Raw genomic sequence first — 120,440 nt, 5'->3', positions numbered from 1 at the left:
GCTAATTTACAAACGGGGACCCTTCCTCCGAGCTTGAGGTTGGGGATGGCCAATGGCATTTCCCCAGGGTCTTTCGAGCTGGAGAAGATGGCCCCATGATCTCATCCCGGGCCAGGACAGCCTGTTGGGCAGCAGGGGAGAGGAGGAGATTGATTACCCAAAGCTCATAGTGGGGGATACATGACCATGCGGTGAAGAGGGTCATCGACGTAGAAGCTGGGAGAACTCTTAAAGACTGCCGATCCTTCATTCTACAGAGGGGAAACTGAGGCTCAAGATCCCAGAGATAGCAAGTGATTGAGCTAGGATCTGCTCCTTGATTCCCAATACACATCCAATGGTCTTCCCACTGTAGATTCGAGTTGGGGGTTTCTTGATCCAGCCTCAAGCTCTACCCCAAAAAGGGGGTCATGGGGCTGAGTGGGCCCAAGCACAGATCACTGTCCACCAAAGCAATGTTGCTTTTCCTTCTCCTTCTATTCTTTCCTCTCCAAGCTGCACTCCCAACTCTCCCATGCCATCGTGAGCTGGCTCCATCCCTGGGCTTCTCACATAGGGAGGACCCACTGTCTGCCCTGTGACCCATCCCTCTGGCTGGCTGGTTTCCCCCATTTTAGAGAGAATATCCAAGCCAATTGTGCCTTTATACCTCTGCCTGCTGCACTCTTAACCCATTTCTACCTTTTTCTAGAATTCCATCACAGCTAACATGGGAAAAACAGGATTTTCTCTGTCATGCCCCCGGGTCATCCCCATCCCCTTTTCTATTTCTGTTGCCTTCTCCCTCCAGAATGTAAGCTCCATGAGGGCAAGGACAGCCTTTCTTTCTGCTCATATTTCTATTTCCAGAACTTGGCACATGGCAAACCTTTAATAAATGCTTATTGACTTGCCAAAGATCACACAAGATAAGATGGTAAGATTGGTAAGATGGCCAAGTAGCTGTTTACCCCAAACAGCCTTAAAACAAGGAAAAATGGGCCAATTTAGTGAAGTTAAAATTGTATCTATAAAATGGGAAAACATGGGACAGTTAGGTGGTGCAATGGCTAGAGCACTGATCTTGGAGTCAGGAGGATCCAAGTTCAAATTCAGCCTAAAAGACTAAATAGTCACTAGCTGTGTCACTTACCCTCGATTGCCTGCCCTGCTCCCCTCCAAAAAGATGGGAAGGAAGAAAACTGGCAAAAGGTAAAATTCTTCTCAAAATAAGAGACAAAATACCAGATGCTATTACTCATACCCTACCCATGCATCCCCACTCAGAGGTCACATGGGAAGCAGACAGCAGAGCCAGAAGCCAGGCCCAAGATCTGATTCCAAACTCCATCAACCTCTCTTTCACCTCCCTGCCTCTCATCAAGTCACTGAACCTCTCTGGGTCTCAGTTTTCCCATCTGAAAAGTGGGAAAGGAGAGCTCATCAATGCACTTTACAGCCTCTATGACCGCATCTACCTCTAAATCTAGGCTCCCCTCATGGAAGTCAATTTGATGAGCATTTGTTAAGCACCTACTGTTTGCAAGGCCTGAGAAAGCAAAGATGAAAAATGACAGTCTCTGTCTTCCCAGAACATGCAGAATAAGAGAAGGAAAAGGTGTTTAACATCAAAACAAACCCACTTAATACAAGACAGAGGATCAATGGAAAGAAGTAGCTAGAAGCAGCTAAAGGGCCATGAGGTTTTGACAGGTACAAATGGGTTGCGTTAGAGGAAAAGTGATGGTCTTGAAGTTGAGACCTGAGTTCAAATCCTGACTGTTACACAGCAGCAGGTTCAAAGTGCCTGGAGAAGTAGAAGCTGAGGGACCCAGAGTTAGATCTTGGGTTAGACCTTGAAGAATGGGATTGACTTCCCCAACAGGGCCAAGAAAGGGGAGGAAGACAGTGTTTCAAACAAACAGAGCGATCCACAAGACATTGATATAGTGCAAAGAAGGATGGTCTGGGATCAGGAAAGGCCCGAATTCAAATCCTGTCTCCAACACCAGCTTCTGACCATGTCATCCAATACTAAATCTCTCTCACAGGGAGGAAGAATATAATAGGTAAGACATCAAGCTCGGGAGTAAGACCTGTGTTGAAATTCAGCTTCTTACACTTTCTCATTGTTGTTCTTGGGCAAGTAATTTCACTTTTCTGAGACTCAGTTTTCTCATCTGTAAAATGGAGTTAAGGACACCGCCCGGCATCCAGCATTGTTGTGAGTCTCAGATGAGTCCAACAATGGACGTAAAACCCTCTATAGAGCAGTATAGAAAGGTCATCTCTCATTATTACATTCAAAGCTTCCATTTCTGTAATCAGGGTTGCCTGGAATTATGTGCCTGGGAAAGAGAAATCTTGGGTGGCAAAAAAAATTATTATTTCATTTTTAAAAATCTTATTCCCATAATAAAGAGTCTTGCTTTAAGCTGAATTTTCTTATCTCACAGTTAATGTAGGACCTCAGTCTCCAAGAATCTCCCTAATCCCCTAAGCGAATCTTCCCTGTCTTTAAAGGTCCAAGCTAAGAAGTCCCATCTCCTCCATAGGTCTCCCCGAACACTCCAGATCATAGTCAGAATTCCAGAATCCTGGGTTGAAAAAAGACCTGTGATTGAATCCTCTCTCTGACATTCTCAAGAAGTGACTGTCCCAACTCTACTGGAAGGCAAGTCTCGTCACCATCCTGGTTAGTTATCTATGAATGCTTGGGTCCAACTCCTTCTGGTCCTCTGGGACTCCAGTTTCCCCATCTATAGAATGAAGGTGAGGGGCTCTCGGATCTCTAAGGTTCTTTCCAATTCCAACATTCTGTGACTTAATATTTAGCTCTCCAAGGTATCCATGAGGTTAAGAGTGATGAAAAGAGCATTTTTCCCAACAGAAAATAAAACAACCTCCCGGAGCAGAGCAGATCCTCAAGATGGCCAGAACCTATCTCCATTAATCTTCCTTTTCCTGGACTCTGGCCAGACTCCATACTCAGTCCTTCATTCACCTTCAATCACAGTCAAGATGTCTCCTACTAGTAGCAGGAGGAAGAAAATAAATGATCTTGAGATTTGCCTCCATATGATTTCTTGGTCGTGTCTTAATGGAGTTGGCCCAAGCATGCTGCTTAGGTCAAGATTCTTTAGGAAAAAAAGAGAGGAGACTATGAATGTTGGGAGGAAGGGGAATTTATTGGCTCATAGATCTACAATTGATCTCTATAGATCTACAACTCTTCCATTCCCTTTATTTTGCATTTATAGATGGGGAAGTTGAAGCCCAAGGAGGCCTCAGGAAGTGATAGCTCAGGGGAAACAGAACATTGTGGTAAATGGGAAAATTATTGGTCAAACTCAAACAGCAAGCATTTGTTATTATTATTGGTATTTTATATAGCTAATATTTACATAGTACTTTAATGTTTATAAAATATCATATAGATATTCCATTTGATATATATTCCATTTTATCCTCACAATAGCCCTGTCAAATAAATTATAATCCTATCCCATTTTACAGATATTCCATTTTTTCCTCATGACAGCCTGTCAAGTGGATTATAATCCTATCACCATTTTATAGATATTCCATTTGATAGATATTCCATTTTTTCCTCACAACAGCCTGTCAAGTGGATTACAATCCTATCCCCATTTTATAGATATTCCATTTGATAGATATTCAATTTTTTCCTCACAATAGCCCTGTCAAGTGGATTACAATCCTATCCCCATTTTACAGATATTCTATTTGATAGATATTCCATTTTTTCCTCACAATAGCCCTGTCAAGTGAATTACAATTCTGTCCCCATTTTACAGATATTCTATTTGATAGACATTCCATTTTTCCTCACAACAGCCCTGAGAAGTGGATTACAATTCTATCCCCATTTTATAGATATTCCTTTTGATAGATATTCCATTTTTTCCTCACAATAGCCCTGTCAAGTGGATTACAATCCTATCCCCATTTTACAGATATTCTATTTGATAGATATTCCATTTTTTTCCCTCACAACAGCCTGTCAAGTGGATTACAATCCTATCCCCATTTTACAGATATTCTATTTGATAGACATTCCATTTTTCCTCACAACAGCCCTGACAAGTGGATTATAACCCTATCCCCATTTTACAGATATTCCATTTAATAGATATTCTATTTTATTCCCACAACAGCTCTGACAAGTAGATTATAATCCTATCCCCATTTTACTGAGGAGGAAACTGAGGTTTATGAGGCACTTATTCTACGCCGGGAACTGGGAGTTGTGGAAACTGTTCCAAGATTCTCCCTTACCCCACGGATGCTGTGAAGCTCTCTGAACAGATCCACACCAGTGGATGTTCCTGTGAATGAGACAAGATTATGTAGGATCTCTGGATCCCCAGTAAAAGACCGGGCTTGTGAACCTATTATTCCTTCCTTCTGATGGATACCCTTGGTGAAAGCTAAGAGCACAAAATTAGGGAGATGCTGGGTCCTGCCCAGCTAGCTGTAGAGTGCCTGAAAGGAGAAATCTAACAAAACTAATTGAGAATGAGATCGCAGATGGTCTTTAATGCCCGTCTTTTATGGATAACAGGAAACCATTGACTTGTCTCCTGCCCCCTCTTCTCTGGTCCTTCTGGAGCATCCTTCCTAGGCTTTTCCTGAGAGTGGAGAGAAGCCATCCTCCCTTCATTTAAGAGGGTCCTCCTGCCCTGGAGCAGAGCTGAGGACCTGGTGGAGGGGGGCACTTAAAGGGGAGCAGCTCAGAGCAGCCCCCCTGTGTCCTCCTCCCTGCCCAGCCGGGCCTGATTAATTCCCCCAAATCTGCAATGAGAAGATGACTAATCAGACTGGCTCCCGCTAATTGGTGCACGGCAGCCCTCTGACAAATGGGTCTGCCCGTGCAGTTCCGAGGCAGGGCTGTGTTAACATCTCACGCCCTGCTGAACCTGTACATTGGCCATCAGGGGGAATTAAGGGGGTTGAGGAGAAGAACAGAGCTCAGCGAGGGGGGAGGGGAGGAGAGAAGGGTCTCTATGGAACCAGTCTACTCTCCTCCATTGTACCCATGGGATCTGTCCAGCCTTGGCCATTGGGGCTGGGCTGGGCCCAGTCACTGACACTGGCTGGGATGGGAAGAAGGCAGTTCTCATGACTGGGCGCTAACTCCATCATGTGTACTGTATCTAAGGCACCGAGAGAGGAACTGGAGCCCCAAGGAAGTGGGGGGGAACTGCTCTCCTGGTGTTCTTAATGTCATGGAAAGATAGGAAGTGCTCAGAGATATGAACAATAGGATTACATAGCTGAAAAGGAAATGGAATCTAGAACTCAGGTGGTTAGAACTAGAAGGAATCTTAGATCATAGAACATGAAATGTCAGAGCTGGAAGGGAGCTTAGAACAGGGGATGTCAGGGCTGGGAGGGACCTTAGAACAGGGGATGTCAGAGCTGGGAGGGACCTTAGAACAGGGGATGTCAGGGCTGGGAGGGACCTTAGAACAGGGGATGTCAGGGCTGGGAGGGACCTTATAGCATAGGGTGTCAGGGCTGAAAGAAGTCTTAGAACAAAGAATGTAAGAGCTGAAAGGGGGCTTAGAAAATAGAACATTAGATGAAAGTGACTTTATTATTATTGATAATATAATATTATATATATATTATATATATGTATATCATTTTAAAAGTTTGTAAAGCTTTTATATAAACATTATCCTGTGAAGTAGGTGGCATTATTATCCCCATTTTACAGATGAGGAAACTGAGACTGACAGGTTAAATGTCTTGCCCAGAGACACACAATTAGTAAATGTCCGAGAGAGAATTCAAACTCAGGTCCCTGTGATTCTAAGTCCAGTACCCAACTGCACCACCTCGCTTGCCAGAGAAGGGAACCAATATGCCCAAACTCTATGCTGGGTCCTCTTCTCAAAATTCCAAAATCTTTTCTCTCTGAATCCCACCTAGAAGAAGATCCTAAGTTCCAAAACAACCTCAGAAGGAACTCCAAGGTAGCCTGTGGATGAGACATGGAGACTCGGATTTCACTGATTTCAGCCAGAGAAGTCAATAGGATAATTGGCTCCTACTTTCAATAGCTGAGTCAAAAGAGATAAGTGGGATCTGGATCATGCCCAGAATCTTCTCAGAACCACAGACCTTGAGAGGTAGAAGGAATTTCACTGATCCTCTAATGCAGCCCGTACACACAAGCATTTCCACTATAATATGGTCATTCCCCCAGCTCCAGCCACTGAGACGCCTGTGACTCATGAGAATGAACTAGCTCTGACTCCGAGACAGAGAGCCCCCTCTGAGTATCCTTGGGGTAAGACCGGATGAATCTGCACACCAAAGAAATAACCGTCCCAGCTCTGAAGCAAAAATTCTAGCACTGGGAGGCTTCTTGAGGGAAGCACTATCCTTCCTCCTTGGTGACCATACTACCTAGAATGCATGAGCAGTATGGTAGAGAGTGATGTGGGAGCAGAACATAGCAAGGCCAGAGGGGAAAGAGTCAAGATCTGAACCCCAGGTCCTCTGACTACAAATCCAGAATTTTGAGATTTGTAACCCCAAGTGGGGTCATGGAGAGTCAGACTGAAATAACTCAACAATAACAACAAAAACCACTTTTCACTCATCATTTCATTGAATCCTCTTAACCATCCAGAGAAGGGTCATCAGAGATACAGCAATTATTATCATCTTCATGAGGCTCAGAGTGATTGAAATGATTTATTCTGAGCCACATGGCTAAGGAATATCCAAGGCAGGATTTCCACTTCTGTCTTCCAGGTTCCCAAGATTATCCCTCTATTAGATAATGATAGTATACTTACTCATAGGATTGTTGTGAAGATTAAATGAAATAATATCTGAAAATGTTGGCATATAGTAGGTGTTTAATAAATGCACATTTCTTTCCAATAGACCTCCCAAATTGTGTAGGTTGATTCTGATGCCCCATGAGACTGTAAATTCACTGAGGGCCGCTTGGGTCTTATCTAAATTTTTGTTTTCTCTCCCTGATACTGAGCACTGTGCTTCTCACAGTAAGAGTTTATCATAAATAATTGCTTGTTGCACTTTGAAAGACTTAAGAACATAAATGAGCACAATGACCAACTAGAGTGTGTGTCTGTCTGCGTGTGTATAAATACACATTATACATAATATTTGGACTGTGGAAATGTGCGGATTTGTTTTGCTTGACTGCATATTGTTTTGAGAGTTTGTTTTTTTTTTCTTTTCAATGTGGGGGAGGCAATAAAGTCATTGAAAAAATAAATTTTACTTTAAAACTGTATCAAGTCCTTATTGAATGGATGTATGCACGGAGATGGGAAGAGAGGCTGGTCCCAACTACAGGGATTGTCTCAGTCCATCAGGGCTGGTTCTTGCCTCATCCTTTCACCTGGCAGGAAGAGGGGGGGGATGCCCATGGACTTCTCCCTCTCCTCGCTCCCCAGGGACCTGGCTGGGTAATAGCTTCATTGAGCCCATTTCTTGGGCTCCCTGCCGCCACAGCCTGAGTGCTTCCTGATCAACATGGTTCAGAGAATTGCCCACATCCCCATCCCTTTGGCAGCCAGTGCGCCAGCAGTGCCCATAGAAGCAACTGTAATTAATGCACCCTCCTCCTCCCTCCCTCCCTTCTCAAATCCATTTATCCATCCAGGGCTCCCTAGGAGGCAAGCTCTTAGGCTGATTTCCTCCCTACCTCTTCCCACTATTCATTCCCCCCTCCCTTCAGCCATTCAGAGGTGACGGTGCAGTTCTTTTCAATGTAGGAGATGGGGGGTGCTTCAGAGGGATGCCCACTTCTCCCTGCTGGTGATGCTCACTGGAAGAGCTCCCCAGCTCAAACCCAGGCTGTCCCGAGAACCAGTGCCAGAACCCTACACACCCACACAGCCTGCCAAGGGCAACTCGGGGAGACAGGTGCACTCACAAAGCTCTGTCTGTACTGTGCAAAGAGGCAGACCCACACACAGTTCTGCAAGGACAACCCAGAAACACACACACACACACAGCTCCAGAAAAATAGTACAATGGCACAGGTACAATTCTACCGAAATGCCCCACAGAGACAAGGGCATGCACACAGTTCCATAAACACAATGCAAAGACACAATTTTCCAGGTGAGTATATACAATTTTACAGCTACAAGAGAGACCAGGACACTCACACTCACACACACAAACACACACACAACACACACACACACACACACACACAATCACACACACACATATTCACATACACATACACAGCTCCAGAAAAATAGTACAATGACACAGGTACAATTCTACCGAAATGCCCCTCAGAGACAAGGGCATGCACACAGTTCCATAAACACAATGCAAAGACACAATTTTCCAGGTGAGTATATATAATTTTACAGCTACAAGAGAGACCAGGACACTCACACTCACACACACAAACACACACACACAACACACACACAAACACACACACACACATATTCACATACACATACACAGCTCCAGAAAAACAATACAATGACACAGGTACAATTCTACGGAAATGCCCCACAGAGACAAGGGCATACACACAGTTCCATAAACACAATGAAAAGACACAATTTTCCAGGTGAGTATATACAATTTTACAGCTACAAGAGAGACCAGGACACACACACACTCACACACACAAACATACACACACACACAACAAACACACACACACACACACACAAAATCACACACACCTTCCTCTCTAAGGATAAACCACAGCTAGGGAACAGGTATACCTACAGAGCATAGGTTCAGAAGCTCTACAATAATAATACAGAGAGGGACACACACTCACACCTGAAAACTCCCCCTTCGAGCTTTGAAAGGGGCCACAGGGAAAATGAGCCTCCATCTCTAGCTGTTTTTGAGAGGTAAGATAAAAGTGACTGGAAATTAAGGCCAGAGGTAATAGCTGTAATCAGCCACCGCACTGGAGAGGCCCTAGCCCAGGAAGGAAGGGGAAGGGAGGGGGACAAGGAGGAAGAGGGAGGGGGGAAAGAGGGAAGAAGGAGGGAAGGGAATGGAGAGAGGAAGGAGGAGTGGAGAAAGAAAGAGGAAGGGGATGGGAAGGAGGGAAGCCAGGGAAGCCTTTCATCACTGCCCTTTACCCAGGGACACCCTCAGCTTTTTCAGCTGGGAAACTTCTCCCTCTCTGAATTATGCTTTTTCATCTTTCTCCTAAAAAGGTCAAAGAGAATGGACCCCAAAGAGCCCAACAGGGAGGAGGGGGTCAAGGGAAAGGAGAAACTGGGGATGGGAAAGGAAGGGGAGGAAGGACAGAATGCCAAATCCAATGCCCCAGGGTCCCACCTGTTTGGTAAAGAATTCTGGGTCTGGAGTACTGGGGGAAGTGATGGGGGGTTCCTGGTTTTGCAACCTGGAGCCTCAGTTTCCTCACCAATCCAATGACATCTAAGGCTCCTTTCCACTAAATTGGTGGCCCTCTCCCCCCTTCCCTCATGGAGGCCCAACTTAAGGCTCTCTCCCTCTGTGAACCCCTTTCCTTCTCCCCCTCCCCCCAGGTATCCAGCCAAGAACTGTCTCACTTCTGCCAGATACACGGGGGTCTGGCATGTAATCGTTTCACGACCAGCCTGGGGCTCCTCGGTTATAAAATGGGGAGAACAGCCTCGAGTGGTGCGAGGAGCAAATGAGATCGTGTTTGTAAAGTGCTCGGCAGATCTTAAAGCAGAATATAAATGCTCCTGGATACAACTGCTGCTGCTGCTATTCTCTCATTACTACCACCGCTACTACTACTATGTCTACACTACTGCTACTACTACCACCACTATTACCATGTCAACACTACTGCTGCTACTACTACCCCCACTACTACTATCACCAATATTACTACTATGTCTATCTATACTGCTGCTACTACTACCACAACTACCACCACCACTACTACTACCATATTACTACTATTCCTATCTACACTGCTACTACTATCATCAATACTACTACTATGTCTATACTATGGCTTCTACTACCACTATTACTACTATTATACCTATCTACACTACTGCTACTACTACCACCACTATTACCATGTCAACACTACTGCTGCTACTACTATCCCCACTACTACTATCACCAATATTACTACTATGTCTATCTATACTGCTGCTACTACTACCACAATTACCACCACCACTACTACTACCATATTACTACTATTCCTATCTACACTGCTACTACTATCATCAATACTACTACTATGTCTATACTATGGCTTCTACTACCACCATTACTGCTACTATACCTATCTACACTACTGCTAGTACTACCACCACCACCACTACTACTATGCTTACACTACTGCTTCTACTACTACCAATACTACTACTATACATGCCTACACTGCTACTACCACCACCACTACCACTACATCTCCACTACTGCTACTACTACCACAACCACTACTACTACCACTTCTCCTCCTCTTCTCTCTCTTCTTCCTCCTCTTCCTTCTGCCCATTCTCCTCCCACCACTACCACAGAATGTTTAATAAGTAAGTGCTGACTGATTGATGGCCTTCCTTTCTTTTGACATCCCTGCCTTCTTTCCAAACTCAGCCTGGGGGCTGAGCCCCACCAAAAACCCCCTCAGTGCCAGCGTCTCCCTCTCAAGACTCCCGAGAGCTGATGCTGCATCTGCCCGCGTCTACTTGAACGTTGTCTCCCCCGTTAGACTGCATGTTCCTTGAGGGCAGGGACTGGCTTGGGCTTTATTGTATCCCTGGTCCTCAGCACAGAAGCTGCACACTGTAGGTGCTTAATAAGTGATGGCTAACAAGCATTTCCTCCCTTCTCTTCCTCTGATAGATGGGGGTCCTGAAGTGAAGGGAGGGGAGGTTGCGGAGTTGCCAGTGCCAGAATCCAGGTGCCCTTCCTGCCATCTAATGTCATAAGATCACAAAATCTGGAGCCTGAAGGGACCGGGGGGCCTCCTAGTCCAACCTCTTCGTCTTAGAGAAGAGGGGAGTAGCCCAGGAGCCCAAGGAGGAGGATGCTCACTTCTGGGCGCCGCGTTTTAGAAAGGACATTGATTAGTCAATTAAATAATTCACTGGATCAGTTCAAAATCTGCTGGGCGCTGAGCTGGCCCGGGCATGGGAAGAAAGGCAAAAACTTATCCCTGACCCCGAGGAGCAGCCACATGCAAACAGCCACATGTATAAGTGTGTATGCGTGTGTGTTTGCACACGTGTTGTATTTGTGGCATGCAAACGACTATACATGGGTGCTGTGCACACGTGACATGTCTGTTGTTACATACAAACTACATGTGTGTGTTGTGACATGGAAACAACTATTGTGGGCCTTGCAAACAGAGCCATGCAAACAACTATGTATATAAATGTATATATACATGCATGTGCTTTGCAGTGTTTGCATATTGTGCTGAGAGAGACACAGAGACAGAGAGACAGTGACACAGACACAGAGATACAGACAGAGACAGAGACACAGAGACAGAGACACAGAGACAGAGAGAGACACACAGACACTGAGTCACAGACACAGAGACAGAGATAGGGACAGAAACAGAGACAGAGAAAGAGACAGAGAGAGACAGAGATAGGGACAGAGACAGAGACACAGACACAGACACAGACAGAGAGACAGAGACACAGACACAGAGATACAGAGACAGATAGAGACAGAGACAGGGACAGAGACAGAGACACAGAGACAGAGAGACAGTGACACAGACACAGAGATAGGGACAGAAACAGAGACAGAGAAAGAGAGACAGAGACAGAGATAGGGACACAGACACAGAGACACAGACACAGAGACACAGAGACAGAGATAGGGACAGAAACAGAGACAGAGAAAGAGACAGAGAGAGACAGAGATAGGGACAGAGACAGAAACACAGACACAGACACAGATACAGACACAGAGACACAGACAGAGACAGAGATACAGAGATAGGGACAGAAACAGAGACAGAGACAGAAAATGAGGGAATCTCCAAGGGAACATTAATTCCCTAAGCAACTCTAACACAAATACAGTACACTGAGAAATACACACACACACACACACACACACACTCACACTCACACTCACACATGCATGTTCACAAACACTCAGAACTCACAGCATCAAACGCAGACTTGCTCCTGGCCAGGGAGGACAGGGAGCCCCTCCTGGGGAGCGGACCCCGATCTCCCTTCCTGTGGTTGAGCCGCGGAGATTGGGGGACAGCTCCCCAGGCGGAGGAGGGAGCTGGAGGATGCTGGGGTAGCCAGGGGGCCAGCTCAGGGGAAGTGATTCAAGGCCAAACTCTTCCCACCCACAGATGTCTTTTCTGGGGCAATATATATCTGCCCCCTCCTGCCAAAAAAAAAAAGAAAGACTCCCCCCTTCCACCCCAAACAAACTCCCCCTTCCCTTCCCTTCCCTCCCCGGCTGAGGGCGAGGTAGGGAATCACCTCATCCCCCCACGACGCTATATTAACAAAATGAGACAGATGTTCAAAACATCTGGATACCAGGGAGATCACTAGATTAGTACTCTGGAGTAACGGTAACTTAGAAGAGATTTGGGGGGAAGGGAGGACGGGGGGGGCTGAGGGGCTGAATTCCTCCCCCAGGGTAGCCCACAGTCAGATCACCCCCCTTCTCCCCGGATTTCTGCTCCCCCAGAACCCTCAAGTTTGGCCGGGGATTCTCCCTCCCCTCCCCCTTTCCTACCGCCTAATTCCGGACCAGAGCGTCTGGGCCACTTTCCATGAGGCAAACCAGCAGCCCCATCGGCTCTCGGGCCTGGAGGTGACTTCAAAGCTGCCCTAATCCCCGGTGACATTTAAAGACAGACAATGTTTGTTTTTTTATGACCCGGATCAAAGCCGGGAGTTTTATAAATAACCCTCATAAAAGCAGAGGGGCTTGTAAAGTTAAACAATAAGTCACCCGAAGTGTGATGTCTTTAGGGAAGGGAAGGAAGCAGGGGCTCAGCTGGCCCCGGGGGTCTGAGGGAGGGGTGGTCTGGCTCCTCTCAGGCCCCGATGGGAGGAGGGTTAACAGCACTCGCTCTTCCGGTGTCCCAGCTGTGGAGGCCAGAATGGGGCCGGAGGCTCGGCCTGAGACCTGTCCCCAAATGTCCAGTGTCTGAGCTGGGAGGGGCCTTAGAACAGGGGATGTCAGGGCTGGGAAGGGGCTTAGAACAGGGGATGTCAGAGCTGGGAGGAGGCTTAGAACAGGGGATGTCAGAGCTGGGAGGGGGCTTAGAACAGGGGATGTCAGGGCTAGGAGGGGGCTTAGAACAGGGGATGTCAGAGTTAGGATGGGGCCTTAGAACATGGGATGTCAGGGCTGGGAGGGGGCTTAGAACAGGGGATGTCAGGGCTAGGAGGGGGCTTAGAACAGGGGATGTCAGAGTTAGGATGGGGCCTTAGAACAGGGGATGTCAGGGCTGGGAGGGGGCTTAGAACAGGGGATGTCAGAGCTGGGAGGGGGCTTAGAACAGGGGATGTCAGAGCTGGGAGGGGCCTTAGAACAGGGGATGTCAGGGCTGGGAGGGGGCTTAGAACAGGGGATGTCAGAGCTGGGAGGGGGCTTAGAACAGGGGATGTCAGGAGTAGGAGGGGGCTTAGAACAGGGGATGTCAGAGCTGGGAGGGGGCTTAGAACAGGGGATGTCAGGGCTGGGAGGGAGCTTAGAACAGGGAATGTCAGGGCTGGGAGGGGGCTTAGAACAGGGGATGTCAGGGCTGGGAGGGGGCTTAGAACAGGGGATGTCAGGGCTGGGAGGGGGCTTAGAACAGGGGATGTCAGAGTTAGGAAGGGACTTTAGAACAGAGAATGTCAGGGCTGGGGCGGGGGAGGGGGGGCTGCCTCCTGGATCTGACTCTAACTAGCTCATTTTGTGATTTGATAAATGTCGTCCTTCCCTGGAGCCTCAGTCTCCCCAGCTGTGGAACGAGGAGGTCAGACACCCCAGTATCTAAGGTCTCTTGCGGTGCTCACATCGCACATCATAAGGTCCCCTGAGGTCCTGCCTTATGAAATGAAAGAATTCCGTTCAATTGAACAAACGTTTATTGGACCAGATAATCTCCCCCTCCCTTCCAAGTGCGATGTCCCATCATTCCACCCTTCCCCTCCTTTGGGGACAGACCCGATCCTCAGAGATCCTGACAGGTGCCCTGCCCTGAATCTGGTTCTTACCTCGCCCCATCCCCCAGAGCCTCCCTTCCACCCCGACCTCATTAAAGACTGTGACCTGGAAGGAAGGGTCCCCGGGGGCTGATGACTCCATCCCAAAAAAGAAAATGATAATGGGGTTCAGCCGCTTCGTTAAGGCCCAGACCTAATTGGCAGCCGGCCCGGGGGAAGCGTGCTACTTTCTCAGAGACCATCTGACCGTCCTGGAAAGGCACCGAGGGGCCCGGCCGGCCACGTGGGCCCCTAATGCTGCCTCCCTCCTCCTCCCACCCTGCTCTGTCCCAGCTTCTCTTCCCTGACTTCTTGGCTACACCAGCGTAGACAGAAGCCATTTAAAACGTGCTTCTTAAGTAGCCTCTGTGAGGCTGGGACAGGAGAAAGGAAAGGGAAAAACAGCCCCCGTCCTGAAGGAATCCCCAGTCAACTGGGGAAGCAAGATACCCACAATTATGTGCAAACCAGACAGAGAAGGGGGGATAGGGGAGAGGGAAGGCCTAAGGTGAGCCCACAGCAATGGCCATTGGTTAATAGAGAACAGAGGGAAGGAGTTAGAGCATTCCAGACATGGCTGAGGTGGGAGACCCGGTGTCTTATGGGAGGAAAGGGAGACCGATCAAGAGGGAAGCTAGTTGTAGGATGGGTTAAGACCAGACCTATTCACAATAAGTGTGACAGGCGGGAGTAATGTGGCCAGGAAGCCGTCTTGTAGGAGAGCTCCCCTGAGGGCGCTTAGAGGGCAGGCAGGGGTTCCAAGAGGCAAGGATGAGGAAAGAGACCCTTCTTGCCATAAGAAAAAGCCTGTGCAAAGCCCTGAGGTGGGGCTAGGCTGATCAGAGAGATGGGAATCTGGCCTCCTCTCTAAACGATCCCGGATCTTCAGCCTCCTCAGAGAGATGGGGCATCTGGCCTCCTCTCTAAATGATCCCAGATCTTCAGCCTCCTCAGAGAGATGGGAATCTGGCCTCCTCTCTAAACGATCCCAGATCTTTAGCCTCGTCAGAGAGATGGGGAGTCTGGCCTCCTCTCTAAACGATCCCGGATCTTCAGCCTCCTCAGAGAGATGGGAATCTGGCCTCCTCTCTAAACGATCCCGGATCTTCAGCCTCCTCAGAGAGATGGGAATCTGGCCTCCTCTCTAAATGATCCCGGATCTTCAGCCTCCTCAGAGAGATGGGAATCTGGCCTCCTCTCTAAATGATCCCGGATCTTCAGCCTCCTCAGAGAGATGGGAATCTGGCCTCCTCTCTCCAGCCTCCAGCTGATCTGACCCTGGCTTAATAGGAGCCAGAAGGGATAGGTTACCATATAAGGTAAATACAGCAGGAATTATTGCCCCCATTTTTCAGATTGAGAAATTGAGCCACAAAAGGTGAGATGACATACTAGCTGGGTTTGAACATTTCAAGTACAAGATGGGAGTGGGTGGGCAGAGGGCCACCAGGCTACGGGAAATAAAGAACGGCCAGGGAGTAGGACTTTCTAAGAGTCCCAGTGGAAGAAGAGCTCTTGAGGGCTAGGAGATAATAGAGAAAGGAACAGAATCCATTCATTTGAATTTTTTTCATAATTAATCTTTCCATGGATCCATGAAGACAATGTCAATGATGAAAGCTTTAAAGTTTGCAATGGACTTGACATCCTCACAATAATCCTGCAAGTCAGCACTGATATTATCCCCATTCTACAGATGGAACCACAGAGGCTGAGACAACAATAATGACTTTCCAAGGGTCTGAGGTAGTCTTCTTGACTGCAAATCTAACATTCTACTCCACAATCTGTCACCCATCTGCCTCTAACTCTACACAAAAGCAGCTTTCCTCACAACTCCTCTGCAAGATAGAGTGAATGTCCCCATTTTACAGATAAACAAACCAAGGGTCAGAGACATTAAATTACTTGTTTATGGTCACATGTTTGTTTGTTTTTTTTGTTGTTGTTGTTTTTTTTTTTAAGTGTCCTCAGAGTTCCCATCCACCCCAGAGTTCTAGAACAATGCGCCTCACAGAATTCTATAATCCTGGAATTCTGCATTATGGAATTTTAGAATTCTCTCGTCTGAGAATCCTAAGAATGTGGACCCCATCCCCCACAGCTCAGCCTTTATTCTCCTCACCCCCCCACCCCCAAACCCACACTCAATGAGGCTCAGTAAGCTCCAGACACAGCAGCTGGTCAGCACCATTTTGTTTTCTGGGGGGATCATTTATCATACCAAGGGGGTGTCTTTGCCTGGGGGTCCCCAGGGATTGTTCTTCCGTGGACCTAGCTGATTGAAATCCAGGGCGGGCACGGGCTCTGAACAAGGAAGCTGTCCCCCGCTTGCTAAAATAAATAATAAAGAAGGCAGGAGACACAAATCTGCCGCTAATTACTAACTATCTCCTGATTAAATGGGGTGCGTAAATAAATATTTAAACTCGGAAAATAAATCGTACAGAGGTGTGCTGAGGTTAGCTGCTGCTCCTGTCCCAGAAGCCAGTGGCTGGCATTTCTTTTTTTTTCTGGATCCCCAGAATTCTGCTTTTCCTAGAAAGCTGAGAAGAAGAACAAAGAGAGGCGCCCTGAAGCTTCAGGTTCAAGTCCTGGTTCCATCACTAACCCATGACAAATGATAGGAAGATGTCCCAGTTTTCCAAAAAAGAAAGCGAACAGAGCCTGAAAAATATAGTAAATTTGATTTCAATTCTTGGGGGAAAAATATTAAGACAGATCCTTAAAGGGATGGTTGCCAAACACAAGGGAAGCGTTGATCACAGAGAGCCAAGATGTCCTCCTCCAGAACAGGTCGTTTCCTTGTTCAATAGGACTAAGTGATGAAGTGAATGTTGTGTTATCATTTACCTAGATTTTAGCAAAGCTTCTGATTCAGTATCTCGTCCTCTTCTCGGGGAGAAGATGGAGTGATGGAGACAATAATACAACCAGATGAATTCAGAAATGGTGGGAGGACTGGATCAAAGAGGGTCCTAAATAACTCCATGTCAGGATAACAGGAGGTCTCCAACAGCTCTGCCAGAGTTCTCTCCTTGTATAATCTTTTTATTAACTTAAAGGCATAAATTAGCATACTCATAAAATTTGAAGAGCACATAAAACTGAGAGGGATGGCTAAGACAGAGTCAGCATGCAAAAGGACCATGGCAGGCTAGGGCACTGATCAGTCAAGAAACATTGATTGAGCACCTACTATGTGCTAAGCACGGAGTTGAAATAAATAACATTACATTGTTTCATTATATATTATATTATAATAATGTATAAATTGTATTTATTATATATATTTTATTATATTATGTGGAGATAAATGTAAAAACTTTCATTTTGATGCAAAAAGTCAACCTCCTAAATGCAAGTACACTGATTAAATTCAGTGGAAATAGATGTAAAGACTTTCACTTAGGTACAAAAAGTCAACTTCTTAAACACAAGCACATTGATTAAATTCAGTAGAGACAAATGTAAAGGCTTTCATTTAGGTACATAAAGTCAACTTCTTAAACAAGTACACTGATTCAATTCAATAGAGATAAGTGTAAAGATTTGAGTAAAAAAGGTCAACTTCCCAAGAACAGATTTAGGTTCTTGAGTTAAATTTAGTATAGATTAATGTAAAGACTTGTATCCGAAAAAACCAGCTTCCCAAGTACAAGATGAAGGCAGCATAATCAGACATCAGTTCTGAAAATGATCTGGGGGTCTTAATCATTCCAAGCTTCAACATGAGACAGTGTTTTGAGGCAACCAAAAAAATATCAAGTGACCTTGGCTTGTTAAGAGAGATGTAGCTTCCAAGAAGAGGGAATTTGGCGTAACCAAGGCACACTGTACCTTTCTCTATATTTCATTCAGAGTATTATCCTTAGCTCTCAACAGCATAATTCAGGGAGGACATTAATAAGCTCAAGTGTTTCCAAGAAGGTGAAGAAGGAACTTAATATCACCTTTTACAAAGATTAGTTGAAAGAACTGAGAATGTGTAGTCTGAGAAAGGGAAAACTTAGGGCATGAAAGCTGAACCCATCCATCCCAACTTGGCAATCCCAACTCTACCAGGTACCACCCATCTCGTGCCTACCAACCGAGACTATCTCACTTGTGCTTGGGGAGATGGCACTCCTGGGGCAGAGGGAAAGTCCTGGGGAAACAGCTCTCTTCTCCAGGACCTATCCTCCACGATAGGTGTTCCACTGCAAAGACATGTAGATAAGTGTTCAAATCCAAGGATTTGAGACCATGCTGGTGAGGAAGGAGAGGGCAAGCTGGTGAGGGAAGGGTGTAGGGTAGAAGTATGTGGTAATTAGGGAGGGAAACCCAACCTGGATTTAGTTTTTTAAAACTGGGGTGGGAGAGGGTAAATCACAGTCCTGCTGCTTCCTTTTTGACCTTGAGCAAGCCAGATTTCCCTTTTTCCAGTTTCTTCATCTGTAAAAAGATGCCCATGATCCTTTGAGTCTATTCTAGAGAAGGTCCTGGGCAGGGCTCAGAGACCTCAAAAGTCCAGTATGAATGAATGAATTTCATTAATGTATAATAAATGTTCATTCATTTTAGAAGCATTTATAAAGACTAAAGATTGGGCATCCAGATGGCAAAGGTGGGCAGTCCCTAGTCTCATGAAGCCCATATTCTAATGGGGGCAGAGGGACCCCACCCGTAGGAGATACACATCAGATAGAAAGGCATCCTGTGGCGGGGAGGGCGCAGCTCCAGAGCAGATGGCAATGCATCTTCTTAAGTATCATTTTCACTGATAGAACCCTATCTGTTTCTGATATGGAACCATTGAAGTGTCAAGAACTTTAGTGGTGATGAGAATGCTCTTTTCCAATCTGCTGAAATACTTGCAGAAAAAACCATAAAGAGCGCTCTGTGGGATGGGGCTGGTGACTTGGGTAATCACTTCCGCTCCCTGGGTCTCAGTTTCCCCAACTGTAAAATGAGATAACATCGAAGATCCCTTCTAACTGGAGGTTTCTGCTACTTCAATCCTTTTAACTACAAATCTGTGGTTCCGGGCTGTCTAGAAATCTCCTTTTAGCTCGGCCTGCAGGCAGGGGAATGTCTCCTATGACCCCTGGCTGCTTTCTTCCCTGAGATTCTCTCTGTGCTTATTTTGCCAGCAGGGCCGAGCCTGCCGGGGCTCCCAAGAGGAGTGGGCTGGAGAAAGGGAAGGGCTCTGCTGTTCTCCAGACCCTGGCTTCTGAGCTCAGCTGAGTGGGGGCCATGATGGAGGTGCTGTGCCTGGCTCGCCTAGCTTGTCACATGCTGCTTCCTATCTCTCCCTCGGGGTGCCTTGCTGATTCAGCTGGGCTGGCTTGCCCTCCCTGTAGTCATCTCATTTGTATGTTCCTTTGTCACCAATCCATTTCATCCATCCCCCTGCTTCCAATCCATCTCAGCCATCCCCCTGGCTCCAGTCCACCTCATTCATTCTGCATAAGAGTTCTGTCTAACCCTTTTAGAAAGTAATCTTGACTTATTAGCTCACCCCTTCCCTAAGGACAAACCTTCTAGGCCTCTGTGTATTTGTAAAAAGGACCCCTACCTAAGCGGCTCTGTCTGTTGTGACAATTTCTACGGTCCCTGTTGGAATTTATAGGACTGGGTGTCCCTGCCCAATATACTCAGAGGGGAGGTGTGTTCTGGGCCCAGTGCACTTAAAAAAGGTGTTTTCTGGGGCGGTGGCCAGGCCTGGCGGACGGCCCCATCCTTCCGGTAGACATTCTCCTTGGAAGGGCTGGGGTCTGAGTGGCAGCTGGGCTTGGGGCAGGATGGGAAGGGAGCAGGAAGCTGTGATCCAGCCTATCGATAGCAGGGGCCAATCAATGCTATCTCTCTGGGCCACGCTTGGGCAGCCATTGATTTCTTCTGTTGTTTGTTAACTCTGTTTATGTAATGCCTGAACTTTGCACAACTGAACCATTTAATGTGCAGGAGGGGGCCCTGTTGCCATGAAAACAACCCTACAAATGACAAGCTCTAGTGTGGCTCTATCCCTGGCTGAATATATTCTAACCTTGATAAGTCAATAACTTTTCCTATAAAGGGAGACCTGGGGCGGCCGGTCCAAGGAAGGGGGGAATAAGGGAGGTGTTCTCTGTCTTTCCAAGCACCTGAATCCTTGCAAAGCTTATTCCTCCCCATTGCAGCAGGCTGGGCCCCCTATCAAAATAACCCCAAAGAGACTCTCAGGAAAGAAACCAGCCAGAGGTCATGAGAGCTATCCCCCTGCCTTCAGGCAGGGCTATAAATGAGGGGTCTAGAAACAGCCTAGACTCAGAGCTCCTGGGCTGGAAAGACTGAAGTAGTGTCAGACCCAAAGTTAGAACATCTTAGAGATCTCACTTGCTAGCTGAGGAAACTGAGGAAAGCAAAGTTAAGGGAACTGCCCAGTGCAAGTATTAGAAATAGATCTGGTCCTGGGTTTGTAAATCCCAGAGGAAAAGTGACTTGTTCCTTCTGTCTGACCAGGGGCAGAATTCAAATCCAGATCCTGAGCTCCTTCGTGGGCGCTTATTTCACTGTAATGCACACAACCATGGCGCTGAGCTTGGGCAATGGGTAGAGGAATAGGGAGATCTTCCATATTGTCCAAAACCATTCTTTCTCTTTAGAGGCCTGAGTTTTCCCTACAGAAAAATTGAAGATGTTGATCTCTAGGATCTCTTCTGTCCTAGAGGATCTGTGATTCTAGCACGTCTCTCTCTCTGTCTCTGTCTCTGTCTGTCTCTCTCTCTGTCTCTGTCTCTCTATCTTGTCTCTGTCTCTATCTCTGTTTGTCTCTGTCTCTCTGCCTCTCTATCTCGTCTCTGTCTCTATCTCTTTCTATCTCTCTGTTTCTGTCTGTCTCTGTCTCTCTCTATTTCTCTCTGTCTTTGTCTCTCTGTCTCTCTGTCTCCCTGTCTCTATCTCTGTCTCTCTCTCTCTCTCTGTCTGTCTGTCTCTCTCTCTCTCTCTCATTCTCTCTCTCTCTCTCTCTCTCTCTCTCTCTCTCTCTCTCTCTCTCTCTCTCTCTCTCTCTCTCTCTCTCTCATTTGTTTCTGTGTGGTGAGGTTGGATCAATTTTCCTTTCTGAGTCCTTCCCATTTCCCTTAATGCCATCCCTCTACCCACAGCTCACCAGCTGCACTTCGGTCGCCCCCTTCCCCCACTCAGAACTCCTCCTTCTCCTCCTCAGCTCTTTTCCTTCCCCCATCAAAGGCCCCAGGAGCATTTCAAGGTAGCACAGGTGGGGGCTTCCCTTGGTGAATAACGATGTTATAGGGGGTGGGTGTGTGTGTGTGTGTGTGTGTGTGTGTGTGTGTGTGTGTGTATGTTTCCCGAGGAATATAAAGAGCTCTTTCTTTCCTGCTTATTAATAGCCCTGATTAAATTATCTCTGAAAAATCTAAGTGCTGCTCACCAATGGGAAATGTCTTCTCATCTCTGGCCTAGATTGTGGCAAGGAGGGCAGGGGAAAATAGTGTCTCGGCCTCCAAACGTGGGGAAGGAGATGAGGAAGAGGACATGGGACTGAATGGCCCAGAACTTGCTGAAGCTCTCCTGGGAGACTGGGGGAAGGACCCCGAGAGCGCCTGACCTCACAATTCCTAATGAAGTGGGCAGCGGGAAAAGGGCAGATCCTAGTTCTCGTCCCACCTACCCTTGGGCCCCCTGCCAGATGCCCCATTGCTCTGTGGACTCTAGAAGGCACATCACCCAAGAAGAGAGACAATGTCCCCATCTCCCTCCCAACCCTCAGCTTTCCAGGAAATGGTCTCTCTCCTCTCACTCCATCAGGGATATTAAAATCATAAATCTAGGACTGCAGGGGCCCAGGAGCCAGTCAGTCTATCTAACCCCTTCATTTTTGCAGATGGAGAAACTGAGGTCCAAGATAGTGCAATGACCATCAAGGACATCCAAGGCTTCCGGATCACACAGTGCTGCAACCTTTTATCAGGGGTCTTTGGCTCCTAATCTTTAATGATTCTCAAAATGGCTTTCAAGATGGAAGGACTCAAGGGTCATTGGGTCCCGTTCTCATTTTATACAGCGCTGGAACCTCTTATTGGGGGTCTTTGGGTCCTGATCTTTAATGATTCTCAGGGAGAGGCTTTAAAGCTGGAAGTGTCTCAGGGCTGTTGAGTCCAATGATCGTTTTATAGAAGAGGTCCTCTGCCCTCCGCTCTGTCTCCAGAGCTCCTCTCGGGGACCACTCCACCCCCAGCTCCCCTTGGATCCCCTGGCCTCCATCCCCAGCACACAGGACAGCTCCTTCCCTCCCAGGCTGGAAGTTCCCCCCGATCAACCGTGGCAAATCCATCTTGACACGTCTCCCTCCTAATGCTGAGTTATAGGCTGGGGAGATGGAGCAGCCGGCTAGCTTAGAGCCTGGGGCAGGCACAGGAGTGAGGGGGAGGAAGGGGGGGACTGGGGAGAGAGAGGGAGGAAGACATTGGCAGGAAACCAGAGGAGCCTTCGGCCTCGGGATCCGCCAGTGACCTGCTTCCTGTCTCTAGCAGTGACCTCAAGGATCTGTTCTGAGTGTGTGTAGGAGTGAGTGTGAGAGTGTGTATGTCTGTCTATGTGTGACCTGTGTGTCTGTCTGTGTGACTGTATGTGTGTGTGACTGTGTATGTGTGTGTTTGTGTGTGTGTGTGATTGTGTGTGTGAGTGTGAGTGAGTGTGTGTGTGAGTGTATATGTGTGATTGTGGATGAGTGTGAGTGTGACTGTGTGTGTGACTGTGTATATGTGTGTGTTTGTATGTAAGTGTGTATGTGTCTGTGTGATTGTATGTGTGACTGTGTCTGACTGTGTGTGTGACTGTGAGTGTGTGTGTGATTGTGTGTATGGGTGTGTGTGAGTGTGTGAGTGTGATTGTGTGTGTATCTGTGTGTGTGAGTGTGTGTGATTTTATGTCTGTGTGTGTGACTGTATGTGTGTGTGACTATGTATGTGTGTGTGACTGTATGTGTGTTTGTGTGTAAGAGTGTGTGTATGACTGCATGTGTGAGTGTGTGTGTGATTGTGTGTGTGAGTGTGTGTGTGTAACTGTGTGAGTGTATATGTGTGATTGTGGGTGAGTGTGAGTGTGACTGTCTGTGTGACTGCATGTGTGTGTGTTTGTGTGTAAGTGTGTGTCTGTCTGTGTGATTGTGTATGTGGCTGTGTCTGACTGTGAGTGTGTGTGTGAGACTATGAGTGTGTGTGATTGCGTGTATGTGACTGTGTCTGACTGTGAGTGTGTGTGTGTGACTGTGAGTGTGTGTGATTGCGTGTATGAGTGTGTGTGTGACTGTGTCTGACTGTGAGTGTGTGTGTGTGACTGTGAGTGTGTGTGATTGCGTGTATGAGTGTGTGTGTGACTGTGTCTGAGTGTGAGTATGTGTGAGTGTGTCTGTGTGTGATTTTATGTCTGTATCTGTGTGTGTGACTATGTGTGTGACTGTGTATGTGTGTGTGAGTGTGTATGTGACTGTGTATGTGCGGGTCTGTGTCTGACTGTGAGTGTGTGTGCGATTGTGTGTATGAGTGTGATTGTGTGTGTATCTGTGTGTGTGATTTTATGTCTGTGTGTGACTGTATGTGTGTCTGTGTGTGTATGACTGTGTGTCTGTGTGTGTGATTGTGTGACTGGGTGTGATTGTGAGTGACTGTGTTTGTGTGTGACTGTGTGCAGTGTGTGTGTGTGACTGTGTGCAGTGTGTGTGTGTGACTGTGTATGTGTGTGTGTCTGTGTGACTGTGTGCAGTGTGTGAGTGTGTGCCTGTGTCTGTGTGTGTCTGTGTGTGATTGTGTGAGTGTGTATGACTGTGTGTCTGTGTATGACTGTGTGTGTGATTGTGTGTGTATCTGTGTGTTGAGTGTGTGTGATTTTATATCTGTGTGTCTGTGTGTGTGGCTGTATGTGTGTGTCTGTATGTGTCTGACTGTGAGTGTATGTGTGATTGTGTGTGTATCTGTGTGTGTGTGATTTTATGTCTGTGTGTCTGTGTGTGACTGTATGTGTGTCTGTGTGAGTGTGTATGACTGTGTCTATGTGTGTGATTGTGTGACTGTGTGTGATTGTGAGTGACTGTGTCTGTGTGTGACTGTGTGCAGTGTGTGTGTGTGTGACTGTGTCTGTGTGTGTCTGTGTGTGTGATTGAGTGTGTATGACTGTGTGTCTGTGTGTGATTGTGTGTGTGTATCTGTGTGTGTGAATGTGTGTGATTTTATGTCTGTGTGTCTGTGTGTGACTATGTGTGTATGTGTATGAGTGTGTATGTGACTGTGTGTGTCTGTGTGTGTGGCTGTCTGTGAGTGTGTGAGTGTGTGTGTGATTGTGTGTATGAGTGTGATTGTGTGTGTATCTGTGTGTGAGTTTGTGTGTGATTTTATGTCTGTGTGTCTGTGTGTGTGAGTGTGTATGTGTGTGTCTGTGTGAGTGTGTATGACTGTGTGTCTGTGTGTGACTGTGTGTCTGTGTGTGTGATTGTGAGTGACTGTGTGTGTGTGTGACTGTGTGTGTGTGTGTGAGTGAGTGCATCTCTCTGGGCAGACTTGTATGTGGGTGTGTCTCTGGATGGATTTAACCTAGTTCCACACAGGTCTGCTCTCCTCACCCACCGGGTGCAGATCCCTGTGCTCTGCCATGGAGACTGAGATGAGAAGCGGCCCAGCCCCAGAGGAGCGAAGCCCGAATGCCAGGATGTTGGGTGTCTCCCCTCCCCCGGGGGAAAGCCCCTCTCCGAGCCCCCAGTGTTGTGCGCACTAAAGTCTCCTCTCTCACATCCAGCCCAGGACTTGGTTAAACGGTCCTCAGTCCAGGATTTTTGATATTCAACTTGGGAAGGTTAAAGTAGCGATATAATTGTGATTTTTCCCTCCACATCCATTAGGGTTCCAGAAAGAAGAGTGATTCCTCCTGCAGCTCAGATAAGCTGTCCCTGATGACTGGGAGATTTCTCCGTAGGGGGCTCCTTTCCAGCTCTGACTTTCTTTGCCCAAAGGTCCCTTCTAGCTTTGGTCCCGAGGACCTGTCCAGTTGTGACATCCCCTGTTTGAAGATCCTGCCAGCTCTGACCATTCTCCTATCCGAGGCTCATTCCGGTTCCAAAATCACGCTCTAAGGGGCCTCCTAGTCCTGACATTCTGCGCTCTGTGATCTTCGTTAGCTCTGACATTCTCTGTTCTAAGATTCCCCCCTCCCCCCGCCGGCTGCGACATTCTGTCCTCTAAGGTCCCTTGCAGATCAAACATTCTGTCTTTGCTTTCAGCAGGACCCGAAGCGCTGACCTGCTCAGAAATCCCCAAGCAGCCCAGCTGTAGGTTTCCCAGGTTCCTCTGGGAAAGCTGGCCAGTGACCTCTCTAGACACCATCCCTCTCACTTCCCTTCTGCCAGGGCCATCTGGGTAGCTAGAGTGCCTGCCCTCCCTCCCCGCCCTTGCCTGAGCTCAGGTCACATGCTCACCTGCTGCTGCTTCCTCCCCACCTGTCAGAATCCCCCACGTTCCACATCACACTCATCTCCACAGCAACCACTTGTGATGTCACATGCAGAGGCTGGAGGGGAGGGGGGAGAGGAGGCAGCTGGAGGAGCTGAGCTCCTGAGGCAGAGACAGATCCTGTTTCCAGGTAAATATCCCCCAAGGGGCTGGAGAGGGGGAAATAGAGCAAGGAAAGGAAGGAAGAGAAACTACAAGGTCCCAGGGAATCTCAGCTCAGCACTTTCCCCGGGAGGGAAGGCTCAACCATCTCAGCACTGACCTGAAACAAGGGCAGTTTCTGTCCTAAATAAAGGCAGATGTGTCCTACATGGGAGGCTTAACACCAGGTAGATGGATTTTTCAGCCGCAGGACCCCTCCCCCGCAAGACCATCTCCTAAAGTTACTGGAGGATCATGGGGGAAATAACCCACACCATCTCCAAACAGATCCCCATCCAAACATAGGAGCTGGAAGCAGAGAAGTCTGGGAGTCACTGTTGTGCCATGGGAAGGCTGCTGTCTCTGGGTGATGGAGCAAGGCATTTCATTTCCCTGGGCCTCAGTTTTCCCCTCGGTAAAATAAGGAGAGGGGTTGGACTATACGGCCTATATATTCAAGAAAAGAGACCCCTGTGATCCAGGACCAATGTTCTTTACACGGGATCTCATTTTTAACCATCCCAATCAAATGAGCCCCTTCCTTTAATAGGACAGAGAATGTAAACTCCTGGAGTGAAGAAAGCATCTTCCTCCCCCCCAATAACCAACACAGTGCCTGGTATACGTAGTATACCCTGGTAAAAACAGAGCCAGATTGAGTCACCAAGATCTGAGTTCGAATTCCACTTTTGACCCCTATTGGGGGTAAGATCCACCTTGGGTGGGTTACAACTTCTTAAGGTTCCAGGCTCCTCTCTAAAGCACAGACAGCATTTCTGCCTCTGGTATACCTAGTACATCCTGGTAAAAATAGAGCCAAACTGAGTCACTAAGATCTGAGTTCAAATCCCACTTTTGACCCCTATTGGGGGTTAGATCCACCTTGGGCGGGTCATAATTTCTTAAGGTTCCAGGCTCCTCTCTAAAGCACAGACAGCATTTCTGCCTCTGGTATACCTAGTACATCCTGGTAAAAATAGAGCCAAACTGAGTCACTAAGATCTGAGTTCAAATCCCACTTTTGACCCCTATTGGGGGTTAGATCCACCTTGGGCGGGTCATAATTTCTTAAGGTTCCAGGCTCCTCTCTAAAGCACAGACAGCATTTCTGCCTCTGGTATACACAGTACATCCTGGTAAAAATAGAGCCAGACTGAGTCACCGAGATCTGAGTTCAAATGCTACTTTTGACCCCTCTTGGGGGTATGATCCACCTTGGATGGGTCATAACTTCTTAAGGTTCCAGACTCCTCTTTAAAACACAGTAGTTCTGCCTCAATTGGGAACAGGAAGGGCCTTTCTTAAGAGGAGTTCCTTCCAAGCATGAAAGCCCATGTCTGAAACAAAAAACATTCCAACATGATGGTGTCCAATCTAATGATCTTATCTCAGCTCTTATCCACGAGATCTCTGAAGACTCCAACATTATGGATTTCCTTCTCCTGAATCCTCTCTGCTCTCTCGTCCTCAGTTTCATAAAATGGATCTTTATCCAGATCAAAGTCATTAATTGTACGGTCTTAGGAATGTGCTGTTAAATATTTAAATACCAGTTCTCTAGAAAAAAAAAACAAAAACATAAACATCACACTTTAAAAATGTTTCTCCATCACTTTCTTAAGTCTAGATAAACAACACAACAATAAATCAAGCTCTGATTTATAGAATTTGCTGATTTCCAAGGTACAAGCGCTCACCCTGAAAATGGAACAATCAGCTCTCAGAAGCACTCACTCCAACTCACCCCCGAGGAGCCCCCTCCTTTTCTTTGTTTCCCTCTAAACTTTCTCTGTGGGTGAATTCAAGTCAGCAAGCATTTAGTAATAGTCTACTATTTTTGAGGCACTGTACTAAGTGCTGGAGATGTTTTTTTCAAAGGCAAAAATATGATACCTGCCTTCAAGAAGCTATAATCTAACAAGGCAGACAACATGTACAAGATGTATCCAAAATAAATTAGGGATAGTTAATAGAGGGAAAGCACCAGAGTTAAAGAGAATTGGAAAAGGCTTTTTGTAGAAGGTGGGATTTTCAGAAGAAATCCAGGGAAGCCAGTTCCCATGGGTTTAATTATCTCTATGCTCCTGATTCTTAAATCTAGCTAGCTAGCTCTAACCTCTCTTCTGACCTCCAATCTTGGAGCTTCAACTGCCTATTGAACTAATGATGTCCAATATCTGACTGATGATGTCCCATAGGCATCTCAAGTTTTCAACATATTCAAAACTGAACTTATTTCATCCTTCCTCCTAATCCCCATTTGTTCCAGATTTCCCTATGACTGTTAAGACTACGTTGTAGTCACCCAGAGGCTCACAGTCTCTATGTCATCCTCAATTCATCTCTTGCACCCACCCCATATTTCTAATTTATTGTCAGGTCTTATTTCTTCCTCCTCTTTTACCCCACCCCTTGAATACACCTCTTTCCCCCACTCACAAAGTCATAATCTACTACTTTTCTAATACTTTTCTAATTGTGTCCCATTCTCTTCCCATTCCAATTCATCCTCTATTTATTATCTATTCATCCTCTATCTTCCTAGGTGAGTTCCCTAAAGATCTGACTTTATCATCACCTTACTTTATTAAACTTCAGTGGCTCCCTATTACCTCTAGGATCAAATTAAAGCCCTTCGCAACCTAGCATCTTCCTACCTTTCTAGTTTTCTTACTTAGATTTTACTTCTCTTTATATATTCTACAATCCAGTTATACTAACCCATTTACTGTTCTTTTCATATTTTCACTGGCTGTCCCATAGACCTGGGATGCTCTTCCCTGGTCATTTTGCTTCCCAGCCTTCCTTCAAGACCTAAATCCCTCTTTCTTTTTCAGGACAATCTTTTCCTGATCTTTCCCAGTGCCTTCTCTTTGGTATTACCTAGCACTTACACTGTATACATCCTTGAACATATCTTTTATTTTGCACATAGTCTCTAGTATAATATGAGCTCCTTGAGGGCAGCAATCTTTTTTTGTCTTTGTTTCCCCAGTGCTTAAGCACATAGTTGGTGCCTAATAAATTCTCGGGGAGAAGGTGTAACACAGGAAGGATTCCATGATTTGCTCAAGGCCATCAATTGGTAAACATCGGAACTGGGACACCTCTGGACTCTTGGCTTCAAGGCTCTCTTTATTACTGCACACTAACCCCTGCTCTACTCACCTTGATAGGCCAATTAAATGAAATGATAGACATGCAAACATTCTGAAAGCAGTTCTATAATAAGTAAGTAGCATTATTATTCAGATTTGATGCAAGAGAAAGGGCACTGTCCTGGGATTCTGGAAACCTGGACTCTCAGCTTTATTTTTCAATTGACTGGTTCTGCTTTTCACAGATCTGTTTTCTCCATCTATAAACAAAAGGTTTGGACTAGATGATCTTAAAAGTCCCTTTCAGCTTTAAATCCTCTGATCTGTAAGATCCCTTTCCTTCAATTCTGACATTCTATGATCTATGATCCTGTCAGCTTCAGACCTAAAACCCATCACCCTGCCCAAATCTCAGTTTCAGGGTCAGGAGAAGTCATCTGTGTACCCCCGGGGAGTCAGGATTTGAAATTTCCACTGCACCTTGTATACCATCCATCAAAGACTTTAAGTCTTTAAGTCATATGTAGGTTGACATCCCAAAATAAATACCTTCAGGTCATGGAGAGTAGAATTTTCTGGCACTTAAAATGTGCATTTCTAAGAAGTTGCATTAAACACAAACACTTCAACTGTCTTTAAGTCACTGCTTGCCCTACCTAGCCCAAGTCCCAATTCTGTCCATTTTCTTTCAATCTTTACCACCTCCCTCATCTTGCTACTTTCTTCTTTTGCTTCTCTCAACACACCCACAGTCGGTTCTTTCTTGTTTGTGCTTATATCTCTCCACTACCCAGGGAGGTGCTGGAATCAGCTCCAACAGGAATCAATTAGTAAATTTTTTTGGGGAGAGCATTTAGCCCCTTGAAAATCTGTAATTGTTTTGTTGATTGTCTACTCTTAAGAAAATGGAGAAAATGTGAATGCAGATAAAAACGTGCAGTTCCATATTTTTGATGGCTAATTATTAAACATTTACCATTACATCCCTAGTCCTAGCCCTATTGATAGACAGTGAGTGTAAGTTTCAGCTTTCAATAAATAATAGCTATCATTCAAAAGCACTTTGAAGTTTGCAAAGCACTTTACACATGTCAGCTCATTTGATCTTCATAACAACCCTGTGAGGTAGATATTTCAAGGAAAGACTTGAAAATGAAGATAAAAACCATAGCCTTCAATATCAAAGACTAAGACTTCTACCAGCATTGAGAACCAGCAGCAAGAAATAGTTTTTATCCCAGCTTCACTATTGATTTGCTGGGTGACCCATAGTATCATCTAATTTCTCTGTGTCTCTGTATCCTATCTTTAAAGTGGAAAGAATCATCTTTGCTCCTAATCCACTTCCTGGGCTGGAGTTTATGGACCCCTGAGCCCAGTTACTTAAAGCACAAGAAGTAAAGAGACCAGAGAGACTCTGGTGAAATAGCTTAGCTCGGTTTTAAGACCATGGACAGCACCTGAGCTGTTCACCAATTTCACTGAGGTATGGGGTGAGAATGGGAGGGGAGCCAGGAGAGAAATACAGATAACTACAGGCCAACCAGAGAAGTCAGAAGATTTTAGGCCAGCCATTTGTCTTTTTTAAGCTATTTGCTCATCTCTCATACTAGTTATACTTCCCTTCTTCACTGGGATGTTGCAAGGATAAATTGATGAGATAATGTCTATAAAGTGACCCTAAAACCCTATAGAAACATCATCCATTGTGCAGCTCAGTGGAGTAAGTAATCCCAAGGCACTTGACAATTTGCATATTTTACATACATTAGCTAATTTGAGTTTCAAAACAACCCTGTGAAGTAGTACTGGGATTATTAACCCCATTTTACAGATGAGGAAACTGATAAGCTCTAAGAGTTGATTTTAGGATCAGTGGACAAATATCAGAGTAGGATTTGAAGTATAGAATAGAATTAAGTATCAGAGGCAGGATTTGGACCCTGATCTTCCTGACTTCTTTTTATCCAGTCATAAAGAAACTTACTAGCTGAATGGCCTGACCAAAGAATTTGCTAGTATTTATTTACTACATGTGTGACCTTGGGCAATGCATCGTATGGATCTGGTTCTCAGATGTGTCAAACAAGGGAGCGAATAGGCTAGCTGGGTCCCTTCCACAAATCCTAAGTAGTAGACCAGTTCTTGTGTACTTAGAAGAATTTCCACTTAGAATTCTCCAAGCTTATTATTGTGAAATTATAGTGCCTACTATCATTTTTTTTTATTATATCCATGATTCTAACAAAGCCTAAGGTGCATTGCCTTGGCCTGCGATGCGCATTTGTGACATGACTCCCATTTGGATGAGAGAATGCTGAGCCGCTACATAGCACAAACAGGGAGAAGAACAGTAACTTCACTTCAGTTTGTGAGACAAATACTTTAAGACCTTGAATGAGATAGGTCAAGAGAGAGACAGAGAGACAGGCAGACAGACAGAGAAACAGAGACAGAGATAGAGATAGAAGAGAGAGAGAGAAAAAGAGAGAGACACAGATAGAGAAACAGACAGAAAGAGAAACAGAGACAGAGAGACAGAGGCAGAGAGAGATAGGAGAGAGAGAAAAAAAAGAGAGAGACAGAGAGAGACAGACAGATAGAGAAAGAGAGACAGAGACAGAGAGACAGAGAGACCGAGAGACACACAGAGAGAGAGACACACAGAGAGACAGAGAGAGAGAGAGAGACAGAGAGAGAGAGAGAGAGAGAGAGAGAGAGAGAGAGAGAGAGAGAGAGAGCAGAAACCTTTGAAAAATAGACTAGAGTTGAATATGTTTAGAGGAAAAACAGTCCCCCTTATGAGCCTTTACTTCCAACCCCTGCAATTCTTGAAAATGCTGAGTAGATGGTCCTTTGATGAAATGATTCTCCTGGTTTGAGGTGAGAGCTCCTCTTGCTTCCTTCTGAACTTTTGTTTTGCGTTCTCTAATACATTATAATGGTATAATCTCTGATTTCTCTTGGCTGCTTTCATGGATAAAAGTAATTTACTGGGTATGACTTTTGGGTGACCAGTGCTTGATAAGAATGTGCTAAACTAGCCAAAAAGCTAAGGGTTCCCATCTCCCTTTAGGACAATCAGGGAAGTTTTCTTTCTGAACAAGACTCATTCCTAGAGATTTCTGAAAGGGGTAGAAATCATTCTAGGTCAATACCCTTCTTGGAAATAGGAAAAAAAAAAATGGCCTACTTAAGTCCTGGGTCCTGCCAGCCCATCCTCCAGCCAATCTATCTGCAGTGCTAGCATGGACCACCGCCTGCTATCTATAAAGGGGGTTCAGATGGTAGATCAAATACATGTATATATATACATACAAACATATGTGCACACACACATTTTGTGGATGTCATGAGTATGTAAATATATAAGCACACATATGTGTGTGTGTGTGTGTGTGTGTGTGTGTGTGTGTGTGTGTGTGAATGCTCTTGCCACTTAAGGACTATTTATTAATTAAACACAACCTATTTTATTTATTTTTAATTTTTAAAAACTATGTTGATTTCATATTTATAATTATTATTATTGTTACTACATTGTTTGGGAGGTCCGAGGGGGCGATCCCAGTACAAGTAACTTTAGCCGCTGGGGCCGGGAAGAGGTTCCTCCTTGGATAAGGAGAATAGGACAGGATTACATCAGAGGGGAAAGGAATGAGATCATGCGGAGGAAGAGCTCTCAGCCGCAGAACTCCAAGGTGACATCTGGGCCCGGAAGAGGACCGAGTCAGTTTCCCAGCCGCTCCTCGGCCATCGGAGAGGGAAGTGTCTCTCCAAGCCCCAGGGCCATTACGAGGCCTTTGCGCTCTCGGCCTTTCCTCCAAGCGCCTCCTTTCAGTTAACAGCAGCAAGAGATCTGCTCCCGTTTAGTTATGAGACGCTTTAGGGTTTGCTCGGCCTTGAGATTCACCAGCAATCCCTGTTCAGTCTATTTTACAAATGAAAGACAATTGGCAGCCAGGAAAAACGGAGGCAGGTCATAGGGGCGAGACGAGAAGCCGGGAACCGTGGCAGCCAGGTGGCTGGTCTCGCGGCGGCCGCGGCTGTGGGATCCTGGGCATCCTCTGAGGGTTGGGAAGAATGCCCCAAAGAGAGGGAATACAAGTACCAGGACGCCTCGCTCCGTCGTGCTGGTCATTCTCGACCCGGCGTGGCCGCAGTGCACCTTGGGAGTGGTAGTCCTCGTGGCGTCGGCTTGCTTGAGGTGTGGAGGTCCGAGCTGGAGAGCCGCCCTACTGGTCTTTGAATTTTGCCGCGAAAAGAACGCGTGGCGGCCTCTGGCCCCGCCCCTCCCGGGACGCGGCGGCGCGTCACCCTGGTAACCGCCTCTCGGCCGCAGCCGATTGGCTGTCCCCGAGGAGGAGGGTGGGGGGCGAGCCTCGGCGACCGCGGCTGGGGCTCGCGCTTGTCAGTCGGGCGGGAGCAGAGCTGCGGAGCGGAGGCCGGCCGGCTGCAAGCGCCGCGGCAGCTCGGTCGGAGACTGGGGGAAGGGTGGGCGGGCCGGCCGGCCGGCTGGCTCGCGCTCTCGCAGCTTCTCAGGCGGAGCCGGACCGGTCCGGACCGGGAAGACCTGTTCCTCGACCGCCCGCGAGGGTCGTGGAGCCGGCGGTGCGAGGCTGCGGAGCCCGCCGGGAGCCCCGCGCGCCACCCGGGGCCATGGGCTCGTGAGATCCGGCGCACGCCGCTGCTTCTGCCGCTGCGCGGAGCGAAGAGCCCAGGAGCCGCAGGAGTAGGGGAAGCCGGGGAGCAGCTCGCGGGGACCTTCAGCCCGGAGGCAGCCTCGGAGCCGCCGCTCGCCTGCTCCTCCCTCCGTCCCTCCCCTCCCCCACCCGCATCCTCCGGGGCCCAGAGGGAGAGAGAGAGGAGGGGCGCCGGCCGAACCGGAGCCGCCGCCGCCGCGGCCATCGCCCGCGCGCCCCTCGCGTGCCCGCCGGAGCCGCCTCACACCGGAGCGGGCCCTGCTGCGGCGGCCCCCGCGGGGCCCGGGAGGAAGCAACAAAGAGCCGGGCGCCCGGGCCGCGCCGATGAGCCGGGCCGGCTGCGCCGCTGCGGAGACGGGAGCCCCCGGCGGCCGCCCGGAGGCGCGGAGCTAACTAAGTCCGCCCCGCCGGCTGGACTGGGCCCGGGGCCAGGCAGCGCCCGAGGAAGGAGCGGCCAGAGCGGCGGCCCCTCTGCCGGCCGGCCGGGCCGGGATGCAGCCGGGAGTCCGCGGCCAGCCGGCCCGCAGCAGCAGCAGCAGGAAGGGCTCCCCGGGCCCTCGCACCCCCCGCTAAGCCGGAGCCCCGCGGCCGGCCGGCCCCGGGCGTGCGTGCGCTCCGAGCCCCGCGGCCGGCCGCTTCCGACGTGGCGGCCGCTGCTCCGAAGCCTCCGCCCGGATTGCCTCGTGCGGCCGTTCGCGGCTCATGGCTCAGCCCCGGACAGCAGCCAGTCTCCGCTGAGCCCGGCTCCATCCGGCGACGACGCCTCGGACAGACACGGTAAATCCGGGGAGATGGAGGGAGGGGCCGGGGAGGGGAGCAACAGCCAGGTGGGGCGCCCCCTCTTCTGAGCCCCCTCGAGGGGAGACGGGCAGAGCAAAAGAACGAGCCTCCTCTCGGGGTGCTGACAGCCTTGGGCATGAGCGTTTGGGGGGCACCAGCTCGGGGGTGAGCTCCGGGCGCTGACCCCGCCGGAGGACAGGACGACTCGCCTGCCCTCCTTAAGAGTCCGGGGAACTTGCCGGGACGGGGCAGGCGCCTCTCCCCGAGCCTGCTCTTTCGTGTCCTGGAGGGGGACGTAGCTGCGGCTGAAAGGAACGGGTTGCGTGGTGATCCTGCCGGCCTCCACCGGGGCTGGGCGACCCCTCCATCTCCCTGTTCCGCCCCAGGGAGAGGAGAGCTAGCCCATTCCCCCCCGAATTTGGGGCCCCACGCTCCTTTGGGGGGAATGAATGGCAAGGGGCGTTAAGAGCCTATAGAATTAGGGGATTCTGGAAGCGAGAGAGAGCGAGAGAGCGAGAGAGAGAGAGAGGTGCTGAGGCTGCATTTCTCAGCCACACCGCCCCCCAACCCCAGCCATCAAACAAAGGTCCCCGGGCCGAGGCAATCCTGGAACCCTGAAAGCTAGAACGCCAGCTCCTCCAAAGTCCGTGTGCGGGGTGGAGTGCAAGCCGGGGAGTCGGGGTGATTCTGCCCCCTCCCCCCGCATCCAAGCTGCTGTTAAGCAGGGGCTCCTCCGGCTCCGGTGAAACCAGAATGGGGCGTGGGGACACAGGGAATGCAGGTGGGAGGCAGCACAGGTGCAGCGCTGGGGTAGGTGGTTGACATCTGGTGGGGGAAGAGGGGGGAGGAGCCCCAAGGCGGGGAGGGGGCGAGAGGTGGCTGCGTGCACCACCCCCACCAGCGCTTCTACCATCCCGATTCTACGACAGTCCCCCCCACCCCCAGCCAATTTGGGGGGGGGGTTCTTTTTTCCTTTTTTTTTTTTTTTTTTTTTTTTTCCCTTTAATTAAAGTTCGTCCTCCTGACCCGGCTAGACTTTATCTAATTGTATATCCAGGATCCTGAGGTTTCCGCTGCGGTGTGACGTCACAGGCAGCGGTTGTGACGTCACAGAGTGTTGCCTGGGCGACGCAGCTTGACAGATCCGACCTGGCGGGGGCAGGGAGGCAGGCTTGAAAGCCGGACACCGGGGGTGGGAGAGAAAGACCTTCCGTGCCTGGGAGGAGGAGGAGGAGGAGGAGGAGGACGGCGCAGGGCTCAGGAGGCTGAGCTGACCTAAATCTGCCGAGAGCTTTGGCAGGCAGAGGGGCAGGCGCCCCAGTCTCGGAGCTGATCTCTCAGCCCCCACCTCGGCACGTTAAGCTCAGGGCTTTGCCCGGGGGGCGGGCAGGGGGATCAGCCCGGATTGCCTTCCCGGCGGTGAGTGCTGCGGCCTTCTGCCAGACCGGACTTCGGCCGATATAGAATCTCTAACCAGCGGCGGGCTGAGGGCTCTGCCTTGTTCTGGATCTGTTCTTCGGAGGGTGAGGTGCCGGGCCGGGGAGGCCTTCATCGCAGCATGGTAGATCCGCGAGGGTTCTGGGAGATCATCTGTCAGGAGACTAGACCCTACCCCCCCCAAGTCCAATTCTGGGGAAATGACTTGCCCACTGTCACACCACTAAGACCGAGGCAGAACCAGGAGTAAGCTTTTTCCATCCCCCTCCCCACTCACTTTAGGACCCGAGGCAGCGAAAGGGCTTGGGCCTCTTGCCCAGGTTCCTTGCTGGCATGTGGATTCCCCAGCCGTGGCGGGGGACCTTGGCGGCCATCGGCTCCTACCTGCCCCCTTTCTGATGAGAAGGGATTCTAACCCAAGGTCAAAGGTAGCAAGACTCCCAGGAATCTGAGTAGACCCAGTGGCAGTTAGGATTCTGGAGAGGTCTGAGTTTGAATCCTGCCTCAGAAACTTGTCACTTTTTGGTCTTATTTCGGCTCCAGGAGGCGCGTTAAGGATTCCTGGCGTGGGGTTGGGGTGAGGGTGGGGAACTTCAGAAAGATTTGAAGGGCTCTTTCTGGTTCTGTGATTGAAAATGTTAATGGGGGAAAAATAGGCAGAGAATCCACAGCAAAGTTGGACTGGCCCACCACTTACACTCATGACTTGGTTCTTAGACCAAGATAAACAAGGATCAAATGGGAGAGTGAGCCAAGCTCTTCAACTGTTGTCAACCAACAAGCATTTATTAAGCACTTACTGTGTTCTGGGCCCAGTGCTAAGTGCCGGACTCTATCCAGATGTCATGTTTACATGGAGAAGATGGATTATGTTAAAGTTGGCAGCCATAGAACTTGGGGAACCTCTTTCCTTAGATATTTCTCAAGGCTGGGAAAACTGGGGCTGTTCCTTGGATTTTTAATGGACAGGATCAACCTTCCTTTCTCACCAAGGGACATCTAAGGCAGGGGGTTTTATTATAGAGTTGAGCATGGGGATCTGAAGTTGCCTCTTTGTCAGCCAGTTCCTTCAAGAATCCCAAGGAAATGCTTGTTTCGTGTCCGAAAGCAGTGGCCAGACCCACGTGTCTCCACATTTACTGGTTAAAAAGGGGTTTTCCTGAGAGCACAGTGTAGTGCCCATGAAGGAAGAGCAGCAATAGGTGGGGGCTCCGTGATCTCTTAAGAATTAGGTCTCTATAAAAGTGGGTCTGCTAGAAAGGGGCCGAGATCTTGAAAGGGGACTTTTCCTTTGGAGAGGAGCTTTCCCCCCAGCTCCCCAAGTAGCTTTCAGAGCAGAGAGCCTTGATCTAGCTCCCCTAACCACCTCCAAGCTCCATGAAACTGTAGGTTTCCCATTTCTAGAAAAAGATTAGGGATCCTGTGGAACAGCAACATTAGGGAAAGAGGGAGAGAATCAAGATTAAAAAGAAAATAGCCCCGATCTCGAAGAACTTGCATTTCCCCCCAGAAAATCCTCCTAATTTAAGGAGTCAATACAGTGTGGTTGGGGGCTAGCCATTGCATCTTCCCACGGAAGGTAGCAGGGCCCAGGGGAGCCAGGCTAGCCAGCTCCCTCAGGCCCCACCCAGGCCACTGTTTGGATTCCCCTTCTCGGTGGCAGCTTTGCTGAGTTTTGAAACAAACTTGCCGTCATTCGCCAGGCAGGCAGGCGAGGCAGGCAGGCAGCCCCCAGAGCTGTTCAGAGAAATGTAAAAACAGGAGCAAAGCAGTTGGAGTCTCTCTGTTGCATATTTACATTTTCACCAGCCAAGTCGGAGGGGGGAAAAGCTGGCAGTTTCAGGCATTCCCTTCTGTTTCTGCAGCTCTCTTGTTACTTGGAGAATTGTGCCAGGAAGGGGGGGGGTATGGAAAGAATACCTCTGCCCACTGGCACCCCCAGAGTCCCTAATGTCATCAGAGAGCACATTACATACATTATCCCACTAGATCCTCTCTCCAACCGGGTGTGGTGGGGAGCACAAAGTGTTAGCGCTCCGTACTTTCTGTGTGGAACGCAGGCCCACAAAGATATCCCTGAAGTAATAGAGAAATCACCTCCTTGGGAGTCAGAGGGCCTGGGTTCAAAGTCCTGCCCAGAAACTCAGTAGTGGTGAGCCTCAGTTTCCCGGATGATTCATCAGGATCTAAATTCTGTGTTTCCGTATCATCAGTCTCCCCATCCCGGCCAAGGCCATAGGATCATAGGTTGTGAGTCGAAAAGGATCCCCGAAGCTATTTTGTTAAATGCTCATTTTACAGATAGGGAAACTGAGGTCAGGGAGGTTGTAATAAACCCATGTCACAGGCCCATGAAATGAACAGGCAGGACTAGACCCCTGCTTCCCTGCCTTAGAAACAGTACTTTTCCAGCTGTACAAGGCAATCAGTGACAGGAACCAGAGTTCATAGTTAGGACACTTGTGAAGTCCTTCATGGAGGTTCTCTGTGCAATGAGAGGGGAGGATGGGAGCATCCTGGCTTCTCACCCAGATCCCCAAAGAGATTTCCAGCCTCTTGTATTCTCTGTCTCCCTTTATCTCTGTCCCTGTTTCTCTCCCCCCACATATGTGTGTGTACATATACAACACAGACCCACAGAGCCATTCAGTAGGAGAGTTTCATGACCGACTTTGCCTTTACAAGAGAAGGAGGGGAAGGGCTTTGTCTGTTATTAGTTGGTGTACTGGAAAAATCCATTTGATTGAGACATGGGTTCAAATGTTCCACTTGTACTGCCTTTGTGGCCTTGGGCCTCCTATAAAAGGGAGGGGATTGGTTCCACTGGATCCAGGGTCCATGGCAGCTCTTAACTCTCTTGTTTCCCTTGGGAGAGAACCCGAGATGCTCTTGTTATTTCATTCCTAGAGGTGGTTGTGGATTGGGGGGAGGGCCCTGGGAATTCAGGGAATAAGAGGATAGCCTCCTTCCCCTCTTCCTTTCAACCAGAAAGGGCAGCAGCAAATTGCCTTTTGGCCACTAGCCCCGGGAACTGGCAAAGGACCCTTGTAGGTTCTCGATCCCTGCCTATTGGGGCTTCCCCCAGAGCTACCCTGCTTAGGGGTCACGTCGGAGCGTCTCTCCCAGGAGCCCCTCCTCCTGCCCAAGGTGTGGGTGGCCGGCCCCGAGGCAAGGGTTAGGGAGATCCCGAGAGAGCTGATGTGTGGACTGTTGGCCAGACTTCAGGGCTCCTGGGGACCAGGTGTCTGGCGAGGGCAGAGGGAAGGGTTGGGGGGGAGCTCTCGCAACTTGCCCCGACGGTTCCGGCTTGCTGTTTACTTGTATGTTCCGTGCCAGTTGGGTGCAGTTCTTAGTCCCTTGGGTGACTGGCTCTTCAGGGTATTGTGCTCAGATGCACATCTTAGACACAGGTGCTTAGAACAAAGAATCAATAGACATTAAAATGAAAGTTTAATTGAATGGAATTTAGAGCCCAAAGGGACCTTAGAATGAGAAATATCAGGACCAGGAGGAGCTGAGAACACAAAATGTTCCAGCTGGGAGGGTCCTTGGAAATCAGCTTTTGTTGATCTAACATGTAACAATGTGTACGTTCCCTTTTTACACACACACACACACACACACACACACACACACACACACACCCTTAAGGCAGGAACTGTTTCAACTTTTTGGTCCATGTACCCCCAGGACTTAACACAGTACCTGGCACATAATAGGAGCCTAATAAATGTTTGAGGAACGAATGCCGGACAAATAAATAAAGCCTTTCATTTTCCAGATAAGGAAACTGAAGCCCATTCACAAACCAAAAGAGTAAGGGTCTTCCAAATCCTCTCCCCCCCCCCCCAGCAGTATATTCCCGGCATCCCCCTCGGCCCCCCAAGCCCGTTTTCCCAGCGTGATCGCATGCCTGTGAGCACTCGTCCATTTGCATGCTGCTGCTTGCTGGGCCCTTCTCCTAATCCCCACCGGGCTCCATCTCCCAGAAAGCCCCAGCCCTCCGAGTGCCGGGTTCCTCTGGAGCCCCAGGTGTCGGGAGCTCTGGGAGAAAAGTCGGGATGAAAATGGTAAGCCGCCTTCCTGTTCCCTGTCTTTGCATTCCTCAAAAAAGCTAATATTCATGAAAGGTAATTCAATCAAACTGTGATTCCTATCAGCTAATGCAGCCGAGCTGGCTGGGGCGAGGGAGGGGGGAGGCAGCCACACAAAAGCCCTGTTTTATTACCTCCTGCCTGCCTGAGAATTGCTTTTCTCCCTCGAGTGAGCCGGCTAAAGCTGGCTTTATTATGTTAACCTATTTGCGTGTCAAGAGCTATTGTGTTTCCCTTTATCTGTGTTTGTATTTGGATGCAAGGGAAAAAGGGATGAGGCGAGAATGGATGGCTGGTCACCGCTCTGCTCTCTGGGCCCCTGATTGGTTGCTAAGTGATTTGCTTCCAGGGTAATCACTTTTATCTCAGAAGGATGTCTTGTATAATTATAAGCTACTGACATCTTTTGAAATCTGCCTAATGGCTGTTTTAGTTTGTAGGGGGGAGGGGAGGGGGAGAGAGGGGGCTTTGTGGCGGGGAGGGGGCGCCGATCGGTGAATGGGCGGGCGGCCACCCTCGGCCCAGCTTGGCCACAGACTGCCCCCCTTCTGCCTGGTCTTCCTTCCTCTGGAGGGCCCTGCCATGCTGGGGAGCCATTTAACACTCATCTGTAAACCTAAATCTGGGAAGAACAGCCACTCTCCTACTCAAGAAGAATCCGTGGCTCCCCATTGCTTCTGGGACCAATTCTTAGGCTTACTACCTATGTGACCTCAGGCAGGCCAAGACTCTCCATGCAGTTTAAAGTGAAGGGCCAGTGGATAGAGCACCAGCCCTGAATTCAGGAGGACCCGAGTTCAAATCTGGTCTCAGACACTTAACACTTCCTAGCTGTGTGACCCTGGGCAAGTCACTTAACCCCAGCCTCAGGAAAAAAAAATAGTGAAGGGCTGGAGTACATGGCCTTGGAGGTTCCTTTTTGTTCTAGATCCACAATCCTGTGGCCTCAGTGTTCTCATCTGTAAAGGGGGTGGGGGGTGGTTTGACCCGATGGCGCTCAGAGATATCGGTCTTCCTGTTCTGGATTATTGACCTGACTCTTCATGAGAGGACACAAATATACAAAGGGAAAGAGAGCAGGGGAAGGGCCCGCTACCTGCCGGGAGGAGGCTCGGGAGGCTTGGGCTCTGCGTATTTGGAGAAGCCGTCGTGAAAGGGAGCCGGGAGCAGTGTGGAGGGGGGCCACAAAGGAAGGTGGGAGCCGGGTGAGAAAGGGCTCTGCAGGCCAAATGGCCCGCTCTGCATTTGATCCTGGAGCCGGAGGAAGGAAGCCGGAGCGGTGAGGTGCTCCCCGGGGGCTGATGGTTTGGACAGCTGCGGGGAGGAGGAGCCGCCGGCTGTGGGGAGAAAGTGCAAACTTCTTTGTTTGGCTCCCGGAGCCCCGGGCGACGGGCTGATCCCTCGTCACTGCCCTCCGGCCACACGGTCTGCCCCGCTTGGAGGCGCCCCTCTCCTTCCCTCCCCGGAGCCTTGAGGTTCGTTTTGGTCTAGATCCTGGATACCTGTTGTGTCCCGGCCGGAGAACGAGGCTCTTTGACTTTCTCGGCCTTGTCCCGGGATCCTTATTGCCCGGCGCGGCACCGAGTGGGCGCTGAAAAGCTTAACGACTGAGTGAAGCTAGAACCGAGGCGGGCGGGACCCCCCGGTGCGGGATTCTGGGTTCTGAGTGTTCTGGCTCCGAGGGGGAGACTCCTGTTCTATTCCAGCTGTCACTCACCCGCCGTAGGATCCGGCCCAGTAACCGCTCCTCGGGGACTGTGTCCTCACCTGTGAGAAAGGGACAGCCCACCTGTGGCCCCGGGTGAGCCGGATCACGTGTACGCAAGGCTGCCTCCACAGCTGTTTCATGCGCAGCGCAGCGCCAGGCGGCCAGATCTACCCGTTTGTTATACAAAGTGTGTGTACATGTAACATACAGATATATACCCCAGCGTGTACATGTTTAAGTATTGTGGATATTTTGTATACGGGCATTCATGTTACATATAGTGTCTGTGTATGTGTACTGCACATGGTAGATATCTGTATTTGTTATACAAAGTGTATGTATATATACACACAGTATACATGTATAAGTGCTGTGTATATTTTGTATATATTTATGCTATCTATAGTATATGTGTATGTGTACTGCACATGGTCTATATGTATATTTGTTATACAAAGTGTATGTACATATACACATACACAGATATTCACCCACATGCACAGAGTATACATGTATAAGTGCTGTGTATACTTTGCATACATTTATGCTATCTATAGTATATGTGTATGTGTACTGCACATGGTCTATATGTATATTTGTTATACAAAGTATATGTACATATACACAGATATACACACATGCATACAGAATGTATAAGTGCTGTGTATATTTTGTATACATGCATTTCTGCTATATATAGTGTATGTGTATTGCACATGGTAGATATGCATATTTGTTATACAAGTGTATGTACATATACACATACACAGATAATCACCCACATGCACACAGAGTATAGATGTATAAGTGCTGTGTATATTCTGTATATATGCATTTATGCTACATGTGTAGTGTATGTGTACTGCACGTGGTGTATAGGTATGTTATACAAAGTGTGTGTACATATGCACATACACAGATATACACACAGTTTATATGCATATATATATGTGTGTGTATACACACATATATACTACATATATTGGGAATATATGTGGTATATATATACTATATGTAATACATATGTATTGTATATAGTATATGTGTATATAATCTGTATGTAGCATATGTGTCTATATACAATAAAGTGTACATATACACACATGCCTAGACATACACACATAGCACATGTGTATATGTGCTGCATAATGTGTGACATGTATGTTGTGTATACCATGTGTGTATTGTACTGTGTGTAGTATCTGTGTATATGTACTGTATGTGGTCTGTGTGTCTATATATGTATATATACATACGCAGACACGTGTGCTCGTTGTGTACATGTATGGCACTATGCTGTGTATATTGTATGTAGAGAGAGAGAGAGAGAGAGTATAGTGAGTATGTATATTTGCATATACATACATACCCAGACACACACATTTCTAGGTTCTCACTGCACCGACTTTTCTAACAAAATCCTGTAGAAGAGAGCGTCCCTGTTGTTGGATAGATGACAAGGCTGGGGTTAAGAGAAGGTTAAGTGACTGGCCCCGCAGCCCCCAAGGTGGGCCCTTGGGAAGGGGGGCTGCTTTGGAAGCAGAAGCCCCTGTCCCCTCTGAGCTCTGTCCTGGGGGAGTCTTGCTTTCCTCTGTGAGTGGGATAGATGGGAAGTCTTTCCCAGCATCCCTTCCAGCTCAAATAGTCTCTGCTGATCCCCTCAACCCCAAGATGATCTCCCTGTAGCTGGGCCCTGAGGGACCCAAGGTAGGCCGAGCAGCCAGGGCAGAGAACGGGCACATGCTGCCACTCCATAGACGAGTTACAAGCAACTGTTCCTGTCTTGGCTCCTCCAAAGCTGCCGCCTCCCAACCCCCAACCAGCTCCCTAAGGAGGAACCCCAAATGCTAAGGAGGGTGCTTCTTGACCACCCCTTCTCACTCTCTGCTTTCACCTTGGGCAGGGGAAGGTAGACCCAGCCTTCAGGCCCTGCAAGTGCCTCCTTCCCCTTGCTTCCTCCAAACCTCCTGGTCCTTCTCCCGTTCCTATTTCCGCCCCAGTTCCTCAGGTTCCAGCCTCTGAATCCTCTGAATCATTTCTGTCTCCCTCTCATCCAGCCGGGGAGAATGCAGATTCCACAGACGTGGGAGTCACTCCCCAGCTCCAAGAGCACCAGCGATTCCTTCTAGGACAGAAGGCCCTGCACAGCCTGCTGCAGCCCTCTTGTCCCTTCCTCCTGATTTGGCCCAGCAGCTTTGGGGCTGTTCTTTCCTCCCAGGCTCCCCCACTTACATCATAAATACTTCCCAGCTTCCCACTCGCCCCCAGACCCCCCTCCTCTCCAGGGCCCTTCCTGTTCCTCCCAGGAGAAGCCCCAGCCCCGTGCTGAAAACCCCCAGCCCTTAATCGAGAAATCATTTCCCCTCTCCTGGAGCTGGAAGGGATCCTCTATCTTACTTTACAGCAGAAGAGACAACCTCCTAGTGCTTCCATTAGCCTACAGGCATTTTTAAAGCACTTACCACAGGCCCAGTGAGCTGGACCCTTATCCAAGGCAGCCCTGATGGTAAGTAATGACAGCAGGGATCTGAACCCGGCGGCCCCTTCTCTTGGAGCTCTTGTCGGATGGGTCTCACCATCCCCAAACAACTGCCTGCCTCCCAGTCCTTCTCTGATGCCTCCTCTGAGCCCCTTAGAGCTTAGACATGTCCTGAGCCCAGCCTGGACGAGTACTGAGCCCAGCTTAGACATGTCCTGAGCCCAGCCTGGACGAGTACTGAGCCCAGCTTAGACGTGTCTTGAGCCCAGCTTGGACGAGTACTGAGCCCAGCCTGGACGTGTCCTGAGCCCAGCCTGGACATGTCCCTCACAGAGCCTAGGATGGGGGCCAGAAGTGTACCCATTTACGGCGTAAAGTTCCTCCTTCGTACTTCCCATCCCAGTCTTTAAAGCATCAGCTCCCCCCAGGCCGAGGGACACTACTTCATTTCTGGGTCCCTTGCTGGGCATTCACACATTGTAAATTGGCCATTGGTCCCTTCTGTCAAACCAGGAGGGTCCAGCTCTGATATGAGGCTCTCAAGAACTCAGGAAATAGCTTTGAGTGAGTGAAGGATTTCCGTGGGAATGAAGGATTTCCTTCGGTGGCCACTCGGTGCTCTGCAGGTCTCTGAAATTATTCTAAGGCCTGGTCCCCAGCTGTCAAGCAACTTTCAACCACCAGCCACCCAAGACAGTGTGGAGTGCTTGTTTTAATTGAGATCATTATTCAGACTGGACTTCTTCAGAGAAGGAGGCCGTGAAGGGCCGAGTGAGTCAGGAAGGTTTCTGGGAGGAAAGGGGCTCTTGGTTTTAAGTAAATTAGACCAGCTGGGGCTATTCTGGGAGAAGTGGACTTTGCAAGTGCCTTCTCCCCCATTTGTCAAAGCAGAGGGGGAAGGGCAGAAAGAGAAACAGAACAGAGAGAAGGAAGAAAGGAATCAAAAAGAGACAGAGAGAAATGAGACAGAAGAGGGAGACCGTAATGAAGAGAGCAAAAGAGGAATGAGAGAGTAGGGGGAGAGAGAGAAAAGGGGGAAAAAGAGGGAAAGGGGGAGAGAGAAAGAGAAGGGAAGGGAGAAGAGACATAGAGGAAGGGGGGCTGGGAAGGAAGGGAAGGAGAGAGAGAGAGAATGCCCTTGTCCTGTGTGCGTTTATGATCTCAGAAGGAAATCTGCCTGGGTCAGATTCTGGATCTGTGTGAGATCAATCCAGCACGTCGTGCAGTACTTAAGTGCAGAGCCCCCTGGAGTGTGCCCGGCCCCCTCCCCCAGCTTGATCTCCTGCTGTCACAGCATTTCTGTGAGCCTGGCTGTCCTCCCTTGGCCTGATGAATTCCCATCCACCCCCTAAAGGCCAGCTCAGAATCCCTGGGCGGAAGGCCCTCAAAGGCCAGCTCTTCCAGTTCACACTTGAACAAGAATCCTCTCTGACAGGGTCATCCAGCCTTTGTTGGAAGACTTCGGGCAGGGATCCCACTCTCTGCCTGTGAGGTGGTCTCTCTCCCTTTGGGGGATCTCAGGCTGGTTTTCCTGCCCCCACCCTCAATCTTTGTAAATCCCCCTGACTGCTCTCAGTTCTGGCCCCCGGGGCCAAGCGGCCCAGCTAGTGTCTTCCTCCTTTGCCGTACTGGCCCTCAAACCTGGGGAGGCGGCTGTCCATCCTGTGACCCTCTCAACACTCCCTATTCTGGCTGCCATCTTAGCTCCTCACCTGCTTTTATTTACTCTGTGGGCTGACTGCATCAATAAGCTCCTTGAAGGCAGGAACTGTTTTATTTTTTGTCGGTATTCTTGATCCCTTCCGAATGGGTGGTCCATAGTGGTGCTCAGTAAATGGTGCTTTTTATTACTATGAAGGTCTTCAAGTCAAGAACTGTTCCACATTATGGTGGACCCCAGAACCTTTACATTTTCCCATTCAAATGTTCATTAGAATGGTAGATAGCTTCCCAGGATAGCCCACCAAAACATTGCTGATGCTATGGCTGAAGAGGAATAAAGGGATTTGTCTGTAAGGCTATTTGGCCCATAGTAGGTGCTCAGTAAATGCTGTTTTTTATTACTGTGAGGGTCTTCAAGCCAAGAACTGTTCCACATTATGGTGGACTCCAGAACCTTTGCATTTTCCCATTCAAAAACATTGTTGACAATATGGCTGGTGAGGAATAAGGAGAGCATTATTTGTTCTAACAGCTCCTACTCCCATTATTTGTAAAAGAACAAGGGCAGGGGGTCTCCCTTGCTTCGGTTCTGCCAGCACTAGACTCTTTAGCACCTACTCTGAGCTCCACGACTGGTTCTAGGGAGCAGAGAGGTGACAAAAATTGAGAAATAGAGGCTCAGGCTGAGCAGCATATCCCTGGCCAGTCAGCTGATAAATGGGCACTTATTAATCACTTTCTGTATGCCAGACACTGTGCCAGGCTCTTGGGGTACAAACGAGGCAGTACTTCCTGAAAAGTAAGCAGCTGGAAATTTGAGCTTGTGGCAGGCCGGGGACAAGAACAGTAAGTAGTCTTTCCACTGTGAGAGCCTCTTAAGTGCTCTCGAGAGCCTGTGATGCTGGTTTCAAGAGCGACCTCTGAGCCTGCCTTTACTCAAAGCCTTGTTTTCCCATCTGTAAAATGGGGAAATTGGGAAAATGTCAGCTACTGTTTTCCAATCTGGGCCCCTACTAAAACTTGACTGAGATATTGAAACCCAGAGAATGTCAGAGCCCGGAGTAGAGTTCATTCATGTCTTCAGACTCCTGCCCTTTCCTCCTGCTCTCTAGGCCCTCCTGGCCACTGGAGGGGGGGCAGAAAATCAAGAATAAAGGGACACAGCCTCCATCCTCCTAACAATAACTGGCATATATGAAGAGAGAGTGCTTTAAGCTTTGCAAAGTGTGTTATATAAATTGTGTCACGGGAACCTTCCACAGTCTCGGTGGCCGGGGGCCACGGCTGCTTGCCGGCATCAGAGGTGGGATGTGGAGTCTGGAAGCTTTACCTTCCCTGCAGTATTAAAGTAGGGCTGGCTACAGGAGCACGGCAGCTCCAAAACTTGGAGGGGCTCAGAGGCCGGGCAAGCTAGCCCTTTTAGGGAGGGGAATGGCCAAGGTCACAAGTGTCAGAGGTGCCACCTTTTATTCTAGACTATTATTCTATATATTATTCTAGCCACTGGACTGCCTGGAAAAGTTGGTCAAGTGGGGCAGGTGGGAGAATGGGTCCCAGTTTGGAAAGGGTGAAGGAGAGTGGCGAGTAGACTCATTGGATGGAGCAGTGGAACTCTGAGACAGGCAGGAAGGGAGTTGGGGCCCCCCAGGATCCCCATCTCTGCCCCCTTCATCTCCCCCTTTGGGGCCTGGGAGCTAAGGTGCTTAGCTTGTGCCCCTCCCCCAGCAGGAGTCAGCCCTCCCCTTGCCACCCCGAGCCCGGCCTTCCATTTTCTCCAGCAGAACAGGCTCGCTTGGCTTCCTGCAGCCCTGGTGCTCAGGGATATGAATGATTAAGGTGAGTGACCATTTTTTAACTCAATAAAGGCAAAGACAAGCGGTAGTCTGCAGTCCCGAGATATAATTAGTTCCCAGCAGTGGTACTTTCCCGATTCAGCTTCAGAGAGAACAAGACAAGGATGTTATACCCAATTAGCAGGAACATACAGTCGGAGCCTCAATAGGTGAGATAACAAGCTATTTTTATGACTTTTCTTTACAGACTTAGGGGGAAGGAGCCGGGTATCAGGTCTTTATTTCTTTTCATCGGGGAATAATTATTAGTGATCTAAGAATTTTCTGAAGCCAAATGATACATTTAATAACCCAAACAATGAAGGCTTAAGATGACTTAAGGCTGAGGGCTGCCATCCATGCTCATTCCCTTCGGAGGGGGGGGAGCGTCAGAAGGAGGGAGGGGTGGGACCCTAGGATCTCCCCCTGGGAAAAGCCTAGAGCAAATTCGTGTCCAGGGATTGATAAAGATGAGGGATGTTAAATAAAACAGGACAGTCCCTGACCTCAAGGAGCTCCTGCTTTAATGGAGGAGACCATGGGAAACAGGTACACACAAACAAGCTATAGACTTGGATGATCCTCAGGAAACACGGCATGGAGGCAAAATCAGGGAAGGCTTCCTGGAGAAGGTGAGATATTAGATGACACTTGAAAATCAGGGAAGGCTTCCTGGAGAAGGTGAGATATTAGCTGACACTTGACAATCAGGGAAGGCTTCCTGGAGAAGGTGAGACATTAGGGAGCTCCTGACAATCAGGGAAGGCTTCCTGGAGAAGGCGAGCTGTTAGCTGGCCCCTGACAATCAGGGAAGCCATGAGGCAGAGATGACCAAAGATGGTGCTCCACGCGTGGGATGCAGCCGGTACAAATGCTCCGAGTGGGGAGATTTAAGTGTCTGGTGGGAGGACGGCCCAGTGGGAAGACTGGGAAGGCAGGAAGCGCCCAGAGGCTCTCAGGTCCCTCCCAGCCTAAAATCTGTAATCTTGTTAGGAATTCACAAAGTAATTTTTGTCCCAACTGAGATTATAGGGGCTGGCCTCTGATTTCACCAATGGGAAAAGTAACTTCCAGGTGAGGAAATGAGTTCTGCCAGTGCAATTTGGCACCTTCTTTGTGGCCTGGAAAGATCAGGACCCAGGTTCCGCAGCCGGCCTTTGATTCAGGCCTTGTGGCACCCCATCCCCCACCTCGTGTCTGATGTAGGTGTGATGAACCCATTTTACAGGTGAAGTCCTGAGGTCTTGAGAGGTTAAAACAACATGGTGGTGTGGAAATGTTGCCCCAGAGGGAGGGCAGCACATCAGTGTGCCCTTGCCACTTAAGGCCTCGAGCCTCGGTTTCCAGATGTGTATTTGCAAGGGGGAACCCTTCTGTCGAGAATTCCCTTTGAGAGTTATGTGGCTGCGGAGTATTAGTCAGGGCTTGAAAAAGGCTCCGAATCCAGCCCCTACGTCTTGAGTCCCTCATGCTTTCCTAAACAAGGGATGAGGGCGGTGGAGCATGTGGAAGGAGCCCAAGGGGGACGTCTCTCAGTGTGTGACCCCTCTCAGTGTCTTCACCTGCAGTGGGGAGCCTTCAGGCCTCGATCTGGGAGCATCGGTGCTGGAGCTGGAGTCTTCTCCCGTCCCTTGTATCCGTCCCCCCACACACACGCCCTATGTTGTCTGGTTGGGAAGGCAGTCTTGGCACCCTTGGGGTGAATGTGTTCCTGGCCTTAGTCTCCCCACCTGTAGAATGGAGCCTTAGGCCCCGGTTCCCAGCTGTGTTGGTGGGGAAGGCCTGAAAGTAACACCCAGAGCAGGCCCTGAGCCTCTGCCCGCCCTGCCCCCTCTGGGTGCCCCTCCGGGTCCTCCAGGCCAGCCTGCCGATGCTCCAACTTCCCCTGGCCTCCGTCCCCCTGGCCTTCCACGCCTGCCGCCGCCAGGGAGGTGAGTGATTAGCTCCCCAAGGACTTGCTCATTACTCTGGCAGGGCACCCGCCGGCCAAATCACCCTGAGGGCCGGCAGCCAAGGCCGGCCGGGGATGCCCAGCTCCATCGCCACCCGGTGACTCTTGGCGGAGCGGAGGAGCCCTCTCCACCTCCCATAGGCCCTCTCCTCTGGGGCCCAGAGCTGGCTTCCGGCCCGGGGGGGGGGCCTTTCCCCAGCTGCCCCCAACCCCGTTTTCTATTCGTCTCCTTGTCAGCGCTCGCGTCTACGATCTAATTCCAGATAACTGACAAATCAAGTCATGCAAAGTGGGAATTTAATTGCAAACAGTTTTTATAGATCGCGCCTCCATCTGTGCTACCATATGCAAAAAAAAAAAAAAAAAAAAAAAAAATCCCAATCTCTTCCTTCCTTCCCCCCCCAAGAAAAAACCCAATTCAGCTCTGAAATGAAAAGCCAGCCAAGATCTGCCAGGTCGGAGCCAAGCTCCCAGAGCCAAGGGCCCCAGTGCCCTGGCCCGGGGTGAGCGGCTGATGCCAGGCCCAGCGGGCGAGGCGGGCCCTGCCCTCGGCTTCAGAGCTGGAACATGGAGCTCTTTATTTTTATCCGACCTGGTGGATAAAAAGAACCGCTCTAGAATAAGGTTTGCAGGGCGCCGGACAGAAGGGGACGGCTCCGGGAGGCGGGGGCTCTATTATTCCCATTTCCCAGACCCTTGGAGGAGCCACTTTCTGTCCCAAGTCGCACTGGAACTCAGGTCTTCCTGGTTCCCGATCTGGTGACCCCTCCCCCCCCAGCAGTGGCCTTACAGAGCCCTTCATTTCCTAAAGGAATGGACAGCGACTCATGCAAGAAGGCAGGGCCTCGAACCCAGCTCCTGAGCTCCTTCCCATGTGCTAGAACCCCTTCCCCAACCCCCCAGCACAGTGACCTTACAGATCATCATTTCCTACAGGAATGGACAGCGACTCATCCAAGAGGGCAGGGCCTGGAACCCGGCTCCTGAGCTCCTTCCCAGACACCAGAATCCCTTCCCCGGGTCTGCCCAACAGTGACTTATGGACCCCCTCATTTCCTGAAGGAATGGACACTTATCCAAGAGGGCAGGGCCTCGAACCCGGCTCCTGAGCTCCTTCCCAGACACCAGAATCCCTTCCCCGGCCCCCCCAGCAGTGGCCTTACAGACCCCCTCATTTCCTGAAGGAATGGACAGAGACTTATCCAAGAGGGCAGGGCGCTGAACCCCGGTCCCCAGCTCCTTCCCGGGCGCCAGAACCCTTCCCTGGCCCCCACCCCCGCCCGGCGTGCCGTTCCAGCCCTTCCCCTAACTCTCCGGGCCCCAGGGCTGCTCTCCCTCCTTCTCTGGGTGGTCTTGGGGAATCCTCGGCTCTTCTGTGGAAGAGGAACGGGGCTCCTTGGCCTCTGGAGAGACCGCCGCTCATGCTGCGGGGCGACCTTGGACAAGTCCCTGTCTCCGGGCCTCGGTCTCCCCATTTGTAAGAAGAGAGGTTGGAAGCGATGCCCCGCGAGAGGTCCCTTTGCCTCCCGGAGGCTCCGTTCGGGTCCCTCCCTGGCGGCTCTAGAACCCGGCTCAGAGTTCTGGGAGTGGCTGGGCCGCTTCCTTCGGCCGGGCCGGGCGGGGCCGGGGGCTTCCCGCGCGATCATTAAAGCCCCGGGAAGGGCGCGCGCTCCGAGCGAGTGGCAGCCCGCGCGCTCTGCTTTGCAAACGCTTACAATTAATGCCAATCAGAGCCGGGAAAAAGCCAACTGGAAATCCTGTCTGTTTCATCTCATTTGTCAGCTGCGCTCTCCGTGTTGTACACTTTGGTGCGATTGCTATAAACATAAAGGAAAAACTCCGCGTTCTGCCGGCTCCGCCATTGTTCTGCGCTCGCTTTAATTACTCGGCTTTCAGCTGCTCCTCTGGCCCCCTCCCCCCGCCCGGCAGCTGACGCTGGGCCCCCTGCTCCGGCTGCCGCGGCCCGCCCCTCGCGCGGGTCACCCCGAGGGGAAGAGGGGCCTCGGACGTCGGGACGCCTGGCAGTGGGGGGGCCTTGGGCCTTAAGGCCAGCCCGTCCCTTTCCAGACGGGGAAACCGAGGCACGGATGGGGAAAATACACGAAAGCCAGGGCCGCGCCACGAGCGCCCCAAAGAGTCTGGAGAAGCCGGGCGTTCCCTCTGGGCGCCCAGGACATCCAGGCTGGCATCCACGGCACGCCGGCCCGAGAGGCTCCGGGCACCCCCGGTTCTGAGCTCCGGGCACCCGGGTGGAGGAGAAGGGCCGGGGCGGAGTCGGGCCGGGCTTTTCCTAAGTCCAGTCTGGGGCCTAAAGCCTCGGGACTTCCCGGGGGGGCAATTTTGTAACATTAGGAAGCGGCCCCCCTCAACGTTACAGCGCATCTTCTATATCCCAGAAATCCGTAACTACAGACTGTAACTACCTTTGTTGATCCTCACAATCCTGGAGAGAAATAGAGATTTACAGATGAGGAAACTGAGGTAAAGGGAGAATTAAGTCCAAGGTCAAGCTAGGAAAAATCTGAGGTCTTGTCTGAATTTAGCCATTCCTGACTCCAGGCCCAGAGTTCTATCCACTGAGCCATTTATGATCTCTGAGGCACTTCTGGGCCAACGTTCTCTGCTTTAAGTGACTTCCTGGCTCTGACACCTCCTGTTCTAAGGCCCCTCCCAGCTCTGACATTCCCTGTTCTAAGCCCCCTCCCAGCCCTGACATCCCCTGTTCTAAGCCCCCTCCCAGCCGTGACATCCCCTGTTCTAAGGTCCCTCCCAGCCCGACATAGCCCTGTTCTAAGCTCCCTCCCAGCTCTGACATCCCCTGTTCTAAGCTCCCTCCCAGCTCTGACATCCCCTGTTCTAAGCTCCCTCCCAGCCCTGACATAGCCCTGTTCTAAGCTCCCTCCCAGCCCTGACATAGCCCTGTTCTAAGCTCCCTCCCAGCCCTGACATAGCCCTGTTCTAAGCTCCCTCCCAGCCCTGACATCCCCTGTTCTAAGCTCCCTCCCAGCCCTGACATCCCCTATTCTAAGCTCTCTCCCAGCCCCGATATCCCCTGTTCTAAGCTCCCTCCAGCCCCGATATCCCCTGTTCTAAGCTCCCTCCCAGCTCTGACATCCCCTGTTCTAAGCTCCCTCCCAGCTCTGACATCCCCTGTTCTAAGCTCCCTCCCAGCCCTGACATCCCCTGTTCTAAGCTCCCTCCCAGCCCTGACATCCCCTGTTCTAAGGCCCCTCCCAGCCCTGACATCCCCTGTTCTGAGGGCTCTCCCTACTTTCCCATTCCATATTCTAACACCATCCCGCTCTGACAGTCTCTGTTCTCTTTCAGTTCTTATAAATCTCTGCATAGACCCAAAGTAAGGTTATGAGAAGGCACCTTTTTTCCCTCCATCCCCTTTTCAGAAAAGGGTCACCTCAGGACTGGGAGTGCTGCCTGTAAGGTCAAAACCTTTGAAAATGCATTTCTTGGGTTTGTGTAGCTTTTTGAAACTTTGTTTTTTTTATATTTTGTTATAAGGAATATTTTTTCTGGGAGGGTTTTGGGAGACGAATACAAGAAAAAATTTCAGTAATAAAAGAACAAAGAATAGAAGAATTTATCTTTTTAAACATAATCTGTGCATGTGATTCTTGAGAGTCCCCTAGGAAATCTAAGCCTTGGACATGTCAGCTGTTATCTAGAAGGTCAGCAAGTGACAGATTGGAGGCGGGTGGGGATGGCGGGGAGGAAACTAACCTCAAAGGAGAGCACGTTCTTCACCTGTCCCTTTAAAAGAAATGAGTAACTTTTTTTTTTTTTTTTTTTTTTTTTTTAGTTTTTATTTACAAGAAATGAAAAACTTTTATTTTTTATTTTATTTAGCTTTTTATTTACAAGAAATGAAAAACTTTTTTATTTTTTATTTTATTTAGCTTTTTATTTACAAGAAATGAAAAACTTTTTTTTATTTTTTTATTTACGAGAAATGAAAAACTTTTAAAAACAATCACCTGAATTTCCCAATAAAGTCCTTCCTCCTCCTCCCAGAGAACCAGTCTTTATAACAAAGAATAAAAGAGAAGGGGGGAAAGTTTACCAAGACTAATCCCCAAAGTATTATAGCACCTCACAAAAGTCTGCCCCTGGGCCAATGGCTTCTCCTTCAGCCCTTCAGAGCTGAGTGTGATCCTGGGACATTTTATGCGGTACTTCATACCCATAATCCCCCAGCTCTCCAAAGAAAGGAAGAGTGCCTTCTCTTCTCTCCCTCATTGTAATTAAATTTCTCAGGAAAGCCCCGGAGAGGTACGAATTCTGGGACTAAAAGTGAGAGTGGATTCTACCTTCTTTGGGAGGGGCAGGAAGCCCTTAATGGAAGCTCCCTGAGGGCAGGTTTGCTTAAAGTTTTACTGGTAACTCCGGTTTTTCACTTCCCTTAGCACCTGATTAGCACTTGTCAGATTAGATTGGCAGCCTGGGAAATACGAGCAAAGGAACTTCCAGATAGAAGGCAGAACCAGAGAAGTTCAGGAGTAGGAGGAGTCTGGGGAGGCAGGCTCCTGCCTCCCTTCCGGGGAAGGACTTCAGTCCTGTGCCTCGTCCCAAAGACCTTGGTTCAGGTCCTCACTGACTCCTTCCTATGGAGGACCACTGGCCCTCTTGAAGATTTTTCCTTCCTGTAAATTCCAAGGGCTGAAGTCCCTTTGGTCCTAGAACAGAATCTTCAGTCACTCCATCCCTCTGTGCCTCAGTTTCCTCCCAGTTCTTGACTTGACTTGAATCCAAATTCCTGGTTCAGCAAATTAATTACCAACTAAATGACCCTGGGGATAATGCTTGTCCTCCCTGACTGTTCTTCATCTGTAAAGGAAAGGAAATAAGCATTGATATAGCTCCTGTTGTGTTCTGGGCATCATAAAAATAATTAAATTAATCAAATAAAATAAATCATACAAAATAAAAATAAACTAAGGGCTTTTTAAAAAAATCTCAGTTAACTCTCACAATAACCCTAAGTGCTATTATTTCCATTTAACAGTTGGGAAAACTGAAGTAAGACATGATGTGACCAAAAAAGAAAAAAGACATGTGACCTGCCCAGGGTCACCCAGCTAGGAAGTGTCTGTGTGGCTGGACTTGAATTCAGGACTTCCTGACTCCAGGCCCAGCCGTCTATGGACTTGGCCACCAGCTGTCGGCGGCTGGCCTCTGAGGTTCCTTTTAACTCCAGATTTGTCATTTGACACCTGTTAGACAAGTGACTAATTGCCAGCATCTGCTCCCCAAGGACGCTCCTCCCTGTGTGGAGACCTCCTGCTCCCAGCAGCCTCCCCTCTAGAAACTGCTTTGTCCCCCAGGATCTCAGAGGTTCTACTGGTCGTGATGCCCCGGGCTTCCCTGGTTACCCAGGAATCACTCCAGCTTCTTGGATGCTGTGACTGGAGGTCTTGCCTTCAGAGCCAGGTGACTGGACCAACGGCTTTGGTCCCCAGGACTCAGGGGGCTCATTTGTCAAAGGGGAGACTGATGGTCAGTAGGGATAATCAGACCGGGAGTCACTAAGACCCACGTTCAAATTCCTCCTCACACACTAACACTGGTAACGCTGGGCAAGTCACTTAAAGTCTGCCTCAGTTTCCCCGGCTGTAAATTGGAGGAAATGAAATTTACCCCCCAGGGTGAGCTCATTTGTGTATATAAGTGCTGGCTATTAGGGAGGCATGTGTATGTGCACACTAATTACATATGCATCCATATAAACACACATGTGTGTATACATGCATTGTATGTGCACACATGTCCACAAATGTATACATCTGTGTCTAAAAATAGACATGTGTGCATGTATATGTCTATGTATCTATAGCTAGAGAGATATAAAGAGAGATAAGAGATATAGAAAGATATAGATATATAGTGAGATATAGATAAAGAGATAGATATAGAGAGATATTTGAGATAGGGATAAGAGAGATATAAATAAAGATAAGAGAGATAAATATATAGAGAGATATAAACATAAATTAGAGAGATACTTGAGATAGAGATGAGAGATATACAAATACAGAGATGTAAAGAGAGACACAAAGATGAGAGAAGAAATAGCTATGGAGAGAGGAATGGTGTTCTGAGGATGGTGTCATGGCAGCTGCAAGCCCTGCTTCCCTGCCACCCTGAGCCCCCACCCACAGGGAAGGGGATGGGGGAGAATCTGCGCCTCCCCGTAGGCTGTGCTCCCCGGATCTCCTGGAAGGGAAGGCTGGGCGGTGGGCTGGCAGGTGGGGGTGGGAGCTTCCAAGTGGCAGCCTCAGCAGCTGCCCACGCTCCCCTCCCCCCATTACCCAGCCATCCCCCACCCTGTGAAAAGAACCATCTTCCCCGGAGAACGGGGTCTCCTGAGGCCACCACAACAGGCCAAGTGTGGGGAGGAGGGAGGTCGGGAGACACGGGGGCTTTTGTATTTGCTCATCCCGGGCTGGGCGGAGGGGAGCTGGGGAGCCTGGCTGACCCCGGCAGACCGCATCCCGTCCCAGTGACAAATGGGCCCAGCCTCGGGAGAACAGAGCCTTCCTTTGTCCCGCTGCGGGCGAGGGAGGGTGGGGGGAGACCCTGCCCAGCCAGGCAGGGCTGGCCGGGCCTGCCGCAAAGGTGCCCGGGGAAGGGCGGGGGCTCCTGAGCCTTTCCTCGGGTGGTCCACAGCGGCAGCGGGTTACTGAAGATGAGGCCGGGGCCGGGGCCGGGACTTAGGTTGGCCACCACCCTGGTTTGCCACCAGGAGCCAGATTCATTCATGATAAATGCACGATGGCATGGAGGGAAGGATTCCCCCCCCCGCCAGGGGACCCTTTGGACCCCCAGACTCCGCAGTCACCTCCCCTTCTTTCTTCTTTCCACCTGAAGCCCTGGTAGTGATGGGCAAACATCACGGGGGTTCACCGGCCATCTTCCTCCTCCTTCGGCCTTCTTCTCCTAGTCCTCAGGAGTCTTTCTGGACCTTCCCCATGGAGACATCCCAGGTAGACCCCAGTGTTCTGAGCCCCATCCTTGGCTTCTCCTTTCTCCTCCTGAACTTTCCCTTTTCTCAGCAAGTCCCTGTGAACTTGTCAGAAGCTGGCCTGAAGGACCAAGATGGCCCCTGCCTCAGTGAGGGACACCTGGCCCTCTGCTCTCTGGCAGGAATAATGGGCAGAAATGTCCGGCCTTGGAAGGAGGGAACTGGTGAGAACTGGGATTTGGAAACAGAGACTTGGGGTGTGAATCCTACTTTTTTATTCCCATTAACTGTGTCCTTATCTGCAGCAAATCACTTCTCTTCCTGGCTTTCAGGGAGACACTTTTGCAAAATGCAGGAGGGGGTAGAATGTATGGTTTTTATGGCCCCTCCCAGCCCTGACATCCCCTGTTCTAAGCCCTTTCCCAGCTCTGACATCCCCTGTTCCATGTCCTAGGGACTCTTCCACTTCTGGCATTCTGCATTCTGCTCTCTCCCACTCTGCTTTCCCATGACTGTGAATGTGGGTGGAACAATGAGGGAGCTGAGAAGTCTTCTCCCCCCGAGACTCCCAGGGGAGTCCCTCCCTAGGCCTCCTCCCCCTTCTCCCCAGGGGGCCACAGGCCAGGCTCTTGCAGGGCTGCGGGAGACAGACTGGTGCAGGCCAGGGTGCAGGCAGGATCCAGCTCTGGGCTTTGGCTTTGCTACCAGAGGACTCTGGCCAAGCCCCGGGACCTCCCCAGCCTCGGTTTCCCCTCTGTGGAGGAAGGAGACCACGTAGGCCCTGGGGCCCCTCTGAGGACCTGGCCCCGGAGCAATCCCATGGGTCTGGGCCGAGGCTTTCCTGTGGACCTGAGGCTTGGGGGCTCATGGGGCCCCTGGAAGCTATTCCTGCACTTGTAATTACAGCCCCCAAGCATCTCCAGAGCCGCCAAGGAGGGAGCTCCGCGCGAGCGTGTACCACCCAAATAACTATAATCAGCAGCTTCGCGGAGACTTCAAACTCACCCAATTATCCTGGAAGGGGGAAAAAAATGAAAACAAATTAACATGTTTGCATAGAGCTGCTGTGGTAACACACACACACACATACACACACACATACACGTGCTCCCATACCCTCTCGGGCCTGACTCCACCAGCACTCCACGTGCTGAGCCTGGCCTGGCCGGTGCCCCTCAGCCCGGCCGGTGGAGAACCCATGGCCTCCCCCAGGCCCTCGGGAGCTGGCTGGCCAATAGAGAGAGGGCCCTGCCTTCAAGCAGAGGATTGAGAGGACTGGGAGGGAGCTGAGAACAGGGGATGTCAGAGCCTGGAGGGGCCTTAGAGCAGGGGATGTCAGAGCTGGGAGGGGACTTAGAACAGGGGATGTCAGAGCTCGGAAGGGGGCTGAGAACAGGGGATGAGAGAGCAGAAAATGACTTTGAAATAAAAACCACAAACCGCCATAGTTGAGAAGGACCTTGGAACATCAGAATATATCAATGGCTCGTGTGTATGCTTCTTTTTAAGGTTTCCAAAGTTCTTTACCTGCATAACCTCACTTGACCCTCCCACCAGCCCTGAGGTAGGTTTGACAGGTGAGGAAACAGAGGCACAGCTCAGGGGGCTTGTGGTCCCGCAGCTAAGCAGTGTCTGAGTCCAAATTTGCTCCCAGGTCCTCCTGACTCAGCCCAGAGCTCTGGCCGTGGCTCCTTCTAGGCAAAGTGCTCTGCTTCCAGCTGGGCCCTCGAATGGTCTTTAGGCTGCTTTACAGAGAAGGTACCTGTGGCCGTGAGCAGCCAGGAGCCTTTCCCTCAGTCAGGATCCAAACCCTCCTCCATCAGGGGCCGCAACCTTTTCCCAGGTGTCTATGGGGCTCATGAGGAGAGAGATGCTCCCGAGAGTTACTTCATTCACTCCTGGGCACTTGTGAGCATTCTAGATCTGTGTCCCCAGGATCTTCCTAGAGATAGAAGCCAGGTTCTAAGCCCTCTCCTACCCTGACATCCCCTGTTCTCAGGCCCCTTCTGGCTCTGACATTCTCAGGTAACCAGTGTAAATCAGAGCCCAAATCTTCCTCCTTGTTCTAAAGCTGTCTTGAAGCCACTGACCACCTCTCCCTCCTCCTGGCCGACTACAGCTGGCTCTTCAGAGATGGGGTTTGAGCCATTTTAATTCCATGCCCGTCTCGTACTCTCCCCCTCTGACTGTTCACGTGTGTGTCTCATCTCCTCCGCTCTCCCTGAGGTCATCGATGAACCAAGTCTTCTGTTTCTCTGTGCGGGCGAAGCTCCGTCCGCTGTTAATCCATTCTAATCAAATTCCCCTCGATGTCCCAGAACTGCCATTGGCCCGCGGCCCACTTAGAACGCTGACGACCGGATCATTGCCCTGGAGATGCACCGCTTTCCTCAGAATCTGCTTGTCGGGAACATGCGTGTGCCTTCTACTCCATATTAGGGTTTTTTCATAGTATGTCTTTTTATATATATTCTTTTCAAAAAGATCTGATTTTAAGCAGCGTGGCCTATATTTGGAATAATATCATAATTACACAGCTTCTCCCCTTCCCACACCCCCCATCCTACTCTAAGCCCGGGATTTATCTCACCAATGGCTGTCCAAATTATCTTAAAGGAGCCGTAGTGGAGACCCATTCGTTACCTGGAAACTCCTTTCTGGGAAGGCCGGTCCCCACTGTAACCAAGGTAGGGCCTGAGACGAATGTCTACCTGAAGGCTTCCTTGACCCCGCCAGGCCCCAGGATTTCCAGAGTCTGCCCTCAGACACAGTCACTGAGGGGGAGCCCCTGGCTTGGGGCTTGGGGAGGGGGTGGCAAGCCCATTGTTAGGTACACATCTGATCCCTTGTTTTCCACATCACATCATCAGTAACTGTCACCAGGCAATTTAGACCCATCTCTAATGCCATTTTCTTTGTGCCGCCACTCCCGCTTTTTCTGTTCAGCCCCGATCTTAAAGGTATCCCCTTTTCTGGTCCCCGCTCAGACTACCAGAAGCAAGCTCCGGACCATGTACATATCCGTAGTTTATTTCCCCGCCTGCACGCCCCTCCCTGAGCATTGCCCTGCACCAGAGATGCTCCCTCTTCCCCTGGTAGGGTTGCCATTACCCCTCTGTCCTCCTCCTCCCACCCTGCCGACCACTCCGGCCAGAGCCCCAGCACCCCACAGGGTCAGGAGTTGGTCCCCCCCTTTTAGGAAATCCCTGGGAGTTTGGAGTCAGAAGAGACATCCACTAAAGTCCCCACTCTCAGTTACAATTGGGTACCATCAGCTCCAGGAGACTCAGGCATCTCACCTGTAAAATGGGAACTTAATTGAGTTTGTTCTAATAACTGGAGATAACATCAGTGATCATGAAAGCATCCCAATAAAACAATCTGTAGCTTGGCGGCCTGATGTTGGCCCACAGGAATACTTAACAAATTTATGTTTTGTTGATTTGAATGAAGGTTATCGATTTTTATTTACAGGTGAGGAAACTGAGGCTTTATGAGGGGCAAGCTCTTGCTCAAGGCCACAAAGGAGGGAATCTTCCTTAAATGTGGGGGAGGGGAGAAGGTGGGCTTTGGAGTGATGGGAACTGAGTTAAAATCTCCCTTCTGTCTCTTATTCCGATCTTGAACGGGAACTCCCTAGATGTCTTTCCACAAAATACCTCTGAGGTCAAAGACCTGGGTTCAGATTTTCCCCTCTGCTGTCTGTGACCTTGGGCCACAAACAGAACCCATTCTCTGATCTCTGCTTCCTCATCTGCAGGTATATTTTGTCCTGACTGGATTTGGGGGTCACTGAATCTGGGCCCCCGGGGTCCCAAGGATTGTCTTAGGGGCACAGGGATTGGGTAGGTCCTGCCTGACCTCAAGGGGCAGACCCAGAACTATGGGTCAGAGGTGCTAAATTTGGGCTGGAGGTGAAGAGGAACTTGGCCATGGATACAGCTGCCTGGAGCTCCCCATCCCAGAGGTCTACAAGCCAGCCTGGATGCCCGCTGGTGAGGGAGGTTGTGGAGAGGGAGCTTTCAGGTACAAGTTGGGGGCACACCAGCTGGCCCCGAGGGCGGCCTTTCGGGCCCCCTGGAGCTCTGATTCCAGCCTCCCTTCCTTGGAACAGAATCATCCTCAGGCTCACAGGGCTGCCATCTGTGGGAAAAGGTGACTCTCCCCTGGGTGTGGCCAGGAGCTAGCAGGGAGGCAGGGAGATGGGCTTCTCATCCCCAGACTCCCGAGGAGCCCCTCCGCGGGCCTCCGGAGAGAGCAGGGAATTTAATCCCCATCTGCCCAAACCTTGCCAGCGACCTCCTGGTTCCCGCCTGCAGAGAGGCAGAGAGCTGGCCTGAATGACCTTTGCAGTCAGAAATCTGGGGTTTTCCGCCAGCCTCCCCCAGGTGTGTGTGTGGGGGCAAATTGAAGCAGTTTACCTGCTTCAGACATTAAGTGGAGGATGGAGCTGGATGATCTCCCCGGGAGCTTCTTGGCCCCTCAAGCTCACCCGGGGAGGAACCCCTCCCCCCAGTCCCACCACCCGTCCCCCCAGACCCATCCTATCAGGACCCGCATTCAGGGAAGGAACCATTGCCGGCCTTAACCTTTATGAGTCAGCCCTAGGGGGCTGGGAGAAGGGGAGGAAGGGGGGCTGCCTTAGGGGGCCTCTGGGGAGGAGGCCACGGGGGAGGGGGGAAATCTCCTTCCCCTGCCCCTCCCCAGCAAGACCTCCCCTTTGACTCGGGAAGTCAAGTCGACTTCAAAAGCGTTTTCAAAGTCAGTCCCCTGGGCTTGGGGAGCTTGTTATGGGCTCTGTAATTAAACAGTGGAAGGAGCCAGAAGCCCCAGCCAGCTCCCTGGTTAATTGAGATCTTGGGCTGCCCGGCCTCTCGGAAGGGAGTGGGGAGGGGGTCCGGGAGGGGGATGGAGAGGCCCTGCTGACCTCTCTCTGGGGGCTGGAGGGAGGCTTCTGCAGTGCAAGCTGGGGGAGGAGGGGGTAGAGGAAAGGCAGCTTCTTCTAGAAGGGAAGGGACTTGTTCTTTTCTTCAGCGGGGATGGGACTTCCAGAAGGCCTTCAAGGCCAGCTCTCAGCCTCCGTTTGAGGTCGCAAGGGCCTCCTGGCTCCGGCACTCAATCTGAATCTGTGACCACGCTCTTCAATGTGGAGCCGGCCCAAAGTGGGAGGGGGATGCTGGCTCTGGGGCGCTGTGATTGCGGCCTGGGGCGCTTCTGGAGCTCAGCCAGGGAGGCGCAGAACGGCGATCCAGCCCCCAGCTTCCTAACTCACCTCAGCTTTCCATCCGTAAAATGAGTGGGGGGTCTGGAGTGAGGGAGAGGGGAGCAGGAAGGACTCCCCCTGCCCTGTCCCGGGGCCCCCTCCAGAGTCTGCCACAGGTGGGACTGGGAACCGTCCCCTCCTCCTCTGTCCGGCACTCCCACCTTCCTCAGGCCCAGCAGCAGGGGCACCCGGAGGTGGGTGGACATTAAGGATCGGAGGAGAGGGGCGAAGGGAAATTGCCCCTGCTGCTGCCATGCTAATGCAATCTCTAAGCAGATCTGCGGAGCCCCGCAGCTCAAATTGCTTTTTAGATTAACATTTAATTATTAACAGGGTGCCCTGAAAGGCCTGGGGCTCAGCGTGGGGAGGGGGAGGGAGCGAGGGAGGAGAGGAGGGGGGCGGGGGGAGCAGAAGCCGCTGCCTCCAGCCGGGGAGTGGGGAGGACTGGCTGGCCGGAGCTTTATGGGAGCCTCTCGGCAATGTGGCGGCCCAAGTGGGGCTCCAGGTTGGATTTTATGCTTTCTCATAACTTATGAGGAGTGACCTTTCCTGTTCCGTATTAACTCATTCTGCCACAGGCAGCCGCCTCCACTAATTGATTCACTTGCCCTCTGGATTTGGGGAAGAGGAGGGGAGCTACCAGACAGGGCTGGCCTGTGAGACTCTGCCAAGCACCTCGGGACGTCTGCAGCGTCCTTCCTAGGGGGCTCCGGTCTGAGGTCCGATCCAGCCTTGGGCCCTGGCTAGCTGAATCTCAACTTGTCTGCCTCAGTTTCCTCATCTGTAAAAAGGGCACAATAATTTGGTATATATATATATATATATATTAGTATTTTGTTAATACTAATAATATCTAAATAAATAAATATTAATACTACTACTAATATAGATTAATATATACATATCATAAATGAGTATTTCGGGCTGGGAAGAAGGAACTGGGGCTAAATTGCTGTGAGGAGAAGGGGAGGTTCCATTCTTTCCCATTTCACAAATCTTGGTTGAGAGCTTGATAGGCTAAGAGCTACCGTGTATTCTGCCTCTAATCTGGGCATCCCATCTGCAGCAACTTTGGAGGGAGGAAAGCTGCTATTAATCTCCCCATTTTACAGATGGGGAACCTGAACTTGGGGGAAGTAAAGGGAGCCTCCCTTCTCTGTCTCTGGAGCACAAAACAGCCCCTGATCCCCCGGTCTCCCAGCCCTTCTCCAGAATGATTCTGGGATGAGCATCCTTGAACAATTTTAGGATGAGGTCCCTGAGACCAGAGACTTGGTCATTTTTAAAGCTGTGTCCCCACTGATGCTCATTGGAAGCCTTCTAGACAGGTGTGTTTCCGGAGTGGAAGGAGTCCAGGTCAGGAGAACTGAGTCCAGATCCCAACTCTTGCCACTATTCCACCATCTTCTCCCCGTCAATTATTTCCACTTTACCTTATAGATCTTGTATTTTGTGTTTTCACGGGGTCTTCCCCCTTAGACAACAAGCTCCTTTAGGGCATCCCCAATACTTATCATAGTGCCCAGCACCCAGTAGGCCCGAAATTAATGTTTGTTGACTTGACACCTTACTAGGGCCTCAGTTTCCTCATGTGAAGAAACCAGAGGGTCAGACTTTACTGATCCTCAGGCCAGCTAGCTCTGGGTCTGTAATCCTATGGATGGAATTAGCTGATAATGATCTATTTTTATTTTTCTGGGGCTCATATCATTTAGTTTGTTCTTCTATAAAAATGAGGGGGTTGGAATAGATTACCTCTAAGTTCAGCCTTCTTCCACCTCCAAATCTCTTAACACTCAGCATAAGCCCTACAGCTGCAGAAAGCTTTTCCTGAGTGTTCCAGCTTGCAGGATTCACCAAACTACCTGGGATTCAGTTGGTATATATTTGCTGCATATTTCAGCCAAGTACTTATTAAGCACCTACTGTGTGCTAGATCCTGTGCAGGGCTGTGGGAATATTCTTTCATCTTTTTCCACTCATGACCCCTTTTTGCCTGAGAAATTTTTACTAACCCGGGTATGTAAGTATATAAAATATTTTAATCAAAATTCTGATAAATCATAATTTTGCAAGGGAGGGAAGGAGAAAGGTAGGAAGAGAGAGAAGGAGAGGCTAAGAGAAGGGAGAGAGATAGAAAGACAGAGAGACAGAGTGAGTGAGACGGATAACCCCGTGGCCACCATTTGGGGGAGCCTTGCTTTTAAGGGATTTGCTCAGTGTCTGCTTGACTCTTGATAAGAGGGTCCCTTGTGGACCCATTTTTCATGTGTCTGGAATGACTTGGCTGGGTCTGTTTTGGAATGAGGAGAGAGGGACCCTTTATTTATAGAACCATAGGGCTAGAATTGGGGAGATCTCAAAGGCCTCCCAGCTCCAGGAGATGGGTGTCCAGAAGCATCCAACAGTACCAGCCAGTCCACCCCTTCCTTCTTCATTTTCCTGGGAAGAACTGAGACCCAAAGAGGGCAGTTGCTGGTCCAAGGTCATACAGTCAAGAATCCCTGTTCTCCAGCCATGAACTCTTAGTCTCCTGGAATGGTCTCCCAAGAGAATCCCCCCTCTTGTTTTTTTTCCTTGTTCCCATCTTTCTTCCCATCCCCAAGCCCCTGAATTAGAGACCCCCAGACTTGGCTGGGTCCAGCAGGTGCTAGCAAGAATTGGAATGGGTTTAAGCTTCTGTTTCTTTTCCTGGTTTTTTTTTTTGGCTTGTTCCCCTCCCCAAGGGACCAGATTAACCCCAAACCAGGAAGCTGGTCTCTCGCCAGACCCGTCTTTGATTGGGGGCCCCGTTCTCCAGGAGCCCCCTCCCAGCAGCCTTGGAGCTGACCAGGGGCAGGGGAAGATGACAAATGGAGGCTGGGGCTAACCCACAGATTTCCCCCCAGTCTTTTAATAAAAAATACAGGCTGCAAGCTTCCACCATCCATCTTTTATTCATTGTTCTCTCAAGGCAAGCCGGGTAAACTCAATTCATTCTCAGACTTTGAAAGTTCCTTCTTTTCTCTCTCTCTCTCTTTCTCTCTCTCCTTTCCCCCTCCTGTCACATTTTCCTTTATCTAAATCCCAGGCTCTGAAAGGGTCTATCGACAGCTGCGGAGGAGTTATCTGGCAGAGGAGACCTTCTCGGAGGCGCAGCCCTCAGATAAGGGGCCTTATCGGCCCCGGTGTCAGAGAAGGTGCCAGAGCATTCTATCACCGGGGCTTTCGACAGCCCCCCCTTTTTATTAAAGTCACAAAGACCTTGGGCTTATAAATAGTCCGATTTGGAGATAGGGTTTCAAAATTAGCAGCAGCTTCCCAGGGCAATCCTCTCCCCTGGATTAAGGAGGGGCTTTCCCTGGGCTTGGGGGGAAGATGATCTGAGGGGGGCTGGGTTTCCCAGAGGGTATTGGGGGTGGGCTCGGGGAGGGGCAGTGGCAGCCCGCACCCCTCAGGTCAAGCCCAGGTTCACTGTTGAAATAGTCACATAACCTTGGGCAGGAGAAGCCTCAGAGGATGGGAAAACCTGTTATGTGGGTTCCCGTGCACCCCAGCCTCTTGTGACCTCCATGACCTTGAGCAGTCGTGCCTTCCTCTGAGCCCAGTTTCCTCCCCAGTAAATGGGGAGATATTGAACTAAGTGGATCCTCCCAGCTGTGAGCATCTTAAGTCCTTTCTCCTTACAATGAATGGGGGTACATAAGGTAACCCCCTAGCTGGTCCCTCTCTGTCCTCCCATAATGAGGAGATTAGCTCCTGAGGCCCCTCCAGATCTGGAGGCTGACCCTCCTCGGCAAATCCCTGAATCTTGACCTCTGGGGTCTCAGTCGTCCCTTCTGTCAACCTGTCCACTGCACGATGGGGAGCGAGAACCAGCGCAGACACCCAAGAAAGGTCTGTCCACATATGGATCAGAGCTTGGGAAGGGCCTTTAAGGGGGGGATGCCAGAGGGAATTCCGGAAAACGGCGGCTCCTTCCCCTCCCATGGGTTTCTTCCTGCAAGGGGGTGACCTCCCTGCGCTCTCACAGGCCATGTGGGGAGCGGGCGAGCTCTGGCCAGGAACCCCTGCATCCGATGGCCGGGAGCTGTCCTCCAAGTCAGAGAGAAGCTGCCCTCAGCATCCTGAAGCCCTCGGGGTGCCAGGCCCTGCTGACCACCTTCTGCTCTGGGAAGCTTCAGCCCTGCCGCCCCTCAATCCGATTCACACCCAAGTCAAGAGCCCCCTCTTTGCTCCTGTTCCAGAAGCAAGGACAGACAACAGCTTTCTCCTCTGGCACTTCCAGGCTCTGCTATCTCCTGGGGGGCCCACGGTCTGCTCAGTCCTTTCCATTCTCCTCTGCAGATTCACCGGGGGTGTTATGTCCAGTCCCCCAAGGGGCTGTCTGGTCTGCTGCTCTTTTCTCTCCCTCCCTTTGTCTCTGTCTCTGTCTCTGTCTCTGTCTCTGTCTCTCTCTAATTAAGGTGTATAGGAATCCAAAGGAAACCAATTAATTGGAAATAGAGTTTTCAAATTCCTGGCCTGGAGGATTTCTAAACCCCCCCTCTGACTCCCCCCGTTCCAAGCCCCCTCCAACATTGATAAGACAGTGCTATGTTCTTGTAGAGGGCCGGAAACTCTGGACAAGGATACTTCAACAATGTGGGACTGATGAGATGATGGTTCTCTAGTTCACATAGATACTTAGCCTGGTGATGTAACGGTTTTCTAGTTCACACATGCTCAGTGTGCTGTAGTGATGTAATTGTAAAAGGCTATTTAAGGGCTGAGAGGACTGGAAACGAGTCACTCCATCCTTGACCATCTTCCTGGTAGCTCTCCTGCTTCCTGCACTAAGCTCAAGCCTGGGCCAGAATAAAGACTCTCAACTCTATCCCTGTCCATTCTCGTGGTGTCCATCCTGCTGAGACCAAGGCCCGTCTGGAGGACCTGCAGAAAGCTAGGTTCTAAAGACCCTTTGCAGACCTTCCCCCTCGGCCCATCCCCCTTGGCTGCTGTTGTTGGCCTTCTTAGGGGTAGGGGAGGTGAGGAAGATGAAGAGATACAGGCAACAATAAGAGTCCATTTTTCTACAGTGCGAGATAAAATCGCTTCTTCTACAGTGCCTAGGGCAGTTAATGTGAGGATGTTACTTCTACATTAACAGCCCATGAAGCCTGAGGCTCTGGGGAAAGTGCTGCTGCTGAAGTTCTCAGAGCTGGCCCAGGTTCTAGAGCAGAGTCAGGAGGAGGGTCAGGGGCGTTGGAAAATGGCTGCCATAATGGCAGAGGCAGGGCTGGCCACAGAGAGCATCAGAGCCGGGGATGGCCCAGAGGAGGGCGGGCTCCCAGCTCCCAGGACAGGCCAGAAAACTGCTGAGCATCCTCCCTGCTCAAGGGAAGAACCGGGACAGCTTGAGCTAAATCGGATCCGGCTGATTGGAATTAGTGCCCGTGCAGATGGAGCCGACTAAGCCTGCCAGGGCTGGAGCCATCAGCTGATGGGAAGGGATGGCCTCCCCAAGGCCACGGGGAGGAAGAGCCTGGGTAGACACCCGACCCTGATGGAGAGAGGGCAGGACCGGAGCAAGAGGCGGGGGGAGACCGGGGCACTAAGGCCAGAGGATCTGTTGGCTCTGGGAGGTAGGGCAAGCTTAGGCCCCAGTCTCTTTATCTTGAGCATAAATGGGAGACATGGACTAGGCCATCCCACTGGCATCCCCTGTCCTAAGCTCCCTCCCAGCCCTGACATCCCCTGTTCTAAGTTCCCTCCCAGCCCTGACATCCCCTGTTCTAAAGCCCCTCCCAACCCTGACATCCCCTGTTCTAAGCTCCCTCCCAGCCCTGATATCCCCTGTTCTAAGCTCCCTCCCAGACCTGACATCCCCTGTTCTAAGACCCCTGCCCACTCTGATGTTCCATGGTTCTGGGAATGGCTTGGGGAGGGAAAACACTGATGCTGTTTCTCGATGCAGGCCCTAACCTGCTCTGGATCTTTACAGTAATCCTTAGGTTTTAATGGTACCTGACATTTAGATGGTATTTCAAAAGTGACAAAATGTAGCACAGACACACGCACACGTGGACATCTGTGTGTCTGTTAGGGCTCACATTTGTCTGTGTATAAATATATGAAAATCAAACTCATTTAATCCTCACAGTAACCCTGTGAGAGACAGCGCCCCCATTTTACAGATAAGGAAACTGAGGCTTATCAAGGATGAACAACTTGCCTGCTGTACAGGAAGTGTCTGAGGGGGGCTTAAAGCCAGGTTGTCCCGCCTCCCCATGCTCCGTGGCTGCCATGCTGATCTAGAGGTGGTCAGGTGGGATGGCCTGTAAAGGCAGGTTCTGTCTCTTAAGACTCCAGCTGGGACGCGCGGCTGTTGCCTGGTTCTCCTGAGTCAGAGTTTAGACAGACAGATGGGCAGCCAGGATCCCCGAATCTCAGAACAGAATTCTGGTATAAACGTATGTGGGGGCAGAATAGGGCAGATGAGCGTGGGAAGAGCTAGGGTCAACAGTCATGACAGTCCTAGTTCCTTATTTTTGCAAGCCTTTTAGCCAGCCTCGGCCGGGCATCTCCTCTGTGTCTAGGCCCTGCATCGGGTCCTGGGATTCAAAGGAAAAAAGAAATCACTTTGTGAGCTTCATAATGGTCCGGGGAGGTGAGAACCAAGACCTAAGTCATCCTTGCCATCTCTTTTCATCATTTCTTGTCCTAATAAATGCTTATGGATGGAGTGAGGGATTCCCATTTTATGTATGAGGACACTGAGACCTGTAGAGGTGGTTTCTTGCCTGGGCTTGCTGAACTAGCAAATGTGGGCTCCGAGCCCCCGTTCCTTCCTGTGTCCTAGCAAAATCAGAGGTGGCTCCAAGCCCCCATTCCCTCCCGCCTCCTAACAAATATCAGAGGTAGCTCTGAGCCCCCATTCCCTCCCACTCCTAACAAATATCGAGGTGACTCTGAGCCCCCATTCCCTCCTCCTAACAAATATCAGAAGTAGCTCCGAGCCCCCATTCCCTCCCACTCCTAACAAATATTGCGGTGACTCTGAGCCCCCATTCCCTCCTGTAAGGGCCCTTTAAATGGGTGGACACAGTGCATCGGGAGATTGAGGCCCAGAAGTAATTTCTGTGGATATTAGGACTGCCCTTGGGCGGGATCCTGGCCATATTGAGATAGCTTCGTAATGGGTGACTCTCTCGCTGATTGGCTGTGTGTGTGACCTCACAGGCCCTATGTAAGCCCATTGCAGGCAGCAATCGCTCTCTTTAATCTGGCGCTCTTCACCCTGGCTCCCCAGCCTGGGTGGCCAAGCCAAGATGGATAGCCAAAAGAGGTAAGGGTTTTGGTAGTGAACACATGGGTCTTCTGACCAGGTGTTCACTAGGGAACCAACAAGTCAGGGCATCATTTAGGGCATTATGTGAGTAGGTATAATAAAGGCTTTTAAGATTACATGTGGCTGTTCTTGAGTGCGCTACCGGTTATTAAGCTACAGATTCAAGAGATTGTGGCCAGAGACTTTTGAAGGCCTCAGAGGAGGCGAGCCGGGTAGAGTTCACACTGCAGAGGACAGTGGTCAAAGGTACTCTGGTGGGTCTAGGACAGACTAGTAATTGTAACTGCCAGGAGAGCACGTTACACCCTCCCACTAACAAATATCAGAAGTAGCTCCGAGCCCCCATTCCCTCCTCCTAACAAATATCAGAAGTAGCTCTGAGCCCCCATTCCCTCCCACTAACAAATATCAGAAGTAGCTCTGAGCCCCCATTCCCTCCCACTCCTAACAAATATCGAGGTGACTCTGAGCCCCCATTCCCTCCTCCTAACAAATATCAAGGTGACTCTGAGCCCCCATTCCCTCCTCCTAACAAATATCAAGGTGACTCTGAGCCCCCATTCCCTCCTCCTAACAAATATCGAGGTGACTCTGAGCCCCCATTTCCTCCTCCTAACAAATATCGAGGTGACTCTGAGCCCCCATTCCCTCCTCCTAACAAATATCGAGGTGACTCTGAGCCCCCATTCCCTCCTCCTAACAAATATCGAGGTGACTCTGAGCCCCCATTCCCTCCTCCTAACAAATATCGAGGTGATTCTGAGCCCCCATTCCCTCCTCCTAACAAATATCGAGGTGACTCTGAGCCTCCATTCCCTCCTCCTAACAAATATCGAGGTGACTCTGAGCCCCCATTCCCTCCTCCTAACAAATATCGAGGTGACTCTGAGCCTCCATTCCCTCCTCCTAACAAATATCGAGGTGACTCTGAGCCCCCATTCCCTCCTCCTAACAAATATCAGAAGTAGCTCCGAGCTCCCCATTCCCTCCCACTAACAAATATCAGAAGTAGCTCTGAGCCCCCATTCCCTCCCACTAACAAATATCAGAGGTTATCTCTGAGCCCCCGTTCTCTCCCGCCTCCCATCTGGATGTCTGAATATGTGCAGGTTGGGGGGCTCTCCATAGATGGGGGCCGCCTGGACGCCTGTGTAGGGGACTCTCTCAAACCAAAGCTCCATTACCCTCTTGAGTCCCCCGAGGACAGGCTCCCGGCTCTCAGCAGTCAAGTGCATTCATCCTTTCTCTAAGCAGCGCTTCATTCCTTTTTTAAACTGTATAATTTCTGCCTGATTGTAATGGCATATTTTAAAATTACCAGAAATCAAAGCCGGAAAATGGATACTGTGGCTTTTATTGCCAGCCCGAGCTGCATTAACACAGCCTGTAATGTGGGGAATAAAAACAGCCCCTCCCCTCCCCCTCCCTCCCTTTTTTTTTTTTTTTTTTTGAGACAGTAATAGGAGAAAATTGGTTTTGAAACTGAATAAAAGTCCCTTTCAGAGGAAATCATTTCTTTCACGGCACCTTTGCTGCGAGTAGAATAGGGATAATGAAAGGTAGTTCTGTGATTGTCTTTCACTGCCGGCGAGTGAGTTAGCAGGGCTGGGACAGATGGGAGTCTCAGCCGGTCCATCTCGCTCGGCGGAGGCTCGGGAAATACAAGATTGCAATAATTGCCTCGTAACAAGGAGCTTGTTGTGAAATTAGGATCTTGAGGAAGTCGCGGGGAAAAGGCTTTTCCTCATGAATACTTCATTATTAGCAGAGGCCTTGCAATTTCAGGCTGCAGACACCTGTTTAGTATTAAATAACTTTCCTTTCTTCCCATCCCCCCCATCATCCCCCCCCCCCAGCTCCCACTCCCCATTCTTCTTTTCCCCAAATCTAGGATTATGTTCACGAGCTCCGCTGTTGGGAATACCAAGTTTTCGGTTTCCCTCCCTCACAAGGAAGGGGTTGGGGTTTAGGGTGGAGGAGAGAAGCCAGGCTGAGGCTTGGGGAAGGGGCTTCCAGAACTCAAAACACTGGGAATCCCAGTAGCTAGGACAAATGGAGTTAATTTTCTTTTTAATTTTTTTGCTGAGGCAATTAGGGTTAAGTGACTTGCCCAGGGTCACACAGCCAGGAAGGGTTTAAGTGTCTGAGGCAAGATTTGAACTCAGGTCCTCCTGACTCCAGGGCTGGTGCACCACCTAGCTGCCCCCAAATTAAGTTCATTTTCAAAGGGGCAGGAGGTGGATAATGGCCTACACAGGCAAGCCCTGGGACAGGAAGGCTAAGTGAGGGACTCAGGTCAAGGAAGAGGCCAGGGGAGGGGCACAACATACCAGGAGCGCCATCCCCAGATGTGAAAAGTTACAGTATGGCCACCAGAAATACTTCTAGTGCAAAAGTGGCCAAAAAGGGACCTCAGACATCACTTCGTTCGCTCCCTTGGCTTCTGGATGGGGAAATTAAGTCACAGGGTGGGGAAGAGACTTGCACAAGGGGGAAACCCAGGATTCGAATCCAGGATCTCTGCCTCCCATCCAATTTTCTTTCCCTCAGAGCGGACTCTGCTGATTGACTGTCAGACTTTCTAGGGATCTGGATGATCCTCAGCTCTGCTCTTATTTTACAGATGAGGGAAGTGCCCGAACTTAGGAAGTTCAAACAGGCAGAATCAGCATTCGAACCCTTGTTCTCTTGAGCTTCTCTAAGAGGGGCTCGATGAGAGTGTGAATAAGGGAATGAAGGATGATGCCTTCCCCCGGAAATCTCAGATCCTCAGGACCCTTATTGTTCCCTCTCCCGGTCTGTTAGGTTGGAGAGTAGCTTTGTTCTGGCGCCGACTTTGGATTAAACAAGACTCTTCTTGTGTTTTGTGTCGTTCTTATTAATAACAGTAATCACAGCCTGGGCATGTGGGGGGAGGCTCCATGCTGTGCCCTTATCTGACCCTGGCAAGAAGGTAGCTTAGGGTATTATTAGCCCCACTTTACAGATAAAGCCACTGAGGCCCTGAGAGTTGCAACTTGCCTGCTGTCATACAGGTTTAATTAGAGGCCCAGCCCGAGGGAGACCTCAGATCTCCCAGCCACAAGTGGGTACTTGCCCAGGAGGCTGTCTGGCCTCCCTCAGCTTTCCTTTCAGCCCTGCTGTCTATGAGTCAGGACCCGGGGAAGGGGGAGGAGAGAGAAAGGTTGGGGAGGCTGCTGGCCTCCTTGCCTCCACCGTCAGGATGAAGTGAGCACCTACAGAGTGCTTGTGGATGCTCTCCAGCCTCAGTTTCCTCATCTGCAAAAGTCACTTCCAGATCTTCATCTATGATCTCTCTAGTCCCAGCCCCTTGTTTTAGCTGGCATGGAAACCGAGTCTGGGGAAGAAAGTGGATCTCCCCAAGAACCTTCAGTCTGGAGGGAGATTCAGTCTTCCAGAGCCACGTCGCCTTTCTCTCATACCCACCTCTCCTCTCCCCAGTCACTGGGCCCTTCCCCCCCTGGGCAACAGCTGGCACAGGAGAGAGAGTCCAGGGCCAGATTTTGCTAGCTGGTGACCCTGGGTGAGTCGCTCAGCTCCATCTGCCTCAGTTTCTTCATCTTCAGCTGGAGAAGGAAGTGGCCAAGCCCTGCTATGGAGAGTCAGACAGGAACTCCTTGACCTTGTACAAGGAAGTCAGAGGGGGGCTGGTCCTTTGGAGCCTTGGGTAAGACACTTCCCACCTCCAAGCACAGGCAGAGCCCTCTGAAGACAGAAGATGTGGACTAGGAGACCGCTAAAGTCGGTTCTGACCGGGATTCAGTGTCCGCGTCATCCCCCGGACTCCGGCCTGACCAGGGCCTCCATGGTGGGTGCTCATACGTGGCTTTGCCCAGCGAGTTCTGAGGCGATGACACTGGGCCTCCACTGTCTGGTGCCCAGTGGCCCAGACTGAGGGCCCGGCCTGTGGCTGGGATGAGGGCTTAGTCCCTGACCAGAGCCCATCTGCGGCTGGGACTGGGGTTTGGTCTGTGGCTTGGGTGGAGGCCCATGGGGGCAGGTCCCAATGCTAGGATGGTGATCACTGCAGTTCTCTCAAATGAGATCCCTTGCGTCCGGCACCCCCCAACACCCACGTAGGAGTGGGGCTCAGTCTGGCCGGCAGACGGGGCAGACAATTCCAGGAGACTGGGGGGGTGGAGGGGTACCATCAGAGAGAAGCGTGGAGGGTAACTCTGAGTCACACAGACTCTTCTCACTTTGGGGTTTTTCTGTCTTTCTCTTTTGGTTTGATTTTTCTTGTACAACATGTCCTGTCTAAACATATTTAAGGGGATTGCACATGTTCAATCTGCTATCCTTGGGAGGGGAGAGGGGAGAGAGGGACAGAGAGGTGAGAGAAGGAGGGAGAAAAATTTGGAATACAAAGTCTTACGAAAATGAAGGCTGAACCTTGAATACTATTGAGAAATTCAAAATAAAATCAAAGAGAATCTCAGAAGGAAAAAGCTCCAAGGCCTGAAGTTGCTTCCAGCCTGAGCCCGCAGAGGGGACCAGAGAAAGAGACCCACTCGTTCTCTGTGCTCCTAGGGGAGACAGAAGGAACAGGATGGAAACCAGGGGGAGAGGATGGAGCGGAGGGAACCTCAAGAGCTGGAGGCAACCCGGCATGGCCCCTACTCAGCCATATACAGGATGGGCCCAAATCAGATGAAACTGTTATTGGGAAATACTGCAGAAAATAAAAATACAACAGAACGTGGATTGTGTTCTGTTTGGAAAGGGCATCAGTGTGGTGGAAGCGCCCGTCTTCTGTGGGAGGCTGACCCCCCTGCTCTTAGCTGACCCCTTGTGTATATGGAAGTCCTCAGGGAAAGGGCCTTGCCCAAGGTCATACATGCAATCTATGGCGAAGCTGGGATTTGAACTCAGGGCCTCTGACTCTAGATCTCAGGGTCTTTGTTGGTGGAGGGAGGAGGGAGAGGCAAAAGGAGATAAAGAAGAAAGGGAGAGAAGAGACACTGAAGGAAATGCAGTATAGAGAAAGAAGGAAAGATGGCAGCTGGGGCAAAATCTGCCTCAGTCCTCAGCTTCCATAACTGCGAAATGGGTATGATAATAGTAGTATCTGCCTCTTAGGGTGATTGCTATGAGGATAAATGATAGAGCCTGGCAAGGGCTTGGCCAGCCTTGAAGCACCATATAAACATTGCCTATTACAGTGGGAGGGGGACCTGAGATCGAGTGAAAGTCAAATGTCAGCGTGCCCAGGTGTCAGAGGTGATTCAGGGTGCAGCATGGGGCCCAGTGGCAAGTCCCGGGTCTCTGTCCAGCCCTAACCCTCGCTCAGTCTGTGACTGTACACGTGGCGCAACATTTCTGAGGTTCAGTTTCTTTATCTGAAAAATGAGGGTAACCTCCCACACACCTTGTACTTTGCTCATTAAAAGAGGAATCAGTTATGTAAACTGAAAAGCATTTTTAGAAAAGAAAAAGGGGTTCCCATTTTGGGGAGGTCAGTCCCACATCTTCTTCTGTGACACAGTGAGAGAAAAGGCCTGGGAGTGGGGAGCTCCATTCTATCTAGAATCAAAACATCCTTGAGCCTTAGTTTCCCCATCTGTCAAATATCGGGGAGGGAGAAGTTGGCTCATATTTCAAGAGGACAGTGGTCCTTGAGCATCAACAAACGCCTCCTGGTGTAATCCCCTCCTTTTTTTTAATAGATGAAGGTGAAAGGACTTAGGGTGTGGCCCACAGGAGGGGGAGCATTTGAACCCAGGTCCTCTGGCCTAAAACAAGTCTTCCTCTCATAAGAATCCTGTTGGACTCTGGCTGTAGAATCGGGTGTAGGTCATAATGGGATGCTGTGTTTTATTTAATCACACTTATTTGTTACAAGGGACAGTTCTCTTCTTGGCAGGAGTGAGGAGAGTTCCAACAAGAGCATCAATGAAATAGTTATTTTAAAATACAATAAAAACACTGGATTTGGTGTCAGAAGGTCGTGCCTCAAATGCTAAGCCTACCACTTACTATATCTGTGTGACCCTGGACAAGCTACCTTAGTTTGTGGGCCTCAGTTTTCTCATCTATAAAATGGAGGGTTGGGCTGATGAAATTAAAGATTTCTTAGAGTTGAGTTCTGAGGTCTTCCATTCTTCCCATTTGAGCTAAACTAGAAATGTCTCTCCCCGCTTCCCTGGCCTCTAACTGCAGCCCTCCAGTAATCAGCTCTTCTCTTACCTTGCAGTGTGACAGAGCTCCGTGAGGCCCGGGCCCCAGTTACATCTCCACCATGTTGGCCTGTCTGCAGCGAACTCAGAACCCACCCCCTCAGCATCTCCCCTGCCCCAACAAGACCCTGGAGCTCCGAAAGTGTAAGTGTGGGGATTGGGAAGGGCGGAGGGGAAGCCCCTGGATCTCCGGTCAGATCCACACCTGTCCATGTTTGGTAGAAACAGTATCCCAGCATCCCCAGGGAGCCTCCTCTGGGAGGAGAGCTCAGTCCCATAACTTGGACCCCTGGGGGCCAAACTTCTGTCGTGCCTTCACTTTCATCCGATATGGAGCAAGCCATCTCTGGGTTTAACCTTCACCCTGTGGAAAATGAGATTAGTCTAGATAACTTCTTAGGGAGAGCAGGAGGAGTCTTAAGATGAAGGGGACCTGAATTCAAACTCCAGCTCTGCCTCGTGCTGCTTTCCTGGTCTGGAGAGAGCGACTTAAAAATGACTGTAAAATGGAGGAGGTGGGGGTGGGGAGGAGCTGGTCTCCTTAACTCAAATCCCAGAATTTGCTTCTCTAATATTTGGATAATTTATTTCAACATAGTTGTTTTCTTTTGTAATCTTCTGAATTTCATCTCAGGCATTGGAAAAGATGAGAAGGGGTCTCTAGGCTTTCCATAACTGTGAAAGGGAAACTTAAAGAATCCAGATTAGATAATGTCGAAGGCTGCTTTCAGCCTTCTCTCTCTCAATCTTAGCTTCTTTAACTGTCCCCTGTTTAGTCTGATATAGCCCATTGTTCTGGATCTGGTTCTAGTCCCCCTTTGTTTCATCTGTGCAATGTACAGATATGTGTGAAGTATACAGATAGTATATGTAAACAGATAAGACATAGTAGCACCTCACCTGCCCCAGGCAGGGCCTGAGCCTCATGGTTTTTAGGTCCCTTCTGCCCTAGAATTATCAATTCTATTTGAACTCCATTATGACCTAAGGAAAGAAGGAAGGATGTGTTAACAATTGGAGGTGCCTGGTGTCCCACAGCATGACTAGTTTATTGAGAGCTCTGCCCACAGAAGCTGGATGACCAAGATTGCTGCTTGGAGCAAGAGGCTCTGCTCAGTTTAATTAAATTGTGCTGAAATCTGGGGGAAAGACAGAGCTTAGAATCATAGAAGGAGGAATCTAAGAGGGTCACATGGGGTCATAGAGTCCCAAGTAGCAGAGCTTAGTCAGGCAGCCAGTAAACACTTAACAAGGCCTATTGTATGCCAGGCACTGGGGATACCAAAAGAGGCCTGCCCTGCTCCCTGAGACCTTACAATCTAATGGGGAAGGTAATGAGCAAGGCTAAATGCAGGATAAAGAGGAAATAGAGTGAAGGCAGCGGAATGGAGTTATTTGGGATTTGAAGAAAGTCAGGAAGCAGAGAGGAGGAGAGAGAGCATTCTGGGGAAGGAAGACAGCCAGAGAGAATGCCCGGAGCTGAGAGATAGAGGGTCCTGCCAGGAAGTCAGTGCCACTGAATCAAAAAGACATGTTGAGGAATGAGGTGTGAGAAGACAGAAAAGGTGGAGGGGCCTGGGTGTGAAGCAGAAAACTATGTTTACTCCTGGATATGATAGGGAGCCACTGCAGTTTATTGAGAAGATGAGTAACACTTCAGTCCTTTAATGTTTGGAGGATAGATTAGAGTGAGAAGAGACTGAAGGCAATGGATCCCTCAGAGACCCTCACAGCAGAGTGAAATAATAAAGGTCTGTACCAGAGGGTGGGCAGAGAAGGGGGTCCATTGGAGAGATGCTGCAGAGGTGAAACTGATGAGAGATGCTGCAGAGATAAAATAGATGAGAGATGTTGCAGAGGTGAAACTTGTGAGAGATGCTGCAAGCATGAAACTGATGAGAGATACTGTAGAGGTGAAAGTGATAAGAGATGCTGCAGAGGTGAAACTAATGAGAGATGCTACAGAGGTGAAATAGATGAGAGATGCTGCAGAGATGAAATTGATGAGAGATGCTGCAGAGGTAAAACTGATGAGAGATGCTACAGAGATGAAACTGATGAGAGATGCTGTAGAGGTGAAACTGATGAAAGATGCTACAGAGGTGAAACTGACAGCCTTGGTGCCATATTGAATCTGGGGGGATGAGAGAGTGAAAAGTTCCAGCTTCCTCCTCGTCTGGGAATTGAGGGTACTAGAGATGCTAGTGCCTTCCCTATTAGTACAGGGAAAGTAGGAGGGAAAGAGGGTTTGGGGGGAAAGAGAGTGAGCTCTGTTTTGGACATGAAGCCTTTAAGATGTCTTTTGCATATTAAATTCAAGATGCCTGAAAGGCCACTGGAGATGTAAGATTGGAGGTCAGCAGAGACTGAGGCAATACAAGTAGATTTGAGAATCATCAGATGGTCACTGAATCCATGGGAGCTTCACCAAGTGAAGTAGAATAGTGGGAGAAGAGGTGGGCCCAGGATAAAGCCCTGAGGGAGACTTATGGATAGTCTGACCTGGAGGAGGGTCCAGCTGAGAAGGTCAAGAAGGAAAAAGTAGAGAGGAAGAAAACCAGGAGGCAGGTCCTGAAAACCTAAAGAGAAGAGAATATTGGGGGAGAGTGATCAGCAGTGTCAAAGGTGGGGGCAGAGAGGTCAAGGAAAATGAGTTTTGAGAGAAGGCCACTGGATTTGGCAGCTAATAAGTAACTGTGGAGAAAGCAACTCGGGTGGAATGATGAGGTCAGAAGGCAGATTATAGGGGGTTAAGAAAAGAGTGAGAGGAGGGAAAGGCTATAATAATAGCCTTTGGAAGAGTTTAGCTACAAAGGACGGAAGAATTCCATAAGGTGATAGTTATTGAGGATGGAAGGATCAGTGCAGGGTGTTTCAGGATGGGAGGGACAGGGCATATTTGTAGGCAGAAGGGAATGAGTAGGGAGAGATTGAAATAAGTGAGAGTGGGAGGCCAGGAAGGCAATCTGTTGGAGGAGACAGGATGGGATGGAGTTACTTGATCAGGTAGAAGGCTTAGCTTTCCAAAGGGATATAGTCACTTTTTGTGAGATGGAATAAAAGACAAAGTTAGAGCTGGGAGGGCCATTAGAACAGGGAATATCAGAGGTAGGAGAGGATGTCAGGGCTAGAGGGGCCTAAAAACATTCTCCAGATCTGAAGTTCTTAATTAGAGTCCACAGGGCTCTATGAATTTGCTAGTGAAAATCATGTCTTTATGCCTTTTGGTTTCCTACATACTGAGTTTTATTTGATATATTTAATTTTGTCCTTCTGACTTCCCATGAGGGTCCCCAGACTTCACCATGATGGTTACAGGAGTCCATGATGATAACAAGCCCTATACCCCTCATTTTGCAGAAATTCTGGAAGCTAGCCCAAGGTGCTTCTGGGGATGAGCTCCCTAAAGTACCTGAGATAGGGGAAGGAGGGGGAAGAAAGGAGGGAAGGGGGGGGTGGAGACACGGACAGGAAGGGGAAGAAGGGCAAAGAGGCCCTGAGATGGGAGGGGCTGGGGCAGCTGGTCCTAGAACTGCTTCCTTTGCCTGCAGAGGAGAATCAGCTGGTGGCCCACCCTGGCCCTCCCTCCCCCCCAGACTGGACCCAGAGCTCTGGGCAACTTGGATTCTTCTAGACTTATTGAAAGTGACATTGACTTACCAGGTAATTAAAGAGACCAGGAATAGAGAGGAGGGAGGAAGGGATGGAGAGATAAGCAAATTAAATAGGCGGCCTCGGGCCTTCCCACAAGTGCCCCAGCTCAGCTGGTGACCAAAACAAGCAGGCCTGGTCGGGCCTAATGAGTGAGAAAGGTCTGTTCCCCTTCAAGCAGGGGCAGCATCCGCTTGACTCCTCCCCACCAACCAGACACAGGCAGGGACAGCATCCTCCCTTACTCCCCAAGTCCAGATAGGGGGAACCAAGTGAGGGCCTGGCACCTCTCAGCTCACTGTTAAACCCTGGGGGCCAAGGGCCCCCCCCTTGGTCATGTCCTGGCCCATCTCTCAGCAGAAGTAATACTGGTAGAAGGAATCAGAGGCCCAATCCCAGAGCTCTACTCTACCCTTTATCCCTCCATCCATTCACCTTCCCCTCTGAGCCTTAGTTTCCTTTTCTGTAAAAAATGAGACAAGACCCAACAGCTTTTGAGGTTCCTTCCAGCTCTGAGTCATCAGACTACAGATCTTGCCTTAGAAGGAGCCTCTGGGTTCTAGGCCATTCCCTGAAGACCTGAGACCTGAGGGAAGTGAGCTGGCATCTCTTAGTAAGGGTGTGGCCTGTGCCCTCTGCCTTTGCTTTTGAGCACTGGGGGGGAGGGTAGAGCTGGGCAGATGGGATAGGGTCAGCACCAAGCTCCTCCCCCCCACACCCCCACCCCCAAAGACTCTGGAGCAGCCTGACTTCCTAGGCTTTGGCCCCCCGGCTCACACACACACACACACACACACACACACACCAGGTTCTCCAGGCGGGGTAGGGCCAGGTCAGGCCCAGAAGTGGCTGGTAAATCCTATTAGCCTGCCAGGCCTTTGATTAATTCGGGGTGAATCTCACCCATAGGTGAGGTGACTCACTCCCTGCCCAAGGGCCGCTGGCGGGGAGGGATCCTGGAGCAGCCCCCCCTCGCCCTGTTGCGTCCTGAAGTGACTCGGCTCCTCCTGGGCCCCCTCCCCCACTGCCCTGATGAAAGTCTGCTTTTCTTCCAAAGCTGACCTTGGCTGGTCCTTCCCAGGTAGCTCCAGTATCCCGGGCAGATGGGAAACAGGCCCCACAACATGGGCTTTGAGCTGGGAGGTAGCCTGGCCAACCCCTCCCTCCTGAATTGAGACCCACAATGGGGGTCACTTGGCCAAGACCTGCCCTTGGACCCCGGCCCGGGGACTGAGAAACTGGGGATGGGGAGGGCGGGAGAGGAGCCTGAAGGGAGAGACATGGTGGCTAAGAACCCAGTGTGGGGAGAGAAGGCCAAGGTCCAGCTGCGGAGTTCCCATCTGCCGAGCCCTCCCTCCCCCCATCCTCTTTCTTTGGGAGAGCGCCTGCTGCTCCGGGCTCAGCCCTGCTTCTCTGGGACAGGTGAAGGCAAAGGAGGGAGAGCTAGCCAGCTGAGGCATTCGGCAAAGGCCCATGGCAGGCCCGGGGCTCTCCTCCCTCATGCTGCCTCCGCTAGCCCACCCCAAGGAGGCAGGAGCTCTCCCCGGCTTTTGGCCTCCTGGCGCCTTCCTCCCCATCTCTTGGCTCCGGGAGAGCACGGCCTTCCTGGGACACAGTCCTGTTTATTTCAGCTGTGTGGGGCTTTCTCACTAATAAATATTTGACTTGATTGTAATGCTATTGATATATAAACTTTGAATCATCTGCGGCTAAAAATAAGGACCACTGGGGAGCTGGGCCTCCAGCTCTGAAGGACAAACAATGCCCCCATGGTCTGTTTCCTAGCCAGCCCAAAGAGGGACAGCATCTTTGCCTGGTATCTTAAGGCGTGCTCCTCTGGGAAGAGTCTGTCTTGGAAGGAGGGGGGAGGGGCTTCCACAAAAGCTGAACAGAAGAGGAAAGCAATGAGCCCTCCTTCCTGGGAGCCTCTGCACCCAGCCAAAAAGGTGGTGGGATCTCCTAGCTCCTAGATTTAGAACTGAGCGGGACCTTGGGCGGTAAAAAAGCCTTTTTACCAACAAGGAAATTGTCAAGTCTCTCTGGTTGGTCATTTGTTACAATGTTGCTATGACTGTGTACAATGTTGGTCATTTGTTACAATGTTGCTATGACTATATACAATGTTGGTCACTTGTTACAATGTTGCCATGACTATGTACAATGTTGGTTACTTGTTACAATATTGCCATGACTATGTACAATGTTCACCTGGTTCTTCTGCTGACTTCCCATTGCATCAGTTCCTATGAGTCTTGCAGGGATCTTTTGAAAACAGCCCCCTGAAGAGTATTCTATTACAATCCTATACCACTTTTTCAGCCATTTCCCAATTGACAGACATCCCTGTAATTTCCAATTCTTTGCCACCACAAAGCATGTATACTTTTTTTTGGTACAAATGGGTCTTTTCCTCTTTTCTTTGCTCTCTTTGATATTCAGACCTAGTAGTTGTGTTTCTGGATCAAAAGTATGCACAGTTTTAGAGCTCTTTGAACCTAATTCCAAATTGTTCTTCAGACTTGTTGGATCAGTTCACAACTCCATCGACTCTACTTAGTTTCTCAGTTTCCTCATATCCCCTCCAACATTCGTCATTTTTCTTTTCTGACACATTAGCCAGTCTTATAGATATGAGGGAAACCTCAGTTCTTTTAATTTGCATTTCTCCAATCAAATAGTGATTTAGAGATAACTTTGATTTCTTCTAAAAACTGCTTGTTCATATTCTTTTTTACCATTTGTAAGTTAGAGAATGGCTCTTATTTTTGTAAATTTGACTCAGTTTCCTATATATTTGAGAAATGAAAGCCTTTACCAGAGAAACCTACTATAAATCACTTGTACACACACATATATACACATACACCCACACAAAGTTAATTTAAATTTCCTTTTAATTTTAGGTATATCTGGTTTTATTTGGACAAAATCTTTTTAATTTCACGTTCTCAAAATTATCCATTATATTTCATGTGATCCTTTTTAATTTCTTATTTTGTCAAAATTCTTCCCTTATTTATAGACCTGACAGGCATTTTTCCAGGCCCTCCTAATTTATTTATGATATCACCCTTTATGTCTAAAAATCATTTCTCCATTTTGACCTTATTTTAGTATATGATGTGAGGTGTTGGTCTATATCTAGTTTCAACCAAATTGCTTTCTAATTTTCCTAGCAATCTTTATCACATAGTGAATTCTTGGCCCCAGAGCTTGGACTTTTAGGTTTATCAAACATTATGTTTTCTGTGATCATTTAATCTATTTCACTGATCCACTACTTTATTTCTTAGTCAGTTCCAGTTGTTTCCATGATTACTACTTTGTAATAGAATTTGAATTCTGTTACAACTAAGCCACTTTTCTTCACATTATTCTTGACCTTTTGTTCTTCCAGATTTTATTATTCCATCTAGATTTATAAAATAATTCTTTGGTAATTTTATTGGTATGAAACTGCATAAGCAAATTAATTTAGGTAAAATTGTCATTATATTGACTCAGCCTATCCATGAGCAATTAATTTTTCTCAAGTTGCTCAGATTTGTCTTTATGTGAAATGTTTTGTAATTATGTTCATATAGTTTCTGGGTTTGTCTTGGCAGGTAGACTTCTAAGCATTCTATATTATCTACAATCATTTTAGTGGAATTTGTCTTTCTATCTCTTTCTGCTGAGTTTGGGGAGGGGGGATTGGTAATATGCTGATGATATGAATTTGTTTTATATCTTGCAACTTTGCTAAAGTTACTGTTTCAACTAGTTTTTAGTTGCTTCTCTAGAATTTTCTAAGTATACTATCATATCTCTGCTCAGAGTCCTAATTTTGTTTTCTCATTGCCTCTTTTAATTCCTTCCATTTCTTTTATCTTCTCTTATTACTGTATCTAACATTTCTAAAACAATATTTAATAATAATGGCAATAATAGATCTCCTTGTTTCACCCCTGATCTTACTGGAAAGGGTTCTACTTTATCTCCATTTCAGATAATATTTGCTTTTTGTTTTAAACAGATACTACTTGTCATTTTAAGCTCCATTTATTCCCAAACTTTCTAGAGTCTTTTTTTCCCCCTGAGGCTGGGGTTAAGTGACTTGCTCAGGGTCACACAGCTAGGAACTTTCTAGAGTCTTTAATAAAAATGGGTATTGTATTTTATAAAAAAAAAATCTTTTTCTGCATCTATTGAGATAATCAAATGTTTTTGCTGGTCTTGTTATTGATTTGGTCATTTATATTCATTGGTTTTTTCCCCCTAATATTGAATTCCTAGTGTAAATCCTAACTGTGAAGTAATAGTAATTTCTGTAACATTACAGCAGTCTCCTTGCTCGGATTTTATTTTAAAATTTTGTATTAATAATCATTAAGGAAATTAAGGACAATCTTTTGGGGTTTTTTCCTCTGGTTTTGCTTTTCCTAGTTTTGGTGTCAAAACCACATTTGTGTCGTAAAGGAATTTGTATAAATCTCCTTCTTTACCTGTTTTTCCAAATGGTTTATATAAAATGCTTGTTAGAATTCACTTGTAGTCCACAGTTCTTCCTCTCTTTGACCTGAACCCCTTGGACAGTGTCTGGTGAAACCCAGAAGAGCCTCTCTTCAGAATGATTCTTTAGATGCATAAAATAAATGAAAGCCAAGAATATTGAAATATGATTATCCAAAAAAATGTTAAGTTCAAAGACCCCAATTTAAGAACTTTACTCTCTCTTCCTGTCCTCTCTTACCATCCTTTTTTCTTTCTTTTCCCTTCTCCCCTCTTCTCCTTTCCTTTTTCCCCTCTCTTCTCTTTTTCTCTCCTCCTGTCCTCTCTTATCATCCTTTCTTCTTTCTTTTCCCTTTTTCTTTCCTCTTCTCCTTTCCTTTTCTCTCCCCTTCTCTTTTTCTCTCCTCTTGTCCTCTCCTACCATCCATTCTTCTTTCTTTTCCCTTCTCCCCTCTTCTCCTTTTCTTTTCTCTCCCCTCCTCTTTCCCTCTAGTAGTAGAAGGGAGCATTTTAGCACATGGAGAGATGCCCACTTTATTCCATCCTCCCAGACTCTGTTCCTTGGGGCAGGAGCTCATAGGTTATTTGGAGATTTAGAGCTAGAAAAGATCTCTCATTTTACAGATGAGGAGAGTCCATTCATTTTACAGCTGAGTATACCGAGGTTCAGAAAGAGGAAGTAACATGGCCAAGATCACACAGGTGGCTAATGTCAATGGATAGAGTGCTGCATTCAGGATCAGGAAGACCTGAATTCACCTGTACTTCAGTTTCCTCCTCTGTAAAATGGGGATAATAATAGCTCCTATTTCACAGGTGGGAAATACCTGTTTCCCCATCTCCCAGGTGAGGAATCAGTGAGGTAATCTTTGCAAACCTTAGAGGTCCATACAAACTTGAGCTATCGTCCTTCAACTACTATAAAGCTGGAGCACTGAAATCCCATTGGACCCAACTCCCAATTCAGCCTGGGGCAGGAGGAAAGGGGACAGGCTAGGGCCGGGCCCAAGGCTCCCCCAGATAGTCCCTTTTCTACCGTCTTTTCCTGGCCCTGTCTCAGCCCTTCTATTGTATTGTCTAAGAGAGCCTTCCCTGTCTTCATGTAATGGCAGTAATAATAGCTGACATTTCTGGAGCGCTTTGCAGGTGACAAAGCCCTTTCAAGGAGATTATCTCATTTGATCCTGTGAGGGAGGCAGGGCAGGGATTATCCCGCCCCACTCTGCAGAGAGAGACCAAAGCTCACGGGAGACGGATTGGCTCTCCGTGCCTAGCACAGGGCCCCTGCCCGAGCAGATGCTCGGCCAGTGACTGCTGAGGGGAGGGGAGGAGAATGGAAAGGAGGGGTTCTGGGGGAGGTAGAGGAAGAAGGGATGGTAGGGGAAGGAGAGGGAAATCAAGAAGGGGAGGGGGGAGAAATGGAAAGGAGAGGAGGGGAGAGAAAAGGAAAAGAGAGGGGGGAAAGAAAAGGAAAAGAGGAGAGGAGAGAAAAGGAAAGGAGCAGAGGGGAGAGAAAAGGAAAAGAGGGGGGGAAAGAAAATGAAAAGAGGAGGGGAGAGAAAAGGAAAGGAGCAGAGGGGAGAGAAAAGGAAAAGAGGGGAGAAAGAAAAGGAAAAGAGGAGGGGAGAGAAAAGGAAAGGAGAGGAGGGGAGAGAAAAGGAAAGGAGCAGAGGGGAGAGAAAAGGAAAAGAGAGGGGGGAAAGAAAAGAAAAAGAGGAGAGGAGAGAAAAGGAAAGGAGGAGGGGAGAGAAAAGGAAAGGAGAGGAGGGAAGAGAAAAGGAAAAGAGGAGGGGAGAGAAAAGGAAAGGAGAGGAGGGGAGAGAAGCCCCTTACCTTAACATGGGGTGGGCGTATCTATGTACCTGTGGTTAAGTCCTTCCCCGTACATGAACCTCAGTTTCCCCATATGAAAAATGAATGACTTGAGTTGGATCAGAGATCCTCAGCCTGAGGTCGGTGAACTTGGGTTTGTTTGGTTTTTTAATTATCTAGCTAACTATGTTACAATAGAATAGGTTTTCTTGATAATGGCTCACTTAAATCAAGAGTAGCTGGAAGCCTCCCCCTTCCCAGTCCTTTCTAAGGAGCTCCCACTCCTTCAGGTCAGTCCACTAGAGCAAGCTAGGGGGTTATTGCCATGGGCTATGGCTTTTCCATTTCTGTTAATAAAATACGGAAGAAACAAAACAATTTACAATTCCAATAAAATTCAAACAAATCTTTGCCTGCTGAGCAGATTCAATTATTGAGCTGTTACTGAGGGCAGCCTGAGAAATGGGAGGTAGGCCCAGGTCCCAAGTCATCCTCCTTCAAGCATCCAATAAAGGTGGAGGAAGGGAAGAAGGGGAAGGCCACCAGAAAAGGCCTGAGAGAGGCAGCTTGAGACGAGGATGGAGAGATAGAGAGACAGCCACTTATGAGACATATGGGCATAGAGAGAGTTGGGGGAGACACAGGGAAGGGAGAACAGACAGATGAAGAGAGAGACAGGAAGGTTTGGATGCCATGGATGGATGGATGGATGGATAGATGGATGGATAGATGGATAGATGGATGGATGGATGGATGGATGGATGGATGGATGGATGAATGGTGGATGGATGGACAAATGGGGAAAAAGAGAAAGGCAGGCAGGGTGAGAGGGATGGAGATACCATGAGAGAGAGCTAAGAAAGTCCAGATGGATGAAGAAGGCATCCCTCATAGATGGATGAAGACAGAGAGAGGCTGAAGGAGAAAGCATTGGAGCCTGAGGACAAGATTGATGGGGAGAAATGAAGAATGAGAGATGGATAGAAAGAGAGGCAGATATTGCGAGGGAGATGGGGAGCTTGGGGAGGACAGAGATGGAGAGATAAGGCAAAGTTCTCTGGAGAGGAGAGGGAACAGAGACCCAGACCCAGAGATTCAGAGCCAAGGATGAGGAGGAAGCAAACTCTGAGAAAGGTAAAAAGCTGGAGGCCATCACCACTGAGGCTTGGCCCTGGCCGGCCTGAGGACTGGATCAGCTCTTAGTGAGCCTTAGCATGGGTCTCTTTTAAGTCACAGATTCAGAGCCTGAAGGGACCCGGGAGCCCATATGATCCCCGCCATCTGCCAGGGAAAGAAATAGACGCAGAGGAAGCTGAGGTCCTGACCAAAGTCACAGTGCGGGGTCTGACTAGCCAGACTCCGGCCACTTCCATCATTCTCCATCGCCTCCTCATGGGCCATGGGCCGAAGGGGCAGGGTTTCTCATAACTTTAGCCAGTTATAGGTTATCTGCAAATTTAGTGAAAAGTGACTTGGGAGAGAGGTCAGAATCATACTGATTAAGGCCCTGGCCCCGCAGGCCCCACCCATGGGTCTGCCCCATTACTTCTTGCCCTGGTCAGAGAGCATGGCCTCCAGAGAGAGGTTCTGGTGTGCCTGGCAGGATCCCTACATACATAAAGCATAGAACAGAGACTGTGAAATAGGGGATGTCAGAGCTGGGAGGGGCCTTAGAACAGGGGATGTCAGGGCTGGGAAGGAGCTTAGAACAGGGGATGTCAGAGCTGGGAGGGAGCTTAGAACAGGGGATGTCAGGGCTGGGAGGGGCCTTAGAACAGGGGATGTCAGGGCTGGGAGGGAGCTTAGAACAGGGAATGTTGGGGCTGGAAGAATCATCATCATCAAAGGTAGAATTTGAAAGGATGCCCCCTGCCTTCAATCCATACTTTCCCCACTGTGCGGTCCTATCCTGCCCATCCTTGGAAGGAGTCTCTGATTTTCTCAAGCCCACCCCCCTCGTTCACCATGCTGGGTCACTGAGATGTACCCCAGGCTCCCAGGGGTTCTCCATTTCCCTGACCCAGAACCTCCCAGCATCCCTTCCGTCAAACCTCAGCTTTTTGCACTCCAGTTGCATGTCTATCTGCCTGCTTCACTGTGGACAAGTGGTCTCTCCCCCAGGAAGGGTGGAAGCTCCTCCAAGGCAAGCTTGTTTCCTCCTGGCTTGGTGCCTCAGGTGCCTGGCTGTAGGCCTGGCTCACAGTCGGGGCTTAATAAGTGCTTGCTTTTGGATTCAGGCTTGGATGCAAACCTGTCACTGTGTCAGCGCCTCTTGGAGCCAGGCTGGTTCTCTGGAGCCCCTATGACAGACTCAAGGCCCAGGCGGGGAGAAGGATAAAATGGGCTGCTCTCCCAGGAGTCCTGTGGGGTCAGTCACTGGTCAGGGAGGTTCTTCCTTTGGTTTGGAAGACTTCTGCCCAGTCCCTGCTCATTCCTTCACAGGGTGGAGGGAGTGACTCACCTAAAATCTCACAGAGCTTAAGGAACAGAGACGGGATTGGACTTACAAGGCTGGGTATAGAGTATCCAAGATGGCCCTTGGGGCTAATTAGGGGGCTGCCTGGGGAGAAACTCTGGCTGCTCCCCAGAGGCCTCCTCCTATCTAGCCTCTTGGGGGTCAGGCCAGAGCCTTGGGCCGGACCCCCACCAGAAAGGGGTCAGGGTCCCGAGAGCAGGCCCAAGGTCTGTAGTGACGGCAGCCCAGGCTCCTGGGGCCCCGGCGGGCAGGCCATGGCGGCAGGAGCCAGCAGTAATTACCGGGAGAAAGCAGTCATTAATACAGCGCTGGGGAGCTGCTTGGCGGCTGCCAGGAGAGACGGGCTGGGAGGAAATTGGGAGGCCTGTAATTTTCCCCCCGGGGGTTCAAGCCTGTCATTCTGGCATGTGACAACACAGGGGATCGGCAGCTGGTGGGAGGGGGCTCTCTCTTCTCCCCACAGCTCCTCCCCCTCCTTCCACGGATCTCAGGGAGGGGGCTGCCTTCCCCCTCAGCTCCGGGGCAGGGGCATGGGTGCCCTGGGCCTTCTGCTCCCCCACACTCCAGGCCTGTCTCTGCATGAGGCCGTGGGTGCAGTGAAGAATGGGCAGAGTCCCTCAGGGCAGTCAGGAAGCCCCCCATGCCAGAGAGATAGGCAGCCCCCCCCCCAATCCTGCCCTCCTGCATCCCGCGGGCACCTGGGCCGGCGGCAGTGGCCGTCTCCCCCTCCCACAGAGCTCACCCTTTGGTGGCTTCATTAGGCATTCCTCCCATGTCACTAGCTAATTAGTGTCATGTTAATTGAGTATTCAGGATGCTGCCACCTCCAAGGGTAGGGATGTCAGGATGAAGGAGAATGCAGATGTGCATCTCGCCTCCCAGGCCCAGCCTCTGCATCCTGCCCTTCCTAGCAAGGACCCTGGCTTGGGATGTCTGGGGATCTGCCTTCGAACCCTGGGCCGAGAGGGTCAGGACATGATGGGGGAAGGTCTGGGGATCCTCCTCCTCCTGCTGAGAGAGTCAGGACATGATGGGGGAAGGTCTGGGGATCTGCCTTTGAACTCTGGGCCAAGAGGGTCAGGACATGATGGGGGAAGGTCTGGGGATCCTCCTCCTCCTCCTGCTGAGAGGATCAGGACATGATGGGTGGAAGCCTGGATTAGACTCAGGAGACCAGCATTCAAGCCATAGTTCCCCTGTGTGATGTTGGCCCAGCCCCCACCCATCTGGGGCCTCCCTTTCTGCCTCTGACCTCTGAGGTCCCTTCCAAAGCCAAATCCTAGATTTGTGGCGTTTGGACCGAGGCGCTTCCAAGTGGGCCAAGGTACTTCCAGGTGAACAATAACCACTTGCTTTCCCTAGTGTTTCCCCAGTTTCAACAATGATCTCTGGCGTCGCAGAGGGGCAGAGCCCCAGATCTCCTGGCCAGGGTCCTTCCTGTCACTGTTAAAACTCATGGGTGCTCACACATGCACACACACACATCTGCAAAGATCATTATTTCATTTTTAATTGGTTAAGAGAGCTGAGGATCAGAAAAATGAGTCGGAGGCACGATTTGAACCCAAGACTCTTTATCCACCAATCCTGTGCTTTCAGCCCTAGAGCCGGCTCTGGGTGCTCTGGAAGGTGCCCCTCCCTCTCCTGTCCAGCTTCTCATCAGTTGGCCCTTCTCTCCCTCCCCAGGCCCAGCCTCCGGATTACTTCTATTTACTCCTCTGAGGCTCTTTGTTTAGGCCTTGCAGATAGCTGCAGGCCCGAAGCCAACAGCTTCTTCAGCGCTTGGACAGAGTGGAGATTGTCTCCCTCTCCCCCACTGTTTGTGGGGCAGCCTGCTAGCCATGGTAGGGCAGAGGTCAGAAGCTTTCCCCACTGCCTCCTCTCCATATTGTGTGCCCTTCTGCCACCCCCACGCAGCCCAGATCAACCCCTCTGGTGCCAAGAGGGAGCTTCTGTCTCCTTGGAGAAGAGCAAGCTGAGGGGGGGGCCTTCTCCCCAGAGGCCACAGAGCAGGCAGACAGCTGGACAAGTGAGTCTCCTCAGAGCCTGGCATACAGCAGGTGCTTAATAAGTGCTGGCTGATTATCAATGGATTGGAAAAAGTAGCAGATTTTGATTTCGAAGACTCGGACTCAATTTTAGGTCCAGCAACCGACTGATCTTGGGGAAATCACTTGGGGGCTGACGAGAAGGTTGTACTAGATGATCCCTGAGACTCCTTCTCTGCACCCTGTAGGAGGTGTCATGGTACAAGCTGTCAGACTGAGAGGCTAAAGTTCCATTTTTATTTAGAAGTAGAGAATAGGACACTGGGCTTGGAGTTAGGAAAACCCAAATTCAGATCCTGCCTCAGACACTTCCAACCTGGGTAAGGCACTTAACCTATGTGTGCCTTGGTTTCCTAATCTGTTAATAATGGCACCTACCTCCTTGAATAAATTTGTGGATCATTAAAAAATTTTTTTGTTAAAGCTTTTTATTTACAAAACATGCATGGGTAATTTTTCAACATTAACCCTTGCAAAGCCTTTTCTGTTCCAAATTATCCCATCCCCCCATCCCATCCCCTAGATGGCAGGTCGTCCAATACATGTTGAATGTGTTAAAATACATGTTAAAATGTGTACATCAAAAGCAAACCTTAGAGCCTTGTAGAAATAGTAGTTATTTATTATCTTCAAGACCCTAAAAGACTAAAACAAAGAAAAGGGATCCAGGAACATCTCAGGATTAAAAGGGGCCCCAGAAGCATCCAGCCTACATTATGGGAGACCCAAAGAATTCCCTTCACAATTAACCAATCTTCCTGACATTTCTATCAAGTTGCAAGGTTAAAAGCACTTTACGGCATGACAATAGTCCCATTTTATAGATAGGGAAACTGAGGCTGAAAGAGCTTGCCTGGGGTCACAGTGCCAGTTAGTAGGTAGGGCAGGATTTGAACCCAAGCTCTCCTGATGTTCAGCCCAGCACTCTAAGTTATTCTGGGCCCCAAGCCCCAAGGTCATCTGGATAACTAGTGACTGGCCCAGCATTGGAAATCAGCCCTTGGGAGAGAGCCAGGAATATGGGGAGGGGACTTGCACTGCTCCTGCCAGCTACATTAAGTCCCGGTTTTAATTGGCTTAATATCCTCGTTAATAACAATGTCTATTTAAGACACCTGTAAAAAGCCCATAACACTCACTTAACGGCAGAAATGGCCGCTGACCTCGTCTCCATTCTGCCTTTGAAATTACCCTTACAAGCCTTAATGGAGCTGGGAGCAGGAGGAGGGAGCTGGAGTGGGAGGGTGCACACAGGCGCCCATGTGTGAGCTGTCCCGTGGGCAGCGGCTCTTGCCTTGACCACCATAAGCTGACCAGCTTTGTTTGGACAGCTCCGCGTCAGAGCGTGAGCTCTTGGAGGCCAGGGACTGCCTCCTTGTGCTCCTGGAGGCCAGGGACTGCCCCCTTGTACTCCTGGCCCCAACTGGGGCGCCCACTTGTGAGCTATCCTGTGGGCAACAGCTCCTGCCTGACCACCTTAAGCTGACCAGCTCTGTTCAGACGTTTCCTTCATGTCCCCATCAGAGTGTGCGCTTCTGGAGGCCAGGGACCGCCTCCTCATGCTCCTGGCCCCCACCGGGGCACCCGCTTGTGCACCCCCCACTTAGGAGTCTATGTGCATCCTTGGGGTTCAGGAAGGCTCTGGGGGCAAGCCTTCCACAGTGGCAGGATCCCACGTATCTGGTTTGTATGGAGTGAGACCCTCTAGCATCTCTCTGTTTACACCCTAATGAACCTCAGTGGTCTGTCTTTTGAGTTATGGATGATCATAGAGCTGGAACATCCTGTGTTTTTGTGTCTGTTTGTCCAAGTGGGCCTGGAGGTGGAGCCCCACCCACCGAGAACTCTTAGCTCTCTCTTTTTTTAGACTAAAGTGTAAGAGTGAACCTCTGCACAGTTCAGGTGGAGCCATTCAGCTCAACTTAGCAAGCATTTATTAGCACCTGCTGCATGCAGAACCCTCTGTTAAACACAAGGGGAATTACAAAGTTGAAATCATTCACGAACAAGCATCTATTATACCCTTACTGTGTGACAGTTCTTAGGCTAGGTGATGGAGACAAAAATAAAATAGTTCTTGCCCTCAAGGAGCTTACTCTTCAAAGAGAAAATCAATCTATCCACGTTAAGTAAAAATGAAACATATATTAGTTATTACAAGGTAATTTGCAAATTGGATTTCATTCAGTGGGGGCTACTAAGAGCTCTAGAGCCCGGCAGAAGCTGCTCTCTGCCGGGAGATTGTTGGGAGGATGGCCTCCTCCCTCAAGATCACCTTGAAAACCCCCCTCAACCTTAGGATTCTGTCCTCACCATTGGGGATGAAGCAGCCTCAGAATGTGTGTTCACTGTAAAGTCCAAATGGTGTCCCTCCCCCTAACCCTTCAGTCGGTCATTCAGTGAGTAAGCATTTATTAAGCACCAACTGACAGCACTGAGGACGGGCCCTGCACTCAAAGAACTTAATCTTTACAGAGAGTGACATAAAGTACACAGAATGTATCCAAATGAATCCGGGATTCCAAGAGGAGAAGGGAAAGCTGGAGCATTCTGGGTGTGAGGGAGAGAATGGAAACGAGGGGCTCTGAGTGTGTGGAATGGCCAGGAAGGCGACCCATGGAGGAGGAGGAGGGGAGTTAATGTTAGGCGGCTGTGAGCTGAGTTTGCAGCATGATGCCCATTCCCCCGGGGAAGCCCATCAGCAGGAGAGGGAAACTGAGGCAGGGGGTGCCTTCCCTCTAAGATCCCCCTGAGTGTCCTACCTCCAGCTATCTATATGGTGTCTCCCCATCAGACTGTGATCTCCTTGAGAGCACTTAACACCCACTTTTTTTTTCCCCCTGAGGCTGGGGTTAGGTGACTTGCCCAGGGTCACACAGCTAGGAAGTGTTAAGTGACTGAGACCAGATTTGAACTCGGGTCCTCCTGAATTCAGGGCTGGTGCTCTATTCACTGCGCCACCTAGCTGCCCCAGCACCCACTTCTTACTGACTGGAAAGACCCTGAACTCAGCGTGGAGTCGCCAGTCCCGATTTCTAATCTCCACTGTGCCGGCAAGTCGCAGCAGCTCTGTAAGACTCAGTTTCTTCACTTGTCAAGTGAGAGTTTTAGACACAAGACTGGCTCAGTAGAAAAATGATCGCATTTGGGCTTAGAACTGAGTTCAAATCCTACCTTAGGGAGAGTTCTTAACCTCAGTTTCTCCATCTGTAAAACAAAAGGAACCTCTTAGGAGGATCAGCTGAAAGAACAGGAAATATTTAGCCCAGAGGAGCTTTGACAAGGGGCAATGTCTTGTTCCAGAAGATAGGAGAGGGGACCATGGGGAGGAAATGGGAAAGAAGAGGTAAACTGGGGCTTGCTATCAAGGGGAAGACTTCCTACAGTCAGAGCTGTCCACCAGAGAGCCGGGCTGCCTCGGGAGGTAACGAGCTCCCCGTCCCAGGGAGTATTCAAGCAGAGGCTGGTGGCCAGCTGTTCTATGTTTTGGCAGAAGTTCCGTTGGCCGGGGTACCGACTAGAAGCCGCTTGCGTCCTTCCAGTGCCTCAGTTCTGTGATGTGTATTTTCAGTGTCTGTGGAATGGGCCCATTAGGGTGATGGGGGAGGGAGCTTGAGCTCACCTGCTTGGCCCGGGCCTGGAGCAGCTGGAGAAGCCGGCTTTTTCTGGGTGCTGGGGCAGGAGGAGGGGGGCTGGGATGGGGAGGAGGGAGGCTCATCCCACTCATGCAGAAACGTTTGCCCATCTTCATAAAGTATGTGTGAAATGCTTATCTGAGGTCTTTTTCCGTGCCATTACTTACTGGAATGGAGTGTGTGCAATTGCATTTGGCCCCCATAGCCAGGACTTCCCGCAGCGCAGGCCAGCTTGGGGGGGACGGGGCGGCCATCGGGGTTCAGTCAGGGCCCCCACCTTTCCCCAAGGTCACTGGGCCCATTAGAGAGGCCTGGGGGCCGGCGAATGGCTCCAGTACTGCAGCCACTGAGCGGGTCCCTCCTCTCCCCCCAGCACCCAACTCTAATGGAGTCATTCTCCTCGCCATCTGGGCCTGGCTCGGATGCTTCCCCAACACAGCGACAAGCTATTGACGAGCTGCTCTCCGGAACCTGGGGAGGCTGAGGGGCCTAGACGCTAGGATGGGCTGGGAAGGGAGGGCTGGCCAGGAAAGGACCCCCCAAACCAACTGGGAGCTGCTAGAGAGAAATGGCAAAGACGCCGATTTTTGCTTTTTTGGCAAAGAAAAGACAAAAGGGCAAGCCCCAGGGTTAGAGTTCTCCCAAAGTGACCCAGGCTGCCTCTGGGGGCCTGAGAACTGTCTGTACAAAAGATGAGGATGCTGAGGAAGGAACCCCAGAGGCCTGACCACCCGCTGTTACAAAGGGCAAACCGAGGCACGGAGTCACAAGGTGTAGATGTGGGGCTAGAAGGCATCCCCTAGGAGGTCTGGGCATTTCACTCAGAGGTGCCGCTGGGCATTCCTCCAGGACTCCGAGCTGCTTGGAAGGGGACAATGCTCAGCAGCAGATGGAGTTTCCTCCAGGGACTTCCTTGTGACAGAAACTTCCATTCAGTCCTTTCCAATGCCATAAGCATTTATTAAGCACCTACTATTTGTAGGCACCTTGTCAGGCTCTGACGCTACAGAGGCAAAAGTGAGATGGATCCTGTCCTTAGAAGGCCTCCATTCTGGGGGAGGGGTATCATCCGCCATGTTCCCAGAGGACACCAGGTCCCCAAAGAGCAGCCCCTGACCCCGGGCTCCCCTGCTTCTCACAAGAACCTCCAGCTCTCAGGCCTTAGAGATCCTGTCCAGCCGAACCTTTTCTGGGTCATGGACTCCCCATTCTCCTTTTAGCTCAGTCTACCGAAGTCTCTGGACCCCTTTAGAAATCATATTTGTTAAAAAAAAAAAAAAAAGAAAAAAGAAAGAAAAAGAAAAAAAATAAATAAATAAAAAATAAAAATCATATTTGTAAATATGTAAAAAAAAAAAAAAAAAAAGTACCAAGGATTACAGGAGACCAATTATATTGGAATACAATTATCAAAATAGATTCTTTTTAAACATGAAGTCGCCGACCCCTGATCCGAAGCCATCACACTTATTCTGTGGACCAAAAAAACCCCAAAAGGAGATTCTTTGGCATTAATGATGTGGCCGGGGTTACACAGCAGAGCCTGCACTGGCATCCGCCTTCAAAGCCCTCTGCCCCCTGACTGCCCACGAGCCCCTGGCCACACTCAGAAGTCTGGGAGGGGGGAGAGGCAGCCCGAAGCCCTGCCAGCCTCCAGGCCTAAGGGAAGAGCCAGGCCACGACCAAGCCCCGGGGACCCAAGGGGCCCCCCTTTTACGGATGACTCTGTGCCAGGCGTTCCCCCATTTTCCCCCCTTGAGGTTTTAAACACCTAATTTATTCCATCTATTAGATAGATTTTGTAGATTTAATCATTTTCACAGCTGGTGGCTCATTGGATGCTCAAGATAAACTCCAAATGAAACTATAATGGGAAGGACAAATGAGTTTTCACTCCAGAATGGCAGAAACTTGCTTGGGAGAGGGTTTGAGGGGCACGAAAATATATACAGATATAATTTTTTGTCTGCAGCTACTTTTGCTGACTACAGTAGGTTACTACAGTTAATTTCCCCAGTTTTGTTCATCTGTAAAATTGCATAAAAGTGACATTTTTGTGCTCATTATAGCTGCGGCTGATTTATAGCGGGTAAATGGAAAGCTTTCCTCCTTTTTCTGGGACTCTTGGAGTGGCGCTAAGCACCCATGAAATTGCTTGTATAATGTAGTTTAAATCCAATCTCAGAGAAAGATTCCCCCCTTGGCCCAAGTGACATTTCCATTCTCCACACTGACTTTATTTTAGGCCACTTAGGAAGAACTTTATCCAGGAACCAGGGGCAGGTCAGAGCAATGACCTCCTTTTCTGGCGGAGCTGAAGGCAGGCCGGGGACCTCGGGCCCAAGCGCCACATGGGCCTGAGCAAAACGGGCCCAAGAGCCATGGCTGCCTCCCTGGGGACTGAGGTTCGAAAGAGGAGGAGGAGGCCCCGAAGCCAGAATGGGAACCTTCCCGGAAGGGCTGTGGAGGAGTGGGGAAACCGAGGCACAGGACAAACTGGACTGTAAGGAGGGAGTCGAAACAAGCCCAGAAATGTAGTCCCGACCATCCACTTATAGGAATTCAATTCAGCCGGCATCTATTGAGTGTTTTGATCAGAGTATCTCTTCATACAAAATCAACACAAAATTAGGGTTTTTGTAGGAAAAGGAAAGGCACCCGGCCTGTATTTTGTGCATGGGAGTGAGGAAAGAGATCATTCTGGGAAGGGGAGAACGCTTTATGGGATGGAAAGCCCCAAAAGGTGCCCACTGGTCAGAGACATGCAGTCTTCCCGCTAAGCTCAGGGGAGACAAATAGGCTGCTGGGACCTCTCAGCTGCTGCCCCGAACCAAGGGCTCATGAACGGGACAGAGGTAGTCTGCTTTAGTCTTTGCACTCTCAATGGCGAGTAGTGTACGCAGTAAGTGCTTGATAAAGATTTGTTGGATTGCACCGAAATGGGAAATTAATACCCCTGCTTGCTTGGTGCCCCTTGGTGGCTGCCATCAAAACTCCTGGTGCCAGGTCCACCTGGGCTAGCTGAGGGAGAGACGGATGGTAAAAGAAAAGGGGCAGATCCGGGAGCCTAACTACCCCCTCTCTGCTACATTGGGGTGGAGATCTGTTCTAGAGGAGGGATGGAGGCTGAAGAAGGGCCAATAGGAATCCCCAAACAGAAGACACTGGACTCTGCCTGCTGGTAGGGTCTAGGGAGCCATCAGATATCCCCATTTGTGGAGTACCAACTGGATGCAGAAGCCAGACCAGGAGGTATTCCCACACCCCTGTGGGCAGGGACAGACATCATTTAGATGAGATGTACCACTGACCTCTCGGTATCATAAGCCAGTCTCAAACTCTGAAAAGCTGCCCTACTGAGTGGTGGAGGAACTTTCTCCATCTGAGAGCTCCCCTGTGCCAACCAGTTAAATCCAGGGTCCAGCTTCTGTCCCTATCTGCTTTTACAAAGAGCCATCGTGGGATAGTAAAAAGTGAATTAGACCTGGAGGGATTCAAGCAAACCCAGATTCCAATCCTTCCCGTGCTTTCTGTGTGACCTCAGACTAGTGGCTAAACCTCTCTGTGCTGTAAAGAAAAGTGTCAAATACAGAGGAGAGACTTTCCTTCATTTGGGAGTTCCCTAAACTCTTATTCCTTTTGTCAGACTGCTCGAACTTGCACATATACAGAGCGAATACACACAAAAGCACGCACATGTATATTCATGTAAATATATTTGCATGTTTGTATAATTATATATATATATATATATATATATATATATATATATATATATATATGGAAAGAGAGAGAGAAAGAGAGGGGGAAGGAGGGAGAGACAGAGAGAAAAAGAAAGAGAAAGAGGGAAGGAGGAAGGAGAGAAAGGAAGGAAAGAAAGAAAGAAAGAAAGAAGAAAGAAAGAAAGAAAGAAAGGAAGAAAAAGAAAGACAAGCAAAAAAGAGAAAGGAAGGAAGAAAGAAGGAAGGAAAGAAAGAAAAAGAATGGAAGGAAGGAAGGAAGAAGGAGGAAGGAAAGAGAAAGGAAAAGAAAGACAGAAACAAAGAGAAAGAAAAAAAGGAAGAAAGGAGGGAGGGAAGGAGAGAGGGAGGAAGGAAGGAAGGAGGGAAGAGAGAGAAAGAGGGAAATAGAAAGAGAGAGGAGAAGGAGACAGAAAGGGGAAGAGCAGTAGAGACAGTGTTAGATTCAGACGGCACCTAAATGCTTGCCACCAGCTGGGTGACCCTGGCAAGTTGCTTAAGTGGCCGAGCTTCGGGCGGCTGTCCCCCAGGGAGGGCTCTAGTCCTGCCAGGAGAATCACTGTCCTTGACACGGTGGGGGTCACTCCCAGCCTGAGAGGCGGGCAGTGCAGATGGCTTGATCCCACTTCCCAGGTGAGGGCCCCCAAGCCTCAGAGGCTCTTGGTTCTTTCTGGGGGGCACTGGTGGGGGGCTGGGGGCAGGAGAGGGCCAGGGAGGGGAGAGGGGAGTCCATGCGGGAAGGTCTCGGGGCGTCCCGCCTGTGTTGACGGCTGTTTGTTTTGGCTAACAGCTCGGACATTTAATGTGTCATGTAAATTACACTCTTCAACCCCATTACTGACAGTTCATAAATAAGGCATGGCCACCCGCTCATCCTGCTGTCAGCGGCAGAGACAGGGTGAGGGAAGAAGGCGGCCGGGTGGGCAGCAGGGTCCCAGAGCCCTTGGGAGAAGCCAAGTGGGGCGGGGGCTGCCACCCCCCTCAACCCCCCCTCCTCCCCCAGCTCCAAGTCTAGCCCTGGGAAGGAGGCACGTGACTCGCTGATTCCCAAGGAGGCTTCTCAGGGGACGAGCACTGGAGCCAGCCTCATTGGCCAGCCCCATGCTCTGCTCCTCCGAAGGAGGGGGAAGGGGGAGCCAGATCGAGTCACAGAGCTTATGAAACTAGGGTGAGGGAGTGGGCTCACAGGGACCAATGTCAGGCAGGTGAGGGGGCATTTACTGAACACTCTCTGTATACCACAGCTGTGTTATGGAAGATAACTGCTTCAAGAAGCTTCTGGTCTCGCTAAGGAGACAAGACTTGGCCAGAAAGTTCTTGAGGTTCCCCAGGGCAAACACAAACTCCTCTGTCCGGGAGGTAGAGATATTTTTATTTGTTTAGAGCTATATTACTGTTTTTTTTAATGAACCAAAATCCATTTTTTCTCTTTGCTTCCCCCTTCCCCTCCACTGTGAAAAAGAAAGAAAAAACCTAGCCCTGATAACAAATATTCTGCCTGGCTTTTAAAACCCTCCCGGCCTCTCCAGGCCGATTTCCCGTTCCTCCCCTTCATATCTTCTTAGGTTCCAGCAAAACCGGCTTCATTGTTCCCTGACCTCCACATCCTATCTCCAGGCCTTTACTTTGACTGTATCCCCTGCCTGAAGCACCTTCACCCCTAATCTCCGCCCTTTGGGCTCCCTGGTTCCCTTCAGCACCCAGCTCAGCTCCCCTCTCCCTGGTGGGTCCAATCCTGGGCCAGACCCCTCTGTCCTCAGACTCTGCTCCCCCAGCTGTGAGTGGAGGGATCTCAACCAGTCATGTGCTGCTCAGAGCTGGGAGTTGAACCCAGGCCCCAAGGCCCTTTCTCCTGGCTGCCCTTGCTTCCAATTAAGAGTAATGTGTATTCACCTTTGGCTGGCTTTGGGGAGAGAGGGAACAGATGATGAGTGAATGAAAGGCCTTTGTGCAGGGCTTCCCCTGTCCCAAGCTCTGTGCTAATGGCTACCTACAAAAGGCGCTTCCCTCCCACTCTTCTCTCTCTAATTGAAGCAGACAGCTGGAAAAGAAAGTTTCCCAGCAGGGCAGGGAGTCCGCAGGGGCACCTGAGATGCCAAGGCCCAGAGGGCCTTAGGTTAAGGAAGTCGTGAAGATGGTCACCCGGGGCCTGAGGGAGCCGGGAGGCACCCTGGGAGGTCGTGAAAACAAGGGCTTGTTAGTCTGCTGCAGATTTACAGGAGCCGAAGGGGTTCTAGAACTCCAGAGAGTTAGAAGGGAACAGATATTGGAACCCACAAAACCCAGCATGAGGGCAGGGCAGAAAATACTGGCACGAGGAAAGGACCCAGATGGCCTCAGGGGAAGGGGCCCCATCAGCCCTGGGAGGAGAGGGGGGATGGGGGCAGGACACTGGCACTAATACCCAGGAGGAAAGGCCCCAGAAGGCCTCGGGGTCCTGTAGGTCGGCTGGGGGAGGGGCCGTCAGCCCGGGGGGAGCCGGGGCAGCGGGTCCCAAGCTCTAACCCCGGCCTTTGTGTCTCTGTCCCCCAGGCGAGCCGGTGAGCTCCATGCATTCCCCGCGGTACCCGAGCCCGGCCGAGCTGGACGCCTACGCGCAGAAGGTGGCCAACAGCCCCCTCAGCATCAAGATCTTCCCCACCAACATCCGCGTCCCGCAGCACAAACACCTGAGCCGCACCGTCAATGGCTACGACACGACGGGCCAGCGCTACAGCCCCTACCCGCTGCACGCCGGCGGCTACCAGGGCCTGCTGGCCATAGTCAAGGCCGCGGTGTCCTCCTCCTCCTCCGGCTCCGTTTCGGCCCCCGCCGCCGCCGCCTCCTCTTCCTCCTCAAGCAAAGGCGTGGTCAAGAGCGTGGAGGGCAAGCGGACGAAGCTGTCGCCTGCGGCTGTGCAGGTGGGCATCGCGCCCTACCCCGTGTCGAGCACTTTAGGCCCCGGCGCCGTCCCCTTGGGCTACCACGGCGGGCAGAAGGCCCTGGAGGGGCCCGTCCCCCCGCCGAACGTCACGGTGGCGGCCTCGGTCATCCCCCTGGCCGGGCGCGGGCTGGCGCTGCCGCCGTCCAACCTGCCCTCCATCCAGAGCATCATCTACCAGGTGAACCAGCAGTGCCAGGCGCCGGGCTCGCAGCCGGCCTGCCAGGGGGTGGCGGGCGCGCACCCCAGCCCGGCCAAGCGCGCCGCCGCCGCCACGCCCGCGGGCTTCTCGGCCATGGCCGGCTCCACCATGGCCTACGCCAGCGCCATGCTGCCCGACTGTCGCAAGGGGGCCGAGCTGGTGGTGGGGGCCACGCCGGCCATGGCCCTGGGGGGCCTCAAGCCCGCCGGCTACCCGGACGCGGGCGGGGCCGGCCTGGACTACTTGATCTGGCCGCAGAAGCCGCCGCAGCAGCAGCAGCAACAGCAGCAACTGCGGCTGTACAGCGGCGGCAGCGGGGGGGGAGGGGCGGTGAGCAAGTCCCCGGAGGTGTGCGGGGGCGGGGCCGGGCCGGGGGCGGCCGCGCGGCCCTACCTCCTGAGCGGGGCGGCCGCGGACAAGGTGAGCTCCTCGCCCTTGAACTGCGTGGGCATGCACGGCAACTTCTCGGTGGGGCCCTACTTCGCGCCCCCCTGGAACAGCATCCTGGTCACCCCCAACAGCGACTGTTACAACCCCGGGCCCGAGCTGGGCCCGGGCGCCCGGGAGCTGGCGGGGCACCCGGCCGACGGGCTGGCGGGCCTCCCCAGCAAGACGGTGTGCAACACGTCCATCCTGAGCAGCAGCCTGCAGTCGCTGGAGTACCTCATCAACGACATCCACCCGCCCTGCATCAAGGAGCAGATGCTGGGCAAGGGCTACGAGACTGTGTCGGTGCCCCGCCTCCTGGACCACCAGCACGCCCACATCCGCCTGCCCGTCTACAGATAAGGGCCGGGGGGCTCGGGTCCGGACCGACAGACGAGGGGGGCGGGGAAATGGGCCGGCGGTGGGGGCTCCCCCTCCCGTAGCGGCCCCCCCGGCCCCCGGGGGCGGGGCCGAGGGCCGCAAAGCTGCTTCCGGGGCGGCCGGGAGAGCCCGAGAGGCTTTGGACTGAAGCTCCTGGGCCGGCCGGGCGGGAGGGACAGCTCGGCCTCCTAGCATCCGAGGCGGGGGGCGGGGCATCGCTCAGTGCTGCCTCTGGCGGACGGGCGCGGGAAGGCGGCGGGAGGGTCCACCGCCACCTGACCCTGCCGCCCCGTCTCGGTTACCCCTCTTGCCGGCTTCCCTGGGCTGTCACCCAGCCCGAGCCCCTCCCGCTCAGGCTGGAGACGGGGCGTCTTCGAGTCCTAGATTGAATCCGTGGGAAATGGGCGGGGGGAGGAGGGGAGGGGAGTAGGATGGGGGAGGGGCCAGACTGTGACATCCCTCCTCCTCCCCACCTTGACTCCCTGGTCCGCTCTGGATGCAGCCCCCTCACCCCCAGCCCCTTGGCAGAAATGAAAGAGCCCAGAAGTAAAAGCCACCCGAGAAGGCCCCACAACTGTCCTGCCCCTGCCCTCCCCCTCCCCTCCCCCCTCCCCTGGGCAAGCCAGCTCCGCTGCAGTATTCACACCCTCCTCCCCCAGCCCAGGCGGCCTCCCTTCTGAGGCATCCCAGGTGGGGCCGAAGGAAACACTTCCCCCCCCATCCAGGGTGGTCTTCAGGGTCACGGGAGGCCTTTGGTCGGCCCCCAGACCCGCACTGGCCGCTCGCCTCCCTCCTTCCCTAACCTAGTAGGAATTAGAGAAACATTAGATTTTCCAAGCCCAGGACCCGTCCTCCCCACCCCCTCCCCGGCTATCTCCTTTATTTCCATCCTCAGATTTTGTTTTTCTGAAATTAAAAAAAGCGCCCTACGAGTCATCCCCACTCCCCTCCCCCACCCAGAGCCACCAACTAAGTTAGTGGCTTTATTTCCTGGTCCTTGGGTATTTATTTTATATTTTCTTGGGACCCCTCCTAAGCCCCTCCCTGCCCCAGCCATTCCCCAGGTCTGTTGGTGGAGTGAAGAGCTTAGAATCCGGGGTGGGGGGGGGGAGGTCTGCGTTCTAGAGAGCTCCTCTGCTTCCCTTGCCTCCCTTCCCCTCGGGCCCCAAGCTCTTCTTTCCCTCCCGCCCACCGGTCGTGCTCAGACAGAAAGCGTTCTGCAAGGCCTGTGCAAGCACTAAGTGCATTTACAAATCTCTGAGAATGTTTTTTTGTACTAAAATTGACCATTATATTCTACTGTGAGAAGTGCTGTCTGCACTATATTGTTTTAAAAAGAGAGGAAAAAAAAAAGAAAATGCGGATGTATTTCTGATGTTGGATTTTCTTTCCTTCCCCCACCTCCCCAAAAGTACAATCGGGGCTTTCTGAGCCGCCTCAAACTGCCACATCTCCGCCCTGCGGGGTCTGCCTTAGTCCCACCCTCACTCTGCCTGCTCTGCCTCCCCATCACCCCTCAGGCCCAGAGGGCTTCCGGCCCTGGCTCCTGCTGGGCTGGGGGCAGCAACTGGCCAGATGCGGCGGACCTCGGGCAAGGAGCTGGGTGAGGAATGGAAGGAGGGCTGGAAACTGAGTCACAGACAGCACCAGGGTGGGCACGGAGAAGAGTGGCTGGTCTGGAGGAGAAAGAGCTGAACAGGCTCATGGCCTGGGAAACTGACCCTTGGCATTTTTGAGGCTGGTGCCCAAGTGAATAGTTGCAAGAAAGCAGACTAGAACAGGGAGGGAGAGAGAGAGGGAGGGAGAGAGAGGAAGAAAAGAAGGGATAAAGGAAAAGAGGAGGAAGGGAAGGAGGGAGAGAGAGAAAGAGAAGAAGAGATAAAGGAAGAAAGGAGGGAGGGAGGGAGGGAAAAGGGGTAAAGGAAGAGAGGGGGAGGGAGGAAAAGAAGAGGGGATAAAGGAAGAGAGAAGGAGGGAGGTAGAGAAGGAAGAGAAGGAGGGAGAAAGGAAGAGAGAAAAGGAGGGAGGGAAATAGAGAAGGGAGGGAAGGAGAGAGAAGGGAGAAAGAGAGGAAGAGAAGAGGGGATAAAGGAAGAGAGAAAGAGGGAAGAAAATAGAGAAGGGAGGGAGGGAAAGAGATGCTCCCCTGGAGGGACAGCTTTCTTTTAAGCTATTGTTCCAACTATGCTGACCATCATTAGTCAAGGCAGACTTCTCACCCAAGAGTTCCCCATACAAATGAAATTAGAAGTCCTATTCCTGTACTAATTATTGCTAACTAAAGGTTAAATGCAGTTATCAAAGGAGTATAAGTACTACCAACACCCTCTAAATTTTCACAGCCTATATCAATGCTCCAGTTGCCTACCCCTAGTTACAACTCTAGCTGGGAAGATTGACTAAAAATGTACAGCCGTGGGGGGCACAGTCCAGGTGTGGTCCAGGAGGTTTGTTTGGGGAGGGGGGAAGGGTTCCCTTCATTTCCCCTGACCAGGCTGTTCCTTCATTCTCTGTCTCCTGAAGGGGATCCTAGGTCTCCATGTCACTCCTCATTGTACAATGCACACCAGGAGTTGCTAAATACAGGGGGGTTTTTTTGTTTGTTTGTTTTGTTTTGTTTTGTTTTGTTTTAGCAATGGGCAGTCATAAGGGAATATGGCACTAGAACCAGGGCCAAGCCTCTGGACCAAAGCAAAGCAAGGGATTTGGAACAAGCTGGAGGGGAGAGCGTGGGCCGGGCCAGAGTCTCGGGTGGACAGGGAGAAAGGGGTCTGAAATCAGCTCTTCTGGCAGATTTGAGCTGCAGGAGCTAGAGGAGCCACCTGGAGGGCACTTCTCCAAGACTGGCAGATCAAGGACCTTGGAACATTTCTAGGCTGCTTCTGAGGGACACGGTCCCAACAAAATGGGACTGAGAGAGAGCCCCTGCCCCTCCACCCAACCTGAAAGGTCTCGGCCCTGCTCCGGGCTGTGATAGCCTGGGAGACTGCACCCCACTGACACCAGAAACACCTGGTGCCCCGCCCCGGCAGAGGTTTGTGTCTCTGGACCACCAGGCCAGGAAGCCCCCAGGTTCACCTGCCAGGCTTTCTCCTCCTACGATGTGAGGGAGGGGAGGAAGGCTCTCTGTCTCCCTGCCTCCTGTCCATCTCACTGTTTCTGCATCTCTGTTTCCCCCTCTGTTGTCTGTGTCTGTTCTCTCTCTCCCTTTTCTCTCTCCCACTCTTTTTCTCCCCTTTTTCTATCTCATTCCCTCTCTTTCTCTCCCCTTGTTTTCTTCTTTCTACCTCTTTTTTCTATCTCTTTCATTTTTCCCTCTTTTCCCCTTTCATTCTTCCACTTGTCTCTTTTCCTTTCTCTTCCCTTTCTTTCTATAAATGCCCCATCTCTATTCCCTTTTTTCTCCTCATCTCTGCCCCATTTTCCTCTCTCTCATTCTCCCTCATTCTTTTTCTCTGTCTCTTCTCTCCCTCCCTTCTCCCTCTTTCTCTGTCTCTGTCTCTGCCCCTCTCTCATTGTCTTTTTCTCTCTCTCGTTCCCTCTGCCTTTCTCTCTCATCTTTTTCTGTCTCTGTCTCTGTCTCTCACTTCCCTCCCTTCCTCCCTACCCCCCTCTCTTTTTCATTCTCCTCTCTCTCTTTCTATCTCCCTGTGTGTGTGTGTGTGTGTGTTTGTGTGTGTGTGTGTGTGTGTGTGTGTGTGTGTGTGTGTGTGTGTGCATGAGCACGTCGGTCTGTCTCTCTCTGTCTCTCTGCCCCTCTCCTCTCATTATCTTTCTTTCTGTCTCTGTTCCCTCCCTCTCCTCTCTCTCTGTCTTTCTCATTCCTTCTTTTCCTCTCTCCCTTTCTGTCCTCCTTTCTCCCCTTCTCCTTTCTTCTCAGTCTCCACCTCTCTCCTCTCTTTCCTCTCTCTCCTTTCTGTCTCTGCCTCTGACTCTCACTTCCCCCCTCTCCTCTCTCTCTGTCTTTCTCATTCCTTCTCTTCCTCTCTCTCTTTCTGTCCTCCTTTCTCCCCTTCTCCTTTCTTCTCGGTCTCCACCTCTCTCCTCTCTCTCTCTCTGTCTCCGTCTCTGTATCTGTCTCTGACTCTCACTTCCCCCCCCCCTCCTCTCTCTCTGTCTTTCTCATTCCTTGTCTTCTTCTCTCCCTTTCTGTCCCCCTTTCTCCCCTTCTCCTTTCTTCTCAGTCTCCACCTCTCTCCTCTCTCTGTCTGTCTCCGTCTCTGTGTCTGTCTCTCGCTTGGCTGCCCCCACTTGCTCTTCAGCCCCTTAATCCAGAATAAGCCTCTCCTCCTTTCCCGGCTGCCCCCGCTCCCCCTGGGCCCTGACAATGCTGCCAGGCCAGGCGGGAGGGAGCAGCAAATAATGGCCTCGCATTCCTCAGGGGCCCTGGCCCGCTCCCCAGGGCCACGGCCATATGGCGCACTATTGTGAGGCCGGGGGCTTAACCAAACCGTGTCTGGAGGAGGCTGCCGAGTGGAGGGCTGGGGCAGCCGCAGCTACTCATCCCTGATTGAGGAGAGGTGATGGATGGATGGCCTACTCCTCCCAGCGTGGCCCTGGGAGCAGGAATCGGAGGCGACCTGCGGGACTAGGGTAAGGGAGCTCAGAGAGCGCCTCATCTGAAGGCCGCCGAAGGAGACTACCTGCTAATCCCCAGAACCAGCCACCCTGCCGCTGGGGAGTCTCCGGTGGACATGCACCCATCCCCAGCGCCCACCCTGAGCGAGCCGGCCCATTCTGGGCCTGTGGCAGGGACAGCCAAGGAGACTCCCTCAGGTCAGAGAGGCCTTTCTTTGGGCAAAGGTCTTGTGGGCCACTGCCCTCCTTCAAGTGAGAATTCTTTCTATGCCCTTGTCAGATCCCCCTTCCAGGGCAGAAAAGTGGGGAGGGGGCTTGGGTTAGAATCCTAACCCCTTCTCCCCGACAAGTCCTCTGGGAACTATTTCTTCATCTGAAAATGAGCTGCCTTCCAATCCTGAATCTATGATCCTGCCTACGAATCCCCCCCTTTTCCCTGGTGCTCAGGGCCTCCATCCAAACAGCTGGAGAGGGGGTCAGCACTGGGCCCAACCACCTACTGGTAAGAGTTCACCTGGGGCCTTCTTTCATAATGCACCTTTCTACACCACGTTAGGGTTTAACAAGCACTTTGTTAACCACCCTGTGTGGGGCAGGCAGCATAGCACAGCGGGAGAGGGTGGACACAGGCCCCTGACACTCCAGGTTAGGTGACTCTGGGTAAATCACTGCCTGCACAGGATCTGCTCCATCCATTCTCACTATCCCTGGTCCCAGAACTTGGCTCAATGACCTTGAGCAAGTCCCTTTCTGAGCCTCCTGATTTCCCATCTGTAGGACAAGGATGACCAGCCCTCCTCTGCCCACTTTAATCTGAAAATCCCACCCCAGATATTCCAAGAAAACCCCAGGAAATTGAATTGGCTCCTTCCAGGTTGCTCAGAGCTAACCCTGGTGCTGACCTGGCTGGTCTCTGTTCGCTTGCCAGGGTCCCCTTTAGTGATCCATCCACAATCCTGAAGGGAACCAGGAGGGAGGGAAGGAATACCAGGAAGGACTAGAGAGGATCCCCAATAATGGATATTTGGCTTTGAAATGGTTCTCCCACTCAGCTCCCTCTGGCCCAGGTCCTCATGACCGTGCACTGTCATTGGTCTGGAACGAGAGGGATATTTAAGAAGCAATTGTGGGATAGTTTTAAAAAAAAAAAAAAAGGAGAGTGAGAGGTGAGGGTCCTGGGTTCCAGTCTTAGCCGTGTCATTAACCATGTGATTTTCCCAGCCTTCCTTTCCTCCTGAGGGAGGTGGAGAGTGTAGAAGTGGCTGCCATGCAAAGACAAGCAATCAAGTGTTTTCAAAAATAAAATGGAGACACTGGACCGGAAGATCTCAGAGCCCTCCCAGCCGGAACGCTCTAGGGAGGATTCTTTGAAGGATCCAGCAAAGTCACTCTGGGAAGTGGAGGCTGAGTGATTGATTGGGTGGGTGTAATTTATTTCACTTCAGATTCTCCCCCCGGGCTCTGGGCTTCCACGGGGGCAGATACATTTCTCGCACCGACCATGTGACCTGGGAAAAGATGCTTTGAGCTTCATTCTCCATTCCTGTAAAATGGGGAGAAGAATCAAGCATCTCCCTTGGAACTTGTCAAAAGAGTCGAATGAGATGAGAGAATCACAGCTAGAAATCTGGCAGACACTTCAGCGGCTACCGGATCGTGGCAGCCATCACTGTTATGGTTGTGTAATAAAGCAACGGTTCAGCTCTTAAATCAGCTTCCTAAAGCACCAGCCCCATAGACAAATCAATCTGAGGCTGTTGGCCCCTTTACTGTAATCACCATGAGGAGGAAGCACCCCTCCAAGATGCCGGCACCCTGGGGCAAAGCCCTAATCGCCCCATGCCAGTTCCAGCTTTGTCATCAAGGCTGGCCCAGGATGGAGAGTTCTCTTCAAATAGTCCAACAGACCCATTTGTCTTCCCCTCTCCCCACCCCCTACCTCTTCCTAGCCACCCCACCCTTAACAACAAAACCTGCAGGCGGTCTGTTTCTGGGAATATTTATTGCTTGCCGGGAGAATAACTCTCTGTCTATGTACTCGGTTACTGCCTGACAGACGATCAAACCAACAAAGAGAAATTAGGACAAAAGAAAAATTTCACCGAGGTTAATGCCATTTGGGAGAGATGGGGAGGTGGGGCAGGGGAGAGGCTGGGAAAGAGCCCAGAATGGTCACGTCCAGGACGGTCCAGAGACGGAGGAGATGCAGAGAGTCGGGGACCGCTGATGGGTCACGGCCACAGATCATGAGGATCCCAGCTGATGTCCATAATGCCCTCTTTCGTTTCGGCCTGTGAGGCACGAGCTGGAGGTATTATGCCCATTTTACAGATGGGGAAAATGTCAGAGCTGGGGAGGAGAGCTGGGACAGGGAAAAAAGATCTCATTCTTTGGGGAAATGTCGCTCCTTGGCAGGTCCGAGGGAATGGAAGGAGTCAAGTGGATATTGAAGTTCAGTAGGAAAAACTCTGTGGGTTCAAGTCCCACACCTGACATCTACTCCTCGTGGGTACTTGGGCAAATCCCTTAACCCATCTGGACCTGTTTTCTTCAATTGTAAAAGTGGGGGTCTCCTGATATACAGTAAGGGATTAATAAATGTTTATCGATTCATTGATTAGATGGTCTTAGAGGTCCCTTCCCGTTTTCAGTCAACCATCCTATGGTAATACTACCCGGTCCCAGCCATAGGATGTAGCCTTCCTTCTGAAGGGTTGAAAAGGAGCAGAGGTCATGGGGTCAGGACTGTCTCGTCCTCATCCTCCCGGTGGCTCTGGATGCCTATCACTCTCTCTTGCTGGCTCTTCCTTCATCTCAAACCCTCCTATCACAAGTGTCCTGGACGGTTTTATCCTGGACCCTCTTCTCCCTCTTTATGAATTAACTTGGGGATCTCATGGGGATCTCATAGGCTCCCATGGGTTTAATGACCATCTCTCTATGCTGATGATTCTCAAATCTACTGATCTTGCCTTAACTTCCTGCTGACCTCCAGGATTGCCTGTCCAACTGCCTTTCGGAAATCATGAATTAGATGTCTCATAACCTTAAATTCAACATGTCCAAAACAGAACTCAGTACCTTCCCCTCCCCCCTTCCCTATGGCGGTCAGTGGCTCCTGGTCCCCCAGGCTGCCCCGCTAGGAGTCAGTCAGGACTCCACTCCCTCTCTCCCCCTGCAGATCCAATATGGCGCCCACGCCCCTCAACTTTGTCTCCCCTCCCCCCTTCCCTATGGCTGTCAACGGCTCCTAGTCCTCCAGGCTGCGCCCCAGGAGTCAGCCAGGACTCCACTCTCTCTCTCCCCCTGCAGATCCAATATGGCGCCCATGCCTAATAATCTCCTCTTTCTTACTTCTCTCCTCTGACATGTTTCCTTCCCAATTCAGGTCCTCCTCACCTTAATTCTGGACTATTGCAAGAGCTGCTGGGGGAAGAGCTCTCTACCTGCCTCAGCTGTCTCCCCATTCCAGTCCATCCTCCATTCTGCCACCAGAGGGACTTTCCTAAAGTCACAAAGTCCCCATGGCTCCCTATTGCTTCCAGGATCAAACATAAAATCCTCTACTTGACATGACATTCAGTGTCCCTCACAACAAAGGCCCCTCCTGCCTTTCCAGCCCTCTCTCACCTTACTCCCCACTACACACCCTTGGATCCAGTGATACAGGCCCCCAGACTGTTCCACCAACAATCCTTCACACAGACACCCAGTCTCTGATCTATGAGAAGCAGAAACAAACTTCCTCAAGTGCTGGTTCTCCGATGGACTCACATTCTCCGATGGACTCACAGGATGATCGGGGAACGCGGAGGTCCAGCTGCTGCAGGGATTGGGGGAATTAAGAAGCCAGTCCTTTGCATCCCAGGTAATAATGACTTCTGGGAATCCTGTCCATTTGACAGATGAGTAGGCTGAGGCCCCAGAAGCTCTGAGTTACAGCCCAGATGAGAACCCCAGAAGCCCTTCCTACGTAGTGGGACTGAGAAAGTCCTGCGTGTGCAGTCTGGAGACGGACTGAAGCACTGACTTCCTGCCTTCAGGTGGGATTTAAGGCCTTCAAGCTTCAGTTTTCTGCTCTGTAAAAATGAGATTAAGCTGAGATTCTCACTAAGGCCCCTCAGAGCTCCAAGTCCTAGGATGACTTGGGACCTTTTCCTCCAGACCCTCCTAGATATGTCTATCTGCCTGCATCTCCTCATGTGTTTTTGTTTTTTGTTTTTGCTGAGGCAGCTGGGGTTAAGTCACTTGCCCAGGGTCACCTACCCAGGAAGTGTTAAGTGTCTGAGGTCAAATTTGAACTTGGGTCCTCCTGACTTCAGAGCTGGTGCTCTATCCACTTGTCCTCATGTATTTGTACCCGTTTATTCCTCTATATCTGAATGTGTTTGTTGGGGAGTGAAGGCATTTCTTTATTACAAATTTATTGCCAAAAAATCACTGGAGAATTAAATCATCTGGCCTTCCTGGAGTCCCTTTGTCCCTTCCTCCTTCACGGCTGCCCCCAAATTAGTACCCAGGTTGGCCAGGTGCTGGAAAGGAAGTATCTGACACATTCTATGGCAGGAGAGTGGTGACTGAGAGTGCCGGGAGCCTCTTCGGGCTTTGGGGTTTTCATTTTAAAGGAGAGGGGCAAGGCTGAATCTGGACCCAGAGCTTCACAGTGGGGGGGGGGAGAAACAGAGGTGCTAAGAGTGTTTTTGCTCTGTCTCAGGCCCCCAAGTCTAGACTCTCATTCCTTGGGCTAATGGGCCCAGTGTGTGCTATAAAGCCTTTTAGTCGGTGGGGGCCAGGGTTTTAGAGCCTCTAAGGGTTTTGAGGAGGAAATCTGGACTTTGGCTTAACTGGGAATCCAGAAGGGAAGGGTGGGGGTGGGGAGGGGGAAGGGGGGCTGCCGCTCCTGGGGCCAGCTATTCAGCCCCTCCCCTTAGTTGGGGTGCTTCTCGCTCTCTGTCCAGATTCAGAGCTTGGAGCGTAGTACCCGCTCTGACCCTGATTCTGGCTCCCCGAGACTCTAGATCCAAACCCCCAAAACAGGGAGGAGGCTGAGGGAGCAGCTGTGTGCCCCCCCCTTTCAGGGAGGGAATGACATGGGCAGTGTGGAGATGCTCTGGAGAGGCCAGGCGCAAAGGACAGTGGGGAGGAAAGGAGGGCTGCCCCTTTTGCCTAATGGACCCTTGCACAGAGCTGCTCTCTGAGTTACTGACTCGGGGTTAAAGGACTTTCAGGGGATCACCGTCCAGGTTAGGGGAGCCTGGGGGCGGATAAAAGGGGGGAGGGAGCAAAGTGCTGCTTCAGTCCTTCCAGCCGGCAGGATGGGGGGGGGCAGAGGAGTCGAGCCAGATGAGGGTCCCGAAGGCCTTTGCAGCAGCTCCGTGGGGACCTGTAAAAGTGCCCCCTGCCCTTTGCCCCAGGCTCAGCTTAGTAAATTACAGAGCACCCTGATTCCAAGTGGATGGGGACATGGGCGTGCATGCCTCTGCTTCCAAGGAACCATGGGGAATGCTCAGCAATGCCTTTGGGCATTAGAATAACGGGCTGAGAGAGCCAGGAGCCTTCGGCCTGGAGGTGCCTTCCAGAGGGAGTGAGGGGGGGAAGCCCTGCGAAGCGCTCAGCCCGGAGGGAGGAACTGCAGAGGGAGAAGAGACTTGGGAGAAAGGAGCTGGAGTGAGAGGCAGGCCCGGGAGGGAGGGGGCTGGGAGGCTCCACCATCGCTCACTTTGATTGATATTAGCCTCCCAAATTAGGCTTTAAATTTATCTAAAAATAAATGCTCCTCCTCTCCCGGCGCTCCCTCCCGTGCCAGGCGCCCCCTCCCTTCCCCTCCTTCTGCCAGATCGCAGCCTCCTGAGGAGCTGGAGAGAGGAGCAGAGGCCCCCACCCCCACCCCCACCCCGGATAACGCCCCTCACAGCGGCAATTAGCCCCAGTACCTGCAGGCTGCTTTGGGACTTTGGACAAGACTTTTCTTTCCTTTTCCAGCCCCAGGCCTCGATTTCCTCATCTTTAGAATAGCAGCTAGCTCCCAAGTGGCTGGAACTAGAGATGATCTGAATCCAGTGTCAGATACTTCCTAGCTGTGGGGTTCTGGGCAAGTTCTTCAGCTGTCTGCCTCAGTTTCCTCATCTGTAAGATGGGGTTAATAGCGATAGCACTAATCTCCCATTCATTGTGAGGATCCATATAACACTGGAAATAGAGTCGATTCGAATTCAGCTTCAGAAGCTTCCTAGCTGTGGGATTCTGGGCAAGTTACTTCTCAAGTTATCTGCCTCCGTTTCCACATCTGTAAAATGGGGTTAATAGTAATGGCACTATCTCCCATCATTATGAGGATTCAATGAGATAGTTGTAAAACGGTGTGATGGACATTATTATTATAAAAAGTAGAGTCAGGACAGGGTTGCTCTAAGATCTCATCCAGTTCCGAATCAGTCAGTTGACAAAGCTAAAAAGGAGGGGGCCTGCGCTTGGGAAACTTACAAGTGATGGGGAAGGTAGGAGAGCAGCAAGTCTACATTTAACTATAAATGGACACAAGGGATCTGGAGGGGGAGACAGGTCGAGGATAGAAGAAGGCTGCCTTTAGATAGAAGCCCCCAGGCCGGCTTTGCCAAGGGGCCCCGCCAGACTGAGCATCTTCTCCAGAACTACACTCAGCCTCTGGCTCCGGAGACTCGGATTCAGCTACTGAGGCCCAGAGAGGAGGTTACTCTTCCAAGGTCACACAGGTAGTAAGGGACCTCACCAGAATCGGAACTCAGGTCTTCCAACCGAGACACCTGATTGCCTCAGTTTCCCCATATGTAAAAATGGGGATGATAGTTGCTACTTCCCAAAGTTCCTGTCCACCCTCAGTGCCCACCTCCCCCCCTCCGCTCCCACTGCACTGTCCCTCCAGGCCGCTCTCTCGCCTCCTTGTCAGCCAGGCTGTATTCGGAAACCTTTAGCATGGTTATCTTAATACCAAAGGGCATTTGCTGGGCATTTGGGACCATTCCTTTGAAGGGCGCCCCCAGCTTGACCCGGAAATACTGTATGCCTGTGTCCTGGGCACCTGGAATCAGGGAGGCTCCTGACTTAAACCCAATGAGATGTACAAACCTGAAGGGTGACATCAGTGCTAGCCATTGCTCTAATTGCTATAGCACTTGTCTCCTAAGTCCTGAGATCTCTCCCGGGACCTCTGGGGGGCATGCAAGCACATCTGGAGAAGTTCTGCAGCTTCTTAAAGTCCCTTAAATCCATTTCCCTGGGATCCCCCCATTTTACAGAGGAAGTAACCAAGGCTCTGACACTCACCACTTGGGAAATCTCTTTCTGCCTTTAAATCTTAGTTTCCCCTGAAAAGAAGGGGCTACGTAAGAGAGGCTGGGTCGGTCTCAGGCAAGGCCCCTCCTGGCTCACAATCTATGACAAAAGGAAGGCTGAAGCTGAGGCCCAGAGAGGTCACTGGACCAAAGATTGAAAACTGGAGGGGACCTCAAAAGTCCACCCCCCCTCAGTTAGCAGATCTTTCTGTTCCTCTTTCCCGGGGTTCCTCTTATGTCTGTGAAGGGCCTTCACTGAGACCAACCCCTGTGAACATCTTGAGTGGCCTAGGGCAATTATGAGACTCAGTTTCCCTATCTGTAAAGTAACTGGGTCAGACAAAATGATTGTTCCTGAATTCTTGGGACAATGGCTTGTGTGGCCACAGCGACACCTGGTGTCAATTTGGGGGAAGTTCCCATCTCTGGAATCGTAGCTTTTGCTCCAGCCCACGAAGGCCCTGGGACCAGATCCTTGAGTCTCTGGACTTCGATCGTCTCTAATATGGAGAAAGTGAGGACCAAAGGCTTCTTTCTAAATTCCCAGAGAGCCATGGGGTTTGGCATGAAAAGCCCAGAATTGTGACCTCGAGCTCCAGCTCAACCTCGACTAGGCTCTCTGGGTCTGGTTTTTCACCTGGAAAATGGGTATAATTATCCATAGTACAATATGAGGTCAGTGAGTCTCGAAAGTGTTCAATGTGAGAAATTTTAGCGAAATGAGCACTAGCTGAAGTCAAGGGACCCATGTTCAAATCCCCAAACTACCCATGTGACAATAATAGCTAGCATATGTGTGTAAATAATAACTATTATATATAAAACATGTGTATACATACATATAGAGAGTGCTTTAAGGTTTGCAAAGCATTTTATAAATATTATTCCAATTGATCTTTACAACAACCCTAGAAAGGAGATACTATTATCCCCATTTTACAGATGAGAAGACTGAGTCGGAAGTTAAAAGAACTTGTCCAGAGTCATATAGTTAGTAAGTATCTGAGCCTGTGGATAGATTTCAGGGGGTCCATGAACTTGGAAGAGAAAAAAGAGAAAAAGACCTTTTATGTCTTTATTTTTAATCTGAAACTGAAATTTTACATTTCCTTCTTCTGTGAAAGTAAGAAACAAAGCATTATTTTGAGAAAGGGTTCATGGACTTCACCAGCCTTTGTCAAAGAGATCTATAACACACAAAATTGAGAACCTCTGGACAAGAGAATCTGGAAGGTTTTAGCCAGCGCTAAGATCCTCCATTCTAAGACTGACCTTGCTTTTGGCATTTTACATGATAAGGTCCTTCCCAGCCCCCAAACCCCCTATTCTAAGCCCCCTAACATTCCCTGTTCTAAGTCCCCTCCCAGCTCTGACATTCTCTGTTCTAAGCCTCTTCCCAGTCCTAACATTCCATGCTCTAAAGTCCCTCCCAGCCCCAACATTGCATGGTCGAAGGCCCCTCTCAGCTCTAACATTCCATGCTCTAAGGTTCCTCCCAACCCTGTCATCCCCTGTTCTAAGCCCCCTCCCAGCCCCAACATCCCCTGTTCTAAGCCCCCTCCCAGCCCCAACATTCCCTGTTCTAAGCCCCCTCCCAGCCCTGACCCCTCATTCTATTTCTGCTTCCTACACTGCCTTCCAGCTGAGCAGCCCCACTCTCCATCTACCCCCAGACCCCACCTCTTCTCCTCCAGCTCTGCTGTTCCTCTTTTGTCTTCCCTGAATTAGAGCTTGCTTGAACAAAGGAGTTTTTTTTTTTCTATTTGCCCCAAAGACTTGGCTATATATTTTTTTTAAGGAGGCGGGGAGAAGGGGGAGGAAAAGAGCCAGATTTTGTCTATTTAGTGCAATTTGTGACACCGGGAAGTCAAAAATAATCATAATAATAATCCAGGGAAGAAGAATGAAATGAAAGAGGAAAGAAGACCAAAGGCATTTAACCCGGAGAACAGAACAACAGAAATGATTCGAATCCCACTCATTATCCCGGCAACAGGCACAGAATGGTTTTTAGATGAGAGGAGACATTATGACTCTCTGAATGGGGGGGGGGAAGCATTTGGGGGAGATTAGCAGCTTGCTTTAAAATTGCTTTTGATAAAAAAAAATTTCCAGGCATTCATCTAAAACAATAATAACAGCTAATAATAACAGGAGTGCTAATAATGAGTTATTCACGGCCATAAGAGGCAATTGTTCAATTAGGATCTGAGAGTTTCTTAAGGCTGTCTCTTCTGATGCACTCCTTTTGTTTTTTGACTTGGGGAACACTAATTACTCCCATCTTGTGCTTGAAAGTTGAAGGAGAGGGGAAGAAAAAGCCCCCTGTCAAATATGACACACGACAGCTTTATCATTATTAAACACACACACACACACACAATCTGTTTAAATCAAGGTAAGGGTATGATCAAAGCAGGAAGGCTGTGAATGGAAGCTGCCAGTCTCTCTGTTTGCCCCCTTCAACTGGAGAAGTGTCAGGTGAGGTAGTCAGCCTCCTTCTAAAGAAACTGTCTTTCTTCTCCTTTTTTGCAGGTCCCTACCTGTCCGCCCCCCTCAAAGGTCAGGCTCAGGTCCCCTCCAAAGACCCCCAGCAATCACTTTTCAATCACTCGAGTCACTGGCTAGATGCCAGCTCAGAACTACTGACAGAGCTGGAACTAAGGTGAGGTCAACGGAGCTTTGCCTTCTGGGCCCTGACATTTATTTAAAGGATGGATTTTCCTGGGATGGAGGATCCAGAAGGGACTCCAGAGACATATGATCCAAGTTCCCCCTCACTTTTCACACTTATTTTAGAAACGAGGCCCAGAGATAGTGTCCCATATCAAAGGTCAAACAAGGAATAATTGTTAGAAGCAAGAGCTCTGAGCCAATGATCTATCAGTAAAGAGATAGAGTCAAGCACGGATTCAGCAAGTTTGGGGCAGGTAGTGCTGCAGATTTGTGATTTCGTTGGTTGGAAGGCAGTCCTAGAGAGAAAACTCCCTTTATCAATATAGAAATGGCATGGGTTTGACTACTCAAGCCTTGGAGGGCTCCTGGGGCAAGAGAGGAGAACTGACATAGCCAGAACCCACATACACAGTATCTGAACACTGATTTTATCAGGTTTTCCTGATTTTATGACTATATCTCCGTCTGTTGGATCACACAGGTTTGGATTTTTTATTATAAGATTGGTGGTTTCATCAGTTTAGGGAACTCCAGGTAAGGTGATTCCCTCTACCAATGCAGATCAGCATCTTCCCTGAGTCCTAGAGTGATGTGGTCAGACACAAACTTTGAATACCTTGACAGCTGAAAGGGAAATGATGGACTGAACTGAGAGGTTTCAGACAGAAAGACCAATTGAAAAAGGATTATTTAGTTCAAAGGGATTATTTTGCAACAGACCTGCCTCAGGGTGGTGGCTACACAAGTGGAGACAAGGGGCCAAACATGAGAGATGCCATGACTAGAAACAAGATTTGCTAATAAACAGGTTGGAGGAGTAGGGGTAGCAGGAGTGTGAGAGAGAGAATGGTCCCAAGTCTATGTAATTGGAAGGGAATGGAGGAGCCTTCAACAGGAACAGGGAAATTGAGGGGAAAGTTTAAGAGAATCATAATGGGCATGTTGAATTTAAGGTGTCAGTGGGAAATTCATTTTGAGGTGTCAAGAGGCAGTTGGTGATGTTTGTATCACTGATGCTCAGGAGAGAGGTTAGGGCTTGATATATAGATGTTGAAGAGGAAAGTACCTAACATTATTTAACTCACCCAGCACTCTCTATTAATAAATAAATAAATAAACCCATTGGCTCCATTACCTCCGGGTTCAGATAGTAATTCTTTTAGACTCTTTCAAAGCCCCTCCTAATCTAGCCCCTTCCTACCTTTCTTGTCTTCTTACACCTTACTTCCCTTCCACATTATTACTACGACTACATTATTATTACTTCCACATAATCTATGGTCCATGGCATTTTCTTATTCCTGACACAAGATGCTCACCTCCTAAGTCCAGGCATTTTCACTGGCTATTTCCCATGCTGGACTATTGTTCTTCCTGGTTTCCTTCAAATTCAGTTCAGGATTTTCTGGTCCCCCTTAATGCAGTTCATTCTTTCTGTTTTGTCCCCCCAATGTCCATGTGTGCTTTGTAGCTGTTGTCCTTCCCATTAGACTGGAAGCCTCTTGAGGGCTGTGGCTGCCCCTCTTTGTATCCCAAGAGATTAGCATAGTGTCCAGTACACAGTGTTTAATAAATGTTTATTGGTTGATGGGTTTTACCAAATCAATTTTCTTTTTTGTTATGTTTTCTTTGCTACAAGGGACAGAGGCAGGTTATATTTGTAAATGAAAGTGACATAAAATGAAAGTGACATAAAAACTGAGGATAACAATAACAGCTTAATTGACTTTGGGGTGCTAAGGGTCATTAAAACAACTATAGCCTTCTGAAAACAATTTTTTTCTGTTCACTTTGAGCCTGGCTTATTCTCCATCTGCATCACTATCAGTCCACAATACATGGACTGATAGACAAGTTCTGTGGTTTATCCTTCCAAATGCAGAGTGCTGGACTGATCATAGCCTGATCCTCTCCAAGGCAAATATTCACCTTCAACAAAACAGCAACCCCAAGACAAAATGACTGCCATAAGAATTAATGTCAACAGATAGAGGTTCTCTGAATGGGAACAGTCTGTTGCTAACTTGGAGGGAAAGTTGAGCCAACACACAGTTGGCAACAATGGAGCAGAAAATGAGTGGGCAGCTTTCTGAGATTTGGTATGAAGTCCCATATTTTTTTTTTCATTTGGGCCAGAACATTCACAAACATCAAGACTGATGAAAATGATGTGGAAAAATCCATCAAAAGAAAAGTATAAGCAAAGCTTTGAGAGATGGAGGACTCTTGGCTCAGTAAGAAAGCAGCTGAAATTCAGTTTTATGCTGATAGTAACAATCCAAAGTGCTTTTATGATGCCCTGAATGCTATTTATGGGCTAAAGACATATGTTGCATCTCAAGTACTCAGTGTTGATGGAGTCATATAGTGATAAGGACATGATTCTAGACAAATGGCCTGAACACTTCTATAGTTTTCTCCATAGACCATCATCAATCAATACTGAAGCCACTGAGTGTTTATCTCAGGTTGAAATCAGTCCCTCCTTAGCTGAAGTTCCAACTGAAGAAGAGATTTTGAATGCCATTAGGCTTCTTTTGTGTGGCAAAGAACCTGGTGCTGATTCTAGTCCAGCTGAGATTAACAAGATGGGGAGGTCTGTTGCTCATAAAAAAGCTGACTGAAATTTTCCAGATAAGAATCGAGGATCTCTCAAGATTTCAAGGACACCTTTGCTGTCCAACTCTATAAAGGTAAAGGGAATAGATCATCCCATGATAATCACAGGAGGGGTGTCTCATTCATTTCTGGCCAGATTCTTCCCAGGTTCCTCCTTACCTGAAAGATGGTCATCTACCTGAAAGCCAGTATGGCTTCAGAAGAAGCCAAGAAATATGATGTGTGCTGCTTGACTACTCCTTGAAAAATTCCAGGAGCAGAACAGAGGTCTGTATACAACATTCGTAAATCTGATCAAGACCTTCGATTCTGTCAGTCATGAGAATTTATGGGAAATTATGTCAAAATCTCATTGCCCAGAAAAGTTCATCCATATCTTAAGTCAGTTTCACAACGGCATGCTTGCCTGGGTTCTGGACCATGGATTATATTCTTGCACTTTCCCAGTCACCAAGGGAGTGAACAAAGGCTGTGTGCTTGCTCCCACGCTTTTTAGCATACTTTCATCAACATGTCAAATGCCTTTAATGGGGACGGACATGGCATCAGGGTCAGCTACTACACCGATGGCCAATTCTCCAGCTTGAAAAGACTACAAGCCAACTAAAGTGGTTTTTTGTTTGCAGATACTCAACGCAGTCTCTGAGACTTAGAGACAACAAAATATGGATCAATTTTGGCCTATTAATACCAAGAAAACCCAGGTCCTCCATCAGGCTTCCATTTGTGGAACCATCAGTTACGGCAAATGGAGAAGTTCTGAATGCCGTGGATAGGTTCACTCACCTTGGCAGTATGTTTTCCAGAGATAATGAGGTTGACACACACATTTCCAGAGCTACCTCAGTGTTTGGGAGACTCCAAAGGAAAGTGTGGGAGAAGAGAGGTAGTAAACTGATTATTAAACCGAAGGTCTACAGATCTATCATGTGAACTTCATTATTGTATACCTGGGCAGTGTACCAGTGCCATGTCAAGAAACTGAATGACTTCCCTTCGAACTGTCTGAGGAAGATTCTGAACATCACCCGGCAGGAGAAGAAACCAGACACTGAGACCTTTCTCAGACTAAACTGCCAAGAACTCAAACTAACGCAGGGAGCACAACTCCACTGGGCTGGCCATGTTGTTCAAATGCCAAATGTAAACTTACCTGAAAGACTAATTTATGGAGAACTGACACAAGGCAAACACTCACAAGGTGGTCAGAAAAGGCGATACAAGGCCATCTCAAGGTTTCAAGAACACTGGAATTGAAAACCTGGAAAGTTCTCCATGAATAAAATGAAATGTATACAAAGTAACAGCAACAATATAAAGATACTGTTCAAGGTCTCTCTTAAAAACAATGGATTGAAAACCTGGAAAGTTCTCCATGAATAAAGTGAAATATACTGTATACAAAGTAACAGCAATGATGTGGGATGATCAGCTATAAATTACTTTGTTATTCTCAGCAGTACAATCATCCACAACTACTCTGAAGGATTTATGATGAAAAATCTTGTCCCTGTCCCAGAGAAGCAACTGATTGAGTCTGAAGACAGATTGAAGCATTCTCTATTTCTCTCTTTCTCTTTATTTTTAACTTAGTTTTTCTTGAGGGTTTTTATTGTCATTAGGGTGGAAGATCTATTTTTTCTTTCACAATTTGACTTCTATGGAAATGTTTTACATAACTTCACATGGGGTTTCTTAATTATGGGTGGGGATAAAGAAGAGAAACCCAGAACTCAAAAATCTTAAAAACAAATGAAAAAATTGTTTTGAATGTTACAAGAGAAAAATATTAAATAAAAAAATTAATTTAATTAAAAAAAATTTTTATAAAGAACACTAGAATTGATCATGGAATATGAGAGACATAGGCACAGGACCATCCAGCATGACGTGCCTTCATCACAGAAGCACGAGCAAAGCAGAACTGAAGTAGCTCAAAAGATACATGCGTTGTGAAAATGGAGAGAATCCACCCCAAAAGCCTGACCTGAGCATTCCAAGCTCGTGTTGGCTTGATCATCCCCAGTAGGACACACTGTAACTTGACTCTAACATAGTGATATTATTTTGATCTTCTTTGAGAACAAAGAACCACAACCAGCCAGCTCCCATTCACCCTTTCCATTGCCCCATTTACCATCCTCATCCACATCACCATTATCCCAGTTCCGTGTTAATCTCC

At 50.0% G+C, this 120,440-nt stretch overlaps 1 protein-coding gene across 1 annotated transcript; it reads left to right on the top strand.

Annotated features, from left to right (window-relative positions):
* Positions 1 to 33,330: 33,330 nt before the first annotated feature.
* On the top strand, positions 33,331 to 102,443 carry FAM222A (family with sequence similarity 222 member A). The gene is made up of 3 exons (XM_074295401.1): positions 33,331 to 34,385; positions 75,311 to 75,437; positions 99,679 to 102,443. The coding sequence occupies exons 2-3, from the start codon at positions 75,356 to 75,358 to the stop codon at positions 101,055 to 101,057; spliced, it is 1,461 nt and encodes a 486-aa protein (XP_074151502.1). The 5' UTR covers positions 33,331 to 34,385; positions 75,311 to 75,355; the 3' UTR covers positions 101,058 to 102,443.
* Positions 102,444 to 120,440: the final 17,997 nt, after the last annotated feature.

This window comes from Sminthopsis crassicaudata, chromosome 1 (genome assembly GCF_048593235.1).
Source record: "Sminthopsis crassicaudata isolate SCR6 chromosome 1, ASM4859323v1, whole genome shotgun sequence".
NCBI classification, from domain to species: Eukaryota; Metazoa; Chordata; class Mammalia; order Dasyuromorphia; family Dasyuridae; genus Sminthopsis; species Sminthopsis crassicaudata.
Note: the sequence above shows the minus strand (reverse complement) of the source record. Positions and strands in the feature narration are given on the sequence as shown.

Bases quoted from the DNA above. Each gene is read 5' to 3' on its own strand.
- FAM222A (XM_074295401.1), top strand. From the start codon at position 75,356: ATGTTGGCCTGTCTGCAGCGAACTCAGAACCCACCCCCTCAGCATCTC. The intron at 75,438-99,678 runs GTAAGTGTGGGG...TCTGTCCCCCAG, and splicing joins GACCCTGGAGCTCCGAAAGT to GCGAGCCGGTGAGCTCCATG.